The sequence below is a fragment of the Arvicola amphibius genome, chromosome 12 (assembly GCF_903992535.2).
Source record: "Arvicola amphibius chromosome 12, mArvAmp1.2, whole genome shotgun sequence".
Lineage (NCBI taxonomy): Eukaryota > Metazoa > Chordata > Mammalia > Rodentia > Cricetidae > Arvicola > Arvicola amphibius.
In genome coordinates this window covers 22117273-22219585 of record NC_052058.2, presented here as the reverse complement: position 1 = coordinate 22219585, position 102313 = coordinate 22117273, and the positions used below count along the sequence as shown (strand labels likewise).

Genomic DNA, 102313 nt, shown 5'->3' with positions numbered 1-102313 from the left:
GAAATATATATCCTCCATATCAATAAAAATTAGAAAGATAAACCAGGAATGGTGACGAATGACATTAATTTCAGTAGTTGGGAAGCAGAAGCAGGGGAATCTCTATGAGTAAGAGGCCAGCCTGATCTACACAGTGAGTTCCAGGCCAACCAGTGCTACATAGTGAGACAATCTCCAAAAAGTTTAGAAAGACAACTCAATAGTCAAGAGATTCAAACACTTCATTAGAGGTGTGTTCAAAGGTTGATAAAGAGAAAATACAAAGGAAAAAAATGCAAATAAGAGTGCTTAAAAGGTCAACAGTGGCATTACTAAAAGTAAATTATTAAAAAAATCTAATGTTTTTAAATAAAAGGAAAAAATGGCAAAAAAACCAAAAAGAACAATCAAGCAGTAAATAGCAGACCTAAATCCGACTACACTAATACTTATATTAAGTATAAACAGACAAACATTTAATTTAAAGGAAAGACAGATAAGAAAACAGATAAGAAAAACTCAAGGCTGAAGTCTCTAGTTTACAAGAGCCACACCTTCAAGATACAAATGGGGAGATGGAAGGAAAACAAGAAGGCAGGTGTGATGGAGGGACGGCACGCAAGCGTCCTTAGGACCAGTGGGTAGGAGTGATGCTTGATAGATTCTGGAATAATTTGATATAAAACCAGAAGGCAGGAGGAAATCCCCTAGAGTAGCGCTGTGGGGGAAGAGCAAGGAGAAGCCTGAGCTGGAAAATGGAAGCACGAATCCAGGTGTGTCCTAGAATGTGAACTTTGCTCACTTCTGTCCCTTCCCTCACAGCTTTGGAGGAGTGTGACACACAGCACTGTGATGCACAGCCCCAGGTTTCAGACTCCTACTTTTGTGGGCATTCTGCCTCTTTCTCATCCTTCAGCAACCGCCACAATCTCCTACCTCCTCTGCCTTCCTCAGAGCACTGAGCTATGTTGTCTTTATTTATTTTTTTTTTTGTACTTTTGTGTTTTTGTATTGAGGCCAGATCATCCAAGTTAGGTTGCTGGTTGAAATTTTTTTTAAAAAGAGGACTTTTTTTTTAAAAACAAGAATATTCAAAATGGTCAAGAGTGGCTGGGTTGTAATAAGGTTGGAGTGGTATTTTTTTTTTTCTCTGCTTGGTTGGTGTTTAGGGCATCAGACTAGGCCCCAGTACTCCCCTGAAAGTAGAAACTCTCTTGAAAAAAAGAGGGAAAGCCCACCAAGAACATATGGTAATAGCCAAGTAACAAACCATCACCTGCTACTCTCCATTCATTGTAAGAAGTAAACTAATACTAATAGAACAGAATCACTAAGATATTAAGTCCTATGGATATGAGTAGAAGGGAAAAGAGCAGAGTGACTTGTGATTCATATTGGGTTGAGAAAAAAAAGGAGAGGACAGCAAAACTAGATAGAATGGGGGAACAATATGGAAAGGGGTCGGGGTGGGGAATGAGGCAGTTTTGGCTAAAGGTAGGATGAAAAGGGAAAGAGAAAGCAATGTAATCTGATTGCCATAAAGAGCTTCATGTCTTAGGAGTCTGGGCCACAGCGACCCTGCAAAGAATAGGCCAGCCTATGTTCTTTGGGAAAGCCCATGAAAACATAAAGGATAAAGAAAAGGTGTGTGTGTGTGTGTGTGTGTGTGTGTGTGTAAGAGGCAGAGGAGAAGAAATAGAAATGACAGGGAGAGCAAGAGAGAGAAGACAGCAGGGCAGTTCTGGCCTCCAGCATAGATACTAGGTGTTCAGTGAGGGAGAAACTCACGTGGAAGAGGAGCGTGGCATGGGTATATGTGTGAGCGTGAATGAGGTCCTGCCCTTCCACTCTCTGCTTTCTTGGTGTTCTTTCCTGGGGTCCCAGATGCCTGTTACACCCCTGAGTGGTTCTTTGTGAGGCTGGGCAGAGATGCAGGCCTCATCTGTGGGAAGTGCCCTGGACAGTCCTTTCCAACATTTGCTGGGTCACTTGGATCTTTGTTCCCATTCCCTTACTGATATTGTATACGCTTCTTTCCCACAATCTATGGGGTTCTACCCACCAGGATTTTGGGTACTCTTAGGCAATACTTGCTTTTGTTTCCTGAAAATGAACTTCACGGCCAGTCTGGGACTCCCAAGATGCTAACTCAGGGTGTTTTGGAAATGGTGTCTCCACCATTGCTCTGGTCAAGAGTTCACCTGCCATCTCTCCTATCTACATCAATACAGAGCACAACTTTGCTTTCCCTTCTATTTTTCTTTTTAATATCTCTATTACAAGTGCAAAATGAAAGTAGACGCTGGGAGGCTGAGGATGGAGTGGTCTAAGTAGGGGAGGGTGGGGTGGGTGGAAGGGAATGGTAGATGGGGGAAAACCAAAAGTAAAGATTGGAAACTTTACCATTTTATAAGTTCATTTAAAATGTAATAATTAGCATCTGAACAGAGGTACCTTGTATGGGGGGGGCAATGCTTCCTTCAGAAGCCATAGGTTATTAAATGAGTCTTCCAATGCCAACTGTAAGATACCTCGACAGTTGTTGAGGTCAGGGAGGTCAAGGGGCACAGAGGCTCTCAAAACAGTACAGCTTCACCACTTCTATTGGTCGCCCACCAGGATTTGATGGTAAGGCCTATTGCTAAAGACATCAACTACACACTTTGGATACAGAACACAGAGAAATCAAGCTGGGACTGAGCTGAAAGCCTCCTCTCTGCTGGCTAGCTCTCACAGTCTAGAAGGTGCTATGCAGGCTACTGGTGGAGAAAAGCCACTAATAATCTTACCTAGCTTTGAAATTTGCAGCCTAGAGTACTGGCCTCCCTGCCAACATGTCCCCATTGGTACAGCAGAGGCATGATCATAATGGGAATAGACTTTCTGTTGGATCTAAGGTCTGTTTCATGGGAAGGAACCCATGCTTGATACTATAAATTTAGTCAAGAACCCGTGGGTTGGGTAAGTCATAGGCCCTCAAGGGGAGCCTATCACCGTTGTGATGCTAAGTGGGCATACCGTTAAACTGCCTTCTAAACACTCTGATTACACCCACATATTAGTGCTACCTTCAGCCTTGGTAAGAGATGATTCTTGTAGCTGTGGGCAGAGGTTAGTGCAGAGATTCATAACTGGTCAAAGTTTCAAGAATAAATAATGGTCGAGTGCTCAGCTTTCAGCAAGACATCTGTGTCACCACCATCTCCTTCCTGGGCTCAGGAAACATTAAGGAGGAAGGGGTGGAAAGAGTGTAAGAACTGGAAGACAAGGAGGTAAGCTGTGAAACCACATTGACACCGCCCTTGCACTCACGACTTCCCTGCAGCTGGGGTTACCTGCACAAGTTTGGGCCTTCAACATCTCATCTCGCAGAGGGGTGATGCTCACAGAGCCCCGCCCTCCCCAAGGGACTATTGGTGGTTAATGGTTGCTTGGGGATAACCACTGATGAATAGCCGATGATCTCTAATAACCACTCAGCACTCATGCGGGTAACCCTGATTAAGTTCAGTGGGTCTCACACACACCAAAAGACGTGAAAGTGAGTGTGACTTCTCAGGAAGAATAGTTTCAACAAGAGGAAGGTGGACAAGCGGGCGATAGGTGCGAAGATGACTAAAATTCACCATGTTGGTGATAAAACCGTCAACGAATAATATCTTAAGAAAAGTAAAAGCATGAAAAACAACAAAATGTTCGTTACTGAGAGTACAGTGCAGGTTTTTCGAGGCTCTCTCTTGGGTGCGACTTGCTCCTTCTCTCTCACTCGAAGGTTGGAGCTCCACAAATCCACCAATCCATCTGGGACAGATGTGAGATGCCTCTGTTCTACTTTTATCATTTTCTGTTTTACTTTGCTATCAAATTGGAGATTTTTTGGGCTCTTACCTGCCTCTTCTCATGGCTTTAGCCATCTTTACTCAATTTATTCTCTGGAGAGCCTTCGGGTCATGCCTGCATGTCATCTCCCATCTTCCGAAGACCTACCTAGATATCTTTCCAACTTGGCTCACAGACTGACACTTATTCATTAATCTTGACAGCTCAGTTAAAAGCCAGAGATGCACTTTTCTAAATATGTCTTATTAGCAAACATTTCATTAGCAAAGCCAGAATAAGAATCCACCTGCAGTGACATTAAATCCTATCATATCTTATCCTATGATAAACATTACTGAGTATTGCTTGTTTTCACAACACACCATACAGATGACGACAGTGGAGGGAATAATAGTTATTACAAAACATTGCAATTATGACTCCAGAAATTCTTGGCAAACAGAATGAAGATGTGAGAGAAACTATTCATACGAATTGACCTAGAAGGGGCTTGGGTAATTCATGACATAACTTGTTCCTTGTTCCTGTAACTGAATAGACCAAGATTTTTTGTGACATATGGAGAGAATTTTGAAAGGGAAAGAGGCCCAGAGAGTGTCAAATTAGATCATTGAAAAGTCCTGAGATATCCCTTCAAGGACTACTTGGAGAGAAATTGAAAAAGAAAGACTAAGCTAAGATAAAGGGTAAACTACCTTTGAAAGCTAACTCAAGCTGGAAGCACTAACCAGAACTCCTTCTTGTCCATGAGATCTCATTCTGTCTTGCTCTCTTTTGTTCTTTCTTATGATTCTCTCTTATCGATAAAAAGTGAAATATTTCTAGGTTAAATCTTAAGCTTAATTATTTCTTTATCTTCATGTCTTAGGCCATCTTACCCGGTCTTTTGATCTAACACATTCAGTTTTACGACTATCTTTCCTGAATTCAAATTTTGTACATGCAGTGACTTCTCAGCGTCTTCATGGGGAGGTTTATCCCACATCAGAAGTTTCCCATATACTAAGTCATCTCTTGCTTTCTCGCTCTGACCCTCTCATTTCACCTGAAGTGTCTTCTCTATCTCAGTTAATTGCTGCCATGGCCACTCAGCTTTTCAGGCCAGATACTTGTGACTTTCCTGAACTCCACTCTGTCCCAAATCCAGCTCTCAGCAAATTCCATGGTCTCTGTGCTTTGGTTTGAATATGAGTAGTGTTCCCCAAAGGTCTATGTGGTAGAGCTTTTGTCCTCGGGTGTCACTATTGGGAGGTGCTGTGAGAGCTTAGGCCTTATGGGGCTTCTTAAGTTTGGGGGCATTCAAGCGCTTCAAAGAGGATGGGAGGCACAATAGTCTCATCTCACTCTCCTCCTGGCTCATGACTGAGCAGTTCCTTCCACCATGCACTCTCTACCCTTGCCATCTGCTCCAATCGCAGTTGCCATCTGAGAGGCCCAAATCAATGGGATCGCCTAATCTTGAATTTAAACCTCCAAAAACATGAACCAAATAAATCTTTTGTCATGGTGTTAATTACTTCAGGCATTTTATTATGGGGACAAAAAAAATTGCCTTACAAATTCTGCCTTGGAAAAAGAATACCTAAAATACAAGCACATCTCATCACCTACAATACGTTCAACACTACCTAATCAGTCTCTTTGTCTCTGCCTTGGCTGTCTGAACCCATCAATAGGCTACTGAAGAGGTACGTTTAACATCTCAGCCTACGTTACTTCTTTTTTGTTGCTTGTCTCCCAGATATCTTGGAACAAAATGCAAGGTTCTTTCTAGAGTCCCCAGGACATACATGATGGCTTTGGCTCCAAACATAATGTTCTCTCCTGAGGCCTGTTTCACACTTGTCATTAGTGTTCGAGAATTCTTAAGTACACCCTCACCTCCATCTTCTGTATTAAAATAAATGTTTCTCTTCTGCTCCTCAGATACCCACACGGCTATCTCTTCTTCAAGATCTATTTAGGCTCCCCCGCACCACCCACACACAGAACATCATTCCCTAATTTCTAAAAACTCTTTATCCCGAAATGCAAATCAAAAGAACTCTGAGATTCCACATTACACCTGAAAGAACGGCTAAGATCAAAAGCACTGATAACAACTTATGCTGGAGAGGTTGTGGGGAAAAGGGAACACTTCTGCATTGGTGCTGGGAATGCAAGCTGGTACAGCCCCTTTTGGATGGCAGTGTGGTGATTTCTCAGAAAATTAGGAAACAACCTTCCTCAAGACCCAGTAATACCACTTTTTGGTATATATCCAAAGGATGCTCAATTGTGCCACAAGGACATGTGCTCAGCTATGTTCATAGCAGCATTGTTTGTCATAGCCAGAAACTGGAAACAACCTAAATGCCCCTCAACCGAAGAATGGATAAGGAAAATGTGGTACATTTATATAGTGGAATACTACACAGCAGAAAAAATAACATATTGACTTTTGCAGGCAAATGGGTGGTGCTAGAAAACATTTTGAGTGAGGTAACCCAGACCCAGAAAGACAATTATGACATGTACTCACTCACAAGTAGTTTTTAAACATAAAGCAAAGAAAACCAGCCGACAAATCAGAATCCCAGAGAACCTAGACAACAATGAGGACCCTAAGAGAGACATACATGGATCTAATCTACATGGGAAGTAGAAAAAGACAAGATCTCCTCAGTAAATTGGGAGCATGGGGACCTTGGGAGGGGGTTGAAGGGAAGGGGAGAGGCAGGGAGGAGAGCAGAGAAAAATGTAGAGCTCAATAAAAATCAATTTTAAAAAAATAGAAAAAAAAGAAGGCATGGGCTTGTTGAAGTAGGTGTGGGTTTGTTGGAGTAGGTATGGCCTTGTTGGAGGAAGTGTGCCATTGTGCCAGGGTAGGCCCTGAGATCTCATATGCTCAAGCTATGCCCAATGTGACACACAGGTGCTTCTGTTGCCTGTGGATCAAGGTGTAGAACCCTCAGCTTCTCTAGCACCGTATCTGCCTGCATAGTGCCATATCTCACCATGATGATGATGGACTAAACCTCTGAACTATAAGCCACCCATTATGCTTTTCTCTCTAAGAGTTGCTAGGGGAACCTTAGTTCTCTTCCCCATCTTGAAAGATGGTAGCTAAGAAGCCCGACACAGAAGAAGCCTGCAGCCAAGAAGGCTAGCAATGATGCCCCTGCCGCTGGTGCCCTGCTGTTGGTGCAGCCAAAAAGGATGACTCTACTGTTAAAAAGCCCAAGAAGAAAAAGCCCCCTTGAAGCTGAAACCCTGCCTTGATTAGAAGAATTGTAAGGTACTCCCATCTGCTATGTATTCCAGAAAGGTCTTATACAAAAGAAAATACTTAGCTGTGAAAACCAAGGTTGAAAAGAAGAAGAAAGAAGTCCTTGCTACTGTCATAAAACTGGTTGGTGGCTACAAGAATGGTGGTACCCAGTGGTTAAGCTTCAAAAAATGCCCAAGCACTATCCTGCCGAAGATGTGCCTCAGAAGCTACAGTAAGAAGCCCTTCAAGTCAGCAGACGAGACAGCTGAGTGCCAGCATCACTCCTGGGACTGTCCCAGTCATCCCCACTGGGCACCACAGGGGCAAGAGAGTAGTTTTCCTGAAGCAGCTGGGCAGCGGCTTGCTACTTGTGACAGGACCTCTTGCCCTCAACAGAGTTTCTCTGCAAAGAACACCCCAGAAGTCTGTCATTGCCACCTCTAAAATAGTTGATATCAGCGAGGTTAAAATCCCCAACACCTGACTGGTACTTCGAGAAGAAGCAGCTGTGCAAGTCCAGGCACCAGGAGGCAGAGATCTTTGACACAGAGGGAGAAGTACGAGATTACAGAGCAGTGCAAGGCTGATCAGAAAACTGTGGACTGGTAGATTTTTCCAAAGATCAGAGCTGTTCCTCAACTCCAGGGCTACCTGAGATCTCAGTTCTCTCTGACCAATGGGATGTAGCCTCACAAACTGGTTTTCTAAATTGCTAACAACCTAATTAAACAGTTTCATGAAAAAAAAAAAAAACCTAACAACTCTTTATCCCCCCTCCTTGCCTGACTATTTTCACCACAGGATCCACTATAGTAAAATATAAAAACTATCAAAAGAGATTTGCTGGTTTCCATGTTCCCACAGCTGCTGGTCCAGAGGGTACATACACTGCCTGAATGAGTCCCAAATGATGAAAGCTGGGCAGGTATGAACGGTCCAGCACAGCCTTCATCTTGGAGAAGAAAATCAGAAGCACAAAAGGGCAGGCTTCCCAGGGCCCTGGAGTCCATCTTTTGTAAGACTAGTATGGTGAAGGAGAGAATGTGGGGGGAAATTCAGAAATTTCAGGATTCTGGGAAAAAATGTTTTGAAGCAAGGATCGAATGCTTGTATGTTTGGGAGTGGGGCTTACCATGCATCATAACAAGGACCCATGCTGCTTGTCTGAAAGCATGGCAGTAGCTGGGTTTGTAAAAAATCATTTTAGTCATCACTTGTTTCTTGAAACACATATAGGGTATGAGAGAAGGAATAATTCATAAAGAAAAGACATATTTCCTACTGTTCTGGAGGCTGGAGAGTCCAAAGTTGAAATGCCTGCATGGGGGGGGGGAGATATCTTACTGTATTATCCTGTGTTGACAAGTGAAAAAGAAAAGGGAGGGAAGGAGAGAGAAAGGGAGAGAGAGGAAGGGGAGAGAGAAAGGAAGAGAGGGGGAGAGGGGAAGAGTGAGAGAGAGAGGGAGGGGGAAAGGAAGGGAAACGGGAGAGGGAGAAGTGCAACATAATTACAAAGCAAAAGGCAAACCCATCCTAGACACAGGAAAGTTAAAATGTATGTAAGTATTATTTAAGTACGGCAATGTATATTCTGTGTGTAAGTATATAAGGTTGCCTGCCACAACCTGCCGCCTTGCTTCTCTGACTTCTTGTCTCTCCATCTGTGTGGGATGGGAGTGGTAACACAGGGTAGCTCTGAAGAGCAGAATTTCAGTGACTAAAAAAGTAGAAGAGGGTCCAGGATTCCAATCCAGGAAAAGGTCCTGACCCCAGGTAAGATGTGGGCTTCCTTATGTTAACATGATCTAGATATTTCCTCATAAGTGTGCATATGTTCTAAGCAATTACAGATCCCATCAAGTTGAAATATTAACCTTCACAGTCTCTTATTTTTTTATTTGACATCGGGCAACTTGACCTTAATATTCCATTTCTCAGTTTCCTCATCTGGGAAATAAGTACGGTTGTAATTCCTAGTCATTAAAGTTGGAAATAATAAATTAAATCATACAAACAGTAAAATGGACTACCTCCTGATAAAGCTTCAGTATCTTTAGCTATCATTTAAATAGTTGTAGATTGATGTGGGAGGGTCTTCTGTTTTAATAAAGAAACTGCCTTGGCCAGCCCTTAGGTGGGTGGAGTAGACAGAACAGGAAGAAGGAAGTGAGGTAGATGGGTCAGTTAGATACCACGCCTCTCTTAAGTTAGCCAGACTGCCGTGCCTCTCCTGAGGGAGAGAGATGCGATGAAGCCAGCCACCAGGTCAGATGTGCTGAATCTTTCCCGGTAAGACACCATTCGTGGTGTTACACAGATTATTAGATATGGGTTAGTCAAGATGCGAGTAAGAGGCTGAAATTAATGGGCCAGGCAGTGTTTAAAAGAATACAGTTTCTGTGTAATTATTTCAGATAAAGCTAGCCGGTGGCTGGGAGCCAGGTGGCGGGAAGCCGGCCCACAGCTCCTCACTACAGTAGATGTATTTTATTTCATGTATGTGAGGGTTTTGCTTGCCTCGATGTGTGTATGCCACATGCATGCAGTCCCCACAGTGGTCAGAGGAAAGTATCAGAACCTCTGAAACTGGAATTATGGATGGTTGTGAGCTATCATGTGGATGCTTGGAATCAAACTCAGGTCCTCTTCATGAGCAGCAAGTGCTCTTAATGGCCAAACTGTTTATATAGCAACAAAAATCACTATTATTTTAAATTCATTTTAACAGCTTTTGCTAACTTCTGATCAGATCTCAGGTGTTGTGTATCAATGTATTAGCAAGGCTCAATCATTGTATTTAATAGGGAAAGCTGGTGAACCACACGCCTGCGTCTTTTTTCTACTTGCCCTGTTGTCCTCAGTGCTGTTCTAGCTTCTTCCTATGGCAAAAATAAAATCACCTGGCCCCAATGCCAGTCCCAGTAACTTGTGCAGTAGCTCTCTTCATCCCTCCCTCCCTCTCTCTCCCTCTATCTCTCTCTCTCTCTCTCTCTCTCTCTCTCTCTCTCTCTCTCTCTCTCTCTCTCTCTCTGTGTGTGTGTGTGTGTGAATCCCATGTACACAAAAGGCCAGGTTTAGATGGGGTTTGGATGGGGTGGTTCAGGAAGGTCTGTGGGAAATTCGCAGGTACGAGTGTGGACAGGTGCAGAGATCTCCGGTATAGGTACTCCCATAAGAATGAAACTTAGCATAGAATATAGAATCTTAACATTTTCCCTATTTGCCTAGTAGCTGTGCAAACTGATACAAACAGATCTATAGAGCATTTCGGGCACTGTGTTGTGGAAACGAAGGGTGGTTTTGCTACAAAAGGTCACGCTAACACATTAAGCTGGGGATAACATCAAATTAATGCTGAGAATGTGAAGCATATTAGAACCCCCATGTCCCTCCACACATACACGGTTCTGATAGGCCATGATGGGCTCTGGTCTCACATCAATCAAAAGGAACTTTTGAGGCTAACGTAGGCAAATATATGCAGAGTTGCAGTTAGAGGAAAGGCTCAGAAGGTGGAAGTGCCAGAGGGTATAGAACATCCCTATGACAGATGCAAATCTAACCAACAGCATCCCGGCTGAATCATCACTTTGCTCATAAGGCTCTCTCCGCAGGGCGTGCCACGTGTACCCTTCGACCTGATTTTAGACACGTCCGCTACTCCACTTCATCGTGTGTTTGGACGTTTTCCTTTTTGCAATCTTTCTTCTTATTCAGGTGCAACTCCGCAATTCCCCTTCTCCAAGTATGTTTGCTCACCAGACACACCCAGGCACCCCAGTCTTCCTAATCACCGCTAAAGTCCTGCCTTTGCCCCACAACCCACATTCCCCAACTTCCCAGTGCAGACTGGAGATGAATCAGGCCCTGTGCCTCTGTAGCAAGTTCTGTGCCTCCGATGAAGAAAATGTTCTCAACCAGCGTTCTGTGTCCCTAGGGTGCCACAGACTCCTCAGAAGTGTGACGTCTAACTCCATGTACACATTTTCATCTTGTTTGTTAATGAACTGATGTGATCGTGTCTGTGATATGCCAACCTCTGTTCAGAAAGTCATATAAAGTAGCGTGAAGTTGCTGCTAAGACATAAGACATTGTGTTAAGGCTAGCACAATACCCATATATGTTTACCTCCTAAGAATACCACAGAATCATCTAACTTGCTAACTGGACTATTCAAATAAAGGGAGCAGTGAGAAAGACCGAGGGAATAGTGTAGTAGCTGAACGTGTGGCAGTCAGTGGCTGGAGTCCTGTGCTCTTCCCGGATGGAATCCGGGATTTACAGGAAGAAGATGTGTGAAGACTTGGCCCCTAGCAGTTTTTGCTTCCCTGTGTTTGACAACAGCTGCCTGTTTCTGCCTGTCTGGCAGCGCCCTCTAGTGTTCAAGTTCAGCGCAGTCCTTTGGTATCAGAACTTTGCCTCTTTTTTTTTTTTTAAACAGCCAAATCTTTATTAAAATACCCTATACCACAGTAGGAATACATTCAATACAAAGAATACGTATGATAGGACATGTGTTTTTGCTTTCACTTCATTTTCCAGGCTAGAAGACACAGTGCCTTAAAGCAAAAGCAAAATTTTATCATTTATATAAAAATCTATATTACATATATATGTAAGCAATATATGGATATAGATATGCTGAAAAATATATATGTATACACATACATATATGTGTATGCGTTTTACTTCACCAAGAACAGTATTTTTTTTAAAAAAAGGAAAACAAACTTTCTTTTTTCACTTTACATACCAATCCCAGTTCCCACACCCTCCCCTCTTCCCATTCCCTCCACCCCACCTCACCCCACACCCTCACCATCCACTCCTCAGAGAGGGTAAGGCACATTGCTTTGAGGAAGGACCAAGGCTCTTGACTTGCTTCTTGACAGCAGTCAGTGTTGGAGTTCTCAGTCTGGGGTCCAGGTCTCTTGGCACTAAAGACTGACAGCTCTCTGCTCTTCTGGTAAGGAAGGTCTGCGGGTCCTACTCTGGCTCCGACAGCCTTTCCTCAGTGTTCTGCACTCTCTGCCTGTGTCTCTAATTCTTTCTTGTTTCCTACCCTAGCAGCTTTGAAGTGTTCAGCTGTTCACCACCTCCACCCGTATTAAAAATAATTTTTTTCATACAATATATCCTGATTGCTGTTTCCCCTCCCTCTATTCCTCCAAGTTCCTCCACGCCTCCTACCCCATTCAGATACATTTCCTTTCTGTCTCTCACTAGAAAAGAACAGGCCTAAGAGGATGCTGGACTAAAATCTGTTAAATGATGTGAACAGGCAAATTGTATACTACATGAATTATTTATCAATAAAGATTTTATAAAACTTAAAAAAAGACCAAAAACATAACAAAATAAAATATAGTAAGATAAAACAAAAACCACTACATTGAAGTTGAACAAGGCAAACCAACAGAAGAAAAAAAGCCACAAAACCACATGAATCAGAGACCTATTTGTTCATGTACTGAGACGTCCAATAAAAATACCAAACAAAAGCTACACTATGTATGCAGAGGACCTGGTGCAAACCTGTGCAGGTCTTGTGTTTGCTGCCTCAGTCTCTGTGACTTCATATGAGCTTTGCTTAGTTGATTTAGAGAGGCTTATTTTCCTGGCATCCACCATCCCCTCTGGCTCCCATACTTCTGCCGCCTCTTCTGCCGGTCCCCTGAGCTTTGAGGAGAGGAATTTGACGGAGACATCCCAATTAGAGCTGTGTGCTCCAAGGTTTCTCGCCTTACATAGAATCTGACTGTGGGTCTTTGTATTTGTTCCCGTCTGCTGCAGGAGGAAGCTTGCCTGATGATGGCTGGATAAGGCACCAATTTATGAGTATAGCAGAATATCATTAGCCGTCATTTTATTGTTGCTTTTTCTTTCTTTTTTTTGTTTTTTTTTTGTTTGTTTGTTTTTCGAGACAGGGTTTCCCTGTAGTTTCTAGAGCCTGTCCTGGAGCTAGCTCTTGTAGACCAGGCTGGCCTCGAACTCAGAGATCCGCCTGCCTCTGCCTCCCGAGTGCTGGGATTAAAGGCGTGCGCCACCACTGCCCGGCTGCTTTTTCTTTCTTTATAGACCAGTAGGTAGGTCTCGGTGCAATCTGGTTCTTGGTTAGTCACCCAAGCAGTGGCAGGTATGTGTTCCATTTTATGGAGTGGGCCTTAAATAAAATTAGACATTGGTTCATTAACCCCCACAAGCTTCATGCCACCATTACCCTAATATTTAACAGGCAGGACAGATTATAGATCAAAGGTTCCATGGCTGCTTTGGTGTTCATGTTTCTCTTTTAGTAGCCTACAGAGTGCCTTCCCATACCAAAGACACAAGAACATGCTGGTGCAGGCTTTATGTAGGCACCAGTTCACCCTCTCCATGGGCAATGAGTTGCATGGGTGTTGTCTTCAGCAATGCTGCCCTGCTGTCTGTTTGGAGAGAGCAGCCCATTGTCTCAGTAACAGCCTGGGTTGTTTAGAGATTTCCATGGGACCCTTTTGGGCCAACACTCAGTCCTGGTACTGGCAACTTCATTTGGTGACAAGACCTGGTGTTTCCCCCATTATCTGGAGACTTCATTAGGATTGTCTTTATATATTTTAGGAAGTTTCCACTGCACTAGGTTGCTATACCACCCACAATTCTAGCTGTCTCTCCCTGCATTCCCTCCCTCAACCCTGTCTCTCCTCACCTCCCCACCTGATCCTCCCATTTTTGACCCTATTACCCTAGTCCACCCATAAAATCTATTTTGTTTTCCCCTCCCATGGAGATTTGTGTGTGTGTGTAACCCCCAGTCCCTTTCTCTGTTCCTAACCCCTCTGGGTGTAGAGATTATAGGTTGCTTACCATCTATTTAATGGGTAATATCCACATATAAGCAAATATACACCACATTTATCTCTCTAGGTCTGGTTTACATCACTCAGGATGACTTTTTTATTTCCATCCATTTGCCTTCAGATTTCTTGTCATTTTTTATGACTTTATAAATAATACCAATCAAAATTTCCACTTCCTCCCCTCCTCCCACTTCTCTCCCACTCCCCCACTTCCCCTCCCCCTCTCCTCCTCCAGTCCTAAGAGAGGGCAGGGTACCCTGCCCTGTAAGAAGTCCAAGGCCGTCTCCCCTCCATCCAGGCTTAGGAAGGTATGCATCCAAATAGAATAGGATCCCAAAAAGCCAGTACATGCAGTAAGACAAATCCCAGTGCCATTATCATTGGCTTCTCAGTCTGCCCCAATTGTCAGCCACATTCAGAAGGTCCAGTTTGATCCCATGCTCATTCATTTCCAATCCAGCTGGATTTGGTGAGCTCCCATTAGCTCAAGCACATTGTCTCAGTGGGTGGATCTTGTGGTCCTGACTTCTTGCTCATATTCTCCTTCCTTCTGCTCTTCAACTGAACCTTGGGAGCTCAGTCCAGTACTCCAAGGTGGGTCTCTGTCTCTATCTCCATCCATCACCAGACGAAGGTTCTACGGTGATATTCAAGATATTTATCAGTGTGACTACGGGAAAAGGCCAGTTCAGGCACCCTCTCCTCCACTGCCCAGGGTCCTAGCTAGGGTCATTTCCATGGATTCCTGGTAACCCCTCTAGAGCCAAGCTTTTTGCAAACCCCAAAATGGCTCCCTCAATTAAAAAGCAGTTAAGTATAGCAGGTTTTCTTAGACCACCGCCCCCAAATCATGGCACAGAGACTTACTAATAGTTATTAATGCTCAGCTTTGACTTAGGCTGATTTCTTGCTAGCTCTTATAATTTACTTTAACATGTTTCTCTTCATCTACATTTTGACTCATGACTTTTTAACTTTCTCTCATTCCGTGTGTCCTACTCCATGTCTAGGTGGCTGGCAGCTGCCTGACTAACTGACCCTGGGCACCTCCCTCATTCTTTTCTCTTTTTTCTCTTCTCTTCCTCTCTTGAGCATGGATTCCTTTTCCTACTTATTCTCTCTGTCTGCCATCCCTGCCTATCCCTCTATGGCCTAGTTATTGGCCATTCAGCTTATTTTTTATTAGACTCTCTCTTGCTTTTTTTTTTATTACCTTATGCAAGCAAAGCAGCATGAACAAATGTCACACATCTGCCTAAAGTAATATTCTACAACATAAACAAATGTGATACATCCTTACATAGTTAAAGTAATATTCCACAACAGCTGAGTAATACTCCATTATGTAAATGTACCACATTTTTTAATCCATTCATCTGTTGAAGGATATCTATGTTGTTTCTAGTTTCTAGCTATTATGAATAGAGAAGTAACGAACATGACTGAGAGAGTAGCCTTGTGGTAGGATAGAGCTACCTATATCCTTTCAGTACATGCCCAAGAGTAAATAGTTGTATTTTGAGGTAGGCTGGTTTCCAACTTTCTGAGAAACTGACGTATTGATTTCCATAGTTACTCTATGAATTTGTACTCCCACTAGTAATAAAGCATTTTTCTCTTATTTCACATCCTCACCAGTATGAATTGTCATTTATATTAGTGAACTTATCCATTCTGACAGGTGTGAGGTAGAATTTCAAAGAAGATTATATTTGATTTGCATTTCCTTGATAGCTAAGAATGTTGAGCATTTCTGTAAGTGTTTGTCAGCCATTTATATTTCCTCTATGAATAATTCTCTATTTAAATCCTTACCTCAGAGGGGGACCGCGAGAGGGAGACGGACGTTGAGAGAACGAGGAAGAAGGCGAGAAAATGGTGTCCACGGATTACAGTACCTACAGCCACGCTGCAGCCCAGCAGGGCTACAGTGCTTACACCGCCCAGCCAACTCAAGGATATGCACAGACCACCCAGGCGTATGGGCAACAAAGCTATGGAACCTATGGAGAGCCTACTGATGTCAGCTATACCCAGGCTCAGAGCACTGCCACCTACGGGCAGACTGCATATGCGACTTCTTATGGACAGCCTCCCACTGGTGATACCGCTCCAACTGCCCCCCAGGCATACAGCCAGCCTGTCCAAGGATGTGGCACTGGTGCTTATGACATCACCACTGCTACAGTCACCACAACCCAGGCCTCTTATGCAGCTCAGTCTGCATATGGCACCCAGCCTGCCTACCCAGCCTATGGCCAGCAGCCAGCAGCCACTGCACCTACAAGACCACAGGATGGTAACAAGCCCGCTGAGACTAGTCAACCTCAATCTAGCACAGGGATGGGGTTATAACCAGCCCAGCCTAGGATATGGACAGAGTAACTACAGTTATCCCCAGGTACCTGGGAGCTACCCCATGCAGCCAGTCACCGCACCTCCATCCTATCCTCCTACCAGCTACTCCTCTTCACAGCCAACAAGTTACGATCAGAGCAGTTACTCTCAGCAGAACACCTATGGGCAACTGAGCAGCTATGGACAGCAGAGTAGCTATGGTCAATAAAGCAGCTATGGGCAGCAGCCTCCCACTAGTTACCCCCCTCAGACTGGATCCTACAGCCAGGCTCCAAGTCAATACAGCCAACAGAGCAGCAGCTACGGGCAGCAGAGTTCATTCATTCCGACAGGACCACCCCAGTAGCATGGGTGTTTATGGGCAGGAGTCTGGAGGATTTTCCGGACCAGGAGAGAACCGGAGCATGAGTGGCCCTGATAACCGGGGCAGGGGAAGAGGGGGATTTGATCGTGGAGGCATGAGCAGAGGTGGGCGGGGAGGAGGACACGGTGGAATGGGCAGCGCTGGAGAGCGAGGTGGCTTCAATAAGCCTGGTGGACCCATGGATGAAGGACCAGATCTTGATCTAGGCCTTCCTATAGATCCTGATGAAGATTCTGACAACAGTGCAATTTATGTGCAAGGTTTAAATGACAATGTGACTCTGGATGATCTGGCAGACTTCTTTAAGCAGTGTGGGGTTGTCAAGATGAACAAGAGAACTGGGCAACCCATGATCCACATCTACTTGGATAAGGAAACAGGAAAGCCTAAAGGTGATGCCAGTGTCCTATGAAGATCCGCCAACTGCCAAGGCTGCTGTGGAATGGTTTGATGGAAAAGACTTTCAAGGAAGCAAACTTAAAGTTTCTCTTGCCCGAAAGAAGCCTCCGATGAACAGCATGCGGGGTGGCATGCCACCTCGTGAGGGCAGAGGGATGCCACCACCACTTCGTGGAGGTCCTGGTGGCCCAGGAGGTCCTGGAGGGCCCATGGGTCGCACGGGAGGCCGTGGAGGAGACAGAGGAGGCTTCCCCCCATGAGGACCCCGGGGCTCCCGAGGGAACCCCTCTGGAGGAGGAAATGTCCAGCACCGAGCCGGAGATTGGCAGTGTCCCAATCCGGGCTGTGGAAACCAGAACTTCGCCTGGAGAACAGAATGCAACCAGTGTAAGGCCCCCAAGCCTGAGGGCTTCCTCCCGCCACCCTTCCCACCTCCGGGTGGTGATCGTGGCCGAGGCGGCCCTGGTGGTATGTGGGGAGGAAGAGGTGGACTTATGGACCGTGGTGGTCCTGGAGGAATGTTCAGAGGTGGCAGAGGTGGAGACAGAGGTGGCTTCCGAGGTGGCCGTGGCATGGACCGAGGTGGCTTTGGTGGAGGAAGACGAGATGGTCCTGGGGGTCCTCCTGGACCGTTGATGGAACAGATGAGAGGAAGAAGAGACGGACGTGGAGGACCTGGGAAAATGGATAAAGGCGAGCACCGTCAGGAACGTAGAGACCGGCCCTACTAGAGAGACCTGCAGAGCTGCATTGACGACCAGATTTATTTTTTAAACCAGAAAATGTTTTAAATTTATAATTCCATATTTATAATGTTGGCCACAACATTATGATTATTCCTTGTCTGTACTTTAGTATTTTCACCATTTGTGAAGAAACATTAAAACAAGTTAAATGGTTAAAAAAAAAATCCTTACCTCATTTTTAAATTGGATTATTTGATATATATAATATTAGTCCTCTATCAGATGTGGAGTTGGTAAAAATATTTTCCCATTCTATGATCTGCATCTTTGTCCAAATGATGTTGTTCCTTGCCTTAAAGAAGCTTTTCAGGTTCATGAGGTTCCATTTATTCATTGTTGATCTTGGTGTTCTGTTCAGAGAGTTGTCTCCTGTGGCAATGAGTTCAAGATCAATTCTCTAATTTTCTCTTATCAGGTTTAATTGCCTAGTTTTATGTTGAGGTCTTTCATTCAGTTAGACTTGAGTTTTGTACATGATGATGAATATGGATCTCCTTGCATTCTTCTACATGCAAAGTTCCAGTCTGACCAGCACCATTTGTTGAAGATGCTGTCTTTTTTTAAGTGTGTATTTCTGGCTTTTTTATAAAAGGAAAAAAAAACAAAACCAGATGTTCATAGGTGTGTGGGTTGATGTCTGGGTCTTCAGTTTGATTCCATTAGTCAATGTGTCTGTTTTTACACCAATACCATGCTGTTTTTATTGCTGTCGCTTTGTAGTACAACATGGAATCAGAAATGGTGAAGTCTCCAGCGGTTCTTTCATTGTTTAGGATTGTTTTAGTTACCTTTTCAGCAGCAAGAGAGAGTCGAGTAGCTGCCAATTAGAGAGTCTAACTGCTCTCTCCTTAACATCTTTGCTTGTTTACAAAACAGATGTCAGAATGAGTGCTTACAATATAAACTTATCATAAAATGGCAATTATTTCAACAGACCTCAATGCTTTATTGATTCTTAATACCTGTCAACTACCCAGGGAAGGCTAGATTTTCCTAGTCATCTCAAAAGCAATTTGATTTATCTCATATATAATATGAAACTACCACCAACAGAGAAAACAGAAAGTCACTCTCTAGCCTCATCGTTATACATCCCCACCTTTGATGACTGTGCTCATGTTCATTCTGTAAGACCTGAAAGGGGTATCACTTTCTAGGCTCTACCGCCCTCCAAAAATTTGCAAAAGCTAGCCAACTGCAACATTATGGGACAGCCCTCCAGATTTCCTTATTTCTGATATTAACTCACATGTTGAGGGACTGCCTCAAACCATAGTCGAGTTACATAATTCAGTAAAAGGACTCGCATGAGTTAAAGAAAACTGATACTGTGGCTTGGGTTAATATGGTTGGTTTATAACCAAGGTTATAAACTAAAGACTAAGGCTACTGAAGGGAAGAGACACTGGAGCTGAGTTCAGGAGGGTTCCAAAGACATATATTCCAATTTCCCTCTGCTTGTAGACTTACCAAGAACTTTAACTTTTTCTTTTTAAAAAAATCTCATTTTGCATACCAATCCCAGTTCCTTCTCTCCCTCATCCTCCTACTCCTCCCACCTTCTCCCCATCCCACCCCTGGTCCACTCCTTAGAGAGGATAAGGCCTCCCGTAGGGAGTCAACAAAATCTATCACATCACTTGAGGCAGGACCAAGGCTGTTCCCCCTGTGTCTAGGCTGAGCAAGGTATCCCTCCATAGGAAATGGACTCCCGAGAGCCAGACCATGCATGAGGAATAAATACTGGTTCCACTGTTAGTGACCCTACAGGCTGCCCCACCCACACAACTGTCATCCACATTCAGAGGGCCTAATTCTGTCTTAATGCTGGTTCCCCAGCTCTCAATCCAGGGTCAGTGAGCTCCCACTAGCTCAAGTCAGTTGTTTCTGTGGGTTTCCCCATCAGGGTCTTGGCCCCTTTTGCCCATAATATGGTTCCTCCCTCTCTATAACTGGACTCCAGGAATTCAGCACAGTACTTAGCTGTAGATTTCTCTGCATCTGCTTCCATCAGTTTCTAGATGAAGGTTCTATGATGACAATTAATATATTCATCAATCTGATTGAAGGGGAAGGGCAGTTTAGGTACCCTCTCCACTGTTGCTTAGATTCTTAGCTGGGGTCATCCTTTTGGTTTCCTGGGAGTTTCCCTAGTGCTTGGTTTCTTGCTAACCCCACAGTGGCTTCCTCTTTCAAGGTATCTCTTTCCTTGCTCTCCCTTTCTGTCCTTTACCCAACTTGGTCTTTTTGATCCCTCATGCTCTCCTTCCTGGTTCTTATTTCCCCTCCCCACACCCCGCAATGCTGCCAACTTACTAAGGAGAACTTGTCTACTTCCCTTTCTGAGGGAGATCCATGTATGCCTTTCTGTCTTCTCTGGGGTTGTGGACTGTAGGCTAGTTAACTTTTTATGTATAATATCCACTCATATGTGTGTACATACAATGTTTGTCTTTCTGTGTCTGGGTCACCTCACTCAAGATGTTTTTTTCTAGTCCCACCTATTTACCTGTAAATTTCAAAATGTCATTTTTTTTACCACTGAGTAGTATTCCATTGTGTAAATGTGCCACATTTTTTAAACCCATTCTTCAGTTGAGCATGTAGGTTGTTTCCAGGTTCTGGCTAATACAAATAATGCTGCTATGAACAGAGTTGAGCAAATGTCCTTGTGATATGGGTTTGCATCCTTTGGGTATATGCCCAAGATTTCTGGGTTTTGAAGTATATTGATTCCTAAGATTTTGAGAAACCACCATACTGATTTCCAAAGGGGTTGGACAAATTTGCACTCCCACCAATAATGAAAGAGTTTTCCCCTTGCCCCACATCCTCTTCAGCATAAGCTATTATTGGTGTTTTCGATCTTAGCCATTCTAACTGGTATAAGATGGTGTCTCAAAGTCATTTTGATTTGCATTTCCCTGATGGTTAAGGATATTTAATAGTTCCTTAAATACCTTTCAGTCATTAGAGATACCTCTGTTGAGAATTCTCCGTTTAGATCTGTACCCCATTCTTAATTGGATTATTTGATATTTTTATATCTAGTTTCTTGAGTTCTTTCTATATTTTAGAGCTCAGCCCTCTGTCCAAAATGGGGTTGGTGAAGATTTTTTCCCATTCTGTAGGTTGCTATGTGTCTTGTTGACTGTGTCCTTGACTTTTCTTTTTGACATGTGACTGTAGGCACTTATTTTCCATTGCAGAAGCACACACCAAGTCTAGAGTTAGTGTTGGGATGCTATCTTGAGGTCATTCTTAGATTCTTACGACTGATCTCAATGTTCAGCCCTTCAGGAATCTGAGCAGATAGTGTATGTGATCCAAAACCCTTACATCAAATCATTTTGCATGCTAACTGGAGCAAATCTCTGCCATACATACACAGCTCCATCAAGCATGCTATTTCAAGGACTCGTATCATTTCTCATAGTCTAAGGACAAATGTTAGTCCTCTCTTTGGGTAAAGTTATAGAGTTACTTTTTTATCACTATCTCCTTTTCCTCATCTTCTCCTCCTCTTCCTTGTCCTATTTTCCATCATCTTGTCTCTCTTCCCCCTCCCCTCTCTGACTACCATTGGACTACATTCCCAGTCCCAAGGTAATATTTTTTTTTACAAAAGAGCAATAAGCATTCTTTTTTAAAAATAATTTCTTTCTTTTTATTTATGTGGATTGGAGTTTTGCCTGCATGTATATCTGTGTGATTGTGTCCTAGGAATTATAACTGTGAGCTGTCATTTGGGTACTGGTACTTGAACCTAGGCCCTCTGGAAGAGTATTCAGTGTTTTTAACCACTGTGGCATCTCTCCAGCCCCTAATAATTTATTTATTTTTATTTTATGTGCATTGTTGTTTTCCATGCATGTATGTATGTGTCCAATCTTCAAATTACAGACAGTTGTGAGCTGTCATGTGGGTGCTGGGAATTGAACCCAGTCCTCTGGAAGAGCAGTTGGTGTTCTTAACTGCTGAGCCATCTTTCCAGTCCTGGTAATATTTACTCTGCAGATTCTTTAAAAGCATTGGCTAAATATCCTTTCCTCAAAAGTTAAGCGTATTGAAGTTATTTGGCTTTCTAAAGCAAAATGCAGTGAACGGAATAGCTTATATATAATAGAAATTTATTTCTCACAGTTTGGGGGAAGGAGAAATACAAGATCAAGATGATGCTAGATTCGATGTCTGGTGAAACCAACCTCTGTGTTCATATATGAAGTCTTCTCACTGGGTCTTAGATGGTATAAAAGATCAGAGATCTTCTAGGCCTCTTTTATAAGGGCATTAATCTTATTGATAAGAACTGCACTCTCATGATTTAATCTGCTCTTACACGTTCCAGTTTCTTGTACCATCAGTTATGAGGTTAGGATTTCTTCAGATGAATGGAAGGGGTACAAACATTCAGAATAGAGTGTATGCTTTAGTTTTGATTTAGAATACAAGAAGGGAATATTCTAAAACTGGTGGACTGGTAATGTTAACCCTGTCCCTAACTATCCTTTCTCTATTGCCATGGAAAAGACCACAAGGAAATAGTGAAATCCCGGCCAAGACCTAGTTACCTTGGAGGAAGTCATTCTTGGGTCAGATTGCTTGCGTTTTAGTCAGGGTTGCTATTGCTATAATGAAAAATCACCACCAAAGCAACTTGTGGAGGAAAGGGTTTATTTGGCTTATATTTCCACATCATTAGTCCATCTCTGAAGGATTTCAGGAGAGGACTTCAAAAATGGCAATAACCTGGAGGCAGGAGCTGATGCAGAGTCCATGGAGGGGTGCTGCTTACTGGCTTGCTCCTCATATCTTACTCAGCCTGTTTTCTTATAGAACCCAGGACCATCAGCCCTGGAATGGCACCACCCACAAAGGGCTTTCCCCTTTCCCATTAGTCACTAATTTAGAAAATTCCCTACAGCCAGATCTTATGGAGACATTTCCTCAATTGAGGCTCCTTCCTTTCAGATGAGCCTAGCTTATGTCAAGTTGACATAAATCCAGCCAGCACAGCTTGTAGACAAACAGCAGTATAGAACAGGTGAAGTGAAGGGGATGTAAATTAGCCTCCACACTCAACTCAGAGAACCAGGGCAGTACCGCCAATAAAGGATCACCTTGGATTTTTATCTGCTGCCCCCAAAAAGTCAGGATAGGGCCAAGGAGATGAGGATGCCAGCCTTGAAAGTCAGAAAGCCTGGGTTTAGAAATGCGCTCTACCAACGCTCCCCTTCCTCTCCCTACTTCAGGGTTATGCTAGCAGCTCTGCTGTGGCCTGAAGCTTTCACCAATATTTTAAAGCCTATCCAATTTTATTAAGTGCACGTTGTTTAAACAGTCATGCTGTCTTAAGCAAGACAGGAACAGATCATCCATAGCGAGACAAAGCGACTGAAAAACATTTTTCTTCATGGAACAGCAAAAATAGTTCTAAAAAATACCGACAACAACAACAAAAAGCCCCCACAAAACCCCCCAGTGATTAAAAATAAAACAGTAGTTTTAAGGCCAGACTGGTCTTGAACTTCTTATCCCGGCCTCCCCATTTCTAGTACTAAGATTACAGGTCTCTGTTCACCACACCTGAAATTCCAGCAACATTTTTATTCTAACACAGAAGTGTATGCCACAGTCCTCTACTGAGAGTGATTTTGCCCTACATGGGACGCTTGGTGATTTCTGGAGATGGTTTGGGTTATTACAGCTGGGACCCAGAGTGTGTTAGTGGCATGTGATGGGGAGTAGAAGCAGGGGATGACTCTAACATGTTGGTGAAAACACAAAATTTCATCTAACACAATTACATAAGTAGCCAGGAACCCAAAGCACACACATGTCATGTGATGTCTCTAGCTCCTTCAGTCTTGTGTTCCTAGTCACTCTGTTTGGTATCTCTCTCTTTTAAATAATTTTTCTCAAATTTTCCCCCCTTTTCCCTTTTTGCTGGGGAAATATTTTCTCTCTTTTCTTCATAGATGCTCTTGAGCATGGTTTCGGGCAATGTAGGAGAGAAACTTTGGCAGATAAACTATGATCTCCCTTGTTTTTGCATCTGTGGGTTGTCCATGAACCTTGCTCCTTGCATGGAGGCCAGGAGCATGGCAAGACAGAAACGCAGGGTGAGGGGATGGGTCCAAAAGTTGTTTTTTCTTCCTCTTCATACTGTGGACAGCAAGCAAACAAATAAGCAAAAAGCAAATACAAGCCGGGAAGTGGTGGCACGCCTTTAATCCCAGCACTCTGAGGCAGAGGCAGGCAGAGCTTTGTGAGTTCAAAGCAGGCTTGTCTACAAGAGCTAGTTCCAGGACAGACTCCAAAGCTACGGAGAAACCCTGTCTCGAAAAACCAAAAGAAAACAGAAAAAACATCCCACAAATTCAGACTTATACTCTATCTATTTACTTCTTAATTCAGTGTATAATAATGTTTTTTCTCATGATTTATTTGAAATTAATGATTTATCAAATAAAATGAAAACTCCTTTTGGAAGTGTAATAACAGATGAGACTAAGAGCACATACTTAGGTGCCAGAGAGATTGTTCAGTAGTTAAGAGCATTTGCCATTCTTGCAGAGGACCAAAGTTCAATTCCCAGCACCCACATGATGGCTCAGAATCATCTGTAAAACCAGTTACAGGGGATATTATGCCATTTTCTGACTTCTATTGGCACCAGTCATGAACACTGTATCATATATACATACATACATACATACATACATACATACATACATACATACATAAAGGGAAAATGCCCATACACATAAAATAAATATTTTTAAGGAAACATATTTATTGTAAAAAAAAATCAAGTAACAATAAAGCTAAAACTTAATTCAGGCTTTCTAGTACAATACTGAACTAGAAACTAGTTTTATGCAAATCCATTAGTGCTGCTTCGATGCATACATAACCATATTAAACACAACCTTCCCTACACACAAGGATTTTAACAAAAATAGGAGTAAAATGGATTTGTCTATAAACTTTCCCCAATAATCTGTTGGGGCGGCTGACCACTCCCTTGTATGAGGGGCATGGCCGCCCCAGGGGTGGAGGATACCTTTAAAAGAACCGGGTTTGGGGTAGGCCGGCCCCTTCTTTTTCCTCTTGGTTCGCAGCTCTTCTCTGGAACCTTGGCCCTGTAAGTTTATTCCATTTTCTCCCTTTATTAAAACTGATTTATTCTAAAAGGACTAGTTTTGGTTATTCCCAAATTCCTCCAACCGCCGCTACAATAATCTATCAGAAATATACCCCTGGAGGGACTCTAAAAGTTCTTGTTTATATAAGAATTTATTTATCTAACCTCTTTTTGATTGGTATTTGTAGGTCATTTTCAACTTCATTATAAACTACACCAAGTGAGGCAGTTGGATCTCTGTGAGTTCAAGGCCAGCTTAGTCTATATAGTGAGTTCCAGAACTGCCAGAGGTATATAGACATACCCTGTCTCAAAGCACACACACACACATACACACACACACACACACACACACACACACACATTGTATGTGAGATTGTACTTGTTCAAATTTTCTGTGTGTATATGTATGTGTGTTGTATGTAAGTGCATATGCATATGGAGACTAGATATTAATGTTGGGTGTCTTCTTTGATCGCCCCTTTTAGTTCTTGAGATGGGGCCTTTCACTGAACCTGAAACTTAGCAATTCAGCTAGTCTAGTGGGCCAGTTGGCTAGCTCATCCCAGTGTTTTGGCTGCTCTCACAAAGGCTGGGTTTTTAGACCTGCATCACCACTTCGGTGTTTATGTGGGCTCTGAGGCTCCTAATTCAGGTCTCCATGCTTACATGGCAGGCACATTACCATCTGAGCTATGTCTCCAGGTCTATTATTGTATTTTTCTTTGGTGTGTTGCAAGTAGAATGCATTACTAAAGGAAATGTATAGTTGAAATTTAATATAACATGAAACTTTCTTTCAAAATGTCAGCATAATTTGTAATTCTATCAGTTGTGTGTATGTGCTTCCTACTACCTTTACCCTTATTGGAATCTATTATTTGGTTATTTTTTTGAGCTTGAAGGGGATAATATTTTTGTTTAATTTGCATTTCTCGAATTTCCAGTATAGTTCTTTTTCTCTACTTCCTGGCTATTTTCTTATTCTGACTTGTGTGACTTTCCCTGGGGCATGTGAAATTAACATCTGCCCAAAGAGTGACTCATACAAGATTATCATCCAGTGGAAGGCATTATCATGGGCTAAATTAGAGGACAGCGGACAACTGGACAGCTGCACTTTCTTAAAGTTACCAACTCCTCTAGCTGCCAGACTCTTATTTTATAGGATAGTAAGTTGAGACAGAATTGATGGATACTTCTGCTAATAGTGCTACCCAGTTTTAAAGCAGCAGAGGTGACTCTGAGAGCAGATAACATTGTACAGATGAAACCAGGCTCTGGTTAAAATGTAAGTATAAATGTTCTCCATTCTTCCCTTGTCAGGGATCTTGTTGGTTTCAGAAAACATTGTCCAACTCTGAGAAGGATAGATTATTGGTTGAAGTCTGGCCTATAGAGATCCAAAACAAAGTGCAAAGTGGAGTTACTCTGGCTAGGATGCAGGGTACTAGTCTCACTACACCTCTCTATAAATTGACCATTTAAATATGTTCCAGTGCACACAGCTCCCTGACCTCATCATATCTCATCCATTTATGCTGCATTTGGCAACATCAACATCTCAGTTCTTCATGTGCAATTGGCTTCCTCCTCTCTCTCTCTCTCTCTCTCTCTCTCTCTCTCTCTCTCTCTCTCTCTCTCTCTCTCTCTCTCTCTGTGTGTGTGTGTGTGTGTGTCCTCTCATCTCTCTCCCTGTATCTATCATCTTTCTATCATCTATCCATCCTTCTATCCATCTACCTATAGACAAGGTGGAACTTTCTGTGTAGACCAGGCTGGCCTCCAAGTGCTAGGGCCAAAGGTATGTACTACTGTGCTCACTCAGCTGCTCTCTCTTTTCTCACCAGAGTTTGGACTGCAGTTTCCATCATGTCTTTGTCCTTGGCTTCCTCAGTGCAACACAACTAGCACTTGGTGTCATTGGGTCTGAATCCCAGGCACAACCAGTTTCTCAGGTCCATACTAATCATTGAGGTAGTCACTTGCTTAGTCAGTTCAGAAGGGGAGGCCTATGGGTTTCTGAGATTTAAAAGGCAGAAACTATACTTCTTTCCCGGTTCTTATCTCCACACAACCAAGTATTATGCTGGGCCCATTGTGACTCTTCTCTTCCTGACATTGCCCTGATTTTGTTAAGGTCTTCATTATGAAGGCTGGACCCATTCTATAGCTGTATGCTGTCTCCTCGCTTCCATTCTCATCTCTCTCTTCATCAACATATTCTATCTAAATTGTGACACAGAGCAAATCATTCAGCTTCTTTTTTTGGTTTATTTTTTTTATCTTTAAAAATTTCCATCTCCTTCCCTCTTCCTCCCCCTTCCCTCCCCTCCCCTCCACCCATACACCCCCTCCCTCCCTCTTCAGGCCAAGGAAATCACCCAATGACCTTCCCTCACAAACCTTCAGGACCAAATCGAAACTCCTATTTATTTACACAAAACCTTAGCCATGCCTGCCTTCTTTCCTAAGCTCGTGTTTATTGCAGCCACTCTAAAATACCTTCGTGATTCCAACTGTTGAAAAGATCTGACTTCACAGTCTTTATTTTTCCTTCTTGCTGTGACCAGTTACCTAGCAAGAAGCGCCATCAAGAAGGTTTAGCTTGCTGTAGTGTGAAGTGATGCGATCTCTGGTGGTTTGAATGAGATTAGGCCTCATAGGCTCACAGATGTGAATGCTTGGTCACCAAGGAGTGGTGCTATTTGAAAGAATTAGTTGGTGTGGTCTTATTGGAGGAAGTGTATCCCTGGAGATGGGCTTTGATGTTTTCCAAAAGTCCCAAGCCAAGCACAGGGGCTTTCTCTTCCTGCTGCCTGCAGATCCAGATATAGAGCTCCCAGCAACCATGTTTGCCTGTGTGCCACCATGCTCCCTACCATGAGAATAATTAACTACACCTCTGAAACTGTAAATAAGCCATAATTAAATGCTCTCCTTTGTAAGAGTTGACATGGTCATGGTGTCTCTTCACAGCAGTAAATTGCTAAGAAAGAAGTTGGTACCAGGAAGCAAAGTATTGTGACAGGCCTGACCTTGCTGTTTCTTTGGTACAATGTGGATCTTGGGACTTTGGACTAGAAACACAGTTGAGTGCTTTAAGTGGAGCTTAATAAACCATAATAGTAGGTATATAAAGACAGTGGCGCCAAGAGTAATGTAGATTATGATGGCCTGGCTCAAGAGGTTTTAAAGGGGAAGAATATTAGTAAATGGCCTAGAGACTGGTCATTCTGTAAAGAATAGTACTGCTTTCTGCCCTTCTCAAAAAAAATCTGCCTGAAAGCTGCTGAGGTCAGGCATGTATCGGGGTGTCTCTGCATGGAGGTCTAGAGAGGCCATTGGGTTAAGGTGTGAAGTTTAAGCATGGATTGTGTTGAAAACCCCAAGATGTTGGAAATGCCAGAGTTGTGAGATACCTGCTAAGGAAAAGCTGCAGACCATGTGTGGAACAAGCCCAAGAGAGAGAAAAGTGTGTTGCAGTCCACAAAGCTGGAAGGAAATGGAGATCTGAAGAACACTTTGACATTAAACATGGAGATGCAGAATCTGGAACTTGCCCGGCTGGTTTTTAGGTCTTGCGTTGGTCCATTGTTTCCTCATTATACTCCCTTTGCTCCCTTTTGGAATTGTAATATATATTCTGTGCCATTGTGTATTGGAAGAATATCATCTGTTTTTTAAATTTTTATTTATAGGGGGTTACAATTATGAGATTGCTGTGTCTCCAAGAAGACTTTAGACTTTTAAACAGCATGGTGACTGTGATAGACTATGGGGACCTTTGAAGTTGGGCTAAGTGCATTTTTGCATTATGATATGGCTACAAGCCTATGGAGGGCCAGGGAGTGAAATGTGGTGGTTTGAATAATAATGACTCCCATAGGCTCAAAATTTAATGCTTGGTCACCAGGGAAATGGCACTATTTGAAAGGGTTGGGAGGTATGGCCTTGTTGAAGAAAGTGTGTCACTGGTGATGGACTTTGAGGTTTTTAAAAACCCATGCCAGACCCAATGGCTCCTTTCTTCTTACTGCCTATGGAACAAGACTTAAAACTCCCAACAACCGTGTCTACCTTCATGCTACCATACTTCCTGCCACACTGATAGTGGACTAAACCTCTGAAAGTCTAATCAAGCCTGTGTGGTAATTTGAATGTAATTGGTAGGAAGTGGCACTATTAGAAGGTGTGGCTTTTCTGGAGTGGGTATGATCTTGTCAGAGGAAGTGTGTCACTATGGAGTGGACTCTGAGGTTTTCTACTCTCAGGATACCATCCAGTGTCCCAATTGACTGTTTCCTGCAAGATGTAGGACTCTCAATTATTACTCCAGCATTACATCTACCTGCATGGCGCCATACTCCCCATCATGATGATAATGACTGAACCTCTGAAACTATAAGCTAGCCACACCAATTAAATGTTTTCTTTATAACAGTCACCATGGTCATGGTGTGTATCTTCACAGCAATAGAAATCCTAACTAAGACATCGTAATTAAGTGCTTCCCTTTATTAAGGTCATAGCATCTCTTCACAGCAATGGAACATTAAGACACAATCCATCATGGTAAGGAAGGCATGGTGTGTGGCTCTGTAGTAATGGAAGTGTGAGGCAGCTACTTGTTCATATTGTAGCTGACCAGGAAGTTGGGAAAGGGATGCCAATCTAGCTTTTCCTCCCCTCTTTTCAATCTAGGGCCCCCACCAATGGGATGGTGCTGGCAGATGTCCCTTCCTAGCTGATGTTCTCTGGAAATGCCCTCACAGACACCATCAGTAGTATATCTCTTGGGTAATTATAAATCCAGCCACGTTGATAATGAAGCTTAATCCTCACACTGTAGCACACTTCCCTATGTTCTTCAGTGACGCTGCAATACTCATTCATCTTCATCTTAAGTAGTTAAGAAGTTTTCAATAGGGTTAGAGAGGGAAGGAAGAACAAGAAGAAAAGAAGGAAGGAGAGCCTTGGTTTTATTTTTACTAAAATGGTTCTTGTCTGGCCAAAATCATTCATGTGTATACAATTGCTAAATGCTTTCACTGAATTAGGGCAATTTCATTGGAGCGAGTTGGCTTTCTCTTACCTATCATGTCACGTCAATCATGGACTTCATAGCTCTTCTCCAATTATTGTGGCATCTGTCTTCTTATGACAAGAGTTTGCTAATCTGCATATAGTCATGACTGTTTTTTGAGATAAGGTTTCTCATGGTCCAAGCTAGCCTAGAACTCTATGTAGGTGAGGATGAACTTGAACTTCTTATTCTCCTGCCTCTACCTCCTTAGTGTTGAGATCCCTGGGATTTTTGAGATGTGAATTTCTCTTAGCATCCTTTATATCTATCCAGCTGGTTCTTATTATCCTCTTCAAGATCGCTTTGTTAAAAAAAAAAATAGGGTTATCCCAAAATACTGGTTTTTTTTTTCTCTCTTTCAGTAGTAATGCCCTATACACATGTGCTTCAGAAAATGTTGTGTTATGCTGCCCTCTACTGAAGTAGTGAGAGGTCGGTATGATTCCTGTCTCAGAGAAGATGACAATAACGTGTTATAGTTCTGCTTATTGAACCCTCAAATATTTCAAACAGACACTGAGTGGCAGTATTTTTGACAACTGCAGAAAGAAATATTGCTTTTTTCCCTATCTTCAACTTCTGCTTTATTACTCTTATTCCTTGGGGTCTGAATCCTAGAGTGGATGGGGTTTCTTCTGCAACCTCACTAACCTGTTCTCCTTATCTCTTTGCAAGGAGATAGATTCTATTCCTATTTTTTGTTTTCACCAAATTGGAGCGAGTTATCTTTCTCTCACCTATCATGTCAATCATGGACTTCAAAGCTCTTCTCCAGTTATTGTGGCATGTGTCTTCTTATGTCTTGAAGTCAATAATAAACACTTATTTGGTGGTGTAAATGTCCCTTAATTGAACCTTAGAGCTTTTTACATTTATTTATTTGTGTGTATGTGTGTGTGTGTGTGTGTGTGTGTGTGCAGAACAAAGGAGGGTGTTAGATGTCCTTCCATATTAGTCTCTGCCTTACTTCTCTGAGGCTAGAACCTGAACCTGGAGATTGTACTTTTTAAACTAGTCTGGAAACTAACAAGCTACAAAGATCCTACTGTCTCCACCTTCGTTAGTGCTGTGTTAAAAAGATGCATGGAATATACTTAGCTAATTACAATGGTTCTGAGACCTGAAGTCAACAGGAGCAAAATCATGTATGGTACTGGAAACTGAGCTTCCCAGGGCTAATGAGGTCATATACCTTAGAAGAGAATCTACTACCACCACTTTGCTAGACTAGCATAATTCCTAACTCCATTCTGAATCTTTTCCTTACACCCACAGAGAAGTGTAACTATCCTCCCCCATCAAAAAAGCTTCTTTTTCCAGCAAATGGAGACCACAGAAAAGCACTTTCATGGTGTCCTGTGGTTCTCACATGGCCCATTTGTACATTTTTATTGGTCGACCTTTGTCAGGAGCTAAATGTTCAAATTTCTCTACTTTGTCTTCAAGCTATGATATTGTGTCCTTCTTGTTATTAGTTCTACTAGCAAGGCTTTTCCTGGAATCTTCTTTTTTAACTTACTGAAATTTTTGCCTCTAGTGTTTCAATATGTGTTGCTGTGAGGACCAGCTTCCAGCAGCAGCTCAGAAATTGAGGGGGAGCCATAGAGTTGGTGAACTAATCACTTAATTTGATTTTTTTCTCTAGAGGTGTAAAATTTAATTCTCTGGGGCCAACGAGTGAGGCAAAAATTAACTCTCCATGGACAGCAAAAAAGGGAAGCGCACACACACATACACACACACCTACTTACCTTTGGGTCTTTCTATAATCTCGCTCTCATCTTTTTATTTCTTTTCTCATCTCTATCCAGGTGAATCCTTTCTGTGCATTTTTAATTTTTTCATTACAGCTTATATACCCTAGCAAAGTCTTTCAAGCAATATAAAAATTTCAATGTGGTTATGTTCTATTTTTCAAGTGAATGATTATAATGAACACAGGTTATAAAACATGTTTCTCATCTCCATTACATGATTAACTATTTTACATATTACAAGTGAAAAACAAATTGCTCCAAAGAGCCCATATACATTCATATGCAAGAAACTTGTTATAGATTAACAAAGTGCAAGCAAGCAAAGTAATTTTCCTCAGTCAGTTCTTTTACTCACAGGCTGCATTTTGCAGTTACAAAGAAAGGATCAATCATTTTATTATTTATCTGAAAAGGTAACTGTAAACTCTTAAAAGAATCACAAATCTAAACTTTTATATATAAAAACAATCAGTAGGTTCTACTTTAAATCCTCAGGGTGAATACCCATTCATCAACAGTTTTTTATATCAAGCAATGATGGAGGAGTGTCTACGTGTTACTTTCATTGGTTAATAAAGAAACTACCTTGGCCCCTTTAATAGGACAGAAAATTAGGTAGGCAGAGTAGACAGAACAGAATTCTGGGAGAGAGAAGGCAGACGCTTCAGGCAGTTGCCATAGTGAGTTGCCATGCTTCTCCTCTCCAAGATGGATGCAGGTTCAGATCTCTCCTGGTAAGCGACCACCTCGTGGTGCTACACAGATTACTAAATATGGGTTAAAGCAAGATGTGAGAATTAGATAATAAGAGGCTCAAACTAATGGGCAAGGCAGTGTTTAAATGAATACAGTTTCCGTGTAATTATTTCGGGTGTAAAGCTAGCTGGGTGGCGGGACGCAGCCCCGCCACTCCATCTACAAAGCAGAGGGCAGAAATGGACACAAGGAATTCATCGTCACTTTTCATGACCAGCCCATCCTAGCAAGAAAGGTACACCAATCAGCAATAGCCAGGCTGCCATTGTTCCTGTTCCCTGATGTCAGTGAGTTCCTGAAGCATGATGAATAAAAACTCAGGGCCAGAAATTGGGGCTCAACCTGAAGATCTGAAAAGCAAAACAGCCAACCACTGGCTCTTACCTTGACCTCAGTTTGAAATGGCGATCCTACTTCCTGGAATCTCAGAATAAGACTATGTATTGAGAACTGTTTCTTCCCACTTTATAATCCTCTCTAGGGCTGGGATTAAAGGCATGCACCACCATGATTAAAGGCATGCCACCTGGTTTCTATGGCCACTAGTGCAGCTACTGGGATTAAAGGTATGTGTCTTTATGGTTACTGGGATTAAAGGTGTGTGTTACCATTACCTGGTCTGTAAGGCTGACCAGTGGGACTGTTTTACTCTCAGATCTTTAGGCAGTCCTTATTTATTAAAATACAATTCAAATGCAACTACAAGTCCCTATACTTGTTCAAGGTACAGTAAAAGTGTACCTGTCTAAGCTTTAAATTGTTCGCCAAGATTTGTACCTCAAATTCATTAACAAAATCCCTTAACCTAACCTTACTAACAATTATACATATCTAAATTCTTTCTGAGGGTGGCAGTTGATTATTAGTCTGCTCCAACAGCAATGCTTGGGAAAAGTCAGTGTCAGGAACACTGCCCAGGGAGGGTCTAGAAATCCCTAAGAGTTTTCATACAACCTGCAGATTATGAGGGTGTGGTGACCGCAAAGGCAACAGCCAGAGCTATGCTCAATAACAGCATGAGTTCCTCAGGACACATAGTGCTTGGGGCTTTGCCTTTCCAAGACTCACACAGGCATGGCTTTGCCGACTGCCCAGCTGTGTTCCATCAGTTCCATGCTTCCTGTGGATCCCCTCTCATGGCCGCCAACAAATTTGGTTTTCCTTTAGTCTTTCCTTTTATTGAATTTCATTTTTATGTCCTATATTGACTTCCTTTTTTCCATCTAACTGTTTGCTATATTTTCTTGACATTTATTCAGGAGTTTGTGTTCTTTTGAAACTATTTACAATCTTTTTTTAGAAATGTGTCTGGAATTTCATCTAACTCCTTCTCATTGCAGGTGTTACTGTGGGGTTGGTGATTTTCAAAGAAAACTCGCTCCCTTTGCTTTTTATGTTTATTGTAATTTTGCACTGGAACTTGTACATCTGGGATTAGGTTATTGGTTGAATTTGTAGTCATCTTTCCTCTTTCAGTGGATGTGTTTGCAATTTTGAAGAGCCTGAGTTACAGCGGGGCTGATGTGTCATTTTTCCTCTGCTAGACCAGCTCAATCCCCGGTGCTCTCCTGATGGTAGATTACTATCAATCAGTATCAATGTGTAGGCCCAGTATGAAAAATACAGTAATAGCAAAGAAAAAATATATCACCCCTTTCACCATCAGTAATTTTAGGCAATAAAGGTGGGGCTCTGACAGTACTATGTGCAGTGATATTTGTATTAGTTACTGTGGGTGTGAATAAAAAGAAAAATTGCAGAGTAAGACTAATGATCAGATTGGGTGGATAGGGAAAATATGGGGAAGAAAGCAAGCAGAATATAAACTGTATGCACAATACGCTGTAGCCAGATGAGGTGGAGAGGCCAGAGGTGGACTGAAAACAGAGAGGAAAATAAACATGAGCAGCTCATGTAGAATAGTTCTAACCCCCAGGAGTTACGTCACAGGGAACCCACAAACCAGACCCAGTCCATGTACTTTGGGAGAGGAAAATTAAAAGAGGAAGAAGGAGGAGAAGGAAGAGCAGGGGGACAAGAACAGAGCAGAACAAAGTTGACTTGTTAATTGGATTCAGGTTTTAGCCTCTGCATGCTTTTCTAGGCTCTTAGAAGCTCATCTCATCCTTGAGCATTTTTTTGCAAACTCGGGTTTCAAGTACTGACATACTTGTGGGTGGTGTTTTTCTCATCTTTGAGTCTTTCTTTGAGAAACTGCATTGCAGATTCTGGTTGGGTCTTATGGTAGTTTAAATGCAATTGGTCCCCATAATCTCATGGCATTATTAGGAGGTATGGCTTTGTTGGAGTGGGTATGTCATTGTCGGAGGAAGAATGTCACTATGGAGGCAGGCTTTGAGGTTTCCTATTCTCAGGATACCACCCAGTGTTTTAGTTGACTTTCTGTTGCCTGCAAGATGTAGGATTCTCAGCTATTACCCCAGCGCCACATTTGCCTGCATGCCACCATGCTTGCTGTCATGATGATGATGGAGTGAACCTCTGAAACTGTAAATGAGCCTCCCCAATTAAATGTTTTCTTTATAATAATTGCCCTGGTCACAGTGTCTCTTCACAGCATTAGAAACTTTAACTAAGACGGGTCTCTGAGTGTGGTTTACAGACACTGATGATACCTCTGACCAATTCTTCAGGATTCTATTTGTGAATGCTGCATCCCCCTCAGTGTGATCTTTCCCAATGTTTAAGCACTGCTTGCAGCCTGTATGAAGGCTCTTTACAGCCCTTGGTTCCCCAGGTTTCGGCTTGCTGAATGCTGCATAGTTCTGAGTCATACTGTGATCCCCACCACCTACCTGTGTTCTGCAAACAGTCCCTTAACATTGGCCCCGAGTTTCCCACATGTGTGGTCTACAGAGGTTGTCAAGTCACCAACACAGCAGGGACCTTATTAAAATGGTGTCTGCTCCATTAAGTGCCAAGTGCTGAATGCTGAGTCCTGAACACCAAGTACCTAGAAGGGGAGGGGTTTTTCCATATCTTCTATAGGAGCTGTGGCTGCACCAGGTCTCCCCGCCCTTTCTTGTCCTTAAAATGTCTATGACTGTGAAGAACTTCTGAACCTCTCTGACTCCAGTGATCTGATGCTGGAGTCACTCACTGTAGGTGTGACGCTTCCTAAACACACCCCATCCCACCAGATGGACCCTGAGCCTCTCTAATGGTGGCTTTTTACTGTCTCTGAACTTTAGGGGTTTCTTGTTTGCTTCTGAAACAGGGTCTCAGATCAAGAGCTTTTACCAACCCCAAAGCTAAGAATGTCACCATAGAGCATTGCAGAGATTACCCTATTTATATCAAAATATTTCAAAACTGACTTGACTCATGGCTTCTTTTCACATGTAACTGTAAAACTTCTATAAACAGTTTCTGCATTGCACATGCTATTGAGGGTTATATGAATCTGTGTTCCTGAGCTTTGGCCTCTCATATTTGACTCGAAAATAAACTATTTTATATTCCCTTTGAGGTTAAAAAATGTATTTTTTTAAAAAAATATTAATCTATTTATTCTTTTTATTTTATTTATTTTTTTAATACAATCATTTCTTATTTTACGTAGCTATTCCCATTCCCACTTCCTTCCCTCCTCTTGTTTCACCCTTCCCTCCACTCCACCCCCCCACTCCTCAGAAAGGGTAAGGCTTCCCATGAGGAGTCAACAAAGTCTGACACATAACTTAGAGGCAGGACCAAGGCCCTTCCCCCTATATCTAGGCTGAGCAAGGAATTCCATAGAGAATGTGTTCCAAGATGGCAGATCAAGCACTAGGGATAAATCCTGGTCCCATTGCCAGTGTTCCCATAGACTGCCCAAGCCTCACAACTGTTCCCCACACTCAGTGGGCCTAGTTTGATCCTATGTAGATTCCCTTGCTATCAGTCCAGAGTCAGCAAGCTCTCACTAGCTCAGGTCAGCTGTTTCTGTGGGTGTCACCATCATGGTCTTGACCCCTTTGATCATTTTATCACTCCTCCCTCTCTTGGGCTGGTTTCCAGAAGCTTGACCCAGTACTTCACTGTGGATCCCTGTATCTGTTTCCATCAGTTGCTGTCTGAAGGTTTTATGATGGCAGTTAAGGTAGTCCATCAGTGGAAGGCTCTTCAGGCATCCTCTCCGCTGTTGCTTGGAGTCTTAGCTGGGGTCATCCTTGAGGATTTCTGGGAATTTCCCCAGTGCCGTGTTTCTCACTAGCTCCTTAATGTCTCCTTCAATCAAGATATCTCTTTCTTTTCTCTCCCTCTCTGTCCTTTCCCCTTCTTGAGCATCCTGTTTCCTCATGTTCTTCTCTTCCTTTCCCTTCTCCCCTCCCTCTCCTCTTCCACCCTCCCATCTCCCCCCCACACACACTCCCAATTTTCTCAAGAGATCTTTTCTGTTTCCCTTTCCCAGGGGGATCCATGTATGTCTCTCTTAAAGTTCTCCTTGTTACCTAGCTTCTGATCTATTTATTCTTATGTGTATGAATCTTTTGTCTGCCTGTATGCATATTCTACTTATTCTTATACGTACAAATCTTCTGTCTGCATGTATGCATGTACACCATGTGTGTGCCTGGTGCCCACGTCGGATCCTCTGGAACTGGAGCGGTTCTGAGCCACCATGTGAGTACTGCAAATCAAACCTGGGTGAGCTGCAAGAACAAGTGTTCTTAGCTACTGAGCCGTCATCGGCAGCCTGAGAAGAGTGTTTTGTACTGTCTCTTTACTGACTGGTGCTTCTGATGGTTCCCCACACAAGGTTCTTCTATTTTTGCAGCCCTGCTCTTTTTCCTCTGTCTTTCTTGGAAGACTCTCCTGAGATAGGTGGGGTGATGGTTTTGAGAAACCTCAGGGCTGGACCAAACACACCCAGCTTATTTCCTGTATGTTGCTCACCCTCTCATTTCACTCCACCCCCTCGTCTTCAGTTCCTTTTTAAGGTTTGATCTAAAGCCTGCCCTACCTAAGTCCACTTTAAAACCTTGCTCATTTGTTTCTGCCATAACTTCTCGTCTAGTTCAAAGCTTTGTTGTCTCCCATGCTGGAGGATAGCAGAGAAAAGAGCAGGCACGGTGCAAAGAGACATAAGGAAAAAGGCCAGAGGCTGACCAGGACTGATTTCTGGAGGGCATGTACCAGACTCATAACCCTGACATATTTCTGCATGTGGATAATACATGGGGAATTCACAATAGCTGAAACATTACTCAGGCAAAGTCTGACCCTGAGTTTCAATAAGGTACAAGTACTGATGCCTGCCATGGCCACTTCATAGGTCCCTGGTGTGATCAGGATCACGGGACATCATGTCCAGTGCCAGGTACTGAGTTGGCCTGGTGCCTCTCCTGCTGACCTACCGCTTGTGATGATGGCTACAAGAGTTCACAGGATGAAGAGAAGCCATCACCTCCATTCTGAACATCAGAAATATCTTCACTTGTGAAATGATTACAGATCTTCTTTCTGTCTCGGAGACTATGACTCACTTCCTGAGTCTCCTGTAGTGTCATAGGTTTTTTTGTAAAAAGTTCATTTAGACTCAGTCAATTAGAATGAGACAAGGGTGAGAAAAAAATCCATTCTTTCAAGCTAAGAAATTGCTCCTGATGATGTCCAGTGGAGAAGAATTTGAAATTTCATGCTATGAATTTACCATGAGGGAAGGTTGCCAGGTAGGAGAAACAAGACTAAGGTGTGGATCTGGTTACACAGCATTGTAAAACCGTGATGGTGTGAAGGTCTCAGGGAGATGAGCTAGCCCTATGTGGAAGAGATCTGAGTGACACTCATACCAGGCCTCTCTGCCTGGCGTTCTTCACAGATGGGCTTCAAGTCTAGGGATGTGCTGTCTGCAGGGCCCTTTGTAATTTTCTCATGGACTTTCTGCCCACTCATGCTTGGATGGGCACCTCTATGTCTTAGCTCCTGACTGAATCTCTATGATTGGGTTTTAAGAATCAAAGGTATAATAATACATACTATATTAAATACAGTGCCTTTTTTGTGCGAGAAGAAAGCTCATAGCTTTTATTGGGTTTTCTGAGTGGGAAACCCTCAGGACAGACTAAAGGCACCCTTAATTCACAAGCCAGGTGTGGTAGCACAACCTAGCCCTCAGGAAGCATGAGTCAGGCAGATCTCTGTGAGTTCTAAGCCAGCTGGGTCTACAAAACAATTTTCAGAACAGCCAAGGGGGAAGAAAGAGAAGATCCTCCCACTCTACCGTACCGCCTCATACACAACTTCCTCCTTCTGCTGGGGTTTGTTCCCTGCCTGCTCTCACAGTTGTCGCCCTGTGTTCCTGAGAAGCTTTTCAAAGTAGCATGTGCTACTTCAGAAAACAGGAATGGTGTCTGGTCCTGGAACTGCTCCTCCTGCCTGTGATATCGGGACTTCAAGGTAGTTTCCACCAAGTGTCTGCTTGTGGTTGTGCACTGAAGGCATGGCCAGCCGGGAAAGGGGAGATGGGACATAGTTCAGCCTGGAAATGGGTGGGATCTTGGGCAGGGCAGTTCCATGCTGGCGGCAGGGCTACGGGGAGGCTGGGGAGCCTTCTTTAGCTCTGGAAAAATCAGGCCCCGTTTCTTTTCACGAGGGGACATGAGAGACAGGAGCCAGGGAGATGGGGAAGTAGGGTCCCCTGTACTGTAACTCATGGCTGTTGGCCTATGAAAATTACAGGAACTTATTTTTAAGTAAGAGAAGCTCTCCGCGGAGGGGTGCTCCGTTGTTCAGTTGCCATGTTTTATGTTCAGAAGCAATGTGTCCTGATAGGTGTTGGGGATTTTACTTATGTAAGGAGTCCTGCCATGAGCTAAAATAAAAGGTAAACAACCATGTTAGAGACAGATCCAGATTTCGGCACTGTGGGTGAAAAGTTATGAGCAAGAAGTTACACAGCATTGTAAGACTATGATGGTGTGCAGATCTCAGGGAGATGAGCTAGCCCTATGTGGGGGAGATTTGAGTGACAGTCATACCAGGCTTCTCTGCCTGGTGTTCTTGGCACAGACTGGCTTCAAGTCTAGGGATGCACTGTCTGCAGGGCCCTTTGTAATTTTCCTGACCACCTTGGTTACTTCAGCTCATAGCACAGTATTACGGCCGTTGACATGGGAGCTGATAGGAAGCGTTGCTGAGACCAAGTAGGCCAAACTTAACTTTGTTGTTTGCCTAGAATGGAGCATCCTTCTTAAGTCTGGGCCTTTCTGTCTAGAATTCTCTGTACCCTCAACTCATCCTGCCTCACCACGGTCTGCCATTTTCCTGTGTCTTCCTCCAGGAAACCCTGGGGGGGGTTCAACTAGTAGTTATGACTTGCTCTCTATTTCCTTCTTGAGTTAGCATCCAGTATTTGCCTGGAGCACAGCAAATACTCAGTAAATAACCGTTAAACAAATGAATGAGTAACTTCAAAATCTTCCTTTTGGTCTACATGTCCATAACTTCATGAGCATTTGACAAGCTTCTTCTCTTTTGTAATGTTTGCCTTCAAGGTAAAGTCTGAGAAACACTCCTTATAACTCTTCCCTCCTCTATCTTTAGGGTTCTAAGCTGTCCATTTTCAAGGAGATGATTCAGGAGTGTCCTCTGCTCCTGAGTAGCATTTTGCTGTCCCCCTGCAGGTAGAAGGGTGCACTGGAAATGGTATTATACTGGGAACCAGAAGAATTGGTTTTTTGTTTGTTTGTTTTTGTTGTTGTTGTTGTTGTTGTTTTGGTCTGGGCTCCATCCTGTAGGGCCCTTTAGAATTCTCCTCCACTCTAAAATGGGCATGATGTCACACTTCCTATGTCTCTGAGGAATTTCTAGTCGGACTCAATGAAGTTTTAAAATGTGAAGCTGCACCCAGGACACACATGCAGCACGAGGTAGAGGGGAGTGGGGGATACGCATAAATGAACTCTCAGATGCTCAACTCTTGCCTGTGCCTCAGATCTGAATTTCTGTTCTTCTTTTTTTCAAGCATCTACTCTAGATGTTCCAGATATGTGTTCAGAATTTGACTCACCATTTTTGTTCTGACGTTTTCTTGCTGTTTAATGAGCCCCCCAAAGCACAAGTACTGAAAATAGTAGCTACAACAAATTTCACTCATGAGTTGGAGGTGGGTTTCACTAGGTTACTTTTCATTTAAGGAATTTCTCCTAATTGCCAGCGGGACCATGGTGGAGCCTAGAGTCATTTGAAAGGCATTTTATTCATGTGGTAAGTGTCTAACTAACTGTAGTGCCTCCTACGACCGTTTAACACATGACCTTTCTTATGTGGCCCTGGCCAACCTGGAACTTGTTGTGTGGACCAAGATGGCCTGGAACTCATGGAGAGCCACCCAAGTGCTGAGATTAGCAGCATGCAGCACCACGCTTGGCTATGGGAATTTTTATTTTAAATTGGAGCTGAGGCCATTGCTCAGTGATAGAGTATTTGACATGTCGGAGGCCCTACTCTCTAACTTTTGACCGTTTAAGACAAACCAGTCAATAGTGTCTGTTATTTCTCACCTAACTTTGTGAGTCACCCCTCAGCACTCTGTTCACTAAGGCTGTCATGAAAGCCGATCCAGCCGCAAGAGGAGGGGACATCATCATTATTGTTCTTTTGAGAAAGGGTCTCTTGTAACCCAGGCTGGCCTCACATTTGCTGTGTAGCTGAGAACAGCCTTGAACTTGCAAACTTACTGCCTCTCCTTCCCAACTGCTGGGATTATAGATTTGAACCACCATCCCTGACCTCAAGGGGAAGGGACCAGAAACCCATCTACTGACAGGAGGGGTGTTAAAAAGGCAAAGTTAGAGAGTAGGGCCTCCGACATGTCAAATACTCTATCACTGAGCAACGTCCTCAGCTCCAATTTAAAATAAAAATTCCCATAGCCAAGTGTGGTGCTGCATGCTGCTAATCTCAGCACTTGGGTGGCTCTCCACGAGTTCCAGGCCATCTTGGTCCACACAACAAGTTCCAGGTTGGCCAGAGCCACATAAGAAAGGTCATGTGTTAAACAAACAAAAATAAAAATTAAAAACATAAGCCCTTCCATAATTTCTCTCGTCCCCAACTTTTATGTTCTTTTATAGTTATCTGCCTTGACTAATAGCACACCCATTTCTGCAGTGTCTCAAGCTAGAATTCTAGTAGTTATCCTCAGTCTTTTCTTTCCCTTGCCTTCCACAATCAGATATGTGCTAGTTTATCTGTCTCATTGTCTTTCATCCTGGACCAAATGATCACTTTCTGGTGTTGACCAGCAGTAGCACGGCCAATCCTAATTGCTCTTTTTGGTCCATTCTCTGTACCTACCTGATTTGAACACTGCTATTGATGTAAATTTTCTAAAATAGTTACATTTATTTCACCTTTTTTTAAATGTGAAACTCCTCAATAACTTCTATGACAAATGAGAGAGCCTAAATTTTGAGTACAAAGTTCATACACCATCTTGCAGTCACCTCCTGCCCTCACCTAGCCTGTGCTCATCTCATTTTAAATGAATTTTGCCTTTGTCATCTTTGAATGCTGGGTGCTATGATTAGTTAATTGGATCATTAGAGATAAGAAGAACCACCCTAAATTTGTCCCCATCTTCACATGGTACCCCATATAAAGGGCAAGGAAAGAGGAAGCTTTTGCTTTTTGCCTGCTAGTCCTCATTCTTGCTGGCAAGTCCATGCCTTGACTGGTATTGGTGCCTACTTTTCAGAATTCTTTTGTATACTGAAGACCAGCTTAGATATTCACCCCTATGAACTGATAACTACTAGGTTCTTGGACTTTCTGTCAGGAGACTGGCATTGTTGGGCCACAGTCTGTGAGCCACTCTAATAAATCCCCTTTCTATCAGTTCTGTGATTCCAGAGAACCTTGACTCACACAACAGTTTAAACCATTTTAGGCCCTAAACCAAGCAAACAAAACAGAATCCTCTTTTCACCTTCTACGCCCTTCCACACGCTCCATCCTCCTTCCCATTCACAATGTGGTACCTTGAAAGGATGGCTCATATCTGCTTCTCCTTTTCTACACTCGGAATCCATATCAAACTGGCCTACTACACTCATTCTATCCCCTGTCTCAGAAAAGATCACCCTGGGTATTATCACCAAGACCTAAATCTAGGGTCTTAATAGTTCCTAAATGGATTTATATAGGCTTCTTAAATGTTTGGTCTCCAGAGAAAGCCTGTTTCAAAAAACAAACAAAAATGCTTGGTCTCATCAGCGCACTCCAGGTGACACCACACCCATTCCTTCAAGACTCATCTCTATTTCTTCTTTATGAATTTTACTAAAACTACAGATTTGTGGTTTTGATAATCAGAATTTCTTCTTTAGAACATTTTTTCTCTTTCCTGAGTAATGCTTTGGTTTGAAATTACCCCCCCCCCGTGTGTGTGTGTGTGTGTGTGTGTGTGTGTGTGTGTGTGCGCGCGCGCACGTGCATGAATTAAGGGGCTCGCCATGTATCACAGGATAACCTTGAATCACAATTCTATGGTCAAATTTTCAAGTGCTGGGATACATTCACTTGCTATTTCAGCAGATATAATTATGCCTTTCTAACAGACAGGTTACATGGATGGGCAGAAGCAGGATTATCTCCATTCCTATTATGAGCTACAGGGAAACACTGTTACTTTGCCCTCGGTGCTTAGACACATCACCCACTGCTTTGTCGTCTTGTCAACAGTCATCATCCCCTCCACTCTTGTCTCACCTGTCTTCTAAAGAATAACTACAACCATTATGAAGGTACAGCAAGACCAACGGACCACTTCCTTAATTTCGCTAGTAGTCATCCCCAGTGATTAGGTCAGCCCTTTCAGAGTTGCTCCACGCAGATGGTTGAGGGAGACGATGCAACATCCTGTTCACCATGGTTTCTCACAGCCCCCCTACGTGGGAGGGGGCTGGGGCTCAGTTTCCTCTTTATTCTATCATGAGTTTTCCCATCTCCTGACTGTAAGCTGACCCTTGTCTGAGAGGCTGTCCTGGGTGACTCAAGTGAATTCTTCATGGATGAGGGTGGGGAACTTTTGTCCCAGTGCCTGCGGTACTTTTGGTTATCTCCAATAAGGAAGTGCTACGGGTGTCTGGTGAGCCAAGGACAGAGTTACTTAGAACCTTAGATTCTTAGAATCACAGAACAGACTTCTCTTTTGCCAGAAAAAAAGTGTATTATTTGGCCCTAAATACCAAAGTATCAATGGTAAATCACTGACTGAAGCCAACATATTAAAACCACATGGAAATAAGAATGAGAGGAAATATGGAATGTATATCCAAAGACTTAAAATCCTGGACATGATGGCACATGGCTGTTACCCCAGCATTTAGGCAGCTAAGACAGGAGAATCTGTTATTTAAGACCATCTTTGACTACATGGTGAGTTTGAGCTCAACCTAGGTTACATGACATTTTATCTAAAAACAACTACAACAAAAAGCCCAGTGGGAATATTCTCTTATGCTATACTCTCTAATAGGCCAGGCACCTGCATGCATTGCTGCTGTCAAAGCCCAGAGAGTCCAGGGCATGAGACTGTACAGTATCTGGTTTTTTTTTTTTTTTGGTTTTGTCTTGTTTTGTTTTTACTTAAGTGATTCTATGAAAGATATGATAAAATATGGACTGGACCAATCAGAAGCAACTTGGAACCAAGTGTCTGGTTATGTCTGCATAGGTCAAAGGACAGGGCAATTGGTATGAGCAAGTGCAGGGAAACCATCAAACTAGATCACCCCATGGCTAGAGAAGTTTCGAGTGGGACAGACATCTCAGAGTAGAGAGCAGTGGTCGGGCAGGAGAAGAGCTTCTATATGACCAGCAGCAGGGTGGGAGTCTCTAGGGGCCACAGGCTTTTGAGTTACCTTTGCTTGCAGTGGTCTACCATTAGGAACAGAGAAGGGAAATGGTGGCTTTCCTCAAGAACAGAGACCCAAATCACAAGGTGTCTGAGGCGTGTTGAGTTTAGGTCTCAGTTTACCTGGTAGGATCCTTCTGTTCACCTGGGTTGGGCCATCATCTTAGGACATCATCAGTAGCACTGCCATTTTGGGGCCTGCTTTGTAACCTAACAGATAAGTTCACTTGTTGAAACGATAGGTAAGTCGAAAGAATGAATGGATCCTGAAATGAAGGCCTGAATTTTGAAAGCTCTGGGGCCATAGATGTTTCTATCTCTCTGTAGTTGAAGAGGAGGCTCTTGAACAGTCCTGATGCTATGTGGCAGAGACACAGCAGGGGGATGTCACACGGGCAGAGGGGATCATGTATTTGCCTACATGAGTGGCAATGCCTTACAAGGAAGAGTGTATGAAACACGTAATTATATCCTTTTGAGGTCAAGCTAAACATCCCCCAATTCTAGTTCCTCTTAGACAGATCCGAAAATACCAACAAATTTGAAATCACCCAACATGAGAGAGATGAAGAGGCTGTGCTGTTGGACTGAAAACAAGCAGTAGCCCCCACTGAATGTTTAAATTGCTACTTAATAAAATTTGTTGATATATAAAGACACCGTTAGGGCATCTACAAGCACATAAGGGATTGTCCTGGTCAGGTTTTTGTCAGGAGGCATAAGCTAGAGTTGTCCAGGAAGAACCTCAATTGAGGAAACGCTTCCATCTGTAGACCATTTCGTAATTAATGATTATTGTGAGTGGGCTGGGCCAGTGGGGTCAGTGTCATCCCTGGGCAGATGGTCCTGGGTTGTATAAGGAAGCAGGCTGAGCAAGTCACTCAGTAGCAGTCCTCAGTGGTTCCTGCTTCAGCTCCTGACTCCAGCTTCCTGCCTTGAGTTTCTGTTCTGACTTCCCTCAGTGATGGGGTGTGACCTCATACTTGTAAGCTGAACTCTCCCTCTCCAGTTTTTTTGGTTACGGGACTTTGTCACAGCAACAGAACACAGAAACTCGGAAGCTTCAGCGACATCACTTAACAGTAATTCTTCCTCAATACCAAACTTTCTCAGATAATTCTTTATGAAAATCATCAGTTCGTACTTCCTAATGATTTGTGTTTAAGAAAATGCAAGTACCTATGTTAACATAAGCCATTTTTCAGGAAATTTTGAAAAAATAATTAAAAATTTTTATTTGTTTTATCTTATTACTAATAATATCATTAATTTTCTGTTTTTCTTTTGAGAGAATCTTGCTATGTAGCCCAGTATAGCCTGAAATTCACTATATAGCCAGTCTGACCCCAAACTCATGATCTTTCTGCCTCAGCCTCCCTAGTTCTGGGATTACAGGTCACTGTACCTGGCTGAATTTTTTTTAGAGCAAAAGTAAAAGATTACTAAAAGAAAAATACCTTAACTGATTATCTTCAACCATTTCTCTATCCCCTTTCTTCATCCATTCCCCTCCTTCACTCCATACCATCCACTGTGATCTTTTTGGTGTTGGTTAAATATGGCAGGCACACTCCCCACCACAGCGCCTTTGCTGTAGATCTTCCTCTACCTGGCTCAGTCATGGAAGATATCTGCTAGGTTTCCTTTCTTCTTGAAGCCTTTGCTCAGACACAACAAACTCATTACCTTATACATGACATCTCCCTGATCTATCTCTCCACCTGTATTCATAACCCCGCTTTCTCTTTTCTCATAGCAATCATCACTGCTTAATATGCTGTATAATATATTCAGTTATTGTACTTCATTACTCTTTTTCTTTATATTGAAAGTAGATATTTTTCATATAATATATCCTGATTATGGTTTCCCCTCCCTCTATTCCTCCTAGTTCCTCTCCACTACCTCTCTTAACTGGATCCACTCCCTTTCTCTCTCCTATTAGGAAACAGACAGGCTTCTATGGGATAATAATAAAATACAACAAAACAAAATATAGTAAGATAAAAAAACAATCACACTGAATTGGACAAGACAAAAACAATTAGAATGAAAAGAGCTCAATAGAACATACAAGAATTAGAAATACACTTGATCACACACTCAGGAATGAAAAGAGCTCAAGAGAACATGTGAGAATCAGAGACACACTTGTTCACAATCAGGAATCTCAGAAAAGCACTAAACTGGAAACCATAGTGTATACATAGAGAACTTGATGCAGCCCCATGCAGGCCCTTTATATGCAGTTTTACCTTATCTGAGTTCAAATGAACTTCGATCATGTTGATTTAAAGGACCTTCTTTTCTTGGTCTCCTCCATCCCCTCTGGCTCTTATACTCTTTCTGACTCCTCTTCCGTGGAGTTCCCTGAACACTGAGCAGAAGGATTTGAGAAAGACAGCCCATCTAGAACTGAGTATTCTAAGGTTTTCACTCTGCATAATGCATGGCTGTGAGTCTCTGCATCTGGTCCCATCTGCTGCAGGAGGAACCTTCTTTGATGATGGCTGAATAAGGTACTATGATGCTGTGGCATACCAGTAAGGTTCCAGCTTCTGTCTCCTTCGGCAGCTACATGGTATCTGCCTATCTCTGCTTTCTTTCTCCCTGAATGCAGGGAGTTTAGTTTTCCAGCCTAGCTTTATTCTGCCCTGCCAAAGGCCAAATCAGATTCTTTATTAACCAATGGTAATAAAACATATTCATAGCATACAGAGGGGAATCCCACATCAGACAGTTTATGTTAGAGAGGATGTGAAGTAAGGGGAATACTCTTCCACTGCTGGTGGGAGTACAAACCAGTACAGCCACTTTGGAAATCAGTATGGCAGTTTCATAGAAAACTGGAAACCAATCTACCTCAAGACCCAGCTACACAAATTTTGGCATATTCCTAAAGGATGCGCAGTCATACCACAAGAACACTTGTTCAACTGTGTTCTTAGCAGCATTATTCATAGTAGCCAGAAACAACCTAGATGCCCCCTCGACTGAAAAATGAATAAGAAAAATGTAGTACATTCACACATGGAGTACTAATCATCTGTAAAAAGTGATGACCTCATGAAATTTTCAGGCACATGGATTGAACTAGAAAAAAATCATTCTGAGCAAGGTAATCCAGACCCAGACAAACATGGTATGTACTCACTCATTGGTGATTATTAGGAATAAAGTAAAGGATAACTAGCCTAAAATTCACAGCCCCAGAGAGGCTAGATAACAAGGAGGTTCCAAAGAGTGATACATGGATTTCCCTGGGAAGGGGAAGTAGAAAAGATCTCCTGGGTAAACTGGGGAAGGGGGTTTGGAGATGGAGGGATGTGAATAAGAGGGAGCTGGTTGGGTGGGTTGTGTGCAGGTTGTGTGCAGGTTGTGTTAGAGGCAGGTTGGAGGGTGAGAGTAACAAAAGAGGTGTCTTGATGGAGGCCATTTTAGGGTTAGTGTACCCTGTTTTTTAAATGTAGCATTTTGTTTGTTTATGTCTAGTTTCTTGAGTTCATTATATATTTTGAATATTAGTCCTCTATTGAGTGCAGAGCTGGTGAAAATCATTTCCCATTCTGTAGGCTGCTTCTTCATCCAAAACAGTGTCCTTTGCAGTGCAGAAGCTTCCCAGTTTCATGATGTCCTATTTCTCAATTGTTGATCTTAGTGCTTTTATAACAGTATTCTGTGCAGAGCATCTTTTACTGTGCCAATGAGTTCAAGGCTATTCCCCACTTTCACTTCTGTCAAGGTTCACTGTATCTGGTTTTATGATGAGGTCTTCAATACTGTCGGACTTGAGTTTTGTGCAGAGTGATTAGTATGGATCTCACTGTGTTCTTCTACATGTCTACATACAGTTTAACCAATATCAATTGTAGAAGAAGTTGTCTTTTTTTTTTTTTTACCCAATGTGTGTTTCTGGCTTCTTTATAAAGAATCAGTTGTATATTGGTGTGTGGATTTATGTCTGGGTCTTCAGTTCAATTCCATTGATCTATATGTCTGTTTTTGTGCAAATACCATGCTGTTTTTAGCTTTTTAGGACAGTTTGAAATCAAGATTAATAATACCTCCCATAGTGCTTTTATTGATTCAAGGTTGTTTTAGCTATCCTGTTGTCTGTGTGTGTGTGTGTATGACTGTGTGTCTGTGTGTCTGTGTGTATGTTTTCCATATGAAGTTGAGAATTGTCTTTTCAAGATCTATGAAGAATTGTGTTGGAATTTTGATGAGGATTGATTGCATCTATAGATGGCTTCTGATGTGACGGCCGTTTTTACTCTGATAATCCTACAGATCTGTTAGAATGGGAGACTTTCCATCTTTTGATATCTTCAATTTCTTTCCTCAATGATGAGGTTTTATCATACAAGTCTTTCACTTGTTTGGTTAGAGTTAACAAACTTTATATTTTTTGATGTTATTGTGAAAGGTGTTGCTTTCCAGAGTTGTTTCTCATTCTGTTATTTATATATAGTAAGGTGTCTTACTTAGGGTTTTTATTACTGTAAAAAGAAACCATGACCATAAAAACAAACATTTAGTGGGGTCACTCACTTACAGTTCAGAGGTTTAGTCCATTATCATTGTGGTGGGAAACAGGGCAGCATGCAGGAAGACATGGTGCTGGAGCTGAGAGTCCTTATGTCTTGATCAAAAGGCAACAGGAAGTAGTCTGTCTCCTGTCCATTGGGTGTGGTTTGAGCATGTATGAGACCTCAAAGCCTGCTTCCAAAGTGACACATTTCCTCCAATAAGATCATACTGATGTAAGATTGCCCTCTGTATACTATGAATACCATTGGTTAATAAAGAAACTGTCTTAGGCCTGTGATAGGACAGAGCTAGGTGGGGAAAACTAAACTGAATGCTAAAATAAAGAAGGCAGAGTAAGGGAGAGCCTTGTAGCCTAACCAGAGACAGAAACTGGAACTTTACCCAGTAAGCCACAGCCTTGTGGTGATACATAGATTAATGGAGATGGGTTAAATTAAGATGTAAGAGTTAGCCAATGAGAAACTAGAGCTAATGGGCCAAGCAGTGATTTAAATAATATAGTTTCTATGTGATTATTTCAGGAGTCTGGGCAGCTGGGAAATGAACAAGCGGCCTCCTACAACATCATACCCTCTCTAACAAAGCTATGCATCCTAAGCTTGCCTCTTCCTTTGGGGGACATTTTCTTTCAAACCACCACATTTCACACCCTGGCCCTCAAAGGCTTATAGCCATATGATAATGCAAAAATGTATTCGGTGCAAATTCTAAAGTCCCATAGTCTATAACAGTCTCAAACTTATTTAAAGGTCTAAAGTTCAAAGTCTCTTCTGAGATTCATGCAATCCCTTAACTGTAATCCCTTGTAAAATAAAAATAAAAAATCAGATCACATACTTCCAATACATAATGGCACAGGATATATGTTACCATTTCACAACATAGGGAAGGAAGCAGAGTGAGTAAATACTGAACCAAAGCAAGACCAAAAACCAGCCGGGCAAACCACAAACTCTGCATCTCCATATCTGATGTCAAAATTCTCTTCAAATCCCCAACTTCTTTCTGCTTTGTTGACTACAACATACTTTTTTTGGGGGGGGCTTGTTTCACTCACTGTTAGCAGCTTTCCTCAGCAGGTATCCCACAACTCTGGCATCTCCCACATTTTGGAGTCTCAAAGGCAATCCAAGCTTTACCTTCACAACTCTATGCAGTGGCCTCTGTAGACCTCCGTTTAGGGACATCCCTGACCCATGCCTGGTCTCAGAGGCTTTCCTCAGTTGTGGAGGAATATTCCATAGCCCCTTTCTTCTATTCTTTCAGCCAGAACCACGTGGCAGAACCTGCCAAGTTCTGCTGCTTACTGGGACTAGAACATGGCCCCCTCATTCAATTGTATCCTTACCAACTTGCTGTTTTCAATTCTTTCCTTCACTGCCTAAGCTTGCCTGTCCTGAAACTGGATCTGTAGACCTCTGTAGATCTGTAGAACTCAGAGAAGTCTTCCTTTCTAATTTGAATACCCTTGATCTTCTTCAGTTGTCTTATTGCTCTAGCTAAAACTTCAAGTGCTGTATTGAATAGGTATCAAGAGAGTAAGCAACCTTGTCTTACTCTTGATTTTAGTGGAAATGCTTTGAGTTTCTCTACATTTAATTTGATGTTGGCTGTAGGCTTCTTGTAAACTGCCTTTACTATGTTTAGGTATGTTCCTTGTATCTCTAATCTCTCCAGGACTTTTATCATGAAGGGATCTCTGAGTTTGAGGCCAGCCTAGGTCTGCAGATCCAGTTTTAGGACAATAAAGCTTAGGCAGTGAAGGAAATGATTTAAAACAGCAAGTTGGTGAGGATGCAATTGAATGAGGGGGCCATGTTCCAGTTCCAGTAAGCAGCAGAATTTGGTAGCTTCGGTCACATGGTTCTTGCTGTAAGGATAGAAGAAAGTGATGTTGATTTTGTCAAAGGCCTTTATGCCACTAATAAGATGATTATTTGGTTTTCCCTTCAGTTTGTTTGTTTATGTGGTGAAGTACTATATTTATTTTTGTATGTATATTGGCCATCCCTGCATCTCTGGGATGAAACCTACTTGATCATAGTCGATATTTTTGAAGTTTCTTGGATTCAGTTTGCAAGTATTTCTGCATCTATGTTCATAAGAGAAGCTGGCCAGGCGGTGGTGGCGCACGCCTTTAATCCCAGCACTTGGGAGGCAGAGGCAGGCGGATCTCTGTGAGTTCAAGGCCAGCCTGATCTACAAGAGCTAGTTCCAGGACAGGCTCCAAAACTACAGAGAAACCCTGTCTCAAAAAACAAACAAAAAAAAAAAAAACCATAAGAGAAGCTGGTCTGCAATTTTGTTTCTTTGTGGAGTCTTTATGTGGTTTGAGTATCAGGGTAACTGTGACTTCATAAAAATGAATTGGGCAATATTCCTTCTGTTTTTATTTTGTGGAATAATTTGAAGAGCATTGGCATTAATTCTTTTTTGAAAGTCTGATAGAATCTGAGCTAAAATCATCTGGCCATGACCCCTTTTGATTAAGAGACTTTTAACAACTACTTCCATTTCACTAGATCTGTTTATCTTGATTAACTTTGCTAAGCAGAATGTTTTAGGAAAAAAGTATCCATTTATTTTAGGTTTTCCAATAAAAAATTATCCATTTACTTTAGGTTTTCCAATTTGGTGAAAGTACAGGATTTTTTAAAGTTTACTTTTATGATTCTCTGTATTTTCTCAATGTCTGTTGTTATGTCTCCCATTGGTGTAGGAGGTTCTTCTGTCTGTGTGTTGCTTTCATTGGTTGAGTAAAGAAACTGCCTTGGCCTTTTAATAGGGCAGCACTTAGGTAGGCAGAGGAGACAGAACTGAATGCTGGGAAGAAGGGCAGGGAGAGAGCCACCATGGAGCTGTCAGGTCAGACATGCTGAATCTTTCCCCATAAGCCACAACCTCGTGGTGACATACAGATTATTAAAAATGGGTTAAATCAAGATGTGAGAGTTAGCCTATAAGAGGCTAGAAATAATGAGCCAGGCAGTGATTTAATTAATACGATTTCTGTGTGGTTATTTCAGTTAAGCTAGCAGGGCGGCTGGGATGACAAGCAGCCCACTTGCTCCACTCTCCCTATAACACCCCATTTTTGTTTCTGATTTGGTTAACTTGAACATTTACTCTCTGCCTGCTAGTTAATTTAGATAAGGGTTTGTTGATTTTCTCAAAGTACCAACTTCTTGTTTCATTGATGCTTTGTACTGTTCTCTTTGTTTCTTTTTTATTGATTTCAGCCCTGACTTGATTATTTCTTGCCTTGTGCTCTTTTTTTGGTATGGGTACTTCTTTTTGCTAAGTTACTGGTATGAGATTGCTCCAAATTTTTCATGTAGACCCTTAGTGCTATGGACTTGCCTCTTGGAACTACTTTAATTGTGTTCCATAAGTTTAGGTATACCATGTATTTGTTTTCATTCAAATTTAGAAAGTCTTTAATTTCTTTCTTAATTTCTGTCTTGGTCTATTTTTCATTCAGCTGGGAGTTGTTCAATTTCCATGAGTTTGTAAACTTCCTGTTGTTTCTGTTTTTGTTGATATCTAGCTTTAATCCATGGAAGTCAGAGAGGATGCAAGGAGTTATTTCTATTTTCTTTTATCTTTTGAGACTTGCTTGGTGTCTATGTAATCAATTTTGGAGAAAGTTCCATGAGGTGCAGAGAAGAAGGTATATTCTTTTGTGCTTGGTTGAAATGATCTGTAAATATGTGTTAGGTCTATTTGTTTATATGTCAGTTAGTTCCAGCATTTTTCTCTTTAGTTTTTGTCTGAATGACCTATCGATTGGTGAGAGTGAGATATTGAAGTCTCCTAATATCAGTGTGTAGGGGTGAATGTGGGATTTAGTAATGTTTCTTTTACAAACGTGGATACCCTTGTGTTTGGGGCATGGATGTTAAGAATTGCAATGTCTTCTTGGATTTTTTCTTTGATGAGTATGTAGTGTCCTTCCCTATCTCTTCTGATAAGTTTTGGGTTGAAGTCTATTTTTTTAAATACAAAAATGGCAACAGCACCTCCTTTGGTCCATTTGCCTAGAATATTTTCTCCATATCTTCACCCTGATTTGATGCCTATCCTTGATGTTATGGTGTGTTTCTTGGATGCAGCAGAAGGATGGGTCCTGTTTTTGCACCCATTCTGTTAGTCTGTGTTTTTTTATTGAGGAATTAAGACCACTGATATTGAGAGATGTCAATGAGCAGTGTTTCTTGATTGCTATTTTGTTGTTGTTGTTGTTGTTGTTGGTGGTGGTGGTGGTGGTGGTGGCGGTGGTGGTGGTGGTAGTAATTGGGGGGATTCCCTTCTTTTCACTTTGCTTGTCTGGGATTATTCATTCTCTGTGTTTTCTTAGATGTAGTTAATCTGTTTAGTTTGGAGGTTTTCCTTCTTGCATCTTCTGTAGAGATGAATTTTTAGAAAGATATTGATTAAATTTGGTTTATCATGGACTATCTTATTTTTTTTTCATATATAGTAATTGAAAGCTTTGCTTGCTATACTAGTCAGAAATGGCATTTGTAGTCTCTTAGAGTCTACAGCATATCTGTCCAGAAATTTCTATAGTTTAGAGTCTCCATCAAGTAGTCAGGTATAATTCTATCCTTTATAAGTTACTTGGCCTTTTACCCCTTGAAGATTTTAATAATACTTTTTCTTGTGTATGTTTAGTGTTTTATTATGTGCAATAGGAGCTTTCTTTTCTGGCCTAGTCTATTTGATATGCTGTGTGCTTCTTATACTTTGATAGGCATCTTCTTCTTTGGGTTAGTGAAATTTTCCTCTATGATTTCATTGAAAATATTTTCTGTGCCTTTGACCTACGTTTCTTCTCTTACTTCTATTCCTATTATTTGTAGAAATGGTCTTTTCATGGTATTCCAGGTTTCCTAAACATTTTGTGTAAGGAGATTTTAGATTTAACTTTTTTAATGATAAATTATCCATTTATGTCTTTGATACCTGAGATTATTTCTTCCATCTCTTATATTCTGTAGTGAAGCTTGCCTCTGTGGTTCCTATTCGAGTTCCTAAACTTTTTATTTCCTGATTTCCTACAGTTTGGCTTGATTCTATTTCTACTTTCAGATCTTGAAGGGTTTGATTCATTTTTCTCCACTGTTTATTTGTGTTTACATAGATTTCTTTAAGGGACTCATTCATTTCCTCTTTAAGGAACTCATTCATAAAGGCTGTTAAAGTTGTTTTCTTGTGCCTCAGCTAGGTTGGAATATTCAGGGTTTGCTATCAGAGGGTTGCTGGGTACTACTGGAGCCATATTATCCTAGATACTGTTTTTACAATGGCATCTAGGCATCTGATATTTGGAAGATTGTAGCTCAATGTGTTGATATCTGTTGACCGAGGTTTCTATCCCACCAGTCCTACAGCTATTAAGCCCCAAAGAAATATACAGAGGTCTAAATTAGTTATAAACTGATTGGCCCATTAACTCAGGCGTTTTATTAACTAATTCTTATATTTTAAATTGGCCCATTATTCTTGTCTATGTTAGCTACATGGCTTGGTACCTTTTTTGGCAAGGCAGTCACATCTTGCTTCCTCTGCAGCTGGGTCACAACTGTGGACTACACTTGCCTCTTCTCAGCATTCTTGTTGCCACGCCTCTACTTTCTGCCTGGTCATCATCACCCTGCCTATACTTTCTGTCTGGCTACTGGCCAATCAGCATTTTATTAAAAATAATACAAATGACAGGATAAAAGATCATTGTCCCACAGCACTTCCCCCTTTTTTTATTTTTTACATATTTTTTCCTTTTTTTATTTTTTCCATTCAAAAATTTACAGTTCCTCCCCTCCTCCCATTCCCCTCCTGCTCTCCCACTAACCCTCCTCCCTCTCCCTCCCTCCTTAATAGAGGCAGGGAACCCTGCCCTGTGGAGAGTCCAAGGCCCTCCCCGCCTTACATTCAGGATTAGGAAGCTTTGCATCCAAATAGACTAGGGTCCCAAAAAGCCAGTATGTGCAGTAAAAACAAGTCCTAGTGCCTTTATCAATGGCTTCTCAGTCAGCCCCCCATTGTCAGCCACATTCAGGGAGTTCGGTTTGATCACATGTTCATTCAGTCCTGGTCCAGCTGGATTTGGTGAGCTCCCATTAGAACAGACACACCGTCTCAGTGGGTGGACAAACCCCGCGTGGTCCAGACTTCCTTGCTCATCTTCTCCCTCCTTCTGCTCTTCAACTGGACCTTGGGAGCTCAGTCCGTTGCTCTGATGAGGGTCTCTGTCTCTATCTCCATCCATAGCTGGATGAAGATTCTATGGTGATATTCGAGATAAACATCAGTGTGATAGTGGGGCAATGCCAGTTCAGGCACCCTCTCCTCTGCTGCCCAAGGACCTAGCTGGGGACATCCCATGGACACCTGGGATCCCCTCAAGAGCCAAGTCTCTTGTCAACCATAAAATGGCTCCCTTAATGTAGATATCCTCTTCCCTGCTCCTATATCCTCCCTTCCTCCATCTCCACCCTCCCACTCCCCCAAGCTCTCTCCAGTCTTTCCTTTCTCCCTTCTCTCTCCCCCTCTTCCCTTCTCCCACCCCACCCCTTCCCCCACCCCCATGCTCCCAACTTTTGCCTGGCAATCTTGTTTCCTTCCAATTTCCAGGAGGATCTATATATCTTTTTCTTTGGATTCACCTTATTATTTGGCTTCTCTAGGCTTGCGACCTATAGGCTTAATGTCCTTTGTTTATGGCTAGAGTCCACTAATGAGTAAGTACATACCATATTGATCTTTTTGGGTCTGGGTTATCTCATTCAGGATAGTGTTTTCTATTTCCATCCATTTGCATGCAAAATTCAAGATGTCATTGTTTTTTACCACTGAGTAGTACTCTAATGTGTATATATTCCACACTTTCTTTATCCATTCTTCCATTCCAGTTCATTCCTTAGCTTTCTGAGAATCTAGCTTCATGGTGAAGGTACTGGCTGAAGCTATGTTTATTGCCACAACTCTATGGCATTTCAAAGTCCATGCTGCCACCAAGAAACATGCTGTAGACTATTCATAAGCACCATTTAAGTATTCTGTAGCAGAGACTCTTAAAAGGGCTGCAAAGTTTTTGTAGCTAAAGCTGAGTCAGGAAGCCTCTCTTAAATGAGATGCATTTGTCTCCAGCAAACAGACCCCACCTGAGAAAATGCTGCTATCAATAAGTCATGCTTAACTCTATTTTTTTTCTGTCAAGAATTACTTCCAAAGCTCTCTCAGGCTTTCTGCGGATGCAGCTGTCCACACTTGCCAAGAGAGGATAAAACAGTTTTGAAAAATTCTTGCCTCTGAAAATGGTCTGTCAGTTACTCTAGGCATTAGCCAAAGTTAGTTGTTTCAACATTGCAAATGAGACTTTGGGTAATTGCTTAGGCAGCCAGTTGTCTCTGTCATCTATTGTACATTTTGGAAGCTGCTTAATTGCACTTCCTGCCTACTCAAGTAATATCTCCCTTCTCAGGCCTTCGATGGGGTTGAAGATTAGATAGTCATAGTTATCATCCACTTATGATCTGGCCAAGTCATTTCCAATATAAGACTTAGATTCCTTAGGATAGAATGTTTATTAAAACATTTGTCATGTGTTCCTTGCTTAATATTGTTTATGCTGGTTGAAATTCTAATCTTATGCTTGATATCTGCTCCTAGTGTATATAGTTTTGTATTGGGTTTGGAACTCTCTTATTTAAACAAAAGGGGAAGGTGCTGTGGGAGCTCCTTCCACTCCTTCAGCCAATAGCCTTCAAAATACCAGCCCACTTGGGTGTGGTCTCTTATACTATAAATACAGCTGTAAAGCAAGTGCTCTGCTAGCTTGCTCCCAGCTCTTGCTTCCAGCTGCTTGATTCTGTTCCTGTTCACCATTTGTAAAGAGGACTATGATCTGTGAGTCTCCCCTAAATAAATAACCCTTTATTATAAGTAATTTTGAACTAGTATGGGATTATTTTGTAACTTCTGCCATAAGATATCTGGTCTTGTCTTGTTGGTGGGGTTTTTTTCCTTTGGTTTCTTTTCCTCTCTGGATTTTAAGAGAGTGTAGTGGCTGTATGTTGTCTGATGGGAAATTTTTCTGGTGCCCTGATAGGTGTGACTACTGGAGATTCCAGTTAAAATGTTTTTATGGGTATCAAGAGTTGAGACCTAGATTAGAGTATGAGCTGGCAGGGCTGGGGGTATCCACAGAATGGAGGGAAGCAAGGTATTTCATTGGGATATGCTTAGTTCCCTGGAAAGGGATACAGTGTATGAGGAGAGGACACAGCAGAAGGTCGGCTACAGAGCTGGAGATATGACTGGGGGATTGAACTTGGAGGAATGGAGAGAGGGTAAAGCTCTGCAGCTAGTCCACTTCTTCTCTGGACAGAGTGGCCTGTGGGCTCCCAGGAAAGGCCTGCTGGAGGTGGAGACAGGGACAAAACAATAGGTGGAGGCAAGGATGTTTGGATGGGGCTATCTGTGTGATCTGTTGGAGATGGGGGGAAAGGGGTCTTCAATAGGTGCTCTGCTGCAAATCTGGAGATGAGGTTGGGGGATTAAATCCAGAGGAGCAGAAGGAGAGGTGAAGATCTTCAGTCAGCCTACCTGCTTCCCTGGCAGGAATATTTATTTCTTACTGTTAGCTCAAGGGCCTCTTATGTTTAACTCACTGACATATTCCCACCTCCTCATACAGCACATGACACATGGTTCTCAGCAAGTATTATCTTTTAAATGTCTTCTAACTCACATTAGTGGCCATCACTCCAAAGAGCTTCTTTCAGCTTTCCTCTATCCCCCATCCTATGTGGCTTTGTCCCACACTACCTTGTCCTTGTCTTTACTATACTAACAAGATATTATACTGGTTTTTTTAAGACAGTCTCATGTAGCCCAAACTGGCCTCAAGCTTACTATGTAGACATTGAGGACCTTGACCTTGTGATTCTCCTGCCTTTATCTCCTGAAGGCTAGGATTACAAAAATGTACTCTACCAAGTAAGCTATACCCCCAGCCCAGGCTGATTTGCTATTCTGTTCAGTTCATACTTGTGTATTAAATCTCTTAGAGTATAATTATGTAATAATGATGTCTATGACTAGTGTGCTTATTGAATAAAACTGAACAAACAGGAAACAAATTCATAGAGGGAAATGACTTAGAACCAATTTATTTGAAACTCTATGAGGGGTGGGGGCTATGAACAAGAAAGTACCAGTATCAGCTTAGTGCCCTTTTTTTGGATGAGAGAAGATATTTGGGATTATAATCAATATGTTCTGTCCCACCCTGTCTCACCCCTGTTTCTCAGACTCTAACTTTTTCCTCCTCTACCAGCTCAAGCTAAAGCTGGGCCATTGGACAACACTGCTTTCTCCAGGATGAGTCTCACACTCTGAATTTCATTGACAGATCATTCAGAACTAGAGATAAATGCTAAAACCGGCAGCAACATAACCCTACAAGTCTTCAAGAAACCACTTGGAACCTACAAACACATTACCTGGCTTTATACTACCAAACAGAAGATTTTAGAATATGAGTATAACAATACAGAGGTGACCTATGCTGGATATCGGGGCAGGGTCAACCTTGACTATACAACTGGTGCACTTCAAATCTACAATATCCGGAAAGAAGACGAAGGTGACTACTACATGAGAGTGTTGAAGAAAATTGAAGAAGAATACAAGAAAATCTTGAATGTATTTGGTAAGTTTTAGAGTCAAAGGAAAAATGCCTATTCAGGGAGTTTACTGGGAGTTGGGTAGCTGACCGGAAAAGGGGAAGAGAAGAACATCACGACACACTTACTACATTTCTCCCAGAGACACATCTACTTGTAAGTGAGCCTGACCCAGCAGATATCAAATTGTGTTAGTTTTTCATTTAAAAACTCCTCAGATAAAGAATTCAGACAGGGTAAGGCTTATTTGGGTTCACGGCTTCAGAGGTTCTACGGTCCATGGCTATTGGCTCTATTACTATGGACCTGTGGGAGGTGTAGCATCATGGCAGAGGGGGGAAATGAAGCAGAGATGCTCACCCCAGGCTGGGAAGGAGGTACTAGAATGAAGGGCCAAGAACAGGATATACCTTGCAAAGATTTGTTCCTAATGACTACTTTCTCAGTTGGGTCCCTCCTTCCAGTTTCTACCATTTCCCAGTAGTCCATTCAATTATTAATCCATCAAAAGATCAATTAATTGATGGGATCAGAGATTTTTGAACCAATCACTTGCACAAATATTGCCTACTAGTGACCAAACCTTCAACGTGAGGCCCTTTTGAGGAGCCACATAGAGGAAGGAACAAATCATGGTAAGACTGGAAACAGTAAAGACTATTTCTTCTGTAGTTCCCTCATTCTTTCATGTAAGCAACCCAAATTAGTTTTGAGCATACTTTAATTCTTTCTGAACTCGGATTTCATCAGACTTATAGAAAAAGAGATATTAAAAATAAATTGAGATAGTTCTCTGGGAGAGTTCTATCAGATTTAGTATGACAAAAATTTCCACTTACAGCTTCAGCCTAACCAGTTCTTATGGAAATGAGAGTAGGGCATTATCCTTGGAGTCGGACAGATTTAGGTTCAAAGTGCCAATTTAACAAAATAGCTGTGTATGGAAAGACAAACACTCCCATGTTCTTGGCTAATTTGTGGAAGCCAAGAAAGATGACTTCATAGTCACTGGAGGGAAGTTGGATAATGGAAACCATCATAAAGTTAAATAGAAGGGGTCATCTCTGGGATTTCATAGCACACTATTTCAAAGTAGCTGGAAAAGATCATCCCAAATATCCAAACACATAGAAATTATAAATATTTGAAGAGGCAAATCTCAATTTTATGAAATAATTATTATACTGTACATTTAATTATCACATAGTACCCCCATCAATATGTACAGTTATTATGTATCCATCAACACTTTAAAATCCCTCTGACCAGTTCCCTAGTAGCCATGGCACCGTGGTGTAAGATATTAATCTCTTTGTCCATATTAAGTAAGGTTCTTTGGAGGGAATTGACAAAAGCCAACACTTTGTACATTTACCAAAAAAGGAGATATGTTCCAATGGAACTCAGTAGAGCAATTCAAGGGAATGGAGAAGAGCTAAGAAGGCCTGGGGGTGGAAGGCTGAGAACAGGGCCAGTTCAGTCCTGAATCTCAGGAATCTACAGATTCAGGCATCAGCATATTAACACAACTTAACTCTCAACGCTTGGTTTTGTGCCCAATCAGAACCTCATAAAGAAAAAATGCATTTATTTATGGTTTGCCTAGATTATTTAATGTCTTTTGCTATGTAATCTTCTGTCTAAATACTTAATAAATACACTAACTTTGCTTCATTCTGTTTGATTATGGAATTCTTTTCTGTGGGTCAAGATCCATCTTTATCCAAATGGGGGTCCCCAAAGGAACAGGAAACTCCTTTGGCCATGGGTGACTATGTTGTGGTGTGTCTCCCTGATATACTAGCAGAGCTACAAACAAAGAAATCTATGAGGCCAAGAATGTATAGAACCCTACGTTTTTTCTCTTTCAAAACTGGTGGACTCAAAACATTTCCTTGGTCAGAATTAAATTAAAAAAAAAAAATGGTTTCAGTAACAACCCAAGGTCCAGGTTCCATTTTCCTCAGGAAAGGACTGTTTTGCAATTAAATTTAAATGTTCTAGCCACTGTCTAACAGCTTGTTCGAATCTGTAAGATGGCCACAGGCACAGGGTGTTTGGGGGGTGTGAGATAACTAAACAGCCACCAGTGGCCTAAGGAGTTCACCTTCCCTTTGGAGATTTCTGCTCGGGTAAAGCTGGATCCTTGACTACCCCACGGAAAAGAATTCACGGTGAGCCAGAATGAAGCAAACTTAATGAGTTTATTAAGTACTTAGACAAGAAGTCATATAGAAATAAAGACATTACATCATCCGGGCAAACTAATCTATTTTTCTTTATGAGCTTCTGATTCACAACGGAAACAAAGATGGCAGGTTTATAGACCTAAGCATCCTATAATGACAGTGTGAAGGGCTTTGCTCTGTAATAGGTTGAGGCCCTTCAGGATTCTCCCTGAATCTGAACTCCAGAATTCTTGAGGGACAAAGTGGCCCCCACTGGTGCTTGCTGTGGGCTTTTGTTAGAGGACAGGCCCTGAGTATCCCAGGTAGTTAGGAAACACAGTCAGAAGTCAGCTGGTCTCCCCCCTAACACTTAGCTCACGGGTGACCACCACCCACTTTGTTCCTAATGGCATGTAATAAACTCTGGCTCCCCCTCCTGGATCGACCTTAGTATCACCACCCAAAAGTAGCCTCCTGAAGACAAAGTTGCTCCCTGGCTCCATCTATAGGAGTCTCTTATCCATCCATACCCACCTTGAATAGCAATCATGGTCCCTCCCTGGTTCCCTTTGTAGTCTGTTGGTCAAATCCTTGCTTCATAAACACCACAAAAATGTATCCGCCCATTGTCTCATAACAAGCCTTTTTCAGATCCTGTGTCCCAGCCTACCATAAAAATGGAGAAGACTGAAAATTTGCCTGACTCATGTCACCTGATACTATCCTGCAAGGGAGAGCAACAGAATGTTAAATATACTTGGTTTGACAACTCGGGGCTTCTTCCCCAAAATGGAGAAGGAGCTGTGCTGGAAAGAATCATCACTCCACAGAACAAGTCTACATTTTATACGTGTCAAGTCAGCAACCCTGTAAGCAGGAAAAATGACACCGTGTACTTCATTCCACCTTGTACTCTGGGTAAGAATTACCTTCCAGGGAGCTGAGGTGGGCACATGATGACTGGTTTCTTTTGAATGAAGAAAGATATGGGGTTCCTGCTCGGCCTTCTGGCAGAGAATGTGGTGGGAAATCTCAAAGGTGTCATTGGAGTTTGAGACCTGGCTTCCACTTGGCTCTACAGCTACCTACCAGCTAGCTTACCTTATCTTTCCTTAAAGCTGAGTCCTGAGTAACTGTAGGACAGCCTGAGATACCAGAACAATTGGGGAAAGTAGGAAATGTGGGAGAGTGGTCCAGGCAAGGAAATAAGGAAAACTGGATGAGTGAGAGAAAGGTTGGTGAATAGAAGCAAGGTCCCCATCCTCAGGAAGAGACTGCATAGGTATTATTCTCCTTGGTAAAGGTAGGAAGGCAAACTCTAGGCTTCATGTTTCAGATTTCTCTGCATTGCCTAGAAGCATCCTTTCATACAATATCATTCCCCCTTTAGTTCAGACCTACAGAGGTACCACTGAAGTCCAGGATTTTGGAGTTAGTCACACCTCAGGTTACTCCTGTATAGTCTCTGTATTAGTTATTTTTACTGTTGATATGATAAAAAATGCCTTACAAAAACAACTTAAAGGATGAAGGGTAAGAATTCAACCCATCACTACAGGGAAGGCATGGCAATGGAAATGTAAGATAGCAGTTCCTGTCATGTCCACAATCAGGAAGCAGAGAGATGAATACTGGTACTCAGTAGGCTTCCTCCCTTCCCACCTTTCATTCCCCAGCTTGTGGAAGGATGCTGCCCACATTTAGTACAGATCTTCCCTCCACAGATAAATATCTCTAGAAACACCCTTAACAGACACTCTCAGATGTGCATCTCCTAGGTGATTCCATAGCCCACCAAGGTGACAACTGAGTAAACTATCATAGTCACTTAGTGGCTAACTAGGTGCCTTAGTTTCTCCAAGCTATGTTTCTCTTAAATGTAAGACTAAATAATGCTACAAGAAATAAATGATACATGTAACCTTTCTAACACTGGTGGTAAATAGTAATTCATTAGTGGTGAATTCATAACATAAGTTAGCTTTGGTTCTTCTAACTCTGCACACAACAACTGTGGGGAACCCCTTAATGAATTTGTTTACAATCTCCAGAACTCTAGCCATTCCATCCTCCATATGTAAAAGTGCCATCCTTAAACCCAGATATACATGTTTTTTTTTTCAGACTAGCTCATACCTGTGGTTGCAATGCTTTTCTGTGACCATGTCATATCCATGTAACTTTCTGGCAAAATAAAGATATTGTGAGGAGAAAAATGTGATCTCCATTTGGGAACAGGCAATTTCAGTATTAGCTGTTGAAAGTGGAGCATGTTGGCTCATCTAATTCTAGCACTTGAGAGACTGAAGCAGGAGAGTAAAATAGTTTGGTGCTAGTATAGACTTCACCATGAGACCCTGTCTCAAAGCCAACAATAAAAATGGAATCACTTGAACCAATCCTTCCAGAAGCAAGTAAATCCAAGGGATTATAGAGAAATTATTCTTATGCACAACTACTTGACAGTATCTTCTGACTGCAGCTCCTACTTGTATTTTATTTGTGATATTTATCTCAGATGCAAGCGTATTTTACCTCAAGGTTGAGGTGTGCCAGAGCTCAGGGAGCTATGCAGGAGAGGAGGCAGAAATATAAGAGCCAGTGAGAATGGAAGACACCAAAGAAAGAGGGCCTTCCAGACATAACAGGACTGATATACATATGAATTCATAGAAACCATAGCAGCACACACTGGGCCTGCACAGGTCCAAGTCAGATGCTGTCCCAGCACTGAGAGAGGGAAGCAGACATGGGCCCCCATCCCTAACCCAGAATTTCTCTCCAAGTGTCAACTGCTTATAAAGAAAACATTAGTTTTCTGTGATGGAGTCTCACCAAATACAAGCAACACTAGAAGACAGGCCCATGCCAAGCAGTAACAGGCCAACACAAAGTTAAGTGGTATTGGAGGATTTTTTTTTTGCCTCATATGGTTTGTTTGGGCATTTTTTTTCTTTACTGGTCTTTTGCTTATATATTATGGTTTCTGATGTTACATGTCTATATGAGTTTCTCATGCTTTTTCTTTGTTCTTTTTTCTGTTTATTTTATTCTGGTTTGTTTGTTTGTTTGTTTTCCAAAGAGACAGAGAATAAAAGTGTAGGGTTGGATGAGTGGGGAGGTAAGGAAGATCTAGGAGGAGATGAAAGAGGAAAAACCATGATTGGAATATATTGCATGAAAAAAATTATTTTTTCAATTGAAAAAAAAGATAGGTATAAGAACAGAGTAGAGAAGTGTAGAAATGTATCCATGTTAGGAATAAAGATATTCTAATAAAGAGATGGTGTTACTGTCCTTTCGAAGATTAGACCATTAAAACAATGGACACTGTGTGGTTTGAATAGAAATGAGTAGGAATGGTGCCCACAGGCTCATATGTTTGAGTGCTCACTCATTAAGGAGTGAGTGGCACTATTTGACAGGGATTAGGAGGTGTAGCCTTGTTGCCGTAAGTGTGCCCTTATTGGAGGAAGCATGTCACTGGGAATGGGCTTTGGAGTTTCAAATGCTCAAGTCAGGCTAAAGGTCTCTCTCTCTCTCTCTCTCTCTCTCTCTCTCTCTCTCTCTCTCTCTCTCTCATGTATACTTCTTAGATCCTTCTCTAGCACCATGTCTACCTGGATGCTACCATGCTTCTGCCTATGCTGATAATGGACTAAACCTCTGAAACTATAAGCAAGCCCCAATTAAATGTTTTGTCTTATAAGAGTTGCCATGGGCAGGGTGTCTCATCATTGTAATAGAACACTAACTAAAACAGACCCCAAGGAATTAGAATTTCTCCAGGAATCTGATATTGGCAGAATAAAAGGCTATAAAATCAGGCACCAGCCAGAGGAAGTACTTGTCTCCAGGGAAGAGACTTCACACAGTTATCACAACTTGTCAGAACACCTTGCAGAAGAGATTAAAACCAGGACAATGACATGTGGGACCATACTTTGACTAAGACAGCTTATGTCTCTTGCCTTCTATTTAAACCTGAACTTCATGTTAAACCTGAATATGGACATTGCCATGGGTTATTACTGACTTCTTTGTCCCTCTTCCCAATGTAGTTTTCTTTAATAAAATCCCCCTTTATGCTCTCACATAATAACCTTGTGAAAATAATATAAAATATATAATAATGTAATTTACCTTTATATTTCACTTACTTTGTCTCTTTAATTGGCTTATTAAAAATGAGTAGCTAAGCCTAGGTTCTTAGGACGACCAGAGCACAGATCCTAGCCATAGCAACTTCCATAATATCCTATCACTAGAGATTCTGGGTCCTGGAGACATGGCTCTTCTGTGTTTTTCAGGGATTGGTCTTTGGTCTGGTTTCTTTGCCTCTGCTTTCTACACATTGGCTGTAGGCCTGGATATTCTTGTTCTATCTCCGCTGACTGGTCATATCTTTTCATCCTCTCCTAACATGATCTCTCAGTACAGATCCAAAATAATAGACATGGGGTAATGAGAGCACAATAGACTGGCCAGCAATACAACAGTTCTGAGACCTGAAAAAAAAAAGAAAGAAAAGTGTAATTTTTGTCCTTTTAAAAGTGGGAGCAACCGCAGAGAAAAATAAAATCACCTCCCCCCTTTGAGAAAGGGTAAAGTAAACCAATCTTGACTTTTTTTGCCAGTTGAAATTTCCTAGAAAGCACTCCAATTCCCCTTCTCATTTTTATCGCTCATTTCCCTTTCCTGTGATCAAACCTCTCCTTCTTGTCCCTTCATTGGGAGGTTTTCCTTTCTTTCCTCCTAGTTAGTACAAATAATTATTGAGAAACAAGGAGAAGTGGCCCCTCTGTCCCTACACCTAGCGGTACGCATCTTCAAGGTCCTCTGTCTACACCTGACATGGCCTTAGCTCATTGCTCTCCAGGGTATGGGGTTGGTTCTTTTCTGGTCCTACAGATAAGTCAAGGTAAACGTCCATCACGGGATTCAACCAAGCTAATGACATTTAAGGAATTTCCAAGGTCTTTACATCTGAAGAGGATAAGTTTTTGCAAAGAGGAGGATTTCCCTAGGCAGTTGGGATCAGGTTTGGGGAGGTAGCCCTTCTCCTGTTTTAAGAGTGCTGTCCTTATGCCCAGTCCTCCTCTTCTTCTTCTTCCTCCTCAACACAGTGATCAGGTCTAAGTGTATGGGGTTTTGTTCTTTCAGCCAGATCCTCTGGAGTACGTTGGATCGCAACTTTGCTGGTGGTCATAGCACCCATCATTCATACCTTCCTGTTGACCTGAGATGAACTCTTCTCACTTGAGAATGAAACTTCGAGGCCACTGGATCCTGCCTTTATCATCTGGAAAGCAGCTCTGACTCTATGGGACAGAAGAAATTGTGTTGTTGGACATTTGTGATGGTTTGCATTTTCTTACCATCCCAGAGTTAAGTGCAGGGCCTCTGCATGCTCCAAAAATGCTGGGCCACTGACCTATGTGCCAATCCCTTTACAAAGATTTTATAGTAACCTTTTAAAAGTGGTGGTTAATATCTAATTTTATATACTCTATTTGTTTTCCAACAGTCATTAAAGATAAATTCGTTATTTTCACCAAAATAAATAACTACATTATGTTAGTGGTTTTTCTTTTTAAAAATTGATTCTTTTCTCAAAAATATCTTAATTAGTTTCCTCTCCCTTTAATTCTCCCAGTTTGTCACTACTTCTAAGAGGTAACAACAAAACATAACAACATAAAATATAATAAGCTAAAACAAAAACCATCACATCAAAGTTGGACAAGGCAAGCCAAAAAAAGGAAAAGTTCCCAAGATCACACATAAGGATCAGAGACACACTCATTCACACACCCAGAAGTCCCATAAAAATGTTAAACTAAAGCTATAACGTATATGCAAAGGACCTGATACCAAGCTGTGTGGGCCCTGTACTTGCTGCTTCAGTCTCTCTAAGTTCATAATGACCTTGCTCAGTTAATTTAGAGAGACTTGTTCTCCTAGTGTCCTCCATCCTCTCTGGCTTTTAGTCTTTCCACCTCCACTTTCACAGGGTACCCTTAGCCCTGGGGGAGGGATTTGATGAAGACATCTCATTCAGAGCTGTATATTTCTCTCTCTCTCTCTCTCTCTCTCTCTCTCTCTCTCTCTCTCTCTCTCTCTCTCTCCCCCCTCTTTCTCTCTCTCTCTCCCTTCCTCCCTCCCTTCCTCCCTCCCTTCCTCCCTCCCTCCCTCCACCCCCCTCCATAACGTCTGGCTGTGGGATTATGTATTTGTTCCCATCTACTGCAGCAGGAAGTTTCTCTGATGGCTGAACAAGGCACTGATCTATGAGTGTAGTAGAATATCAATAGGTATTTTATTGTTACTTTTTCCTTTTTGTTTAGACCAGTAGTATTTGGTTTTACTATAGGTCACCCAAGCAGTATCAGGTTCATCTCACGAAGTGAGCTTTAAGTCAAATCAGACATTGCTTGGCTATTCCCGCAATCTTTGCGCCCACCATTGCCCTAGCATATTTTACAAGCAGGACAGATTGTAGGTCAAAGGTTTGGTAGCTGGGTTGGTGTTTACATTTCTCTTTGGGTAACCTGTAGAGTGCCTTCTTCTACCAAAGACTCTAAAATGATGGGAGTGAAGTTTCAACATAGGTACATGCTTGACAACTCCATGTTCAATGTGTTGTGCGAGTGTTGTCTTCAGCACTAGGACCTAGGACCTTACTGGTTGGTTTGTGGGGATCAACCTAATTGCTTGGTAATAGCCTGGGTTGCTTGGGTATTTCCATGTGACCTTTTTGGCCAACAACTCAATTGGATGAAACCCAGTTCAAGTACTGGAAGTTTCATTTGAAGACAAGAGATGGTCAACGGGGACTCCATCTTGCTCACAATTTGGAGACTTCATTAGGATTATCTCCATATAGCTTAAGAAGATTACAGTGCACCAGCTTTTTATATCACTCCTCAAATACACCTTAATTCCACCTGATTCTCCCTACATTCTCTCTCTTAATCCTATTTCCCCTACACCTCCCCACATGATCCTCCTGTTCCTGTCCTCTGTCCCCCAGTCTACACATAAAATTTATTCTATTTCTCCCTCCCAGGGAAATCTATGTGTCTCCTCCTCAAGCCCTTCCTCTATACCTAACTTCTCTCAATCTTTGGACTGTAGTTTGGTTCTCGTTTTTTAAAGACTAATATCTACATATAAGTGAATACATACCATATTTATATTTCTGGGTCTGGGTTACCTTACTCAGACTGATTTTTTTCTAGTTCCATCCATTTCCCTGCACATTTAGTGATATCATTAGACTTATCATTTTTAACAAATGAATAATATTCCATCATGTAAATGTACCACAATTTCTTTATTCATTCTTAAGTTGAGAGACATCTAGTTTGCTTCCAATTTTTGGATATTATGAATAGAATAACAATGGACATGGTTTTGAGCAAATGTCCTTGTGATAGGAAGAAGTGAACTTTGGATATATGGCCAAGAATGGTATAGCTGGATATTGAGGCAGATCGGTTCCCATCTTCATGAGGAACTGTCATATTGATTACCATAGTGGCTACACAAGTTTGCACTCCCAACAGCATTGGAGGAGTGTTCCCCTTACTCCACATCCTTGCCAGCATGAGCTGACTTATGTTATTGATCTTAGCCATTCTGATAGGTATAAGATGGAATCTCAAAGTAGTTTTAATTTGCATTTCCCTGATGACTAAGGGTGTTGAACAATTATTTAAGTGATTCTCAGATATTTGAGTTTCCTATATTAAAAAAAAATTTCTGTTTAGATCTGCACCCTATTTTTAATTGAACTATTTGGGTTTTTGGTGTCTAGTTTCTTGAGTTCTTTATATATTTTGAGTATTAGTCTGCTATCAGATTTGGAATTGATGAAAATTTTTTCTCATTCTGTAGGCTGGTTTTCTTTGTTTTATGTTTAAAACCATATAATTTTAAAAACTTATAGTGAGTACATGTGATAATTACCTTTCTGGGTCTGGGTTACCTCACTCAAAATGATGTTTTCTAGCACCATCCATTTGCCTGCAAAATTCAAGATGCCATTATTTTTTCTGCTATGTAGTACTCCATTGTGTAAATGTACCACATTTTCCTTATCCATTATTCAGTTGAACGGAATTTAGGTTGTTTTCAGGTTCTGGCTATGACAAACAATGCTGCTATGAACATAGTTGAGCACATGTCTTCTGTAGGAAGTCTTACAGCCAATGGTTACCCACCCACTGGGGTGTGGCTTCATACTATTTATGCCAATGTACAGCATGTATCTGACCTCTTTTCCAGCTGTGGGATTCAGTTTCTGTTCTCCATTCCAGCAGAGGATTCTTACTTGTGAGTCTACCCCTAAATAAAAGTCTATTTTTCTCAATTCTGAGCTAGTGTGAAATTTCTTTTAAACTTCCTTTATCATCATCTGGCACCAAACATGGGTAACTACATCCACATAAAAACCCGAGAAACCTCAAAAATTAATTCTGGACACAAAAGAACAGAGTTAAGCATGGTTTGCTAGCGGCATTTTCTTGGATGGGCTCTGTTTGCTAAAAGCAAGCAGAGACATGGCTCCTTTAAGAAGGATTTTCCTGATTCAGCCATAGAAGGAAAAATGCTATGGCCATTTTAAAATGCCGGCTTTCTGGGTCCTGCCAGCACAAACTCTGACTCCTTCAGGCAAGAGGTTTGGCTACAGAGCATTTGACTGGGGTTTGTGAGCAGATTGCTGCAGTTTGCTTAATGGCAACATGGATGGTTGTGTACCTGGAAGTGGAGCAGTGTGTGTGGCTCTCACAGGGCTAGCAGCTCCACTATGCTGGACTGGGCGGGACTAGCAGGCAATACCATATTTGACCTAGGAATATTGCAGCTTAGATTCTTAAGCATTTAGCATTTTAAGAAGTGCTTCTGATCAGAAAATAATTACAGATGTGCAATAAGGACAAATCCACATTTAAAAAGACCTATAAATGGGTCACAGTGTTGGATAAATGTACGTAGGCTTGGGAGAGAAAAAAAAGAGTATAGAGAATTGAAAAGACAGACAGTCATAGATTAAAGGAGTATACATAATAAAATAAATATTAAAAAGCAATAAAATAAAAATAAGCCACAAAAAGATGTAAAATTCAGAGAGAGTCTGGATTATGTATATTATTGTGTTATCTTTCAATTTTTTGACTGTGAAGGAGCTAAGTACAGAGAGACATTTCATTGTATGGGCTGCTAAGCTAAACCAGCATGTATATTATAAAGGTATCATTACTTCGAAATTTGGGTCTAAAGATATATTGCTTTGGAAAAGTTCTTCTCTTGTTTCCACAGAATATGAGAACCTATGGATTGCTTCCAGACCAATATGGTTTCATGGAACAAGACCCCCTGAAAGGTTGCTGTAAACAACCCCACAACGAAAATACTTTGTCCAAAAAACAGCAGGAAGCACTTTGGAGAGAAAAACTACTCCCATATTCCCAAATATTGTTTATAAATGTTTCTTTACATTTAAGGGGGTATATGATATAGATATGAATAATTTGCATTGGTATGGATCTTGGTTTATTGATACAAATTTAAGGTGAATTTTGTTATACTGTATATGTATATATATATATATATATATATATATATATATATATATTTCTGCCCTTGATTAAGGTATTGTGTTTGTATAGTTTATTTTAAAATGTAATGTATAATTAAGAAATATAGGTTAATAGATAGTCATCTACAATAGTCAGGCTTATAGATATGTTAGTTAAATTTTCTAGATATATAGAGATACATTTCAGTTAGTTAGGTATTCTTCAAATCTTTCAGAGAACTTCAGAATATGGCATTTAAATGTTTTAAAAATTTAGAACTTTTCATGACAGTGAGACACATCTGCTCCTGGCAGCACCAATCTACTTCAAGAAAAAGATGGGCATCAAAGAGGCTCCTTATGGAGTTTATTAGATGAACTGGACATGCAGGATCCACAAAGAAAAGACTGTTGAACTTGCCTAAAGGTGAGATAATCCTTTGGGGTTCCTGCTTCATGACAGAGTCTGTGAGACATTCTGCAGGATACAAAAGAAAGTGACTCAACTATCTTTGAAAGTTCCTGCTTCATGGAAAAGTCTGCCAGATACTATGGGCCTATAGGTTGTAGATGGATGCACCAATGGTACAGAAGAACTTTGGGTGACTGTCCAGGCAGTGAGATGCCTCTGTCATTTCTAGAGTTTTGGAAGTTGTTTACAGTGAACTTCCTGTTGACTTAGGTAATATATTCTTCTGGAGTCTTTGATGGAGTTAAAGAATGGATAGATAGTTATAGTTTTCCTAAATTATAATAAAAGATAAAGTAAGTAAAAATATTGTAACTGTAATTCTTGCTTGATAACTGATTTGTTATAAGTAATTTTACTATGTTAAAGTTCAAGCTTTCCTTTTTGTTTAAACAGAAAAGGGGAAGTGGTGTAGGAGGTCCTTCTGTCTATGTGTTGCTTTCATTGGTTAATAAAGAACTGCTCTGAGCCTATGGCAGGAAAGAACAGAACTAAGCAGGGAAAGCAAGGCTGTATGCTGGAATGAAGAAGGGCGGAGTCAGAGAGACACCATGGATCTGATGCCAGAGATACACGTATTAGAACTTTGCTGGTAGTCCACAACCTCGTGTTGATATACAAATTAATAGAAATAGACTAAATTAAGATGTATGGGTTAGTTAATAAGAAGTTAGAGCTAATGGGCCAAGCAATAAATTGATGAATACAGTTTCTGTGTGGTTATTTCAGGGCTAGGCGGCCAAGACAAATGAGTGGCTCCTTCCCTTGCAACACATGTCCTTGTGGCACAATTGAGCATCCTTTGAATATATACCAAAAAGTGGTATTACTGGGTCTTGAGGAAGGTTGTTTCCTAATTTTCTGAGAAATCGCCACACTGACTTCCAAAGGGGTTGTACCAGCTTGCATTCCCACCAGCGATGCAGAAGTGTTCCCTTTTCCCCACAACCTCTCCAGAATAAGACATCATCAGTGTTTTGATCTTGGCCATTCTTACAGGTGTAAGATGGAATCTCAGAGTTGTTTTGATTTGCATTTCTCTGATGACTAAGGATGTTGAAGCATTTCCTTAAGTGTCTTTTAGCCATTTTAGATTCCTCTGTTGAGAGTTCTCTGTTTAGATCTGTACTCCATTTTTTATTAAATTATTTGTTCTTTTGATGACCAATTTCTTAAGTTCTTTGTATATTGTGGAGATCAGACCTCTGTTTGATGTGGGGTTGGTGAAGATCTTTTCCCATTCTGTAGGCTGTCATTTTGTCTTATTGACCGTGTCCTTTGCTTTACAGAAGCTTTTCAGTTTCAGGAGGTCCCATTTATTAAATGTTTCTCTTAGTGTCTGTGCTACTGAAGTTGTATTTAGGAAGTGGTCTCCTGTGCCAATGTGTTCAAGTTTACTTTCCACTTTCTCTTTTATGAGGTTCAGTGTGGCTGTCTTTATGTTAAGGTCTTTGATTCATTTGGACTTGAGTTTTGTGCATGGTGATAGATAAGGGTTTTTTCATTCTTCTACAGGTGGATATCCAGTTATGCCAGCACCATTTGTTAAATATGCTTTCTTTTTTCCATTTGATATTTTTTGCTTGTCAAAAAATCAGGTGTTCAAAGGTGTGTGGATTAATATCTGGGTCTTCAATTTGTTTCCATTGGTCCTCCTGACTGTTTTCATGCCAATACCAGGCTCCCCTTTTCATTTCTGATTTTGCTACTTTGGATATTTTCTCCTGCCTTTTAGTTAGTTTGGATAAGTGTTTGTCTATCTTGTTAATCTTCCCAAAGAACCAACTCTTTGTTTCACTGATTTTTTGTACTGTTATCTTTGTTTATATTTTATTGAATTTTGTTCTGAGTTTAATTATTTCTTGCCATCTTCTACTTTTGGGTATGATTTCTTCTTTTGGGTCCAGAGCTTTGAGATGTGCTGTTAAGTTACTACTGTGAGATCACTCCAATTTTCTTCATGTAGACACTTAGTACTAGGAACTTGCCTCTGAGAAATGACTTTCATTGCATTCTGTAAAATTGGATGTATATTCTTTTTCATCCAATTCTAGAAAGTCTTTAATGTCTTCCTTAATTTTTGTCTTGGTCTGCTTTTCCATTCAGTTGTGAATTGTTCAGTTTTCATGAGTTTGTAAGCTTCCTATTCCTGTTTTTGTTGCTATCTAGCTTTAATCCATGATAGAGGAGATTCATGGAGTTATTTCAAATTTCTTCTATGTTTAGTGACTTGCTTTGTGACCTAGTATGTAGCCAATTTTGAAGAAAGTTCTATGAGGTACAGAGAAGAAGGTATATTATTTTGTGCTTGGTTGAAATGTTCTGTAAATATCTGTTAGATACATTTGGTTTGCACATCAGTTAGCACCAGCACTACTCTGTTTGGTTTTTGTCTAGATTATTTGTCTATTGGTGAGAGTATGGTATTGAAGTCTCCAATTATAAGTGTGTGAGAGTCAATCTGTGATATAGCAGTGTTTATTTTATGAACTTGGGTACCCTTATGTTTGGGGCATAGATGTTAAAAACCTGCAATGTCCTCTTGGTGGATTTTTTTTTTCTTTGGTGAGTATTACTGTTCTTCCCTAGCTCTTCTCATAAATTTTGGTTTGAAATCTATTTTGTTAGATATAAAAATAGCTATACCAGCTTGCTTCTTAGGTCCATTTGCTTGAAATATCTTTTTACAACCCTTTACTCTAATATAATGTCTAGCCTTGATATTAAGGTATATTTCTTGCATGCAGTAAGTAGAAGGATGAATCCTGTTTTGTACTTATTCTGTTAGTTGGCAGTATTTTGTTATACCATATAAGCTTTGCAGGACACCATCCATAGAATAAGCAAAAAGTTATTAAATCCTTGGGTGGTGATATTGTCTGCAATTATATAACTTTCAAATTTATTGAATTATTTATTAATCAAATAAACTTAACCTTCATTGTAAGATTTCAGTTAATTGCTGTAGGTGTAATAATCTTTATTGGCCAGCAGGTGTCCCAGTTACAGGCACATGGCAGAGAGTTTAGACTGGTGATAATGTGAACAGTCCCACTCTGCTCCACACTGGTGCCTGATTAAATATTGACAAATATGCTTGACAAATTAAGAGCAATTAAATCAATTCCATACACAAAGAGAAGGGTTTGGGGGGGTTTTGTTGTTGTTTGTTTGTTTGTTTGTTTGGTGGCTAGAATATCAAGGAACCCTGAGCTTGTGAACTAGGAACACAAACCTGAAGCTGGGGTCGAGGTGGGGGGAGTGAAGTATGTACAAAACCGGGAAATTGCCAAGTCACTGCGCAGTGGACCCAAGGGGTAGCTCCGCTGCGGCAGGGTTTTGGGAAAAAAAAAAAAAAAAAACACTTAGTAGATAAAATCAAGCCAGGAGGGTAGGGGTAGGAGACCTTAGACCTCAGACCTTTTGAGTTGGGGGAGGGAAGTTTGGAGAAGTTCTTTGTGAACTTAGAGATGGGATCAGAGAGGAAAGGGAGCATACAGCATGTCTTCTGCTACAGAGCTGGGGATGAGATGCTGTTTTTCTGGGGGTTTTTGTTTTTTAGAGAACTATATGCCTCCTCCTGTAAATGTTTTCATATCTATTTAAATAAATATTTGCTATCCTGAAGCAGAATTTTAAAGTAGTCCCAATTTTTTTCACAAGCACTACTTTTGGAAAACATAGGAACCACACAATGCAGAATCAGAGATCTTGGTGCCTGTGTGTAAGCTCATCTGAAAGGTCAGTTGTGCCACCTCTAACATCCGTGCCAAGCCAGGGGTTCCAGCTCTCCCAAGGCTCCCTCCTTCCCACCAGGTTCCAGCAGTGGTCTCTTGTGAATACAAGTCCTGTTCCCTGAGAGCTGAGCATGAGATTTGTCACAAGGCCTTGAGCAAGGGGAACCTGAATGTACTAGTAAGAGTAGTATGAGGAGCTGGGCGGTGGTGGCGCACACCTTTAATCCCAGCACTTGGAAGGCAGCGGCAGGTGGGTCCCTGTGAGTTAGAGGCCAGCCTGGTCTACAAAGTTAGTTCTAGGACAGACCCAAAAACCTGTCTCAAAACAAACAAACAACAAACAAAAAATAGTAATACAATGTTAAGCTTTTTGGGCTCTTTTGGGGGGCCACCAGCTCCCAGATGAATCACACATGGAGTCTTATTCTTAGTTATAAACATCTGACTTTAGCTTGGCCCATTTCCTTCCAGCTTGCTTTACCTTGTCCTATCTACCTTTTGGCCTCTGTATTTTTCCCATTTTCTTACTTCTATAACTATTACTCTTAGTCTGTGGATTGCTGTGTAGCTGGGTGGCTCGTCCCTGATGGCCTCCTCCTCTAGGGCTACTTCTCTGACTGCCCCCTCCTGAGATTTCTCCTTCTGTTTATTGTCTCTGCCTGCCAGCCCCGCCTATCCTTTCTCCTGCCTTGCTATTGGCCATTCTGTTCTTTTTTTTTATTTTTTTTTGGTTTATTTTTTTTATATTTAAAAAATTTCCATCTCCTCCCCTCTTCCTCTCCCTTCCCTCCCCTCCCCTCCACCCATATCCCCCCTCCCTCTTCAGGCCAAGGAGCTGAGCTTTGACTCTTCTGCATGGACAGGCTCTGTGGGAGCCTTCTCAGCTTGGTTGGCCGTTCTGTTCTTTATTAGACCCTTGAGTGTTCTAAACAGGCAAAGTATCACAGCTTCACATTGTAAAACAAATGCAACATAAACAAGAGAAACATGCCTTAACATAAAATTCCCAACATCTGAGTGCTCAGTTCTCTTTACACGATTGTCTCTGTTGAGCAGCAATTCAAATATTAGTTGTGTCATTAGATACAGTAAAACCATCAACCTGACCTGGTGCCCTCAGCATGGTCTTCCGCAATAAGCAGACAGAAGTTGCCAGACTCACCCTTTAGTAACTCCCAGGATTTATTCTTTCTGTTCCCTCTTCTAAATCTCCTCATAGGCCTGGAGCTTAGAGGTCACTAAAGGATGCTTTCTCCCTGCAGGACACTTCCCACCACAGACCACCTTCTGCTTACCTCGATCAGCCTCCTCCACCTCTCCTTTTAGTGGCTACAAAACAATAAACAAACAAACAAATAAGTAGAGATTTTTTCCCTTCTCCACATATCCTATTGGCAGAGCCTATGGTACTTGTTCATCAAACTGTCTTGTTCACCTTTGGTCACCAGGAAAATATCTTTTTCCTTTGCATCAGCTACAGTAACATGATTGCTTCTAGTCAACAGAAGGCATGGTGCTGATGTGGCAGTTAAGGAAGCAGAATGACGTAATGCAAGGCGCTTGAGTTTGAACCACTGATGATTAGAGAGCAGCTACTTTGCCTGCAGTATAAATGCACGCAAGAAAGTTTGGAATTTTGTCTGGCTCCCTAAGACAGCTACTCCCTCTCCCTCAGCCCAGCCTATGGTCCCATTCCAACCTCAGATCTCAGCAGACTGCTTCCTCCTATCGGGCTATCTCAGCCTGTCTTCTGAAAGTAGTAGTCTTTTCTCCCCCACCCCATCCCTAGTTTTCCTTGTGGGAAAGGAGGAGTGGGATGAAAAGGTATACTTTGGGAAAACACGAATGAGAAAAGAAATGTCTCTTTATGTCACAAATGAGCACGCTCCTCAGATGCCAAGGCGGGTATGCCTCTCCAGGAACCACATTGCTATCCATTCTGATAACATGGAAATCTGAGGCATAATCCACTTTAGATGGTTCAGGTCATAAGCACCAGATACCGAATTTCTGCTATTCAACACAAGCATAAAAATGTGAGCCCTTGTTTAAAATACAAGAAAAAGATATCATTTAAAGTCTAAATTAGAAAATGTTTCCTTTTCATCTGAAGTTTCTCTTTCCAACAGAGACATTTTACATTCACTTTTTAATGTTGCTATCAATAAAATACTAAATTTTAAATCATTATCATAAATTTAACTGTGTATATTATAAAACCGGTTTTAAATGCAAATAGAAGAACATTTAATTTATATGTAAAATCATTGAAATTACCCAATTCGTATTTTACAGTTCATGTATGCATTTGTGTTTTATAATAACAATGTAAATATTAATCAAAAATGGAACACATTATCCCCAATGATCACTAAGAGCCAGTGGTTTCTGGAATGGAATTGCTTTGCCCTCACTTGAATTGAAATGCACTCCCTTACACTGTGAGTCCACTAGGATGCTGTGTTCACAGGGTATCATGAGTAATGTGTAATGTGAATGAGGCAGCATCTTCCATGTATGTCCTCCTCTCACATGCAAGCTCCATTCTTGAGAGATGGCTCAGAGAATTAGAGCACTAGCTGCTCTTCCAGAGGTCATGAGTTCAATTCCTAGCAACCACATGGTGGCTCACAACCATCTGTAATGAGATCTGGTGCCCTCTTCTGGCATGCAGGCATGCATGGAGGTAGAATGGTGCATAAATAAATAAATGAACATGTAAATAAATAAAATATGAAAAAACACAAGCTGAAGGATGGAATGATTAAGAATTTACAGATGGTGACAACAGTATTAGCTCAAGTGCAGTATGACTCTGAACATTAGGCCTTATGTGACATGCTTATAGGCCCCTTTTGCTTACTGATGCAAGGTGTACCTCCTGGACACAGGGATATTGTCCTTGTTAGCAACTGTCAAATTGACATAGCCAAGAATAACCCAAAAATGATCCTCAGCTGCATAATTTTCCTTATCAGGCTGGGCTGTGGACTTGTTTGTAAGGGATTGTCTTTACTGACAGTTGATATGAGGACCCAGCCTGCTGTGACAGTACTCTTCCCAGGGCAGGTTTCCTAGGTTGTATAAAGAGCTATCTAAGCATGAGCTGGAGTGAGCCAGCCAGCAAGTGGTGCTCCTCTATGGTTTCTGTCTCTAGTTTCCTAGAGTTGCCACTCTGCCCTCAATGATGGACTATAACCTGTAAGATGAAATAAACCCTTTCTTCTCCTAAGTTGCTTTGGTCCGGAGTGTTTTATCACAGCAACAGGGATGCAAGTAGAATAGAAATCACTACCTGTTGTTACCTGACTTTCTTTTGGGACCACCAGCTCACAAATAATGACATAGAAACTTCTTATTACTTATGAAACCTCAACCTTTAGGTTAGGCTTGTCCCCAGCTATCTCTTACAACTACCTCGACCAGATTTTGTTAACTCCCCACGGGAGGCCTTACCTCCTTGGAGGAATGGATGGGAGGGGTGGAACTGGGGAGGAGGAGGTGGGAGGAGAGGAGGGAGGTAACACTGGGACTAGCACGTAAAATTTAAAAATTTTTAAATTAAAAAAAGTAAAAAAAAAAAAAAAAAAAAAAAGCCGGGCGGTGGTGGCGCAAGCCTAATCCCAGCACTCGGGAGGCAGAGGCAGGCGGATCTCTGTGAGTTCGAGACCAGCCTGGTCTACAAGAGCTAGCTCCAGTACAGGCTGCAGAGAAACCCAGTCTCGAATAAACCGAAAAAAAAAAAAAAAAAAAAAAAAAAAAAAAAAAAAACCAAAAAAAAAAAAAAAAAAAAAAAAAAAAAAAAAAAAAAAAAACCCAGTAGATTAGGCTGGAGGGATATCTCAGTGGTGGAGCACTCACTCAGCAGATGCGAAGCCCTGGTTGTTAGCAATATTTCATAACTCGAGCTCTCGGCCAACGCAAAAATCCCAGTCAAGCCAAATCACAACAAGCCGAATTAAAGGCTATCCAGGTTTAATGGGATTCCTGCGCTCTCGGGTGCCCACCTCCCCCGGGGAACCTGCCAACACGACCACCAGAGGGAAAGAGGGAAGACCATGAAGGGACTTTCCAGGGAGCAGTTTAAATAGACTGGGGGCAGTGGTCCTGACCTCCTCAGGGGAGGGGACAAGGTTTGGCGGGCCTCCTTGACCCTCCTCCGGGGAGGAGGTCAAGGTTTGGCGGGAGCAGGAGCGGACCGGGATTTACACTGGGTACAGTTCTCAGTACTGCAAGGTAACCAACCCTCAAGCCACTCCGTAGAGAACTCAAGCAGGTGGCCTATGTGCAAAGAGGATAGACCAGTATTCGCCCAAAATCTTTACCAAGAAACCTCACCAAAGTCCCTCACCAGGCTCCAATAAGCTCTGTAATACTGCCCTCTGGTGGCTCCATTGTGACAAGCTCATACAAATAATGTAAAATCTTGGGGTTGGACCTATGCTTCTCAAACTGTCACTCACTGAGAAATCATTTGCTGATCATGCTGACAATGCAGACTCTGGATTTGCAGGGGTCTCTGTAAATACCAGGGCTGGCAGAGTAACAGTTTGCGTGAGACAAGAAAGGAAGTCCAATTCAACACAACTCAATATCCCGTGTTGATTCAAACTTCTAGAGTTGGACACTGGGCAGTTTATTGTGGACATAATTAAGTAGAGTACAATTTGGAAAAAAGTTTCTGGTGTATCGCAATCTCGTGTGCATATTAAGGTATAATTACATCAAAACTCTACAAAGCTCATGTCACTGCTTCCTTGGAGATGGGTTCTATAGGTAGACTTCATGTGTTGTCTTAGGGATTTGGGGGAGGATCTGGTGTATTCTTGGTCACGCAGGTAGAGCAGAGGACACCTCTGGTCCTGTTAGCAAGAACCTGGGGGGAGTCCCTAGCCATACAGATAGCACAAAAGTCTCCTAGACTATTAACTACCTCTGGTCCCTCTTATGGGAGCCTTGGGGAGCTAAATGTGGCTTGGCCCTACAGATAGTACATAGATCACTTAGACTATTAACCACCTCCATTCCCAGCCTTCTGGACAGAAAACAAGCTATGCATCTCTTTCTTTGAAGAGACAACTCTGTGTGTTTAATATTCCTGGTTTCCCTATGCTTATCTGCAAGCACAAGGACCTCTGTTCTCCCAACGTGAATCAATAATTCTGAGGGATACTCCGGAATTTAGCATTCATAATATAATTTCATGAGATGCTCACTTAGGCATATACAGTGCCTGCTAGTACTGCCTTGGTTGGTTTCTTTCCTCCCTGAGTGAAATAGGAAATGGGGTCTTCTTAACAAGTGCCTTCCTGACTGATGATCTTTGAGACCTGGAGCCCAGCTTGAGCTGAGACTCCCTAAGGCACAGACTGTAGAAGGAGCGGCGGGGCTGCGTCCCGCCACCTGGCTAGCTTTACCCGAAATAATTACACGGAAACTGTATTCTTTTAAACACTGCCTGGCCCATTATCTGTAGCCTCTTATTGGCTAATTCTCACATCTTCCTTTAACCCATATTTAGTAATCTGTGTAGCACCACGAGGTAGTCGCTTACCAGGAGAGATCTTAACCTGCATCCATCTCAGAGAGAAGCATGGCGATTGCATATGGCAACTGCCTGAAGCGTCTGCCCCTTGCCTTCTACCCAGCATTCTGTTCTGTCTACTCCGCCTACCTAATTTTCTGTCTCTTAAAGGGTCAAGGCAGTTTCTTTATTAATAATGAAAGTAACACATAGACACTCCTCCATCAGACAACACATAAAGCACAGTGGTTGGTTCTCTTAGCTGGTGTTTGTTCTTAATGCTGCTTCTCTGGGACCAGAACCAAGAGATTTCACCTTCTAAGGAGAGTAGCTAAGTAATGAGTGGGCAGGATCAGCTCTTGGACCTACAAAGGGGTGGTTGAACTGGTTCTCCTATGACATCACTCCTCACTCCCACTCAATATAATCAGAGGGCTAGAGAGAGAAGGGAATTCTTGGGGCTGAAATTATTTCTTGGAATCAGAGAGTTGCATGACTTCATCCCACCCTTCCCAGGATAAAATCCTCTTCGTACAATGACAATGAAAGGCACTCCCAAGAGCCTCTAGGTACACCAATGAAAGGGAGACTAAGGCCTCACTTCCTGATAGCCAGGCTTTAATTGTCTTATCCACTCTACCACAAGGTAGGCAGATACCAGCAGTGTAAGACAGAGTATAACATCAGTGGGGGCTGAATAAAGGAAGATCAGAAAAGGCTAAGACAGAGAAGAGCTTCCATTTTTCAGTAGAAAGTTTCCCATCCCCTTACGCTTTCAGAGGTCCCTGAGGTGCTTTCGCCTGTGCTTACTGAGGCTGGATTAAAAAGCCAAGAGAACTGTGACATGAGAGGAAAGAGGAGCACCTCACCCACTCTTTGTGGCAGAGAAGCAAGAATCCCAGCACAATTAACAAATTACTTGAGGACATTCTTGCTACACAGATTATTAAATATGGGTTAAAGCAAGATGTGAGAAGTTAGCCAATAAGAAGCTGAAACTAATGGGCCAGGCCGTGTTTAAAAGAATACAGTTTCTGTGTGATTATTATTTTGGGTAAAGCTAGCCAGAAAAATGATGGAGGAGAGTCATCTGTCTATGTCATTTTCATTGGTTAATAAAGAAACTGCCCTGGCCCTTTAATGGGACATAAAATTAGGTAGACAGAACAGAATTCTGGGAGAGAGAAGGCAGATGCTTCGGGCAGTCGCCGTGCTTCTCCTCTCCAAGACAGACGCAGGTTAAGATCTCTCCTGGTAAGTGACCATCTCGTGGTGCTACACAGATTATTAAATATGGGTTAAAGCAAGATATGAGAAGTTAGCCAATAAGAGGCTAAAACTAATGGGCCAGGCAGTGTTTAAAAGAATACAGTTTCCGTATAATTATTTCGGGTGTAAAGCTAGCCGTGCGGAGCCGGGTAGCGGGACGCAGCCTGCTGCTCCATCTACACATTCTCACTGTTCAGACTTCCAAAGCCCTACACCTCAGGAATCTCAACAGAAGCCCCATCTATAAGAAAGGAAATGTTCTGAACCCCCTGTGCAACTCTAGTGCCTCCAGGTTTTGCTTTATCCAGTTACAATCCCATCCAAGGCCCATCCAGGCCACCCTATAATCTCACATACCAAAAGAGAGAGCCAGGTGTGGTGGCACATGCCTTTGATCCAAAACTTGGGAGGCAGTGGCAGGAGGATCTCTGTAAGTTCAAGACAAGCCTGGTCTACAAAGTGAGTTCCAGGACATTCATGGCTGCTACACAGAGAAACTCTGTCTCGAAAAACAATAACTAAAAAAGTGAGAGAGAGAATGAGAGATGAAAAGATTTCTTAGCAACCTTTAGTGCTATAACTTGACAGCCACCAAGATGATATATATATGGTCAAGGCTAAGACAATTAACTGTTCTCCCTTTGAGGAGCCTATAACTGCATTTGAGAATGTCTTACATTCAACAGCTGTTCTTTGAGAAGTCCATATCCCTGCTCTTGGGTGAGCTTTTATTCTCTTCTTGAGTGTTTTCCTATTAAAATATCTTTAAGAAAAATATCCAATTGTGCCTCATACTCGTTAGATCTGAAATTCTCTTATGCATTGAAGCCCCAAGTCCTAGTCTGACCTGAATCAAGGTTCCTAAAAGATTAATGGAACTCTGTAGGTGTTGAGGATCACAGAGGGGAGCTGTGTTTCTGCTCCTTTATCACAGACACCCTGTGAATGAGCAAATAGTATACGTCTGCCTCGGGGAGCAGCCACGGTGGAACAGCACTGTGCAGAGGGACTGAGACCACCATCCACAGTCAGACAACGAAAAATGATCTGGTCCTCACCTCATGCCCTACGTCATATGAGAAGGTTCAGGACGATGAGGTAGGAAACCAAATCACACCATCTTCCCTATTACAATTATTAGAACATGAGGTAAGCTTAAACAGAAGTGACAGGAAGAGGCACGGGGGAGTTTTACACTGAACTGTTAAATTACTGGAAACTATAAACGTGAAACTGAGGGATTTGCCCCCAAATATTCTTAAACAACTAATGCAGATGTGACAGGGTCTTCTGTGCAGAGAACAAGAAGCTCCCCCATGCTAACTTCCAGCCAACCAAATCCAATAATTTGGCTGCTCAAAAATTTGGTTAGATGTATTTACTGAGCATTTGCTATGAGTGGAACTTCCTTCTACATTTAACAAAGAAAGAGAAAGAGAGGAGAGAGAGAGAGAGAGAGAGAGAGAGAGAGAGAGAGAGAGAGAGAGAGAGAGAGAGAGAGAGAGAGAGAGAGAGAGAGAGAGTTCTTGTCTTCATGCAAATGAAGATACCCACGAGGACATCACTAACGTAAGTTCCATCATGGCAACAGCTGCACATGTCAGATTCGACAACTACTGTACAGACAAGCTATTGCGGATTGAGGACAGGGCAACAAGGACTGAATCTGACTTTAAAGTCAGAGAGCGTCTTCCTTTGAAACTAAAGACTGAAAACTGAAAGGTGATGGGCGGGCCAGGGGCCTGTGTGAGGAGGAGTCTTCAAGGAAAAGGAAGGAAGATGATGCAAGGGGTGCCCTCCCTACTAGATGCTCTTCCCATTGCTGCACTGAAACACCTGACAGAGGAAGTCAAATCAGGGAAGGTGCACTTAGGCTCCTAGCTTCACGGAGAGAAAGCAATGGCGGCAAGATCATCTCTAGCTGTAATGGTGAAGGTGAGGCAGCTGGTCGCTGTGTTCCTCTCATGACGGAGAAAGGCTGGGAGAGTAGCTCTGTTGGAAGAATGCTCTTGTGTGTCAAAACTTTCCCTGAGGAGATGTAATACACATGTCTACTCACCCCAGATAGGAAATCCACAACAGACCAACTCTCGGTGTTACTTACGGGAATATGGGGGAGGGGTTACTTACAGGAGCAGAAATGACTCAAAGACAGTTGCATCACCGAACTCCACCAGCATGGGGGACGACTCACCAAAGCTGGGAACCTGGATCACACTGCACAACCTACAGGAAGCTCAACGGGTTAGAGAGTGGCCTTTTCAAGGGACTCAGTTGGTCTAAGCCTCTTCCAGACAGCTCATTTAGGTTGTTTCTTCCAGCAAGCGGGTGGTTTGATCTCAAGAGTCTTCTTTGCAGCTTGACTTGTGTACTGGCTGGTTTTGTGTGTCAATTGGACATGGGCTAGAGTCATTACAGAGGGAGACTCAGCTGAGGAAATGCCTCCATGAGATAGATCCAACTGTTGGCATTTTCCTGATTAGTGACCAATGGGGGAGGGCCCAGCCCATTGTGGGTGTTGCCACCCCTGAGCTGGAGGTACCAGGTTCTACAAGAATGCAGACTGAACAAACTATGGGAAGTAAACCAATAAGCAGCTTCCTTCCATGGCCTCTGCATCAGCTCCTGCCTCCTGGTTCCAGCCCTGCTTGAGTTCCTGTTCTAACTTCTTCTAATGATGGACTATGATCTAGAAGTGTAAGCCAAATACACATTTTCCTCCCCAACTTGCCTTTTGGTCATGGTGTTTTGTCACAACAGAAACCCAAACTAGGTAACCTGGTCTGAATCTTTTTTTTTTTTTTTTTTTTTTTTTTTTTTTTTTTTTTTTTGCTGCTGGGCTCTGTTCCTCTGAGAGAGTCTCTCCATTTTCACTGTTTACCCTGACAGGGAGGGACCTGGTGAATCTGGTCAGTTTCAGGGACTTTCTGAAGCTATTCTGAGTTTTTCACCTTCCTGTCTAAGGAGCCTCCCTGTAAGATGGAATGTTTTAATCCCAGAGGAAACTGTCAATCAACAAGTACTTGCCCAGCCTGCACAAAGTCCTGCGTTCAGTCCACACGGCCACCCAAAAGCTGGGTGGGCATGCTGGCACACACTGGCAATCCCAGCATTTGCTGCTTCCTGCCTAACTCTAGGCCCTTGCTCAGCTAGCTTTCTTATACAACCCCAAATTGCTTATTTTAGCTAATGCAAACAGATACCTACCAGGCTTTAATTCTATTAAGGGCTCTTAACTGGCAGATACCCACTACTCCTTAAATCAGAAAGGAATCAAGAGGAAGAGCCCTGGCACAGAGAACCTCCTATCAAGAGTATAAAGGAGAAAATGATAAAGAGTGTTTTTCTGGGACAAATGAAAACATAGACAGGATGTCTCGGTTAGGGTTTCTACTACTATAAAAAGAAAATATACCACGCCAACTCTTATAAAGGAAAACATGTAATTGGGTGTCTTACATTTTCAGAGGTCTAGTCCATTATCATCATGGTGAGACATGGCAGCATGCAGGCAGATATGATGCTGGAGCCAGAGCTGAGAATTAATACATCTTGGTCTGCAGGCAACAGGAAGTGATCTGTCTCACTGGGAGTAGCTTGAGCATAGGAGACCTCAAAGCCCACCCCTACAGTGACACACTTCTTCCAACAAAGCCATACCACCTAGTTGTGCCATTCCCTATAAGATTATGAAGGCCAATTATATTCAAATTCTCACACAGGATATGTAAATAAACATGCTAACAAGACCTATACATTATCAAGCCCAGATTGTGGTGCCAGAAAAATTCCACAAAGGTCTTCTCTCATAGGGTCACTGGCTTCCAGAACAATATCAGGAGCCCCAGGTTTACAGCAGTGATTTCTCTCTATCTTCCAGAAGCAATCGCCCATTGGTTGTGCAGAAGGTCTCTCATGACAGAAGCCCCTCTCAACCTCCCAGTTACTTTTGGGTTCTTCACATGAAAGTGTCCTTCCTTATATACAGTTAATGCCAGAAACCAAAAGTTACTCTTCTGAACACTCTGAAGTAATTAATGACCAAAACGTTCTTATTTCCAAGAGGTGGTTTTCCAATGCTCAAGTCATATCCCACCTTGGGTACCAAACCTGTAATCAGCCTTGCCTCAAAACTGCTATCTTTTTCCTTATTAGAGTTATGAGGCCAATAATAAGACTGAGCACTAATTGGACAGTGAAGAAAATATAAGAAAATATCGACTCAGGACTCCCTAGGTCAAGTTCTCAACACAAAGGAGATTTATTTGCTCCAGAGGCACAGAAGGTGGGGAGGGCGGGGTTAAGGGAGAAAAGATGGCAGGAGATAAAGGATGAGGGAGAAGGGAAAAGGAGAGAGGGCAGGAGCATGTGTCCTGGAGGACAAAGAGGGGAGTCGGATGTGGCACATAGGAAAATGGCAGTTTATAAAGGTACAAGGTGAAACCCCATGTTAGGATGAGGTGTTTAATTTTAATTGGACATGCTAATGAGGTAAGTCAAAGAGAGCTTTTGATTGCTGGACTTCCATACTTGGATAGCTGGACCTTGGTAGGACCTCAGGAGGAAAAAGTGGCCAACTAAGGGAATAGACCTTGGTGACTGGCTTCAGGAATGTAATCTAATGGTTTTTAGCAAGGCAGAGGGAATGGGAGAAAAGAGCAAGGCCTGCCAGAGCCACATGCTTGAGTGGGCTAGTACCCCCTCAGATTATTTCTAGCCAAGAGCAGGAGATGTCAAAGGCAAACTCATAAATTGGCTTCCCCATTACGATCATTCTTTATTGAAATATTATATATTGTGATGGAGAAAGAAAACTCCATTTTGTGCTAGGCACCCATTCTAAATTCCTAAAAGACAATCTCTTAACAACTCTGACTCCTTGCCCCCTCCCCAGGTTTGTAAAACCAGTATGAAATGATTAATGACCTGCTCTGGTTTCTGAAAACTCCACTTACCGCTGTGCGCAGGGGCGAGTAAGGCAGCCCCTCAAGCAGCTTCAGGATCCCACAGGAATGGAATAATTGTGGCCTACCTTTAAAATCCTTCATTCCCTCTTAGCTGGGCATCAGTTCCAAATCCGGCCATGGGAACCGAGGACAGCTGTAGCTTAAAAATCAAAGTCCAGTTTATTTCAATTTAAATTGAGTCTGTGGTCTCTTTGCATTTTCGGTCTATAACATTTTGTGCTGAAAAGTAAGTCGATATTTCTGTTACTAAGTCCCAGATTAAGAAAGTTAACATTGATAGATAAATTTTGATCAATAGAAGGGAACACTTTTGTGACACTTTTCTGAGAAAGAGGTGAGAGCAAGTAAATTGGTGAGTGTTCACCTCACTCTCCTTGATTGCTGAACGCACTTGTTTGTATATACTTGAATTCTTTCATACATGTAAGTTTAACAGCTGAAACAGGAGAATAGGGCAGAGAATGAGTCTAGGAAGGCTTATACAAACAAAGTCTTACAATTAGCTTCCGGGGCAAAGGGGAAAACGGTTGGTGAAGAGAAAAACAACATAAACCTAATGTGCTGGTGCCACGGGTGCAGGAGTGGAAGCATCTAGAATGTCCAAAGGTGGCTGCAACTTATTACAGTACTAAAATGCGCACCCTTAACCAACTTGAAACTGCCTTTTTTTTCTTTTAATTTAGAGACTATCCTAAGTTTTCACACAAAAGTTAAGGATAAATGGCCATGATACACATAAAGTCCCATATCTTTGGGAAAAATACACATATGCATTATAGTGTTCAATCTTGATTATCAACTTTATGGTATTTAGAATTATGGTATTAGGAAACAAACCACTGTGTCTATGAGGGATTGACCAGAAAAACTTTACTGAAGAAGGAAGACCTGGCCTAAATTGGGCAGCAGCATCCCATGGTGTGGGATCCTGGACTAAACCAGGAAGAGACAGTGAATGCAGCTTCAGTCTTTATCTCTCTCTGCTTCCAGGCTGTGGATACAATACAACCAACTCCTTCATGCTACAGCTTCCACAGCTGAGCCATTCCTGCCACCATGCCTGCCCCACTAGGATGGACCGTACCCTTAAACTGTAAGCCCAAATAAGTTGCTTTTGTCAAGTATTTTTGTCATAGCAAAGGAAAAAGTAACTATATGCATATGTTTATAATATAAAACATATGCATATACACCTACATGCATATTATATAACACACACAGAGAGAGACAATTAAAATGGAGCAAAGCATTAAAGAATAGGAATTCCGTCATAGCCAACTCACAGGTTTTTAGATAGGTTATAAATGTGAACTGTTGTTGCTGCTGATTGCTTTTTGTTGTTGTTGCTTAAAATGGGGTATTGAAATAGGGTCTTATGTAGCTTCAGCTAACTTTGAATTTACAGTAGCTGAAGCTGGCCTTGAACTTCTAAGCCTCCTGTTTTTACCTCCTAAGTGCTGGGATTACATGTGTGTGTCACCAAGTCTTGGTGTAAGGGTGTTTTCTATATAACTTTCATAATAGTTTGACATTATTTTTAAGTCAAAAGGTAGAAAGACAAACCTATGAATAATCTGCCTTGATCGTTCTCACTGATGAGCCTTTAAAATGCGGCTGGGTTCACATGCACTATGTCCTCTTCTTTACCTTCACAGGACTCTCCTTTTATAGAGCCTTGGGTTCTCAGAACAAATAATCATTTTCAACTGAACACCTATTAAACTATCAACTAGGAGAAGACGGGTTAGTTTTCTGCTGATTCAGTCAAGCAAAGTCCAGGCATGGTGGCATGAGTCTGTGCTCTCAGCTGTTCAAGGTGTGCAGGCAAAAGAATTACAGGCTTGTGCCACCTAGATAACATAGAGAGGTTCTTCCTCTGTGGGGAGAAGTTGGGGGCTGGAACAAGGGTAGAAAGGGATGAGTAGGGAAACTCAACAAAACATGCAGAGTAGTGTGCTGGCAGGGTTGTCTGGAGTATGTACTTATCATTGAATGACTTCAAAATAGGGGCTGGGTTGTGCAACAATGGCTGTCTGTGTGCTGGAGAGGCAGGCTGAGAACCCAGTAGCTGCTCAGCCCAGGAGTCTGGACTCCTCAGCAGTTCCAATCTGTTGCTGAAGTCTTGAAAGATTTCTGGGTTGTCCTAGTCTTCTGCTTATACTAGGAAGCTGAAGAAGCTGGAGTTGGGTATTAGTGGAGGATGGTGGCAGCTGCAAGGAGGATAGACACCAGCAAGGAGCAATGCCAGGCAAGCCAGCATGCACTAGGATTTTTGCTGGACATTTAAATATTTGAACCACTCCCAGGAAGGTCCCACCCATTCAAGGGAAAGGTCGATTTCTTTCAGTTATTTCTTCCTCGAAATGCCTCAGATATTGGCCCAGAGTGTTGGTTGATTGCAGATCCCATTGAGTTGAGGGTCAAGATTAACCACAAGTAGCAAATAGACAAGGCTCTCCCGCATCTCTACCTTCTGAAGAGCAGGCGCTCCGCTCTCAGCCTTGCCATCTCTGGCAGAGAACAGGAACAGAGCAGAAGAAGGGCCTTTCTAAAGCACAAGTTTGCTGACCACACTGTCATGCTTTGAGACATAAGCTCTTTAGAAAGCCCTAATCTTCTGATGGCTCCTTGCATGACTTGCTCTCTGTGGATTTCTCCCCTCTCATTTCTAGTTTAGACCCTCCCTTTCACCAAATGCTGCAACTTTCCTGTATTCGCAATTCCTTAGAACTCACATGTGCCTTTGTTCAAGCTTTCGCACTTCCTGGAATCCCCTCCTCCTCATCACTGAGCCGATAAACTCTTACTCATTTGTTAAGATTCAGAGCAGTTGTTCTCCAAAACCAAGAAACACGTCTTAGGACAAAGAGGCTCCACTTTCCCCATACATCAGCTTTTCCTCCTACAGTGTCACCAAGTTGACTATTGAAGACAAGGCTAGGAAATCAACAGGAAAGTCTACAACATTTATGTATACTTCCTTTAATCTTGGAAAACCTTGATGGAGAAGTGGCTTGCCCAAGGCCATTAGACTAGTTACCAGCAGAGTTGAGACTAGACGTTGAGGGTAATTCTTCCTTTTACTGACACCCACTGGGCATCCCCTGAATCACAGGGATATCCTGCATTCTCTTAAATCCTAGAACTTTACAGGGCTTGCTAGGATGATAAGATTAGCAAATTCACTGGCTTCCAGAGAAAGCACCAGAATAGGGACTTTGGTCCCCAGGCTTACGTGCCTAATGCTTTGAATAACACTAGAAACTTCTATGAGGTTGCATACTATAGATTCTATGGCATAGAGTATAAGGTGTGAGCTCTGGAGTTAGACAGTTTGGGCTTTATCTTCTGAAACTACCATTTACCAATTGAAAAACTCTAGGGAAATAAGCTTTCATTGTGTGGAAAACCTATGGATGATCTTTTTCTGGATATTAGTGGGAAAATCCCACGAAAACATGCAATACAAGGTCTAACCTACAGTAAGTGCTTAACTAGTATGTTACCTTCTTCCATCCCCGCCTGCTGCTTTCTTTCTTCTTGGTTCAGGACTTTAATGTGACTAACACAAGACAAGAGCTTTTAGCTCAAGTTCCTCCCAGTGAAAAGTAAGTCAGGATTGATTGCATGATTTCTGTGCCCCCAAATCATTCTTTTAGTATTTTTGCTTTGATCAATCTTCCCAGTCATAACAGAAGACCCATGGCTGTGACCTGAACAACAAAGGCATTTCTCTTAGAGGAAGTGGAGAGAGGTGAAATGCAAATTTGGAGGCTAAATTGGATTTCCCAGGGTCTGATGACTTCCAAGATGTGGCTAAAATATAATTCCACTGATGATGTTTATAGAAGGGACCAATCTTATTACCCAAAGAATAGGTATAATTATTGTATTCATTTAACACATTTAGCAATATTCTATGTCAGACATTGTTACATTGGGGAAACATAAAGATAAGTAGGGAAAAAAGAAGACAGAGAAAAAGGAACTTAACTAGAAGCTGGGTATACTGGTTTAAACCCAAGAGATCTGGTTTCTGGTCACATCTTTGCAAAAAAAAAAAAAAAATGGACCTCATGGTAAGTCCCTTAAAGGTGTTAGCTTCTAAGTTTTAGTTTTTTCAAAGTGAGATAGGAGAGCTAAAAATAATGAATTATAAGATCATTGTTTGGGGGGTTTACTTCTAGATTGTATTTTCTCATCACTACTGCCCAGTTTCTATGGCAAACAAGTGTGGCTACTGGGATTAAAAACCACTGCCTGGTCTATAAGGCTGACCAGCGGGGCTGCTTTACTCTCTGGTCTTCAGGCAAGCTTTACTTATGAAAATACAAATGGAATATTACTACACTTCTCCTCTTAAAGTCAGTCTATATATTCAAATGTTTCCTGGAAATTTCCATCTAGATAAACTGTAAACACTTCAACTAAACATATCTCAAACTAACAACTAGCCTTGCACTCCTTGCTCCCAATTGTACCTCAAACATTTCTCTACTTCTATACTTCCTTTCTCAGAGAAGGGCATCATCATTTGCCTGGAGACTAAACCTCACATCTAAAGGTCATAGAATTCAGGTTATTATATTGTTCTTCATATCCAACATCCAAATAGCCATTAAATCCTGCTGTCAGATCCAAAGGAATTTCCGGTTCCCCAAACTCTAGGAGGCAGTTCAAATATCCAAAAATGAGCCCAACCTGGACTATAGGAGGAATTCTGGTGATTAGATAACAGGAGGATTTCCGGTGATTAGATAAAAGCCTGCATTCCTCAAGAACTTGTGAAGCTGGTTTCCATCAGCCAAAAGGAGTTATTTCCCTTACCTCTGGTAAAGGGGATATATGGCTCTCCAATTAACATATACCTGTAGCACATATCAGAATATCAAGGTCCATGCTGGCTTCTAGGCTCCCCCAGTCCCTACTCACAAGTACTTGTTACAGATTTTAAAGCCCCCACACTAGTCTCATGGCCTTTCATTCCCCACAATGACTCATTCTTCTTATAACCCTAATATTCTCACTGTTTTCTCTATGTTCTATTACTGCCTCTCTCATTATGCTCTCTACTCTCAATACCCTTCTCTTTTTTCCTCTTTCATAGACAACGCCATGACCAGTCTGCTGGCCATGTTCATTCTACTTCATTCTCTCTCTGCTCTGAGCTATTCTAGATGCCTCTAGCTATTTTCTCCCTCTTATACACAATGAAAGCCTTCACCGTAACCATACCATGAAGTGGTCATGCCTCCATGATGCGGGATATCCTTCTGTATATGTGTTGCCTTTTTGGTTAATGAATAAAGCTTAGTGACTTACTAAAGTCAAGTTAGGTGGGAGATCTGAACAGAGATATAGAGGGAAAGTAGGTGGAGCCAGAGAGACCCCATGTAGCTGCTAAAGGAGTAACATGCCAGCACTGGTAAGTCACAGCCTAGTGACAATATACAGATTAATAGAAATGGATTAATTTAAGATATAAGGGCTAGCTAGGAATATGCCTAAGCTATTGGCCAAACAGTTTTGTAATTAATATAGTTTCTGTGTGATTATTCAGGTCTGGGTAGCTGGGAAACAAATGAGCATTCTCTGTTTACACCTGCAGTTTCTTTTCTGTGCTCCCTTGCATACAACTGCCAAGACTACATACTAAATAACTCTCTTGTGAACAGGTTCTCCCATCCAATGGCCACTTTTTGAGTTAGGTCTTTAATTCTTCTAGTGTAAGTAACGAGAAACCATTATTTCCACCCAGATTTTAGTTCTATGTAAATCTCTACCACTGTGAACAAAGTAATTTCTCTAAAGCAAAGTCAGATCCAAAGGAAACTCTACTTCTCCAAATTCCAGTGGTTAGACAAAATCTAGCATTCCTCCAGAACTCATGAAGCTCATTCCCCTCTAACAAAGGAGCTAGTTTCCTTATCAATGGAAGAAGAGACAAATGGCGACCTGTCGTGTCTATTAGCAGATCAAAGCACATGCTGGCTCCTGCAGTATCACCTCCTTTCTGCTGTAAACTTCTACAGCTCAGGGACTGCCTTCCCACTCAACTACTCACTTCTCCTTATAACCCTGCTATTTCTCCTTTCTCTTTTGCTCTTCTCTATTGGTCCTCTTCTCTCTTTGTCTTCCTCTCTCACTCTCCCCTTCTCTCTCCCCTCCTGGCCAGGCTTAATCTGCTGGCCATGTACAATCTACTACCTTCTCTCTCTGGACTCTTCCAGATGCCTCTGTTTATTCCCTCATATCTACAAAAAAAATTTCACTTAACCATACTTTGGGACAGAAACCTTCAGCATATACAAAAATATGAACAAGTCACTCACCTGCTTAACATTTTTGATGGTTCCCATCAAAAAATGAATGGATTTTTATTAAGAATGTGTTGAATTATTTATTTAAAGAGAGAGAGATTGATAGAGAGAAAGAGAGAGAGAGGGAGAGAGAGAGGGAGAGAGAGAGAGAGAGTTTTGATCTGGTGTAAGAAAAAGATACTGCTTGCCATGGGAAGGCTTTCATCAAAAAGAGAGAGAAGGAAACTAGCAATAAAATAATGTATATTATACAATAATACCTCTATCCCCAAACAATGTAAGGCCAGGCTCTCAAACTATGTAAGGTATCTTAGGCCCGGCTCTCAAACAATAGACACTGGAATAAAGATTTGCTTGTGAATGATGTGAAAATATGGCTGTTCCATGGTGTGGTTGAGGAGAATGGTTTTATTGTAGATAAGAAGTACATCTGGACAATCAGAGGCATCTGGAAGAGTCCAGAGCAGGGAGAGAAACTAAACATGACTAGCAGACTGAACTGAGCCACAAGAGAAGAGAGGGAAGGAAGAGCAAGAGAGGAAACCAAGAGAGAGGGCAAGAGTAATGGGGACAAGCAGACCAAGCGAAGAAAACCAAGAGCCAAGAGAGCTTTGGACTGAAATGTCAGGGTTGTATAGGAATGAGAAGCTGAGGGGAGAGAAGTGCCAGGGCTGGAGGGGCTCAGGGTAATGGGGGTGAATGAGGAGGGCAGAGAAGAGACAGGATGTCAGCAACTTGATCTCTGTATCAGGTACTTGCTGTGCTGAGAGAACCTGCGGCCAGTGCCAGGTTGGTATGTTAATGCTATTTATCCCTACATGACAGTTTGCAGAAAATCTATTGAGGGATTGATGGAAAATCAATCACTGTCTGTGAGGCAAGAAGGAAGGCCTGAGCAGAAGTGGGATTTTGGATTCCGTCCCAGTAAAGGCTTCAGTTCCCTTCCACATGTCTGCTCTAAATTGTTTTATTCACCAACTGACTAGTTTCTGGATGTGAGTTGATCTCAATAAAGAACTACTTGAAGGCATTCCTAGAGAAGGACTCAGCTGAGAACTGCCAGTCACTATGACTTGCAGCATCAGGGAACAATTGTTTTGGTCCTGAGTGGGATTCTGAGTAGCACATCCACTTCATGAGCTAACGTGTGCACCATTTTGTGGATAAGAAAGCAGTCTCACTGACTTTGTGACTTGCCCTGGCTCACACAAGTCCCTGCACTTCTAATTTGTCATAGTCTGCATGTTTTGTTGGCCACACTTACCTCTAAAATGGAAACTTTAGTAGTGTACCGTTTTTTTCATTACAATGAACACAAACCTGAACTTTCAGGTGCTTTGAGTGGCAGTGTAAGTTTCATGTACATTAATCATTTGAGGACCAATTAAAGCTATATCAAAGATCCCAAGTAGGGTTTTGATGTTTTTCTGTTGACTTAGCAACTGCACACATGAATCTACTGATAATTTAATCATTGTCTGTGGGCCCAGAGCCCATCAGTTTAAGGGGAAGGTTTTTATTGTACAAATGAGACAGAGAAAGAGTGAGAGAAAGAGAACAGCTAGAGGTATCTGGAAGAGTCTAGAAAAAAGAAAGAAGTATACTGAACAAGACCAGCAGACTGGACATGACCAGGGCTTTCTGTGAGAGAGGGGAGAACAACAGGACATAGAGAATAAACATAAAATGTTGTTAGAGGTTGCTTTTTGGTTCCCCAGCTGCTCAGCTCCAAAATAATCACACAGAATTATATTAATTAAATCACTGCTGGCCAATTACTTAAGCATATTGCTATCTAGTTCTTACATCTAGAATTAACCCATCTACATTGTTTTATATTTTACCATGAGGTCGTGGCCTACCAGCAAAGTTTCAGAGCATCTGTCTCCAGCAGCTCCATGGCTTCTCTCCGATTCTGCCCTTCTTTCTCCCAGCATTCAGTTTAGTTTTCCCCACCAAGCTCTGTTCTACCCTATCAGGCCAAGCCAGCTTTCTTTATTCATTAACCAATAAAAGCAACACATAGACAGAAGGACCTCCCATAAGAAAACATACTAAGAGAAGCAGGAGCAGAGCTGAGAGAACACGGTGAGAAAAGCAGGGTTATAAAGAGGATGAGTAACTAGGAGGAGGAAAGCCTGTAAAGTGGAGGAAGTTTAGGGAGGGGAAGTTGGACTTCCTTCTGGAGTTTGGGGAATTGGAGTTTTCTTTGGCCCTGACACAAATGTGTTTCTGTAATGAGTAGTACAGTGAGGTCCCCTCCCCTCAAATACTCCTCAGTCAGGGTTAATTCTTGCAAAACCTTTTACCTTAGCACTGGTATTTTGACTATAAATATTATTTAATGATAGAATATCTATCAGGTACTTAGTTATAGTAATACATGTCACATCCAAAAGTTACCCTACCCCGCTCAGAAAATGGGAGGCCCACTGACTCCATCCAAAATTGAGTCTAAGCCCAGCTCAATCTGGACTATTGGAAGGTTTCTGGGGGTTAGATAAAAGTCAGCATTCCTCAGGAACTTGTGAAATTGGTTTTCATCTGCCAAAAGGAATCATCTCCCTTATCACTGGCAAAAGGGACTTATAACTCAATTGACATGTACCTGTGGCTACATATTAAAGTCCTTGCTGGTCTCCAGGCTCCCTCAGTTCCTACTCACAAGTACTTGTTACATGTTTCACAGCTCATGCTAGCTTCCTCAGGCTTCCTTCATCCCAGATAATCATTATTCTCTCTCTCTCCCTCCCTCTCTCTCTCTTCTCTCTGTTCTATTCCTCTATTCTCTCTGTCTTGCTACCTCATGTTCTCTGACTATTCTCCCTTCTTCCACAGATAGCCCTAGCCATGTCCAATGTGCTTTTAAAAATACTTTTTGGTCTGCATATTTTCTCTCTAACGACAACAAAAACCTTCCCTTTAACCATACTATGGAGCAGCCATTGCATTGAAGTGAACAAACCCATTCCACAGAAAAGAATCGTATAGGTGTTTTACAGTTAAACAACCCTTGCAGTTTTTACCCTTGTGATTTTGGTGTGGGCTCCAAATTCTTCCTTATGTGAAGTCTGTGAAATTGAGCCAAGCATGCTCAAAATTTAAGTTCATATTTTCATTCTGCTTTTAATTTTCATCTATGATTTATATTTTTCTGTTCCTGTTCTCTACTGTTACTTTTAAAAAAAAAATACGATAATCTTTTAGAAAAGTTGGAATTCTTTATAACTGGAATTTTAAACACATAATCCATAAATTCTATCTCCCTATGTTCAACTGTTAAAAGTTCTTGAGGGTCCTTAGTGTACTTTTGTTTTAGATTTCTGCTGCCAGTTTGTCATGCCTTCTTATAGGGAAGCCCAGGTACGGCCTTCATCTGAAAGATACCTGAAGCATTTTGCCATGTCTCTGAGATAGTTCCCTATCTCGACCTCAGAGAAGTACTTCCTGTACATCTGCTACTTGGGATTTTCATTTTCTCCCTTGTGCCCTCCTCTAGGAAACAATAAACCTAATGTATGTCAAATATAAAATGGTTCCTGCACACCAAACCCTATGCCTGACCTCTTGCTTGCATTAGTGTTCTTGAGTTTTCCTATAAGCTCTGGCACGGCTCTTCAATTTAACTCTGCTGCTCACGAGAAAACCGTGGCTTAGAATGAGTAAAGAGTTTTCAGAAGGCGACATCATTTCTAAATGTACGACTGGAGCCAAATGCTGGACCAGTAAAGTGGATTTGGAGAGAAGGTACAAACTTGGAAGCAAGTCACAGCAAAGTTGGAAAAGATGGAGGATAACATTTTCTTTCAAAAGTTTCTTCTAAACTAGATTATATTTTCAGTTTTAAAAGTAGTATCTACCAGGACTCTCCAGAGCCAAACAACATTCTACAGAAATATTTGGAATTGAAATATACACTGACTTTTGTGATTTTGGAAGCTGAGAACTCCATGGAGCTCAATGAAAAAGCCAGTAGTGTAGTTCAGTTCTGACCCGAAAAATCAAAGAATCCGGTGGTAGAAATCCAGTCTGAGAACTTGCTAGAAGAGATGTCAGGGAGCTACAGGGCTAAATCCTGCCTTCCTCCTTTTGTCCTCTATAATCCTTCAAGGGATGATGACAGTTACTCTGTGGGGTGTCATGTGCTTTGGTGACTACAGATTCCAATATCGCCACTTTCATCCAGGAACACCCATAACACCTTCTGAGTTAAAAAAAAAAAAAAAGGAAGCCATGTTCCCCATGCCATCAAACTGAGATAAAAAGAAACATCACAGGGTGGAACTCTAATCTTTAAAATCCCTAAAATCTTACCTGCTGAGGCAGGTCAACATGTAAGGGTACCCAACATCAAGCCCTAGAACTCACATGTAGATAGGGAGAACCAACGCCAGCAAGTTATCCTTTGACCTCCACATACATGGCAAGGCACACACATGCACACACACACACACACACACACACACACACACACACACACGCACTCACTCACACACACCCCCCTAAAGCTTCAGTTCCTGAATAGTTTTCTTTTAACTGGAAATGTCCTCTGATAAAGTAATCCAAGCTGATAATAAATTATTTCTGAATGCTATATTTAAAACTATATTATTAGAGATAAAAAAAAACAAGATATTTTAAACCAATTTTAAGCTCTCCCCACCCCACAGTTAATGCTGGAGCATGCCGGTGGCTGGAAAGGGGGAAGTTATTGGATTCCTACTGTTTCACCTTATCTGTGTTTACTTCCCACGGTTTGTCTTGCTCTGTAGAGACCCCACTTAGAATTCCTCATGGAAATTTCGTAGACTACAGGTAAGCTTGCCAAACTACTGGAGTGTCCAAACATTTCTCCCTTGTGTGGACTCACTTCAGGTCAGACCACCTCATCAGCATGCAGGAGTCCAGACCTCATAAATGACCAATAAGTATCTCCGACTTCACGGGGCATGCAACCACCATTTCCCCTGACATCTCTCTCGAGAAGCAGCTGGGTGAGTAAAGACCTGAACTTTTCAGAGAGAAAGGACTGAGTTTTGCTCCTCACCAACACTTGCTGGAGGAACACTCAGTGGGTTTGTTAAAGAAAAAGAAACAGAAGTTCGAACTCGGTGTACAGGGAAGAACGAGGTGGGCAGTGGTTGTCCAGAGTACTTTGCAACTATCACCATGACCACCACTTGGTCTAAAAGGGGGGAATCTAGGAAGCAGTGTGGGGTGTTCAGCAATGATCTGAGGCTGGTGACTTAGCATTTACTGTCCCTGGTTCCTGGATGCCTTTCTTCCCTAGAAGGAGTAACATGACATCGGCATTTCCCTTTCTCTAAGGACAATTGCCAGTAACGAGCAGGTCAGAAAACTGTGTGGTGAGGAGTAGTAGGAAGCACTGTAACCCCAACAAGAATGATTTCAAAAGTGCTGTGGGGGGAGTCTGTGCAGTAGGGGCTCTCAGTAAAGTACTCTTTGATGGACAGGGAGAGGCCAGTCAGTGCAGACTGGCCACCAAAGAGGAGGATCTCCACACCACATTGGTCTGGGGTCTGATGGCAGGAGTATCAAGTAAAAAAGAAAGATGTTTAAAGAGAAAGTCCACAGCATCTCTCAATTCCCAAACGTCATTGCTCTGAGGTGATTCTGAAGGGGGAGGTACTGGTGTGTGGTAAGGACCTTGGAGTGGGTAATCTCGCCCCAACAGATGAGGTAAAAACTAGTAAAGCCTAGGCCTGAATCTGAGCCAGGTCTCCTCTCGTCCACTTAATGGTTTTCTTTTTTATCACAACCCTCTGGGCCACACCACACACACACACACACACACACACACACACACACACACCAACAAAAAGACTTTCTGGTCAGCTGGCCTGCTCAGTTCCTGTATCATATACCTGCCCCTCTACCTTCATCCCTCGAGGGCTTCCTCATCTTACCCAGCAGGGTAGACACAGGGGTATTTTTTCCCAGTGTTTTCCCCAAACCAGTTTTAGACTCTGCAGCTAGGTCTCCTAGGAGCCCAGAATTGGGGAAATTTTGTACTTTCATTTTGTTTCTGTGGGGTTTTTTTTTCTTATCCAGATAAATGTGCTCATCATGTGCCCCATTTGATGATCTGGTCCATCCCTCAGTAACTCTTTTCTGCCTGGACAGCTTGTGTAAGAGAGGGCTTTTAGTTAGAAGTCATGTTGAAGATAGTCATTGACTAGGAAACCAAGATGGACAGAGGCATCAGCCCCAGATACTGACCGGCAGCCAGGCAACTTGGCCACTGGTAGCCATGAACTCTCAAGAGAAAGAGAGAAGAATAGCAGTCTTAGAAGTCAGACTGTCTTTGCATTTAAGAGTTGGAGATTGGGATTGGGAAGATGGCTCAAACAATAGAATGCTTGTCATGTAAGCTTGTGAGCCTGAGTTTGAATCCCTAACACCCACATAAAAGCCAGGTGCAGTGTGCCTATAACCCCAGTGCAGGCAGCAAGGGAACAGAGACAAACAGATCCCAGGGTCTTGCCATCTAGCCAGTCTAGCTGAAACAATTAGCTCTTGGTTCAGTGAGAAACCCTGTATAAAAATATATAAAGTAGATAAACATAGATGAATACACCTGACATTGATCTCTGGACTCCACTTGTATATGTATGTGACTGCACCTTCATACACACATGTACAGTGCGCTCACGAGCGTGCGTGCGCGCACACACACACACCTAATCAAAAATAAAGAATTAGAGATAACCTCATTGCAAAGCCCATTTTAAGTGTGGGAGAAGCTGTTCTCTGTACAGTCCTCCTTGTTTTGGGGTAAGGCATTGTGTAGCCAAAGGAAAGGAAGTGATGCTGTACTACAGATGAGTCTAGAAATGGGAAACCATACATTCCCAGGATTCTCCTGCTGTTCGTACTAGAAGACATATTCAATAGACAATACGTCATTGACCATCATGATCCCAAAGATTGACTAGCCCATTCTTGCCTAGCATACTCTACTGAAAATGGTATCAGTGAATAGAGAAAGCATAGATGCAGAGTTAGATGATCCAGGATCTCTCATCTCTCTGTTTCTCTGTCTCTCTCTCTCTCTCTCTGTATGTTTCTCTCTCTATCTCTCTCTTTTTGTCTCTCTCTCTCTCTCTCATGTGTGTGTGCATGTGCATGGGTAACAACTCTTATACCTCCATCTATAAAATAGGAAAATCATACCTGCTTCTTATTGTTATATGGAATAACAAATATGGAGGCCCTGAACCTGCAGGGACTTCAGTTAGTGCCATTTCTTATTTTCTACCTTCTTAAATCTTCAAGGAATAATAAGTATACTCCAGAAAAAGAGAAAACACCCTTTACCTAGAGTCTGGATATTTGGGTTTGGCCTAGATCCAGTTTTATACCCCCACTAGCTCTGTCTGCTCCCAAGACTGCTGTGAGGATAAAATAACATAGTAAATGTGTTGGCTTCAGAAAAGTGGCTTTGTGAATACAAGGTGTCCCCAACTGTGTGTCTTTCCGCGTTGGTCAGATCTCTTGTGAGTGCTCCCTACCACTGAAAGGAGTTGCTCTGCACAGAGCTGCAAAAATTTGGAGAACTTTGAATTAGCCACATTGCCTGCCTTAATTATGATTTCTATTGCCATGAAGAGACACCATGAGCATGGCAATTCTTATAAAGGAAAACATTTAATTGGGACTGTCTTATAGGTTCAGAGATTTAGTCCATTATCATCACAGCAGAAAGCAGAGAGGCAGTCATGGTGCTAGAGAAGGAGCCGAGAGTTCTTCCAGATTGGCAGGCAGCGGGAAGACAGAGTGAGCCACTGGGCCTGACCTGAGCTTCTGAAACCTCAAAGACACTTTCTCCAGCAAGGCCACATGTTCTAATCCTTTCAAATAATGTCACTCCCTATGAGCCTGTTTGGGGGGGGGGGTCATTTTCTACCAACACATTGCCCAAGACCTTATTAGCTTCCTGAGGAAAGAGTGTAAGAGCCAGGGGTAGTAAACAACAGCAAGGAACCTGTCTTCGAGACACAGAGGGCAGCCGCACGCACAAACTCATAGGGATTGTAGCATCATACACAGAATCTGTGCAAACACAGGCAAGACCAAGTCTCAACTGGGAGATGAGGGCAGGGCACAAAATCCCACCACTAGCCATGGTCGTGTTAGCAGTTGTCAGTTTCTGGAAGAGGGAGGGACAATCTTCTCTGAGACTGTAGTCCCTGGTAAATCAACCGGGCTCCAGTGGAAGACCACATACTCAAGAATATTTGAGCAGCACAAAATGGTTTCAATAGGTTGAAGAAGAAAGGATGCAAAGTTGGGTGAATGTCCTTGGAAAAATGGAAGAATAAATATGATTTTAAAAAAGTTCACAAAGAACTAATAATTTTTTTTAGAAAAAGAAGAAGGTTCATTCTGGAAGGATGAAGTAAACGTGAAGCAAACATTTGAAGAGGAGGCAGGGCTTGGCAGAAGCACACGGATGGAGCACACATTCCAGTAGCTGTGCAACTCAAGGACCAAGATCATTTTTGAAAACTGATTTAATGGCCAGGTGTGGTGGTGCACACCTTTAATCTCAGCCCTCAAGAAGCAGAACTAGATAAAGTTGAGACCAGCCTGGTGTACATAGTGAGTTCCAGGTCAGCTAGAACTATATAGTAAGACCCTGTCTCAGAAAACAAAACAAAACAAACAAACAAACAAAAAACAAGACAAATGGAAAAGGAGGAAAGAAGGAAGGAAACTAATCCATGTCATTTGCTGATTTCTATGGTATCAATTTCACATGTGGCCAATTTCTAGCTTCCTCGGTGATGACACTGAGTGTCGAGCTGGGAACGTGCTGTACCTAATTTGCCACTGCAAAGTTGGCGTACTGGAGGAAGGAGGGAGAAAGCAAAGAGAGCAAAGGACCACTTTTCCTCTATCCCCAGCTCTTTCTACCCTCAGGCCTTCAGAGAGGCCAAAGTAAAGCACCTGTGTTTATGACAATGGATTCTAAAAGCATCGGCCTGAGGACCAGCAAGATGGCTCAGTGGATAAGGGCACTTGTCCAGGCCTGGAACCCATATAATGGAAGGAGAGAACTGATTCCTAAGGGTTGTTCTTAGACCTCAGCATGCACAACTGTGGCACGCACACATACACACACACACACACACACACACACACACACACACACATACACACACACACACATTCATCTTTCAAAATCTCCTTGTGAGCCCCGATCATAGCATTTTCTAGTGTTCTGTTCATACAGTAAGTTCTTGCCATAGCAGAAACTTATACATAAGCTCTAAATTGAAGACAGCACTGAACTAGCTTGATCCTGCCACATTGTGCCCATCAGAAAAATGGGCTGTTAGCCAGTGGTCCACTCTTCTCTCCCCCCACCCCCTTTGTTTTTTTGAGACAGGGTTTTTCTGTAGTTTTGGAGCCTGTCCTAAAACTCGCTCTGGTCCACTACTGCCCACCCTATCAGTCTGTGACTGTAGCTCCCAGTTTGACTTGCAGGGGTGTTCAATGAGACTGTGGGACACAGAAGATCTATTATTATTTCATTGAAGGCTAGTTACAGAACTTGAGCTCTGAATTATCTTATCTGTAGGTAGTCTGCCTAAAGTTTCTTTCCTTAGGACTCAAGAAGAG

General features: G+C 42.0%; 1 protein-coding gene and 2 pseudogenes across 1 annotated transcript; all 3 read left to right on the top strand.

The window, feature by feature from the left end:
- Positions 1 to 3135: 3135 nt before the first annotated feature.
- LOC119827064 lies at positions 3136 to 7777 on the top strand (annotated as a pseudogene).
- A 7995-nt stretch (positions 7778 to 15772) lies between these two features.
- On the top strand, positions 15773 to 17925 carry LOC119827684 (annotated as a pseudogene).
- Positions 17926 to 38795: 20870 nt separating this feature from the next.
- Positions 38796 to 66376, top strand: Cd48 (CD48 molecule). The gene is made up of 4 exons (XM_038349358.1): positions 38796 to 38927; positions 58358 to 58657; positions 61451 to 61717; positions 65963 to 66376. The coding sequence occupies exons 1-4, from the start codon at positions 38852 to 38854 to the stop codon at positions 66040 to 66042; spliced, it is 723 nt and encodes a 240-aa protein (XP_038205286.1). The 5' UTR covers positions 38796 to 38851; the 3' UTR covers positions 66043 to 66376.
- Positions 66377 to 102313: the final 35937 nt, after the last annotated feature.

Coding starts and splice junctions, on each gene's coding strand:
- Cd48 (XM_038349358.1), top strand. CDS start 38,852: ATGTGCTACTTCAGAAAACAGGAATGGTGTCTGGTCCTGGAACTGCTC. Junction 58,658..61,450: donor GAAAATCTTGAATGTATTTG/GTAAGTTTTAGA, acceptor AGCCTTTTTCAG/ATCCTGTGTCCCAGCCTACC. Junction 61,718..65,962: donor CATTCCACCTTGTACTCTGG/GTAAGAATTACC, acceptor TTGTTCTTTCAG/CCAGATCCTCTGGAGTACGT.